General features: G+C 40.1%; 1 protein-coding gene across 1 annotated transcript; it reads left to right on the top strand.

Annotated features, from left to right (window-relative positions):
* Nucleotides 1-8,278: 8,278 nt before the first annotated feature.
* LOC105011225 (gamma-aminobutyric acid receptor subunit beta-2) lies at nucleotides 8,279-75,610 on the top strand. Its single transcript, XM_010871083.4, has 10 exons — nucleotides 8,279-8,522; nucleotides 8,648-8,739; nucleotides 9,414-9,481; nucleotides 36,514-36,734; nucleotides 50,789-50,871; nucleotides 64,369-64,506; nucleotides 68,111-68,263; nucleotides 70,063-70,307; nucleotides 71,480-71,620; nucleotides 72,344-75,610. The coding sequence occupies exons 1-10, from the start codon at nucleotides 8,440-8,442 to the stop codon at nucleotides 72,692-72,694; spliced, it is 1,575 nt and encodes a 524-aa protein (XP_010869385.1). The 5' UTR covers nucleotides 8,279-8,439; the 3' UTR covers nucleotides 72,695-75,610.
* The last annotated feature ends 47,031 nt before the right edge of the window (nucleotides 75,611-122,641 follow it).

Below are 122,641 nucleotides of genomic sequence, written 5' to 3'. Positions count from 1 at the left end.
AACCTTTTAGGTACATGTGGCGGAAAGAAACTAGAAGCATGATTTTGATGGGACACTGTCCATGTAGAAACACTAAACATCAAAATTATGATTCAGAGCAAGGACTTTGAATATCTAGATGCTTCAAAAGATATGAGTACTATCTTGCATCATTGTGGAAGTTTGGAATCTTACCAGATCTCATTTCTCCTTGGTCCCTGGCCATGTCAGAAGTCCACAGGGGGTGAACACACTGATCTGATCTCATTTCTCCTTGGTCCCTGGCCATGTCAGAAGTCCACAGGGGGTGAACACACTGATCTGTGACCAGGTGCAAACTCCACACAAGCTTTCCAAGCCAAATATTTTTCATTGGGCTTAGCAACATAAGGTGGCCTGTCCACATTGTTCACATAGCCACTGAATATAGGGCCCTATAGAATTAATCAGCTTGATCTTACACTACAAATATGAGAGAAATTGCCACTTTATTTCTGGTCAAAGTGTATGAATGAAGCAAATATTGTTAGCAACTATGATATGTGCAACATGATTATTGGCATTTCTAGAAATTCTTATGAAGCAAATCTAATGTTTGCATGTACACAGTAAAGTCAATTCAAGAAGTAAAGTGCATTTGGAAAGTTTTCAGACCATTTCACCTTTTCCACGTATTGTTACATTACAGCCTTTATCTTAAGAGATGTTCTTAGATGCAACACATCGTGGCTACCAGCCAGTCAGCAATCAGGATTCAAACCATTTCTAGACAGTGCTTTCAGAAAGTTTTCAGGTCCCCTTCACTTTCCACATTATGCTATGTTACAGCCTTTTTCTGAAATTGACCAACTGAAGGACACTCAGACTATGACAAACAACATTCTCTGGTCTGAGGAAACCAATATTGAACTCTTTGGCCTCAATACCATGTGTCACGTCTGGAGGAAACCAGGCACCGCTCATTACCTATCCAATACCATCCCTACAATGATAGTGGTGGCAGCATAATGCTGTGGGGATGTTTTTCAATGGCAAGAACTGGAAGACTGGGCAGGATCAAGGGAAAGATGAACAGAGCAAATTACAACCAGATCCTTGATTAAAACTTTCTGTGGAGCATTCAGGACCTCAGAATGGGGCACAGGTTCCCCTTCCAAAGGGACAAATCTAGGAATGTCCTTGAGCGGCCCAGCCAGAACCTGGAATTGAATCAGACTGAACATCTCTGGAACAGACTTAAAAAAAAAAAATCCTTGGGTATTGTGTGTAGACTGAATATATATTTATTCAATTTAACCATGGTATAATGGCCATATATCACACCCCATTGTGCCTTATTGCTTACACACACATCTGGCCCACAGGTATTGCACCATAGAAATTGAAAACACATTCATACAAAGTGAAACAGACAAACACATTTGTGAGAGGCTTGTCACATAGTTCAAACTATCAAAAAGATTTGTAGGTGAAACAGTTGTTGGTCTTCTTTTCAACAAACATCTAGGTAGCTCATTTACTTCCAAAACTGGCAGAGGTTGATGGAGTTTAGAGTAACATATTTTGGGATTTAACCTGAGTTAGTATACAGATCTTTTTTTTAGGCCTCATTGGGAAAACAAAATGTTCTGTAATGTACCTCCCAGACTGTGTAAGAACACAATGAAGAGAGCAAAATATGTAGTATTAACCAAGCTGTTTGAAACCTGAGCAATGATGGGCAGAAAGCTGTTATTTGTTGGTGTAATTTTACTATTTTGTTGATATTTTACAGTTCCAATTTCAATAGTGACTGATTTATAATACCTCTGGTTTGTGGTAAATTGTCAATTAGGGATGCACTGATACCACTCTTTCATTATCGATACAGATTCCGATCTGCAGACTAACTATGAGCATCTGCCTATATTGAGAACCGATCCTATACTGACATTTTCATTATGTGGATGTGCTATGATTGCCATCATTCTTGTGCATGACTGAATTGTACGTGACAGACGTTTTTATTTACAATTTTGACAATAGTCAGGATTTAAATAACCAAACTAAAAGGAATTGGCTTGCTATTTAACTATAAATCTGAATAGATTTTGAGATTACAAATCACATTCGAAATTAAAATGGCTGCAGACATTGTTGTGGTTGTTGTGCAGTTCACAAGGCATAGCCTGGATATTTCCCTGTCTACCAGTCATGAACAACGAACTTAGCACATTGTTAGGATGTTGCATCGTCTCATTACATAGATTTTGCAACATGCTGATCTGGAGCATGTCCCTAATATCCAATCCCATATATTAAGCCTGTATCTGTCACATTTCGATGCCAGGATCGAACTGGTGCATATTGTCAATATCACATGAATTTGGCTTTCATCCAGGTACATCCAGGTACCCAGCATCTCTTTGGGTCTAATATCATACACCATTAGGTCTTATTGCTGAAATAAAGCTAATAGCTTTGTAAATGAAGGCAAACTCATTAATTCAATTTTAAGAGGTATAAAAAGCTGCTATATTTATGATGCAGTCCTTGTACAGTATTTCTGCTGCTATATTGTAGCCTGAAAGAATGAAAATGAACACTACTGTTCTTCAGTTTTAATTTTGGCACCGTATTTTGATTTAGTCTAAAATATCTTGATGTTTTAGTCACATTATTGTCATTTGGCTAATTATTTATAGTCAAAATTACTAAAACAGTGAGACCTTTTAATCAACAAAATGTGGGTAAAGTTAAATATTGACAGGTAAAACTCTCAATCTTTCTAGCCACTTTGATTTGGCTGAATCTACAGTACTCAGATAAACAAACAATACAATACCCACCCACCCACAGCTTAGTACCGCCTCTCAGGGACCTTGTTACACTATTCTCTTTGTACTACTGCACTCTGACTCAGCCTTGCAAAGTCTGATAAGGAAGTTTTCAGTTGTTACATGTACATGTCTAACTTGGGAACCTTATTGCTGCTACCACTGCATTCAGTTGCAAATACTAACTTACAGCTCCAATTAGCTCCATTGAACAGTCAGAATTGCTATTTGTACTTTTGTCATTTGTCTAATCGTACAACTATTCATTTCCCACTTGTACATACATATACTTACATACATATACATTTTCTGCCCTCCCCCTATTTGCCTTCATTGCTCATTTAGAATTGCCATTTTCACTGTATTTGTCTTCATTGCACATATATACACCAATAAGCCATAACATTATGACCACCTGTCTAATATTGTGTAGGTCCCCCTTTTGCACCAAAACAGCCCTGACCCGTCGAGGCATGGACTCCACTAGACCTCTGAAGATGTGCTGTGGTATCTGGCACCAAGACGTTAGCAGCAGATCCTTTAAGTCCTGTAAGTTGCGTTATGGGGCATCCATGGATCAGACCTGTTTGTCCAGCATATCCCACAGATGCTCGATTGAGATCTAGGAAATTTGGAGGTCAAGTCAACACCTTGAACTTGTTGTTGTGTTCCTCAAACCATTCCTGAACTATTTTTGCTTTGTGGCAGGGCGATTATCTTGCTGAAAGAGGCCAATGCCATCAGGGAATACAGTTTGCAATGAAAGGGTGCACATGGTCTGCAACAATGCTCAGGTAGGTGGTACGTGTCAAAGTAACATCCACATGAATGGCAGGACCCAAGGTTTCCCAGCAGAACATTGCCCAAAGCATCACACTGCCTCCGTCGGCTTGCCTTCTTCCCATAGTGCATCCTGGTGCCATGTGTTCTCCAGGTAAGCAACGCACACGCACCTCGGCCATCCACGTGATGTAAAAGGAAACGTAATTCATCAGACCAGGCCATTCCATTGCTCCGTGGTCCAGTTCTGATGCTCATGTGCTCATTGTAGGTACATTCAGCAGTGGACAGGGGTCATCATGGTCACCCTGACTGGTCTGTGGCTACGCAGCCCCATATGCAACAAACTGAAATGCACTGTGTTTTGACACCTTTTTATCTGTACCAGATTTAACTTTTTCAGCAATTTGAGCTACTGTATCTCGTCTGTTAGATCAGACCACACGGGCCAGCCTTCATTCCCCAGGTGCATCAGTGAGCCTTGGTCGCCCATTAACCTGTTGCCGATTCACAGCTTTTTCTTCCTTGGACCATTTTGGATAGGTACTGACCAATGCAGACCTGGAACACCCCACAAGGGCTGCAGTTTTGGAGATGCTCTGACCCAGTCGTCTAGCCATCACAATTTGGCCCTTGTCAAAGTCGCTCAAATCCTTATGCTTGCCCATTTTTCATGCTTCTAACACATCAACTTTGAGGACAGAAGGGCCACTCTCTGCCTGATATACAATATCCCACCCACTGACAGGTTCCATGATAATGAGACTATTAGTGTTATTCACTTCACCTGTCAGTGGTCATAATGCTATGGATGATTGGTGTACATTCCCCTTGAAACATACACTGTATTTAATACCTGTACATCTCCTGCTCTCTTCTATTTGCACTTCGGGTTACTGAAGATGCTAACTGCATTTCGTTGTAATATACTCGTAATGTTCAATGACAATAAAGTTGAATGTAATCAAGATTCTCACTTAATTGCGCATTCTTATCTCCCTGGGTTATTTTCCCTTTTTGTCTTACAAGAGAAAGTGTGGCACTGTAAAAAATAACTTGTCAAATAAGTTTTAATAAACTAATCTAAATGGTGGCCTACAACATTTGTTATAATAACCAGTGGCAAAATGTTTCCCATATTACATTTTCTTAGTTACTGGTTTATGAATTTTTGTTATATATATGGATTTGTTGTTATTTATATGACAATTATAGAGCAAACACACTTCTGACTTCTTTGGCTGTGGCTACAATAAGCAATTATAGCTCTTGACTCTTCTTGACCTAGCTAGCCAGAAGTCAGAAGAGGGTCAACACTACGCCAACTAGCTAACTGCGATTAGCTGACGCGATGGCATCATTAGCTTGCTGTCTGGCACTGTGGGAAAGATACCAAAAACTTGACTAAGCTATCATAGAAGCTATCTAACTAACTCATCTAACTAACTCATTCCTAACTTCATTGATCTTGAATAAAGTGGCCAAGACACATTGTTGCTCTGAGGGCTGGACATTTTTATAACCCTAATCCTTATTTAATCTCCAATATGTGTCTGGTATCGGCGTATTTCTTCAATTCAATCTAGCTAATGTGCCACTCTTGCAAAACAAATTGCCTCCTAAAATGGCACCAGGGTCATGTCTATTAAAGAGTGGGTAGTACATTTACAAAATAAAATGAGCTGTGCTGCATTTTGCATGTTAAACCAGATAAAAGTTAATACCAGTTGATGTTTATTGAACAGGCATTGGTAACAGGTGTAGGAGTTTATTTAGCAGGCACAGGCACTTGTTTACCGGGTGCAATTTTCTAATAGTGGTCACAAATGCAGACAACAACAAACCAAGCCTAATGGTAGTTATGTCGATAAGTTATGAGTAAAGCCTTGATCACACCTGCAGCGTAAATGCGCTGTGGTACACCAGCCGTTCATTCTTTTTAATGGAATTCTGAGCTAACTGTGTGTAATTTCGTTGCAGAGGCAGTTGCAGTGTACTCTGTTAATTGCTTGCAGTGGACTTGTAAAATGCACACATCTGGTTGTACGCGGATCCCTTTGGTGGAGGTGGCACCAACGATGATGCATTAATTAAAGTATGAGAATTGACGCTATAGGCGAGAACGAGGTGCGAGTCACTGGGAATGTTTTTGGATACACCCCTAGTTCCTGCCAGAGACCCCATCCCAATTCACAAACTACACATAGTCTGCAAGATTAAGATTGGTATGTCTCAAACCATAAGTGTGTTGGAAATAGTAAGCCAGAAATGCCTGGTGTTGTATCGTGTAATCAGTAAAAGATCTGGACACAATTAGTAGATATAAGTACTTTACTCGGCAACATAACATGTATGTACAGCCGTTCACCTACATACTCCTCTACTTCTTCCTTTCTCTCCTTCTCAGCTCACTCCCTTTCTCTTCTGCCTCTAGTGGTCAACGTAAGCACTACAACCAAACACAACACCTGAATGGCTTACTAGTTTCCTGGATTTTGGTAGTATGCAACTGTGCATGCTTTTTTTTTTTGATTGATATAGATCTATATAGGAGGGGTTTGTAACGATTCTCCCATCTTTTCACTTGACACTCAGTTTATGGTCAACTATACAAAAGCATGAATGTTATTTTCAGGGGAAGTTTTACACATTGCTTGGTGTTGTCTAGATCCATATTGAAACTTTTTGCGACAAAAAAGGAATACAATTTTAAGATCCAATTTTATGAGAGTAATATGTCCCAAGGCTGTACCTGCATACAGGCTCATTAACAGTGCATACTTTACCATCACCGGGGCAGTATACATTCAGTATGAAGTACAAGCATGCGGACTGACATGCAACCAACGTCCTGCCTCAATTTGGAGCCCCACCTTTGACCACAGGTTTTAATGCTGAAGCATTGCTAAAATGAAAAGATGATAAACCCCTCCCACAAGGCTAACTTACAATTCAATGTATTCTTGGCTCACGTGCTCTGCGCAATCTACCAATGTGGTAGTCCGTTAGCGTTGCGAAATTAATACAGACATTTTACAGAATAAAATGTGTTTTTTTAAATCTAGTTTTTCCGTTGTGTTTCTATTCACCATTATTGTTTTTGCATGGTTATTTGAAATATGTTGTTTTGCTCAATCTATTTTTGTCAAACATGCAACTCTCACAAAAAACACAAAATGTCACCATTCTTTTTTTCAACACCTGGTCTGGATGCCACTATTCTTAATGAACTACAACACCGCTCCTCTATCTCCACTATTAAAAATGTTTTCTTCTGAATCTCACTTTAAGGACTTCTGGGATTTAAAAAATTGCCTTGTTTAAAGGATAATACATTTTGTTTAACTCTATGAAATGGCGAGTAAGGAAAATGTAATTGGTGGAAAAAAAACACGGCCAATTCTTTAAAACTCTAAAGCATTATCTTCTATCGGTATAAGATTCCCCGAGGGCAACTAACCCCATGGGGGGCATCTTACCCCAGTAGCTGGAAAAAATGCCCCTTTCCTAAAAAATTCAAATACATTTGTGGTACACAAATGAGCAGGCGGTCAACATGAGCAGGAGAATGGTCTTGCCAAAATTACCCCCCCCCCCATTACAAATATAATTTATAAAATTAAATAAACATTTCAGAAGAATGATGGCTGCATTATTATCTTTCCCTTTAGAAAACAATAGATGAATAAGACTGCGGGATATGACCGATTTTGCCAATGATGTGTTTATAGCAATACACAACAAATGGCCAAACTGAAAACTGCAGACAGGGCCTTCCAACGCAATCAACCTGCCTTAATAAATCTGATGAAACGCAGCCTCTCGTGCTATCCCTGCCCAGTGCTGTGCGCCATTGCAATCGAATCCACCAAAGGGTGTTCCTTTCACGCTTCGGCTTGTGTCGGGCTCTTATGCTTGGCTTGCGTTTGCTTTTAAATGCATAGCTTACTAGTAGTCGGTATTGTCTCCACCTCCAGGCGCTTTTTTGACGTAAGCAAAAGCTCGTTGTGAAGTATCCGCTTTTTAACTGGGCACGTCTATACACGTTTGCATCAAAAGCACTAAGGCGTACGTGGTTGGTGAAATTTAGAAGTTGGGGGCATATACAGGCAGCTTTATTATGACCTTAGAATCGAGCTTGAAAGAGAAGCAGAGCGCTCCGCACGCATCAATCTAATTTCAGCACCATGGACACGTCCAAACTGGAGCGCACCATTTTCTGAATGTTATCACAATGCCGTTAGGTGCTTATATTGTCGCTACATGAAGTGTTTGAAGTGATTTGAATCCAGGTTTACCAAATCGATCAATTACCCCCCCCCCAAAAAACAAACAAACAAACAAACAAACAAACAAAACAAACCAATAACAAATGATTCCATTATCCTGCAACATTTTGGATCATCAACACCTGAAAGCATGTTCACTCGTGATCAGGCGCTCTCGGAGAGTTGTATCACGGACTCCCCTATACACACACGCACACACGCTGTTCAATTGTTTCCCCTCCCTTTTTTCAATGATGATGCATGCAATGCCACGAATCTGTAAGCGCTGATATTATATACAGTATCAGATGCATAACACCTAATCCTAATTCTTCCTTTAGTCCACGTCCTCACGATACACTTTTACTTCCCGTATTGCCACAAGTCTTTCTGTAGATTCTACTTACAGGCTTCCCCTACACCCTTTATTTAATTTTTCTCAGGCAGGGACAGAGCTCTACCGCCACTATCAGCAGCCCTTGCTCCTTGATGTTGTGGTAGAGTAGGCGCATGCGCTCCTCATTGGAATTACTGCACTGGCCAGAATAAGTTGGATCTCGTCTGTCTTCACTGAAATTCTAAATCATAGCAAAACTATGGCGGTGTTGAGAATAAGAAAAAATAGCTACTTTGGGTTATGGACCTTTCCCGTAATAGTGGCTGTGGTCTGTGCGCAAAGGTAAGTGGTCGGCTAATGCTATTCACTTTGTATGACTGTTGTACGTGTTATTCACTGAAGAAAACACTTAAACTATGCCTTATGAAGCGTGCACATCTAAGAATGTATTCCTTCTCTTTCTCTAGTGTCAATGACCCTAGCAATATGTCTGTCGTAAAAGAAACGGTGGATAGACTGTTGAAAGGATATGACATTCGCTTGAGGCCAGATTTTGGAGGTAATTCAATTAATTTAATACGAACTCTATTAGACTTTCGTGTTGTCAGCCCTATAACAGTTGTTGTTTTCATTCGGTGGATCGTTTATCGCTCATCTCGTCTTTAAAGTTGAACGCACATACCCTACCCTTGAGCTGTCCAGGTAGCCTAATAGATAAACCGGGCCACCTCGTTCCACGTGTGCTAAACGACACGGATTAGGACCACTTTATAACCCAGCAGGCCTTCTAGAAGGATATTTCAAGTTGTAGATGATAATGATAAATATGTTGATTGTACTGACATGGAGTATAGTTTCTCCAACCTACTGTTCTACTGGCGATTTTGAACGCCGTTGTATTTATTTTTTCCAGTTGTAAAAAGCGTTGATATTGTTCTGGGCGCGGATACAAGCTGTAGACAAATGTGTACATGTTCCAATACATTCTGAAGCGTTTAGCCAAAATGAACACCACGTTTTGGGAAGAAAAACGGAAGCTCCGTTCGCACCTGATTTTTCGAAATCCCCATAGTGAAGTGTATCGTGTTATCTGGCTGACAATAACTTAATGAGTGCTTGCTTAAGTTGCTAGAATGCAAAGGGATACATTTGTGGTGTATACTATATATATATATATTAAAATGCATAACTGAAATGGTTTACTTTACGTTCGGTTTTGTTGGTTTATTCCAGGTCCCCCTGTGGGAGTGGGGATGAACATAGATATTGCCAGCATAGACATGGTATCTGAAGTCAACATGGTAAGTACTCGATTACCACAATCTTCAAATGATTGGGAGTCATTGCCCTGGTATTCCATGCAGTGTCTCTCCCAAAGGAAACCCCCTCTACAGTGCCCGGAGTAGGCTACCAGGCAAACAAATGCTATCAAAATATTTACTCTTCTCACAGCTGTATTGATCTGCTGAGCATTGTCAATACACGGACGATGATTGCTTGGAGAACTGGGTACACGCTCAATCCAAAAGCCTCCAAAAGCAATCACGATGGCATCAAGCCATTTACTATGACTATCGACATTTTACAAGTGAAAAAATTCGCACGTGTGGGCCTAGACATTATGCGCACGTTGTTTCAGATCCCCATAACAGTTTCACAACTGTGATGTATCCTGTACAGTCCTGTTGTGACCTGTATTTCAATTCAAGGCGTTTGATTGTGGAAGTTCCTGGCGTAAGGGAGACATTTACCGGGTGGGTCGACAACATGTCACATACCACTCAGTGTTTGAGAAGAGACTACAAGGACGCTTGAGCCTTTGTAAGGTGTTTACCAATAATGTAGCCTGGAAATACTAACGTTTATGAAGGGGATACTGTAGTGTAGACTGGATGCTTCATGCAAGAGCATCCCCTAGTGATGCTAAGTCAGAACTGCACGTCGGTGTGGAGTGACAGGATTTCCAGTCCTTGCCTTAATGGTCCCTCTGTCAAATCCGGGTGTGTGAGGAACAAAATCCATGGTTATGCTACATGTCATCATATTCATGCCTCAGCAAACATTTTCTGATAGCACGTTTTCTTGGTGCATAGAAATACTATTATAAATACTTGTATTTAGAGTAAGAAAGCATGCCATTATTGCATTTATGCTGAGTTTGTTTACATGTGACATGCAAATACTTTGTCCAGTTGAATCTACTCAAATCATTGAAGAAATCATTTATGGTAACACTTAATTTTATCGGGTCCTTACTACGGTATTATTTAGTAATAATTTTACAATTGAAGAACTATGGTAAATAGTTGTAAGGAATCTGTTTCGTTTAATAAAATAATAATCATAGCTTTGTGATTAGATTTAGTAATCTGCTTTGAAAAAATCTATGTATTGTCATTATTTGTTACACTGTACTAACAGCGTGTAACCTGTGGCAACTGAAGTCCGTGATTACAGAAGAACATTAGCGTTACCATGCTTGTTGCACATAGTTATTAGCGTTACCATGCTTGTTACACATGGTTACCTAGCATATATATACACAATGTTACAGCCTGTTCAAATCACTTTTTGACTTGTGTTAGCAGAGGCATGTATAGTAACACATTAATGAAAAGTTACTTCCCTTGAAGGTACATCATTCCTGTACGTTTCTCATTTATAACACACAGCAATTACATGCAATCTGTGTCGTTCCAGTGTGTTTTCACTTCCACTTGGATGGCAGGGCTCATAATTGGTTTAGCATGTACAGGCACTGGAGTCGATTGTTTCACTTTCACAGAGTCAAGTCAGTCTTAGCAACAGCATCGAGTGGATATTTCAAATAGTTCATTCGTTCATGTGTAGACGATTAGAGCCCATAGAGACACCTTTTGCAATCTAGGGACACCAAGGACGTCTGTGCACAAAAGACGACAGCCATGTGACATTTGTAACTGGATCGATACAGCTGGAAACATTTGCAAAACACACGGTGCATTAACAACCAGCGGTGCGCTTTCACCTCACTCCGTGCAGACCTCAGTTACAACCCATCACATGTTTTTATTATAGTGCCAGGTAATTAAGCATGTGCCAGGTAATTAAGCATGTGCCAGGTAATTAAGCATGTGCATTGCATGATGCCATAGGAAGGCCAGGGAGAAGAAACGAACACTCTGAATCCACTGGTCCACATTCTGACGTGTCTGGCTCTAACCCCTGCATGCATTCATCTGGATTAAACACAGATATTCACCGTGTAACCGAAGCAAGTTGCTAACGCACCATGAACTGAATGTTACGTCATGACGGCCATCTCAGTGTGGACGCTCACTGTTTCTGGCATTTCCTGGGAATTGCTCCATCTGCGTGACAACCTGTGCGATGACCAAACGTTTGGCTTTGGTTATACATCTGCATGTTTGATCTCTTAATAAACGTCCTGGTCTGTGGCTTGTGGTTGGCTGAACTGCTGAATGAAGCGCCTGGGTTATTGTTTTTTGATAATGACTTTGCCTTTATTGCTTTCGACAAATATGCTCAGCAACTACCACACTGCACTAATCCACAAAGCCTGGGTGGAAGTGAACAAAGGGCGGAGGATTGTGCTCTTTCAGGCCCTCTGCATTGGGCTCGGTTCCTTCTTCTCTCCGGGTGGTGACTTTCACGCCGCACCGAAAATGTACACAAATGATATGCAACGGAACCGCCCAAAGCCAGCACCAAATCTTCCCAAATCCTGCCGGGTTTCTTGTACGGTCAGTTGCACCAATAGGAAAACAGAAGATGTGTTGCTGTGAGCCTTGGCTCTGAAGCCCGTCTGATACCCGTCTCACTGGGAACGTAGGGTGTTTCTCTGCTTCGGATCATCTGGGTCTCTGGTGCTTCCTCTTTCGCGTCAGCTCTGCCAAGCTCCTTTTGAAATGACCCGTGTAAATGTCAAGTTAAAAAGATTGGACTCAGTTTTTGAATGTCTTATACTTTCTGGCCGGAGCATACACTGGAAGAGAAGAAATACGTAGATGTCCTTAGATGTTTGAGATGGATGACGAGGAGTTTACAGACGTGTTCAATGTTTTTTTTAAAGGGAATATTTGTATAACTGTAAATGTTGTTGGTTGGATACTGGTGTTGTTTTCTTCTTTTTTTTTTTTTATCAACACAGGCCATATAGTTATTTGAACGAATAAGCCTCAGTACTTCATCAGAGAGGGTAGCAGCATATTGTTAGCAGGCCCCTCTTCCTGCCTCAGACCACGGGAGGTCATTAGAGTCAGTGAAGGGAGCTCTGTGGTGGACTGTTGCTTGGTCTGCTGAACAAAGGCCCCAGGTGTAGTCTGTCCTCTGTGCTAGGAATGTGGCGAGTTTACTGAGTCATATGCCAGGTATATAATAGGCCAGTATTTGAGTGTACATTCCCTACGAAAGGTCTCCTGCTCCTAGGTGCTCCTCCACACACAGCCCTGGGAGGAGAGCAAAGGTTGTATGTAAGGCCGGGCTATGGAAATCCTTAGGGTCAGGACTGGCTGGGTGCACGTGAAAGTGTCCTGACATTAACAGCCTGCCATTTAGAGAGGCGGCATCCGTGATGTTGGAGGGAAGGTTACGCAGCTCATGTTGCTTGGGGTTGTATGACACACAAAAGAACTCCCGGGATACTATTGGAATACTGCGAGCTAGCTAATGAAACTTTTGTTTTCATGAATGGTTGGCTCGGGGTAAACAACAGAATCTACTGTACTGCATCCTTTCCTTACTATCGCTGCATCCTTTCCTTACTATCGCTGCATCCTTTCCTTACTATCGCTGCATCCTTTCCTTACTATCGCTGCATCCTTTCCTTACTATCGCTGCATCCTTGCCTTACTATCGCTGCATCCTTTCCTTACTATCGCTACATCCTTTCCTTACTATCGCTGCATCCTTTCCTTACTATCGCTGCATCCTTTCCTTACTATCACTGCATCTTTTCCACTTCCTATCTTTTCCTCACTTCTTTTATTTTTTTCCTCTTTGAACCATATTGCTGTTGAACAAGCCATGTCATTGATGAAGACCATGCCAACATTGTCCACAGGGAAATAAATACTCAGTGTTGAAGACTGGCCAGACTTATTCTCTTATTCCAAAAAGCAGACAAACCATTATTGATATAGACATAGGTCAAGAGGGGCGTATTGATCGCCGGAGAAGGCCTCCGTTTTGGAGTGCTGCACAGGCCTCATGACAGCTAAGGAGATCAGGTTATCACAGAGATATTCCCAAGAGACTGGGCTCTATCAAATCATTACTGTGCTTTAGGCTGAAGTAAATGACAGATACTACATATTTTGAAGTAACATCCAAGATGTGTTCATGATGGCATATTTGGACACATTGCAATTAATCCGGCATTTTGTAGCCTGTGCTATCACAGGTCTTTAGTAAAAACGTTATTTTGGGGCCCCTAATTAACCTTTAACAGCACATCTACTGATGGTTTTTGCGCCTCTTATTAATGATTACTCCTGATTTACAAACCATTTACTTCTAAGTTATATTAGTAGTGTTTTGCAGCTCATCTAAATGTCAAGATTTTTAATTGTTTTCATTGATCTGGGTATTACCCTGCATTTGCCAATGAAATGCGACTTTCGTTAGACCTTCAGCTACTAATTAGTGGTTGTTCACTTTATTAAAAATATTAGTGAAATAGCCTTGCATCACAGACACAGCACACTGTGGGATGACGAGCTGGTTTTACACATTGACTCGTTTTGTCAGTTATTTGATTTGCAGATGGATGGCAAGACAAATCTCAGAACATGGGCATTCCTTTGTTGGAATAGAACGTATCGGCTTGAGGAACACGGCTGTAATTTCTGTCAAAATGATCATGTAGCACGATGACGTCTAATTAGCACATTGCTAGCTGAGTTGTCCAGTTTATTTGTGCTTTAAAAATAACAAAATCTGAGTTGGCTGCCTTATAGGACAAGCCTTGCCTATAGCTTGGCCCTTACAGAAAATGTTTGGACAAAATCTACTGTGGAGATTTTAACAGTTATAGGCCCACCTTGTGTGGTAGAACAAGGGGACGTACATTATCATTGTTGTAATCCTGCTCATACTGTATCTGTTTTGCCTGACTGGCTCAATCCTCCCCTCTAATGTTGCTGGTCATGATTAGTCATCAACATCTAAAATGAACATTTGCCCGAAGTAATTACTGTTGGGTTACATAATGGACACAGAGCAATAGAGGTTATCACCGTAAGGAATTTACAGTAGATGGTATTCCAGACAAGACGGTACAGATGCCATAACTCTAAAATGTGGAGCTAGCAGATGATGACTGTAACTTTATTTTGGCCAACTCTGTGGAGTGTGCTTAATTGTTTCATCCTCTTGTTGCAGGGTTTTTCAGTTTTTTTGTCGCACATTATAGCTTTAAGAGGTTTATGTTTTCTGTTTAAAATATAATTATTGATTAGTTGTTTATCATTATTCATAATTATAAATATAATACACATAGTAATTCATATTTCTGTTGCTGCAGGATTATTTTGCAGTGGACGGAATCTACATCAAATCAAAGAGTAGGCCACTATTTTACAACTTGTTGGATTGTTTTTCAACCCTAAAGTGATCTGTGGGCCAGGCGATACTGTTGTCCATAGCTACAAGGCTAACTTTACCACCACTAGCAAAACACCAAGACTGCTGACAGGTAAAGCAGTTGTGCATGTGCTCAGGTTAGCCTAAAGACTGTTACAGCATCGTGGCCAAAGGACTAAAGTGATATTCATGTTTAGCATCTCGCAGCACCGCACATGGCTGTTGCAGAAATTGGCCCACTTTGTGATTCACTTTGAACATCTACGTCGCACAACTCAATGATCATCAAACCAAATATGGTGTTGATTTCTGGTGATTCGGATACGTTTAAAGATACAGTGAAAGGATGGATGATATGCATGTTGATGGTGTATCCTGTTTTCTAAAGTTGTGATACTCATCATGTGTACAGTATCGCAAAACTACCCTTACGTCTACAGTGGATGTAAAAAGTCTACACACCCCTGTTAAAATGCCAGGTTCTTGTGATGTAAAAGAATGAGACAAAGAGAAATCATGTCAGAACTTTTTCCTCTTTTAATGTGACCTATAATGTGAACAATTCAATTGAAAAACAAATTGAAATCTTCGAGGAGGAAAAATGAAAAAAATAAACTTACAATAAACTGGTTGAATAAGTGTGCACACCCTCTTATAACTGGGGATGTTGCTGTTTTCAGAATTAACCAATTACATTCAAACTCATGTTAAATAGAAGTCATTACACACCTGCCATCATTTAAAGTGACTCTGATGAATCACGAATAAAGTTCAGCTGTTCTAGTAGGATTTTCCTGACATTTTCTTAGTTGCATCTCAGAGCAAAAGCCATGGTCCGCAGAGAGCTTCCAAAGCATCAGAGGGATCTCATTTTTGAAATATATCAGTCAGGAGAAGGGTACTAAAGAATTTCCAAAGCATTATATATACCATGGAACGCAGTGAAGACAGTCATCATCAAGTGGAGAAAATATGGCACAGAGTCATTACCAAGTACTGGACGTCCCTCCAAAATTGATGAAAAGACGAGATGAATACTGGTCAGGGAGGCTTCCAAGAGGCCTACAGCAACATTAAAGGAACTGCAGGAATGTCTGGCAAGTACTGGCTGTGTGCTACATGTGACAACAATCTCCCGTATTCTTCATGTGAATGGGCTATGGGGTAGGGTGGCAAGACGGAAGCCTTTTCTTACAAAGAAAAACATCCAAGCTCGGCTGAAGTTTGCAAAAACAAACATCAAGTCCCCCAAAAGCATGTGGGAAAATGTGTTATGGTCTGATGAAACCAAGTTTGAACTTCTTGGGGGATAATTCCAAAAAGGAATGTCTGGCACAAAAACAACACTGCACATCACCCAAATAACACCATACCCACAGTGAAGTATGGTGGTGGCAGCATCATGCTTTGGGGCTGTTTTTTTCCAGCTGGAACTGGGGCCTTAGTCAGGGTGGAGGGAATTATGAACAGTTCCAAATACCAGGCAATTTTGGCACAAAACCTTCAGGCGTCCGTTTGAAAGCTGAAGATGAAGAGGAGGTTCACCTTTCAGCATGACAACAACTCAAAGGACACATCCAAATCCAGAAAATCATGGCTTCACCAGAAGAAGATTAACGTTTTGGAATGGCCCAGCCAGAGCCCAGACCTGAATCCAATTGAACATCTGTGGGGTGATCTGAAGAGGGCTGTGCACAGGAGATGTCCTCACAATCTGACAGATTTAGAGCGCTTTTGCAAAAAAGAGTGGGCAAATATTGTCACGTCAAGATGTGCCATGCTAATAGACTCCTACCCAAAAAGACAGATTGCTGTAATAAAATCAAAAGGTGCTTCAACAAAGTATTAGTTTAAGGTTGTGCACACTTAGGCAACCAGGTTATTTTTGGTCAGGCTTTGACTTATGGTCTGCTACATGGCGAACAGTTTCATTTTCAGTTCACTTGCCCTGTAATAGTGTCTTGGGTCCTTTCACTCTAAAGCCTTTTACCTTGGGCCTATTTCACCTGCCTTTTCCATCTGACAGCCTGAGGATGTAACTGAGGCCATCAACAAATGAACCACATATACTGGTGGGCACACTGGCTTTGTATACATTGCATATGGTTGGTTCATGCATCATTTAGGGAAAAGTATATTCTGAGAGAATTCACAGGAGTGTGGGTTTGTGTGGGCTGAGAGTAAAGGGCAGCTGCACATATTGCATTCTACATAATTCATTATCGTTTGTTTCGATACAGTGTGTCCCTGTAGAGTTTGTGATCGATTGTGTATCTAGTTCAGTGCGCGATATTACATTTATGAAAGTGGAATGTGAAGTGGATTTTTTAGACAATGATCAGTTATCAATACAGACAAATGATGAGGATGGTCATTTCTACTCGATTTGGATCAGCGTTTCTCCACTGTAGTCGACATAGGTTTTTAGAATTACGGGCTTATGGAAAAAACAATACTACTGGTAGCTGTTCAGTGCATCACTGTTGAAATACAAGTTTTGCCAATTCCTTGGTAAATGTTCAGCAACGTTTTTCTGCACATTTCGACACACGGGACTCCATTGACACTGCACAGTGTGACCCATCGCTCATTGCCCTATTCAGCAAGGAGGCACCAATCAATACAAAATTACCAAATGGAAATTGAAATTCACAAGTGAAACTGAATTTTTATTTGTTTATTTTCATTGGGTCCCAAAGGGGACCCAGTAGAGAATCCACTGTTTCAAATCATATCTTATTTCTCTCTCTCTCTCTCTCTCCAATCACTATTTCACTATAAGCTTCCGCAAGGGCTTGCAAGTCCCTGTGTTGGCAGCAACACAGAGCAATGTTCTCCCTAAATCAGAGACACAGAAATGTTGTCTGCAGATTATAGTGTCTAATTAATGTGGACACCTCGGTGATCGTAGCCTCTTTAAATGATTCACAAGGTATTTTTGTTGTTGTTGTGGATGTGGTCTTTCGGTTCAACTTTCAAGATTGGGTGCTTTTTGCAGCCATGTCGTGGGAGATGATAGAACTGCCTCTGTGTATCACTAAACAGGTTTCTTAAGGGAAATGCTTTTCTGCATACTCTGTGTTTTTTCTTACAGAAAACTGTTTTGTTTTCACCCACCAGTCATACATTTTAGTTTAATTGAACATTTAAAATGTAAAGCCGTTTGCTGACCACTGCCTGTGAGAAGTCAATTATAAAATGAAATAGTCTCTTTAGGTATAACTGTAAATTGGCACAGTTGTGTAGATATTTTATTGTTCTGAGCAAAAGCTGATAGTGTACCCAGTGGAAGGAACCTCTGACCGGTAATTCGAGAGTATCCAGTCCTGTGCCAACAAAGATGAAAAGTCTGTACTCCTGTCCTTCAGCAGGACAGTTAACTTTAATTCCTACCTGGGCTCTCACTATAAAAGCCTCACTGCACCTCTCCAATTCAGAATGGTTGGTTAAAGGAGCCAAGCTTCCATTGAAACTGCTGTGGAAACTGACAAATATTCTGACTTTACTTTTCCCTTTCCTTTTCATCAAAACCTTGGTTCAGGCTGGAGTGCCAAACCAATCTTACATTTTAAATCCTGTACCACAGATAAGGAGGTAGTATCAGGTTAATATACCACAAATAAGGAGGTAGTATCAGGTTAATATACCACAGGTAAGGAGGTAGTATCAGGTTAATATACCACAGGTAAGGAGGTAATATATGGTTAATATACCACAGATAAGGAGATAGTATCAGTTTAATATACCACAGATATGGAGGTAGGATATGGTTAATATACCACAGATAAGGAGGTAGTATATGGTTAATATACCACAGGTAAGGAAGTAGAATATGGTTAATATACCACAGATAAGGAGGTAGTATATGGTTAGTATACCACAGATAAGGAGGTAGTATATGGTTAGTATACCACAGGTAAAGAGGTAATATATGGTTAATATACCACAGGTAAGGAGGTAATATATGGTTAATATACCACAGGTAAGGAGGTAATATATGGTTAACATACCACAGGTAAGGAGGTAGTATAAGGTTAATATACCACAGGTAAGGAGGTAGTATATGGTCAATATGCCACAGATAAGGAGGTAGTATATGGTTAATATACCACAGGTAAAGATGTAGTATATGGTTAATATACCACAGGTAAGGAGGTAATATATGGTTAATATACCACAGGTAAGGAGGTAATATATGGTTAATATACCACAGGTAAGGAGGTAATATATGGTTAATATACCACAGATAAGGAGGTAGTACATGGTAAATCAGTCATTAATCTCAATCAAGTCAATGTTGAATACTGTCATTATTAGCATAATTTCTGCATCCCCTCTTTTTCCCCTTTTTTCATTTTTTTAATGCATAATTTCGCACTCATTCACACAAAACTCACACACACAAAACACAAAATATAGACAAACAAACACTACTATGTAAATGGTGCATCGTCCCTTGCTTTTATATCCGGGAGATTTGTGGGTCCATGCTCCAGGAAAACCACAATAGAAAAAAATCGGCACGTGGGTTGATGCACCAGTCTCAAGTGAGACTGTAACAACGTGTGCAGTTCAGTGCATTTGTCTGAATGACACTCGACAACCTCCCCTGACCTCGAAAGCACCACATGTTTTTGGTCTAATCATTGTGCTATTTGTTCAGCACAGATCCTGTTTCTGGGTTATGTACACATGTACTTTGTGTATGTACATTGTGGATTGTGACCACATGCGTGACTGTGCCAGTCTTAGGTTGTCCCGGTATCACATTTGGGATCTTACACATCATTGGCCAACCAGCCCTCTTCATATGGGAGGATTGGAGGATGTATATGTTGCAAGGGTAGTTCTCAAGCAGCCCGTAACACACAGCAGTTTTATAATGCGCTTCAATAAACAGGTGCACCACCTACGTGCCTCAACATCAGAAGTCCCCCAGAGCACGAGACAAATCCATCACCGGACTACAGAAACATGATGTACCACAAAATAAACATGTTGCCTGTTCAGACACTCTTGTATAATGAAAAATATTTATCTTCCCAAGATTACCAGCAGAATCTCAATGGGATTAATTCATTATTTTTATTCACAAATACACACGTACATACATGTACACATATACACTTATTTATAAACACTTATTTAATTCTAGTAATTTAATTACTATTTGGTTAATAAACAACAGATATGGGCTGTACTCATGTGCAATTCAACTGTTAGTGCCTTGATGCAGTCCTGAGATGTGATATACAGTATGTACCACAAACCCCCAAAAGTGCCACGCTATTAAAAACTGGTTATTGAAAGAATGACTGTCATGCCAACAGTGTTAGGTATGACTTACATATACCACAGCAGTCAGCCTATCAGCAATCAGGGCTCAAACCACTCAGTTTATAATTACTTCCGACTTTATGTAAAATACATTATAAAATAAATACTTTAAAGGTAGAGCTCTTGAGGGAAGGTTGTGACTTGTTGCTGGATATCTATAAAAGTTTATTATTATGATTGTATATTCTTGAGACAGCTGTAAGTGATTAGTTGGAGATTTTCTTTTGGTTCACATAAACTGACCATGTGGATTTTATACCAGTGAAACAGGATGAGTGGACGGCCAGGTCACATGACCGTCTCCTCCATTACACCAATGAGTCCTAGGCTTAGGGGAGCTATACGTGTCACGTTTAGTCAGCCAGTAATTGTCATAATGGCTGCATCTGAGCTTTGATATGCAACTCTTTCATTTCGGCAGCTTTGATCCAATATCAGAAAAGCAATACACCTCTTTATTGTACATGCAGTACACATTCATTATTCACGTTAATGAAACAAACCCGGCTTGTTCCAGATAGGAGGTAATTGTGGTTCAAAATAGGAAATTGTCATTTTTATGTGTTAATCATTGGCCTTAGTGGATTAATTACTTTGGAAAATTTCAGCAGACAGGCTTCCATCAAGCAGCATTTAAAAATTCTGAAGTCTGAAGCTCAGGTCTGAAGCTCATGTCTGAAGCTCATGTCTGAAGCTCAGGTCTGAAGCTAATGTCTGAAGCTCAGGTCTGAAGCTCAGGTTTGAAACTCATGTCTGAAGCTCAGGTCTGAAGCTCAGGTCTGAAGCTCAGGTCTGAAGCTCAGGTCTGAAGCTCAGGTCTGAAGCTCAGGTCTGAAGCTCAGGTTAGCCTAATTGTAGTATATGTTGTCCTGGAGAACCACATTGTTCTTCAAGGAGTTCAAACAAACAGGAAATTATTTTCATTATCCATCCTTTTTTTAAAGATGTCAGAAAAACTTATCCAAAGTCTTCAAGATTCTCAGACACATGCAACTGTGCATTGCAGGACATACATCATCTTCAAGTATAGTGTCAAACATGATAAAAGTAATCAGCCAACAATGATATTATTTCCTGCACAAGTGGCCAGATTACGTCCAAACACTTAAACAATGACTATCTGCTTTAAATGCGATACAACACAACAATGACTATCTGCTTTAAATGCGATACAACACCACAATGACCATCTGCTTTAAATGCGATACAACACCACAATGACTATCTGCTTTAAATGCGATACAACACCACAATGACCATCTGCTTTAAATGCGATATGACACAACAATGACTATCTCCTTTAAATGCGATACAACACAACAATGACTATCTGCTTTAAATGCGATACAACACAACAATGACTATCTGCTTTAAATGCGATACAACACCACAATGACTATCTGCTTTAAATGCGATACAACACCACAATGACTATCTGCTTTAAATGCGATACAACACCACAATGACTATCTGCTTTAAATGCGATACAACACCACAATGACTATCTGCTTTAAATGCAATACAACACCACAATGACTATCTGCTTTAAATGCGATACAACACCACAATGACTGTCTGCTTTAAATGCGATACAACACAACAATGACAATCTGCTTTAAATGCGATACAACACCACAATGACTATCTGCTTTAAATGCAATACAACACAACAATGACTAGCTGCTTTAAATTAGATGAAACACGACAATGTTAAACAGGAGCAGAAACACCCATGTGTCCATCATACATGGCGTTAAGTTCACACTGCCTGCTCAACAAGGCTGTAATTACCAACTAGAATTCTGATAGTTGGTGACATCTACTTTTCAGCACTACTCAACAAAAAAGGCCTGTCATGGCTCAATAGGAAATCACTGTACGGGACCAATGTTATGTGAACATTTGGCAGATTGGCCCTCTCATTGGATCTGTCCGGGACACAAGGAGGCTGTTATGGAAAAATCTGAACCAGAAGCATGCCATGGCTGTAGGCCTAGTTAGTCTAACCTGCTGTAAAACGTAGCATAGCTATGCTGCTAGCTTGTCTGTAGATGATCAATATCATTAAGCTTTAATTATCTTTAATTATCAGTCCTTTCTGCCTGGCATTTGTGAGCATTTTTCTCTCTGTAAAGAACTGGATTTAGTTGGAGTTACTAAGAAAATGTCTGCTGAGAATGTGTTTAACATTTGCATCTAGAATTTAAACTGTCTCTAGAATCAATGAGGGATCAGCCCTGTACGGCTGCCAAGGTGCCTGTATGCTGATATACTTTAGCCTGGTTCAGTGAGGCCCTGCTGAGTAAAGCACACATTGGCCCGATCCAGTGTCTCCTTGTCAACTTTTACATCAAGTTGTTTTTGTTTCATAGACAGTCTGTTCCTTAAACGTCTACACTCCCTAACGACTGCCTGTGTCACCCTCCATCACTCCTGGACTTCACATGCATGTTTGTCCTTTTACCTCTCCATGCATTACTCAATTTATCTCCCCCGTCATCCCTCCTCACCACTATGGCTTCATGCGCCCCCCCCCCCGCCTTCGCATGTCTCCATCTCTCTGACACTCTATCACCCTCTTTGTCTCAATTTCTCCCTCATTCCCTCTCTCCTTATCTTTCCCTTTCTCTCGCTCTCTCTTACTGTCTCATCCTCCGCGCCCTCGATGCGTCTTTGATGGGTGCCAGCTGAAAACACTTGTGATGCACAGCTGTGGATCTCAGCTGGCCTTAGAACAAATTTCAGGACTCATTGAACGTATTGGAAAACCATTGAAAGTATGGCAAAGGGGTTTCTAAGCTCATCGGCTACAAAAGAAAAAATGACAGTTTAACGTCATCTTGTGGCTACGTGGCCTAGGTGTACACGTGGGCACTCAAGGTGAGTTAAGCAGGGGGTGGGGGTGGGCTGGGGGTGGGGGGGGGTTGTTTACCCTTGAAGAAACGCAGACAGGCTGACAGAACACTGCTTTATTCATACCGGATAGGCCTGTTACATAGCCCGGAACGGAACAGCTGGGTGAACTACTTCGGCTGTGCCCTCGTGCTAGCCTAGCGACAGTCCCACGCCGCGGTGACAAACGCTAATGATATGCTCCTTACATTATTATTAATGATGCGGAGATTGCTTATCATGCAATTAGGGATGGCGCTCCAAATGTCACGGGAAAGCTGGCGTGTAATCAGTCCCCCCCGCGGTGAGACTACGGTGGTTGTGCTCGGATTCAGCGGTGCCGCTGGCGGTGAACGATGAGCCGGTGCGCATGGCCGTCAGGTTGCAGCTGCAGGGGGTACGCGCGCCGCCACGTCCTGTTCGCTCGTCGGAGGACCGCGCCCGGGAATTGACAGCATATTGTCTCGCGCAGCTCATTGTGGAAGGATAATCTCGCCACCTGTCCTGTCACAACGTTCAATAGCGGGCCAAGGCCGGCACTACGGAACGGATTAGCCGGAGTGACAAATGAAAGTGGGTTAATCGCCGCCGGCGCCACGCTCTCCCTCTCCACCGTGAAGTTCGGGAGGCAGCACCGACCCAACACACTCGATGTATTTATTTTTAACGGTCCCACCGAGCTCAACTGTTTGTGTCCCTCTGTTCTTTATCATGGCTGTCTCTCTGTCACTGTGGGACCCAGCTGGGGTGTTGCTGCGAAGCAAAATGGGAGTGCTGCTTTCCTATCTGATGTGAATAGGGTGATGGTTGGCCTGAACACGCATGCAGGGATTTGTCTATTAGAGAAATGGCCGACTTACACTAGAGGGGTTGCCATCCAATTTGCAACTGTTTTTCATATGAATAGATTCCGGATAAAGAAAAATATGTGAATTTCCATCACACCGACTTGATGCGGGATAATAAAACATGTATGCATCAGAGAGCAAATACAAATGTGTGTGGTAGGTAATTCATTTGAACTAAATTGATAGAAACCTGGTTTGCAGCACATGGTCATGTGACTGGTAGGTTTTCCTCTAAGGATATTTTGTTTAAATATGTAGCTGGAAGGAAATGAAATGCTCTGCTCTATACTGAGCTACCAGCCTGTCCCACAATCTGTATGTAGGAAATAAAACCAATCCTCTCCACTGAGACTGTGTTTTTGGAAGATTAATCAAGCTACGTCTACAGGCTGAAGTGTGAAAGAGCCGGGCGTAGTTCCTTCTGATGAAGTGTTATCGCTGTGCCTGTGACTTCAGAGGGAGTCATTTCAGTTAGACACAGCAGGAGTTACTTAGGTGAGAATGGGTGTTGTGGTTCACCCCATACATGAGACAAGGTGTCATCCTTCTGCTCCCAACTTATTACACCATCAGTGATTAACTGGGTATTTTCTAAGATGCTTTTGAATAAACACTACTGTTCTAAGGTTTGGAGTGTACTGTTCAAATGCTTGGTAGATGTCTTTGTTTTCAAATGAAAACCTTTTTTTTTGTACATTAAAATAACATCAAATACAATGTGGACATTCTTACTGTGGCAAATGACTATTGTAGTGGGAAATGTCTGATTTTCAATCAAATCTACATAGGCGTTCAGAGGCCTATTATCAGCAACCATTCGTCCTGTGTTCCAATGGCACGTTGGCTAAATCAGGTTTATCAATTAAAACGCTATGTGATTATTGGAAAACCCTTTCACAATTATGTTAGTGGAAAATGGTTGTGCTGATTAAAGATGCAATAAAGCTGGCCTTTAGACTAGTTGCTTATCTGAAGCATATGCAATTGTGGTTTCAATGACAAGCTCAAAAGGGCCAGAAACGAACTTTCTTCTGAAACTCTGCAGTTTATTCTTGTTCTGAGAAATGAAGGCTATTTCATGTATGAAATTGCCAGCATCACGGAGTTGCCACTTTACTGTTGACATTTAGACTGGTGTTTTTCCGGTACTATTATTATTATTTTTTCTTTTGCTCAGTTGTGCACCGGGGCCTCCCACTCCTCTTTCTATTCTGGTTAGAGGCAGTTCGAGCTGTTCTGTGAAGGGAGTTGCACACCATGTTACATAAGATTTTCAGTTTCTTGGCAATTTCTTGCATGAAATAGCCTTAATTTCTCAGAAATAAATGGACGACTTTCAGAAGAAAGTTCTTTGTTTCTGGACATTTTGAGCCTGTAATGGAACTACAGGTAATGGTTCAGATACTTAACTAGACTAAAGAAGGCCAATTGTATTGCTTCTTAGCTCAGCAGAACAGTTTCAACTGTGCTAACATAATTGCAAAAGGGTTTTCTAAAGATCACATAGCACATTAAAATGACACAATTGGATTGGCAAACACAATGTGCCATTGGAACACAGGACTGATGGTCCCTGATAATGGGCCTCTGTACGCTTATGTAGATATTCCATAGAAAATCAGTTTCCAGCTACAATAGTCATTTTCAACATTAAACTGTCTTTCTGATCAATTTAATGTTATTTTAATGGACAAAAGATTTGCTTCTCTTTTGAAAGCAAGGACATTTCTTATTGATCCCAAACCTTCTATAGTGCCTATCGGTTTCTTATATCTGTAAGTCTAGGGAAAATAATTGATAGTTGTCAATGGTCAAATACACTGTATCTCTCAATAAGTCTGTAACTTATTTCCTCTTAAACTATAGTTACAAATAGTTACCTCTTACAGTTAGAGTAACAAATATATTTCTTACAAATAGCAACTCATAGCTGATCTCTTTTATGCATGCATAAGAAGTGATTGCTGATTCAACAAATCTGGAAAGAGATTGTATACATGCAGAAGAGGTTCACATTTAAGGGAATAGTTTGTAGCAGCTGTGAGCAAATGTTTATATTTTGTTTGACACATTTTACAGAGAGTTGGGTTTACCATTTTCCAAGAATATGTTTAGCATTGACATTGTCTGTGAACACAATGAGATGTTTTGCAAAAAAGATTATAATCCCTTTCTTATTAGGTTTTAATGGAGATCAACTGATAACCACTCTCATTAAAAGTATCTTAGCAATCAAGAAAAACTGGAATGAAAAACCCCTCTAACCACAGAGATATCACACGATTCAGCTTAAAAACTCTGATTGAACATTTAAAAAAATACCATTTAAAATCTCTTTCAGCCACCGTCTCCCCTCCGTGTGACGTCACACTGTCTTACATAAGAGATGTCGCTTTCATTTTTTTCTTCTGTCTTTAAAGAAAGCTGGGAAGAAAATGAACCCCAGAACCAGTCCGGTGCTTTCTGGGCCAAGCAGTTTCTGGGCCAAGCAGTTGGCATCGACAGTTATTCGTAAGCTGATCCCCGAAACAATTCCTGAGCTCTTAATTATGTCGACTAAAGGGAGGGGGAGAAGGCAGGAAACAGAGGGAGGCATAGAGGGAGGAGGATTAGTGGGTGACTGTCAAGGTTGCCCAACACTCACCCCCATAAACCACTTTTCTTTGCTTCCTCCCCTTCATTGCAAGGAGGATGTGGGCTGCTCTCTCTTTTTTAGGCTCTCTCACTCTCCCCACTCTCATTCTCTCACTCCCTCGATCTGTTGTTAATTCTTTCTCCCTCTCTCTTTCCATCTGACCCTCTCTCTTTCCCCTCTCTCCATCTCTTCCTCTCTCTCTTGCTCTGTCTCTCTCTCTCGCACCCTCTCTTTATCCCTCGCTCTCTCCCTCTCTCTCAAATACCCAATGTAACGTATCCCAGATTGAATTCAGTGGGATAGGAAACACGGCAAAACGGAAGCACAGCTGGGTTTATCTCACGCAGCGGATTGAATTCAGAGAATAAAATGTGGTTGAGAGGCGTGTTACTTTATGTATTACAGCTTGTCAGCAAGTTGGCTTTTATTTCCCCTGAAATAAACCTCGTCAGTGTTCTAGTGTTTTAGTCAAATTAATCTCAATCTCCACTATAGCTCATGTACACCGGTTTGGAGTGTGTGACCTTCAAGTATAACGCCCAGGAAACACACACACACACACACACACACACACACACACACACACACACACAACCCTAACCTTAACTCTAACCTTAACTCTTACCACAAAACATTATCCAGTGGTATTCAACTCTGGACCTTACCAGTTCGTTTATATTTTTTAATTTTTACATAAACCCTAAAGACTAAAAAAGCGTTTTTGAAGACAAGACATGATTAATGTGTTCCTGAAACGTCATGACTTTTTGGTGAATTTTGGCCTTCACAAGTTGGTGAAGTACAAACATAAACACGCTATTATCATTTAGAGCTATCTAGCTGAGTCTACTTCCTTATTAAGAAGAAACAGAACCATTATGGCACATTCGGTTTCTGTTTAGGGAAGTTTGTTTAGCTCACATCATTTTTGAATAATATTCTAATAACCCTGAATGCCTTATTGAATTTTGGATCTATTGGCCATTATGATGCTTAATTTAAATGTAATTTGAACACTGTTTGTAGCATTCATGAGTCTCTGTGGTGTCTTCATATTAATCTGCTGGTGTAAAATGGGTCTACTGTATCTTCCGACTTGGACTGGATATGTGCTTGAGAGTAAAGATGTAATCTCTTACAGAAATAACCTGACTCCATGGTTACCCATGTCCTTGTCATTACCCCCCAAATGCCCGTCGCCCATGTCAGAGCGTCCCTACGCCCCCCTGTAGGTTACACCAACTGGCTGAAGATATTGCTTCTCCAAGGGTGTTCCTTTTCTCGTATGTATGTGCAAACCTCAGGTGGGGCCAGTCCACGGTAACCGAGAATTGTGGGTCAGAAAGATCGGGATGCTTTTTCCACAGTAGTAACTTGCTTCCTGAATTGCAGTTGCCTGACATCGATCTATAAATGTCAATGTATTACATTATCTGGCTGTTGACAATGTGAGATTCGGGTTTTGCTTTCGCTACGCCACTGGAATAGAAATCAGGCTGCTACTCGGGCCTCCATAATGCATGAGGAACTGCGCATCAGATATTGATACTCAGTGTGTGTTCATTTGTGTTTGTCAGAGTACTGCTGTCTAGAGATTCTGAAGGCTAGGAAAGGCAGAAAACCTCTAAAACGCTACACCCAGACTGAGCCACACACACACACACAGCTGCACTGACACTTAGGCTACCTGCACACTCTCACTCTGACACACACACTACTTAGAAACAGAAAGCACCTGTACACGCACACATACATACACACTCACACACATAAACACACACGCACAAATATGAGGAGGATGTGAGGCAGTAAGATTGAGGAATTGCTTGAAGAGGAAGTTTCATCTCTCATGTTAGGCTGGCTAACATTCTGACATCCATGAATGACAGCTGAGAGTGAATCGTGCCAGCTTCCCCAGTTCCCGTTAGACCAAAGAGCCCTAGTTATCTCTCTCCCTTTCTCCGATAACTCCCTATCTTGATCCATTGTCGCTTCCCTCGTGCTGAGGTGAAAAAAAAGCCTGCAGATGCACAACTCATATGAAATAAATGTTACACAGGCCGTTAACTGCCCTGAAGCCAACCACAGAGCTACAGGCTAGTGCTCAGGGGATCACAAAAAGGGCTGCCTAAAGTAAATTCTTCACAAGCCCTGAATGCTATGTCCGGGCCAAGCTAAATAATAAAGGAGCTAGCAGACCTAGGGAGAGTGGAGTGTATTTAAGCTATACAAGAGCTACTGCTTCATTGAATTGCTCATCTACTCTCCAACGGGCTATATAGGAAATTATCTTCAAAACACAAATAGCTGAAAGACCATAGTCGAGGTTTAGTCCTGAGGAAGCAAAATGCCCCCTGGAAATCCAATCATCCAACCAGGAAATGTTATTCGGTTGCGTGACTCTAAGTAACTGAGGAGTGAAATGTCCGGTAAATGAAAACTGGACGCACACTGCATTGACCCTGGTCTTCCTGATTACTGGCTGCTACTCCGTTCATTGGTTGCAGTTGGTTTCTCCACTTCAGCCTGTCGTTAAATGGCTGCACATGCGTTGTGTTTTTATTTCACAGGAGCGGCATGCAGTGATATGGTTCAAAGGCACACAGACACAGATGCAGTTATCCCGAGTGAATGAGCTGATGTACATAACACAGCTGTGGGGACGCATCTATTATTAGAATGCTGCTGTATGTGGTAGGCAATGTGACTGGAGTATGGCACTGACAGGACACTTTTCAAGTCTTTCAACATCAGGCCATTTTGGGGGGCGTCAGGTTCAATGATAGGGGAGAATGTCTCCCTGCTCATTTTATTCCAGAGACATTCCAGAGCTGCTTTGATATTCAGGCCTGCTGTCAAGGTCAATGCCCATGGAAATTCTTTAAAGAGAACATTACTTACAATTACATGTTCAAACCGGGATTTTTCCAATCTGCATGATACAAACAATGCATGCAGGGTGAGGTCACTGATTTTGGCTCTTGTCATAAAACCTTCAGAACCATCTAGTACGTTCTGACTTGATCCAACACCAACTGTCTTCTGTGGGAAAGGTTGCTAAAGGCACCTTTGAATGTGCTCATTCAGTCAGAATTAGCGTAGGTGTTCACACACCTACTGTGTGAAAGGCTCGGGAGATTATTTCTCTTTTTCTCAGCAGAGGCACGTGGATTGACCTCAGATGTTCCTCTGTATTGACCTGCATTTGGAAAAAGACAACAAAGAAGAGGAGAGCGGGGGAAAAAACAGAGACTAAGGAGAGAGGGGTGGTGGGAGATGTTTAAAAGTGGAGTGGCATCGCTGCTCCACTGAGCTTTCCTTGCCTTTCATATTCAGTCCCATCCAGCAAACACAACACTGCCATGAATCGTAGAAGTCACTTCTAGGGCAGTGGGCGGTGAGGGAAGCAGAATAATTACCTGTAGCCAACACCCCCTGGAGTAATCCAAATGAAAAGACGCTATGCCATGCTGTTACCGCTGCCAGGACACACTTGATATGGGTCGTCCTTGTGACACAGTGGCTCTCTCCCCGGGAAGTGGCTAATGCACAAATTGTCCCCGCAGCTTTTTTCTTTTGCCAATCACTGAGGCCTGTCAAGCCAGGGCTGTCTAAAATGTTTTTGTGTCTTTTGTTGTCATTGTTGTTTTCCGACGCAGCAACTGCGTAGACAGAGGACATTCCGTCTGTGTACTGTACTTCTGGTGAGATGGATCTGGGTTACTTAGTGAAACAGTGTTGACACTAATAATAATCCCTGAAAGTTGTCTTGGTAATATATCTGAGAAGCACCTTTTAGTTTCCTAGGTGAACACTATTAATTACACATCAGTGTGCAGGACTCGAGGCTGACCCATGTTTCCTTGTGTCTCTTCAGTCAGGATTCTGCAAATGCTTTTTGACCCCAGTGTCCTCTTACTGACATACGGCAAGCCTGAAGCACCAGCCCTAATAGGAAAGAACGTTTTTGGAAGGTTTTGAAAGGCAATGCGTGAATGGTGAGAATGTTTGGTTTCATGACTATGGTGAGGGCCGGGCTGAGCCACTGGACTCAACATGGAGCCAAACGCTGTGAGTGAGTGTGGGGGAAGATCATTCCTCTATATATCCATCCTCACCGGCAGCCCAATACCGTCTCTCGTCTCTTTTTCTCTCCTCTAACGTACACGACTTAGCAAAGCTCAAGGCAGCCTCCCTCTCAGTGACATGGCTATCTCTGCATGTCTGGTGATTCTCAGCACCAGCTGCACATCTCCTTCGGCTCCTCCTCGTCGCAGTGGGATGGGGGGCTATAGCACCCCTTTTTGGAGGTCCATGTTGGAATCCAGTCCCAGTAGATGGGCCACATCACCTCATCGCCTTTATTTCAGACAATAGCAGCAATGAGATGAGAGAGAGTATTTTCCATTTATTGCCTAACAAGCCACAGCCGTAATGCACACAACTGTGGGGTCTGTCCAAACATCTGACAGCTGTGAAAACCCCTCTGTGTGAAAACTTTAAGGGGATGGAGAAGCTACCTGTAAGGGGATGGAGATGCTACCTGTAAGGGGATGGAGATGCTACCTGTAAGGGGATGGAGATGGTACCTGTAAGGGGGTGGAGATGCTACCTGTAAGGGGATGGAGATGCTACCTGTAAGGGGATGGAGATGCTACCTGTAAGGGGATGGAGATGCTACCTGTATAGGGGAAGTGAGATGCTACCTGTAAGGGGATGGAGATGCTACCTGTAAGGGGGATGGAGATGCTACCTGTAAGGGGGATGGAGATGCTACCTGTAAGGGGGAGGGAGATGCTACCTCTAAGGGGGATGGAGATGCTACCTGTAAGGGGGATGGAGATGCTACCTCTAAGGGGGAGGGAGATGCTACCTGTAAGGGGGATGGAGATGCTACCTGTATAGGGGAAGTGAGATGCTACCTGTAAGGGGATGGAGATGCTACCTGTAAGGGGGATGGAGATGCTACCTCTAAGGGGGATGGAGATGCTACCTGTAAGGGGGATGGAGATGCTACCTCTAAGGGGGAGGGAGATGCTACCTGTAAGGGGATGGAGATGCTACCTGTAAGGGGGAGGGAGATGCTACCTGTAAGGGGGAGGGAGATGCTACCTGTGCCAGACTAACTGAACGGGTACCTGGATCATCCTGGTTATAAACACAGACACGTGGTGTAATGCAGGCTATTTTTCAATAACACTTGATGTGGTACTGTGATGTAACAAACGCAGACAATAGAGACCAAATCAATACCGGCCATGTCCCTGTCAGCCAACCATAGTACAGACATGGACCTCAGACTGATTGATGTACCTCCGTAGATCAGAGGAGCTCAAGCCAAAGGGAGAGCTCATACTTCAATGCCACCCGGCCTTGAGACCTTCTCGCTAGAAAAAAAATTGTGACGAGGCCCATGGCTGATGGTTAATAGATCATAGCGGAGAGACTGAACAGGGGCTGGCGAGGACTAATGGGCAGAGGGGGAAAAAGTTTGGGAAGATACCTTGGCAGTAAAGCCCAACAGCATGTGAGGAGTTAATATTAGGAATGATATAATGAGGAAATATTTGGAAACTGACAACGTTTTCATAATCTTGGCCCTGTACACCACCAAAACTAAACGAACCAACCGAGATACAAAAGTGCATACTTTCTGTTTTAATTCAAGGGGTTGAACAAAAACATTGGATGAAATGTTTAGGAATTTCAACTATTTTCATACACGGTCCCCATATTTCAGGGGTTCAAATGAAATTGTGACAAATTAACACAATTAAGTGTTGTCTTCAGCAAGTGAAATGCATGCTCAATCGGGTAGAGATCAGGTGATTGACTCGGCCATTGCAGAATATTCCACTGCTTTGCCATAAAAAACTTGCAGTATTTTTTGGGTCATTGTCCCTCTGTAAAGTGAAGCGCCGTCCAATCAACTTCGCTGAATTTGGCTGAATCTGAGCAGACAGTATATCCCTATACACTTCAGAATTCATCTAGCTGCTTCTGTCTTCGGTCACATCATCAATAAACACTGCCTCCACCGTGTTTTACAGATGTGGTATGCTTCGGTTCATGAGCAGTTCCAAGCCCTCTCCATACTTTTTTCTTCCCATCATTCTGGTACAGGTTGATCTTAGTTTCATCTGTCCAAAGAATGCAGTTCCAGAACTGGGCTGGCTTTTTTAGATATTTTTTGGCAAAATCGAATCTGGCCTTTCTATTCTTAAGGCTTATGAATGGTTTGCACCTTGTGGTGAACCCTCTATATTTAATCTTGTGAAATCTTCTCTTTATGGTAGACTTGGATAATGATATGCCTACCTCCTGGAGAGTGTTCTTCACTTGGCTGTATATTGTGAAGTGGTTTTTCTTTACCATGGAAAGGATCCTACGATCATCCACCACTTTTGTCTTCTGTGGATGTCCAAGCCTTTTTGTGTTGCAGAGCTCACCAGTGTGTTATTTTTTCTCAGAATGTACCAAACTGCTGATTTGGCCACTCCTAATGTTCCTGATAAATCTCTGATGGATTGTGTTTGCAACCTAAGGATGGCCTGTTTCACTTGCATTGAACCACGTTATGAGAAACCTTAACTCTTAAAATAATACATTTAGTAACATTCCTTATTTATTATATTAATAATAATGTTAACCAACATTTCTTATGTCAGTGTAATGCATCATTACTTTATGGCACTAGCAAAAGCATACCAAGGCCAGCTTACTCATTCGCAAATATGTTGTACCAAACAAAAATGTTGTGCCAAACAATAAATTAATATGGGAAGAAAATAAGGAAACTGTTTTATGTGCGTCACGAACTTGACGGGACGATAGCTCACTCGCACAATCTTTCTGGTCGGTCCATATGCCCCAGTAGATATAGAGCTGTCATCATATTTGCAACCAACAGGCATATAGAAAATGCGTGTTCAGCCCCTGTTAGCTGTGGATATGCCAGTCCTGACAAAAAGTGCCCTATCCTGAGACAGCAAGTTTCCCTACGTTTATTTTCAATGGATGGATGGACTCCTGGGCTTCTTATTGTAAGCATGGCAGGAGCAGTCTGCTGGCTCAGCAGTTTTTTCCAAATGCACTCTGACCATTTTGCTATACTCCCTGGCTAAACCTGCTGATGACTGTTCTGGTGAAAAAGTGGTATTTCATGAAGAATGTTGCTCATTGTTCATTGTGACTCATTAGTTCAAAAAAAGAAAATAAATAACATGCTCACGAAAGGTCTGCTCTGGCCTAAGTTGCCAAGGATGTGAAAGAAAATGTAAGTAGTCAATTTCTGTGTTATGAATTGCGCTTTAGTATTTTCTCCTAAAATGTGTATTCTGCTTCTCTTTTTTGATTGAAACTCTTTACCATCTCCAGTATACAGATTAACTTTGAAATCTGGGACCTCACTGCTGAAATCTAGATCTAGGTATTTTTTGGGGGAACAGGGTACTTGCTACAAAAACCTGAAGTGGAACAAAGCCCTTTCCTACATTGTTGTTAAATCTAGTTGTAAAATATAACTAAAATAAATCATCAGGGTGACAGAGGTGGCACTGTAGTTTTAAGCTGGTGTGCCAAAACAAAACCCACTGGTGTGTCATTAGGAATTGTTAGCTGCAAAGTGAGGAACAGAAGTGTTCAATTTGCAGTGGTCTCTTAATTCGAACCTTTTTGTTCCTCACTCAAAACCTTTGTTTTCAAGGTGTAGCAGTCTCTTAATTTTTTCCTGGAGCTGTATGTGCCATTTGTGAAGAAAACATGAGTGAGCAGGCAATACATGTGTCGTTTATTTATTATGGGATTGACATTCAACTGTAGGTCATAACAGAATGGCACAATCATAAAACAAAACATGGCATCAAAGAAAATAACTAACTGACCCCTGTTCAAAAGTCTGCAGACCCTTAGTTCTTAATACTGTGTATTGCCCCTTTAGCATCAATGACAGTGTGCAGTCTTTTGTAATAGTTGTCTATGAGGCCCTGAATTATTGCAGGTGGTATAGCTGCCCATTCATCTTGGCAAAATACCTCTAGGTCATGCAAAGTTTTTGGTCATCTTGCATGAACCATACGTTTGAGATCTTTCCTAGCCACTGAAATCCAACACTACTGTTGTTTGCTCCTTGGGGTTTAAGGCCGGGTGTCTCTGTAAAGCACTTTGTGACAACTGCTGTTGTAAAAAGGGCTTTATAAATACATTTGATTGATTGATTTCTAGAGTTGATCGATGATATTAAGGTCAGGAGACAGGACACTGTGATGGCCATACATTTTCACAAGATTCTCCATTCCTTAAGAGCTCACACACCCCCAAAACATCAATGAGCCACCACCATGCTTCATAGTGGGGATGGTATTCTGTTTACTATAGGTCTTGTTGACCCCTCTCCAAATATAGCGCTTATGGTTGTGACCATAAAGCTCTATTCTGGTCTCGTCACTCCAAATTACAACCACACCATATTTTTCCAGAGCAGCCTTTATTTCTCTTGAGGTTACCTGTGGGTTTTTCTTTGTATCCCAAAACTGGCTAAATAATTATTCTGGCAGTTTTGGCTAAAATATTTCTTGATCAAGAGATCCCCAAATTTTTCACTTCTTAATATTTATAAAGTTCCATTACCTTGTTACGCAGGTCTTTTGACAGTTATTTTCTGCTCCCCATGGCTCAGTATCTAGCCTGCTCAGTGCATCCACGTGAGAGCTAATAAACACCCTGACTATTTATACACTAATTGCAATTTAAAAAGCCAGATTTATGGGAAATTTAATTCCCATTTTCACCCTGGTGTGTCTCCTTGGGTGTCTGTTACAAGGCCAAACATTCAAAGGTATGTAACCATTTGATCAGGGCCATTTGGGTGATTTCCGTTATCATTATGATTTAAAAAGGAGCCTATGTGATAATAAATGGCTTCGTATGATCACTATGCTTAAATAAAAGACAGTTTTTTGAACGATCAGTCTAATTTTCCAAATCAAAGCCAACATTTCACAGTTTCTGCCAGGGTATGCAAACGTGTGAGCACAACTGTACCTGAGAAATACAAAATATGAATTTGGACTTCGGTGTGCCAGAGCCTCCTGGACAATACATCTGTGTTGCTGTGTCATGTCCAGTGCGGTTGTTCCATTGGTATAGTTTGAAGACTGTGTGTCAAATGCAAAGTCATTTCTATGAGTTTTATTTTGCTTTGAGAATGCAGAGCACCGGCACGTGATATTAGGCTTCGATAAACCACCAACTTTGCCACAGAAACAAGCATTGCTTTGTTTTTGTGCCGTAACCGTGCAAAAAAAACCACTTCTCTCTAAATCAAATCTTTCTCAACGAATGTCTGGTGCCGATGCCAGGGTCTCATAAAAGGCTTCACACATGAATCATCACGAGGAAGGAATTATGAACAGTGATAAATAGTGCAAATTATCCCGTATGGATCAGAAAATATGGAAGTATTTTTCACAAAATTAAATTGTTATATTTTTGATGTTCTTCAGAATGTTCTGTTGACTAAGGGAGATAACTGTCAAGGACTCATGAGTACAGACCACACCAGACACTACTCTTGTCGAGTTAGCTGCAAGGATTCCCTCCTGGTTCAAACATATTCTTTCCCACGTACTCTTCCCCGGCTCCAGGATGGAATTATTATTATTTTTTTTTTATAAGTGAGGAGGCATATCTAATTCATATACCATTTGCAGTGCTTATGGGGAAACAAAACTGGGAGGGGGGGGGGGGGCACAGAATCTATCTGGGTGGGGGGGGGGCAATGCCCTCTCTGCCCCCCCCCCCACCACCACCCCCCCCCCAGCCTTTTCCAGACAAGTTACATAATCTAATATTAAAACATCTTTGAACAGGTTTAGCTAAAGGGCTCTTTTTTTTCGTGACTTGATCCCCTTGATCCCAGGCCCTAGTAACCGATATCTCCACCCTCCCTCCCCATGTCTTTCTAATCTCTGTCTCTCTATCTTCCTATCTCTCTGTCTTTCTATCTCTCCATCTCTCTCTCTCTCTCTCTCTCTCATAGGACTATACATTGACTATGTATTTCCAGCAAGCTTGGCGAGACAAGCGGTTGTCGTACTCGGAGATTCCCCTCAATCTCACCCTGGATAACCGAGTTGCCGATCAGCTGTGGGTCCCGGACACCTACTTCCTAAATGACAAGAAGTCTTTTGTGCACGGTGTCACCGTGAAAAACAGAATGATTCGCCTGCATCCAGATGGGACTGTGCTCTATAGCCTCAGGTAATGTTTACCAGTAAATCAGAACGTAATGTGAAGAAATGGCTACATGTGCTGATGATCTCCGCTCAAAAATCAGGTTTTCAAGTTGCAAGCTACCTAGTGAACTATTTGACTCGGTCATCCATCAAAGTCTTCCCTCTAACCAATAGGATAACCAATAAGGTAAGAACAGATGGTCCATGTGTCCTTGAGAAGTCCCCAGATACAGCTTAACAAATGACAGTATCCTCTCGATAACAGCGTCTGTCAACTGAAAAGCCAATTTTACATGTATGGTTGTTCAGGTTGGGATGTTACTACTATTTCCTGATTAATGGTCTCTATCTGAGTTGATGGTAGGTGTAATTCAGTAACATATTCCAACGGGATACACTCTCTTTAAAATTATATAATTACTGCTATGCTCTGGGTGATAAGAAAACCCACTCTTTGAAGGTTGCTTTTGTTATGCACAAAATAATGCCAACGAGTATTATTGGTAATAACGCAGGCTATTGAAAATCATCCAGAAATAACAGACAGCGCTCAATGCGAATTCAACTCAATACAACAAATATTACTGGCTATTATGGAGTTGGAGAAATATGGAGGTCTGAGGAAACTAGTCAGAGTGGGTGTTGATAGCATACAGGTTTACTCTGTTTCGATATGAGTTAGCTTTATGTTTGTTGGCATGACATTCCTGTGAAGTAATTGCTTGGGGATATCATAACTACACACTCCTCGCATCCTGCTCACAACTTATTCCCTCGTTTCTTTCTCATAACCCATTGGACGGGAATGCCAGCATTTCTTCCCCTTTAACATTCTCCTGCAATGGGTATTGAGAAGGACATGAGCAGAAAGGATGAGAATTAGCGAAGGTTATGCAATTGCAATCTTCCCTTCTCTCTTTAGTAAAGGAATTTGTTTATTGTTTCCTGGAGTGATTCACAGATTATTTATTAGAAGCCACATTATTGCTAAGGTTTGATAACCTAAAGTTATTAACATATCAGAGCCCAGAATAATCTCTCCATTTCTCATTGAACTGAGCTGTTCTATCAGACAGGACAGAAATAGGAGTGGAGCTGAAAGCCCTGTCTCTGAGCCCTGTTTGCTTTTCCCACCTTATTTCCTGATAACAAAAAACACTACTACTAATGCGTCATTATAGACTCCCCCTTTTGGCAACTGGAAACCCAGGCTTTCAGTCGTCAGCAGCCATTTTTACATGGGTTTTCTTGCGTATTATATTGCTAATAATGAGTTGAATCACTTCTTAACTACTCTAGTTTCATGGCCTGAGCCAAAGGAGTAGTATTTATGTATTACCACTGTAAATACTGGCCAGATCATTTTTACTCTAGCACACTGTCCTGGTACATACAAGTATTTGGAATAATGCACTGTGATTTCTTGATGAGCTGATTCAGTCTAACACTGGTTTTATATGCTAAATGTGCTTGGAGACTAGCTCTTCGGTGTGATAAAGAGAGAACATGGATTTGTTTGTGCTAAGCTATATTTATGCTCACATTCCCCTTCAGTTGTGTTCATGTTCCACACATTCGGCAATGCTTTCAGGAGGCTGGCAATAAGATGGGTGTATAACGCTTGCATCTGATGCACTTGAGAAGTATTTCTGGAAGCTCATCCCACACTCTGTGGTGTGGGCATGGGCTAGAGGAGGTGGAGGACACAGGGAAACCATGGTTCAATTAAAACACTCTAACCTTGACCCTTCGACATGGTTGTGTCAAACATGCATATTATCAGATAGGCAGAAATTGTAATGCGTCCCACTGGAATGTTAATCATGGTTTCTCACAGATATGTTTTCAAAAATACAGGCATACACACCGGCCTGCTGTTGAAATTATATATATAGTGGAAAGGTATTTTTCCTGTTCATGATTTCCTCTGTTATTGCATATTTGTCACTCTGAATGGTGTGAGACCTTGCAAAATGTAATATAAGATAAAAGGAACTCGAATAAAAGAGTGGGCCGACATTCCTCCACTGCAATGTGAAAAACTGATCTCCAGTAATAGGAGGTGTTTGGTTGCAAGTTCAGGGGGACAATCACCTTTTCACACAGGGTTAGTGTTGGATAACGTTTTTCCTTCAAAAACATTATTAGCATTTACACACAAAATACTGTGTTTCCTCCGGTTCTGTTTGTGTTATAATATATATTTTGTCAGATATTTTGTATGAAGATCTGAAACCATTTAGTGTGATGAATATGCAATAATACAGGATATTGGGAAGGGGTACTTGGCTTACCCAGTCCTGCTACTCATCATGCTGTCTGTTTTCAGCCTCTGTAATCAGGCTGGTCTCTGGGAGCATACGCAAGTTAGTTTATGTAAATCTGTGACATTCCATTCGTATCATAATGTAGTTGTAAGCCAGCTGCTGCTAGAGGCAATGGTGATCACATACAGTGGGGAGAACAAGTATTTGATACACTGCCGATTTCGCAGGTTTTCCTACTTACAAAGCATGTAGAGGTCTGTATTTTATATTCTGTATTTTGTATTTTGTATTTCATAGGTACACTTCAACTGTGCGAGACGGAATTAAAAATAATTAATTTGCTTTTTATTGCATGACATAAGTATTTGATCACCTACCAACCAGTAAGAATTCCGGCTCTCACAGACATGTTAGTTTTTCTTTAAGAAGCCCTCCTGTTCTCCACTCATTACCTGTATTAACTGCACCTGTTTGAACTCGTTACCTGTATAAGACACTTGTCCACACACTCAATCCAACAGACTCCAACCTCTCCACAATGGCCAAGACCAGAGAGCTGTGCAAGGACATCAGGGATAAAATTGTAGAAATGCACAAGGCTGGGATGGGCTACAGGACAATAGGCAAGCAGCTTGGTGAGAAGGCATCAACTGTTGGCGCTATTATTAGAAAATGGAAGAAGTTCAAGATGACGGTCAATCTCCCTCGGTCTGGGGCTTCATGCAAGATCTCACCTTGTGGGGCATCAATGATCATGAGGAAGGTGAGGGATCAGGCCAGAACTACACGGCAGGACCTGGTCAAGGACCTGAAGAGAGCTGGGATCACAGTCTCAAAGAAAACCATTAGTAACACACTACGCCGTCATGGATTAAAATCCTGCAGCGCACGCAAGGTCCCCCTACTCAAGCCAGCGCATGTCAAGGCCCGTCTGAAGTTTGCCAATGACCATCTGGATGATCCAGAGGAGGAATGGGAGAAGGTCATGTGATCTAATGAGACAAAAATAGAGCTTTTTGGTCTAAACTCCACTCGCCGTGTATGGAGGAAGAAGAAGGATGAGTACAACCTATAAGAACGCCATCCCAACCGTGAAGCATGAAGGTGGAAACATCATTCTTTGGGGATGCTTTTCTGCAAAGGGGACAGGACGTCTGCACCATATTGAGGGGAGGATGGATGGGGCCATGTATCGCGAGACCTTCCCTCAGTAAGAGCATTAAAGATGGGTCGTGGCTAGGTTTTCCAGCATGACAACGACCCGAAACACACAGCCATGGCAACAAAGGAGTGGCTCCATAAGCATCTCAAGGTCCTGGAGTGGGAAAAACTGAAAATGCTCTTACATGTTCTCCCCACTGTATATGGTTCAATGTGGTCTCTGTTTGCCAGGGTGTTGTTAACGGGCAGAACCACCACTGACAATGCCACCAACGTTTCCATATTCAAATCTAGGGAGAGGCGAAGTGTGTAATTTTTTCCCAAATTTAAACCCTTACCTTAAACCTAACATCTGTACAATACCCTAAACTTAACCGTAATATAATTGGTAACTTATTATACATGGTTGTACATTTGTAAGATAGTATACCTTTTTGTAGCATTCATAACATACGATAACTTTTAGCAAGTTCATAAAACATGTGTTAGTAGCGCAATGTTATGTACCCTAAGACAACATATCATACAGATTTGTCTGTCACAGTTATACGCATACTATGTCACGTCTTCCGCTGAGACCGGGTTGCAGGAAAAAGCAGTTTACCTGTGTTTAATGGTCAGGCTGTTGAACATGAAAAATTATTAAAAGGTAATGCAATCACTTGAAAAAAAAAATAATAATGTATATATATATATATATATGTATATATATATATATATATGTGATAATGCTTCTTTTATAACCTTACATTGTCTCCCCTTATAATGTTTTTAATCACAGAGATATTCTTTGTGTTGAACATCTGGATGCATGATAAGCAATGTTATTGAAATGTGCATGCGAAAAAGAGCGACCATTTCCCTCGCCGAGTAGGAAACGAGGACACAGGAGGAAGAGCGTGGGAGCCATATAGGCTGTTAGGTCTTTTCACAAATCCCTTTAATTTGAACGTTAATAAGATTCAGTGATTCTAGTGCTTTCTGATCACTAACACAAAATCATGATGCATATTCAAATTGGTCAAACTCCTTTATTTACCGCTGAGCTGCCAATTCTCCTACAGAATGATGACGGTGCCGAGCAAAGCAAACTACACCAGCTTTTCTGCTCCTGCATCATGTACATTCATAGGCTCTTAGGTTGATGTGTGGTAACAACAGGTTATTTGCAATGGATGTATCTTGCAACCTTGATTGACACAAAACATAGAAATGCACAATTCTGGGTGCTTTTATTTAGCTTGGATCCAACCATAAATGTTCACATTCATTTTTTTCAAAGGAAGGTAACTGAAAAGAGGGAACAGAGGTATTTGCAAAGGGCTGGTGCCTCACTGTAAGTTTGGACCAGCTTTAATCCGCTACAGAACAGAAAATGGCATGGAAAAGTTTTATATGAGAGAAAGCTTTAGGAATTATGCTTAGAGCATTGGACAGCAGTGAGTTGCCCATCCACGTGAAATGAACCCATGTCTTAGTCACCAGGACAGACCGGCACTGGAAAAACCAAGGTGACCACACGGATAACGAGCACAGAACTGAACAAGCAAATGCCCAGGGGGGGAACAGATGATGCCTGTGAGTGAAACCAGAACAGACAGCAGTAGAAGTAGGCTGATGGGACGTGTGGATGGATCTCGTTGCTTTCCAACTCACATATTGCCTGGCTCGTTCACTCTCCTCGAAGCCTTGGCTCTGACCTCCAAACTTCTGCAACTCCAGAGGGATCCTTCTATGACCCCACACCCCAGCCACAATGTACGCTGAGCGTCCCATCACGCTGCCTGAAACTTGAGGTCACAGTTGGGGACAGATATGTGGGGCTAACTTGGCACCGCTTGTCGTTAGTAATATCCCAGCAACCGAGGGTTGTGTTGGAGACATGAAACACTATGTTGAACGTTAATTAATTCTTTAGGCACATATTCGCAGAGACACAGAACACAGTCGCATGCACACGCACTCTCAAACACACTAAGACAAACACAATATTGCCTTATAATGGTACAGTATTATGTACAGATTACTTTGAACACTATTCTGAAGGTGTTTGGTTACTCTATTGACTTCATCTTGACTGTGAGATCAGCGTGTAACTCTTCTATGATATCATGTAACCGTCAGTTTGGTCGGTGGTTAAAAAGCACATGGAAGTCACCTGCAGGAGAAACATCAAAGGAAAAGTTCTGCTGACAAAGACAGCCCAGTGAAAAGTCAAGTCGGGACTAATAAAACTAGCAAGTCACTCTCCCGATCGGGCCATAAAAAAAAATGGAGATTGAAAAAAATTATCGCATTATAAACTCAACATCCTCCAGTTGTTTGATCATCTGGCACACGCTCAAATAACTACCTTGCATTTCCTTTCACGCGCTGTTGTCTGTTATTGTTTTTCGATAAAACAAAACTTGCGCGAGACACTCATTTGTAGAAGGCAGCGAAGGATACGAGCTCAAACGAAAGCAAACATTTTTATCGCAAATAAATATATTTACCTGTTTCGACTTCGAACTCAGATGCACTGTATTGTCTGTCGTCATAAGTTCCCGACTAGAGAAGACAAATGTGGGTCTTTTTACAAAGGCAATGACAACTTTCGCAAACAATCCCTGACCAGCCATGCCAATAGCAAACAGCACCTGGTCTGCATGACAGTCAAGCGGGTGCACTCACAATCCATCTTCAGGTCCCTTGGTCGTACTGATCAGGAATATAAGGGTATATCTCCCAGAATTCGGGCCTATTTCTGTCCAGAGGGTGTAATTCTATAAAAACTAATTTTAGCACTAATAATTAGTATAAACAAAAACAAGCCTATACTTTTTTTATTGCTGCTCTTACTTATGATTGTAAGACATTTTATTGGTGTTTTGTTGTACAATATCTGTGTTTTGTACAACAAAACACCTACTCTTTATTGTTTTTGTTGGGCATGTACACTTATTATGCGTCATTACCATATGTGTTGTATTTCTGTCTTTAAAAAAATATATATATTATTATCACTTAATAGTTAAAATGGTGTACATTACATGTAGAATGCTAGCTACACTTGCTTAGTCATCATCTTTGCTAGTAAGGCTAGTTTTTTGACAAAAATGTATTTACCAGCACAGTCATTACCAGGACATTACAGCTTGTGCTGGTTATGACAGGTTGTGGTGGTGATGATGGCAGATACATTAAACATACAGTTCTTTAAAGAATTTATGTTGAATACGTTATCTTAAATGAATTAATATACATTTACCAATCAAAAGTCACTTTATTTTAAATGAAATAATGCATTTGTTTTTAAAATACTAAATTAATTCATTATAATTGTTTTGTTTAGGTGTGACATGGCTCAGGGTCCAAATCATACAGAAAACATCTAAAAGATAATCCTGAGAAATATGCACAGTATCTGCAGAGTGAGAAAGAGAGATATCGTAGAAGAGAAACAGGAAAATAGAAATCTGTTATTGAGTGCGCGAGAACACAGATATGAAAAAAAGCGATGGAAAGTTAATCAACAAAGGAAGAGAGCTAAGTGACAGAGAAAAAAGAGAAATAGAAAATTATCTTTCAATGAATAGTGCTCCAGAATCTCCTGATTTCCATACACAAGAGAATCAGAATAGGGATGTGCCACATGCAAGGAATGAAAGAGGAGGTATGGCGGATTCCGTCCAAACACCAAAGCAAAGAGGATGCAAAAAAGTTTATAGAAACAGAAGAAAGGTCTACTATGATTTTCAAAAGTCTCAAAAAAAGCTGGAAAATGCCTTGCAAAAGGTTGATAGGTAAAGGAAAAGGTTGGATAGGCTGACTAAGAAGCATACCACTGAGCAGTCCCCAATAACTAAAGCAAGAAAACAGATGAGCCAAGGGATGCTCAATACAACGCCTGAAATAACCATGTCTTTGGTGGGAGAATGGTGTGTGGTCTGTTACGATGGGGAGGCCTATCCAGGTGTGGTCCATGATGTCGATCTGTCCAGGTGAAAACAATGTGTATCATTGGGGTTAACAATTGTTTTGGCCTCTGAAAGACGACATCTTGTGGTACAAGCATGAAGATTTCCTGGGAGCCAAAACCAGTCACCAAGAGGCATATGATGCTTGATGTCTCTGTCTGGAATTAAGTATCATCCATGATGGATGAGAGGATGGAAGTTTGACACATTTTTGTCTGTTTTGTGGAAGATTTGGTATCAATGACATGTTTGTGGTGTTTCATTTTTTAAGCAATTGTTGAACAAAAAGTTTAAATAAATTGTCAGATTAGATTCTAGTTGTTTGGGATACGTAATATGACTAATGTGTTATTTCCGCGTTTTACCTGTTCTTAACTGCCCTCCTGTTTCATGTTTTTTTTTTATTCAACATGGCTATGAAATTATTAAATAGTCTGTTTAGACTATAATTATACTGACCAATCCTTTCACAAGGAACACAGTTCATGTTTGGTCTTCCATAATCAGATTAAACTATGTTTTGATGTTTAAACAGATTACTAGCTGGTGTTTTTTTGTTTGGTCTAAAGTCACTTAGACTCTTAAATTACAATAGGTTATGATCAGTGATTTGTCATCACCGCAACAAACTGTCATTACCAGAACTGCAATGTCCTCACCATCACATACATATTTTTGTCAATAAATTATGTATACATTTCAAAAACATCCTACAATTATATATTTCTGACAATCTTGGAAAGTCTAAATGATCACTGTATTAAAAAGTTTTGATGTATGGCATTCACTTAAAATAAGCTTATATTCCCAGCCAGGTTAGATTGATGAATCAGAAATGTAGATACTTAAGTGACTATAATGCATCTTGCAAGTAAAAATCAACAATCCCATAGGCTCTGTGCACCAGCGTAGTGACGAACTTCCGCTTTTGTATAGAAGTCGGCATTGCAGTTTCCAGTTTGCTTCCTGTCTTCATCCACATTAGTAAACACCTAAACTCATAACAAGATGAGTAATGCTGTTGTATGGAAAATATATATATAATGTACGTGACTCATTTAAGTTTCAAGGTACAAGTGGGGCATCATTTTAATCAGGAGAATGTCTTCTTTTTAATAAAATATGGCTTGCGCCATTCAATGACTTCAAACGCTAGACTAGAAATAGTCAGAAAAAGCAATCTTTTATATACTTCCACGTAACGCAGGTTTAAGCGCAATTAATACCATATAGGACCAGATGTTTACCTCCTATGCCAGTTGTTATTTTTCAGTTTGGTTGTGAAATGAGGTTACAGTAGTAAAATACAAGAGGAGACCTGTTTTGGTGCTTTTTTGAGGCTATGGAATTTTAAGCTTAATTCAGGTTAGAAGAGCTAGGCTGAACTAATGTTAGTTTCAATTCACTTGCTACTGGGACGCGCTAGCGTTCCAGCTCACCCAACGTTCTTTTACCGTTTTTGAGGCTAGGGTGAATTTTTATGCGTTCACACCACAGTAAACTACTTACCCTCGTAGCTGTGCAGATAACTCGATACGTAGACTTTGAATCCCTTGTTCCACTTGCTTGTTGGAGCAGGGGACCAGGCATCAACAATTTGATGGACATCACTAATGCTTATTTTAGGCAGGTCTTGGAGACATCTACTAAAAACTGAAATGATGGGCGACACGGGTGATAGCCTTAAGTAAACCGGAAACTGATATGCCGACTTCTGGCTAAAGCGGAAGTTTGTCCATACGCTTGTGCACAGAGCCTATTAAGTTCAAGATAAAATAGATTCCATGTGAAACCACAACATTTTTTAAAAGCACTGATTTATCTTTTAAGTTTTCTTTTCTACATATATTCAATGATGTGATGGTAATGACACATTTACTTGACATAGTTAAGAAAATGGCAAAAATATCTAAAATTCCCTTATCTTATGGTCTCAACCAATCAAATTTGGAATTTAAATTTTCAAAACTGTAGCAACCCAATTCGGCCCTTAATCTGAGAAATGCCCATAAATGCAGATGCCCATTGGGTGATTTCACAACTTAAAAATTGCATACATTGTAACTAAGACAGACCAGCCCTTTGCCTTGTTCCCCGGGGATGAATAAGTTAGTTTGGTTTAAAATCAAATGTTCTGTAGACTGTTATGTTTTTATTATTTTTTATAAATAGAAATGTGATTAAAGAAATAAAAAAAAATATTTTGTAATGTTTTATATAGAATGCATTTCATAAAGGATTAAACATGTTAAGTTACAAAAGTATTTGGCTATATATTGTAACACAGATAAATGACAACATTTAAGGAGGGACAGTAAAAATATTTTTGGGGCCAGTTAATTTCAAACCCACTGGGCCTGCTGCGCCAGTGGCAAACATTTTTAACGTTGAGCCCTGCTTATGTATTTTTGGTGCGTATTTTACATAACAGGATAAACTTTCAGGCAGTGATTGACCTCTGGCACAAGTAACTCATTGGCAAAATGACCAGTGATGGACAGTCTATAGGCCTGGTCTTCCGTTTCCTATGAGGATTATTAAATGGGTCACTTCACTCCACCATTAAATTTATTGAGAAAATAATTTGGATTGTAGGTTTTGCTAATCACAGACTTTATACAGAGGTCGCTCCACTTGACACACAAAACATCATGTGACGCAGGTTTGACAGGCAATTACTGATTCAGATGTATTTGTCTTTGCTACCACTGTGAGATCCTCAGTCACCATCATTTGATCTCAAATAGGTTATCTGACACTAGAAAGGATTGTCATGAAGATGTCTTTGTACTAAATTGTGCTCAATAACATTAAAATACATGGTGATATTTATTTAATTCGAAGCCAATTAACTATTAATACCCTGCTTGTTACTGCCAGCTACGTAGCTACTTAAAAGGGGGTATAAGAGAATACCTGTCATTCAAAAAGCAAACCAAGACCCACTTGGCCCAATGAATGGTTCTTGAAATCAATTTGTGGTTAAACAAGTAAATCATTTGGCCAGATCTCCAGACTGTCTGTACAGTGAGGGGGAAAGAGTATTTCATCCCCTGCTGATTTTGTACGTTAGCCCACTGACAAAGAAATTATCAGTCTGTAATTTTATGGTAGGTTTATTTGAAGATCTGTGTAGCAAATATGGTTCTGCCCTTTGTGTGGAAGACTGACTTCATTTGGGGTGTGGGTTTTTGCCAACCACCCGTCATTCAACAGTCAAAAACAGTTGACACAAGCAATAGGCAGTGTAGCCATTTTTTATTATTCACATAAGTTAGAATCATGCCTCGTTGGATGTTAAAAATAGTACTGAGATCATATGGCCGGCCTTATGTATAAATATTGTATTATAATTGCCCATTGTGTTAACGCTCAATATTATTTATTAAGAGTACACAAATTCTATTGGTAAAGCCTAGTACCCAAATGGTATTTTCAAGTGCCCAAAACTATTTTTTCCCCACTGCCTCTATCAATGAAAAAATAAACCCAAAATGCCATGAAAATATATATTTTTTAAATAATCAATAATAATTACCTACTCCCCAACGATAAGTGTAGAGGTGGATGTGGTTTTTTTTTAAAGGCTGTGTTGCTTCTAAAGACCCTGGGTACCTTTTGAGGATACATGGTTTCATGGATTCTGTGAAGTAGAAACCTGGCCAACTCTGTCAACTAAATACCAATGAACATCTGTGCGGTGAGCTGAAGAGTCCACAAGCGAGGACCAAGGATCTGGAAAGATTCTAAATGGATAACTTGTCTAGATCCTTTGCTAAGTGTTCTTCCACATCATGAAACATAGTAGAAGTCTCTGTACTGTTATCTTGGCAAGGGGAGGGTGACACACTTGTCTTTGAGAATAAAAACAATTATTGAATGAAAAATAATTAATTTTCACTTTTAACAATTTTACCTAAGTTCCCGGTAAGTTATCTTTTAAAATGTGTAAGATGTAAGATCTGGTTCAGTATTGTTCAGTGTAAGTTTGTTCAGTGTATAAAAAAAGTAAAAACATTTCTAAGGCTTCTTCTGCTCACCTTTACCAAGGGGGCCAATAAAAGTGGAAGCACTGTGTACATACACTCTTTTAAGTAGTTCAGTCTGAAGTTCACAATGTAAAACTCAATGGAGACTGTTGGATATCTACACTTTGTGCCCTTTAAAGCTCCAGTAAACACAGAATGATTTGATTGTAAAGGTGCCCTGTCCCCCTAAGGTCACATGAGTCATTGCGTGTTATACAACTCTCCAAAGTTTACATTTCATAAGTTCTCTCTCCCTGTTCTACTCGGCATGGAGTAAACTATTGGCCAAGTATTCAGTCTGCTGGAAGTATTCAGATTGCTGGAAGTATTCAAACCGCTGGAAGCCCATTACAGTCTATTAATCAATCAAATGAATTCATAAAGCCCTGTTTACATCAGCAGTTGTCATAAAGTGCTTTTACAAAACACCCGGCCTTAAACCTCAAGGAGCAAACAACAGTAGTGTTGAATTTTTAGTGGCTTAGAAAAACTTCCTAAGAAGGCCAAAATTTAGGAAGAAACCTAGAGAGGAGCCAGGCTCAGAGGGGTGACCAGTCCTCTTCTGGCTGTGCCGAATGAACATATTAAGAGTACAAATTGTAATAATTAATAAATTCTTCAGCATGTGCCAGAACCTATAACCAGATCCATTCCTCACATCTATAACCAGATCAATTCCAAACATCTATAACCAGATCCATTCCACACATCTATAACCAGATCCATTCCACACATCTATAACCAGATCCATTCCACACATCTATAACCAGATCCATTCCACACATCTATAACCAGATCCATTCCACACCTCTATAACTAGAACAATTCCACACCTCTATAACCAGATCCATTCCACACATCTATAACCAGATCCATTCCACACATCTATAACCAGATCCATTCCACACATCTATAACCAGATCCATTCCACACATCTATAACCAGATCCATTCCACACATCTATAACTAGATCCAATCCACACCTCTATAACTAGAACAATTCCACACCTCTATAACTACAGTAGATCCATTCCACACCTCTACAGGATTATAAGATTTCGTTTGAAGTATTTCCCTGAGAAAGCATTTTTGCTGATTATAATAAACACTGTATGAGAAAATAATGGACAGGTATGTTAATACACTGGATATGACAAAAGCAGTAAATATGTAAAACCCACTTCAGACACTATTTGCAGAGGACCATTTGCAATATTTTCTACAGTAAGATGTAACTGTTTTCCAACAGAAATTGCTGCAAGTATTAAGTTCTTTTCACAAAAGATTCTAGAGGGCACGAGATGCTGATTTGGAGTATTCTTCACAAGTTCTTTAGATGCATTTGTTTTGTTCTTTTAGAGTTACGCCAGTAGACCTCTACCTAAGGCACTCTTCTCATCTAACCATTTCTGACAGCTAAGAACTTTATGAGCTGAGAAGTGTTTTGACAATGGGCCTAACACTCCCAAACCTCCTTTCACCATTACTCTTATTCATTCTTTTGCTGGGATATCTACGTTTTGACATATGACTACATTTACTCTTAATGTGCTTATGTGTTAAAGTGGCAGTGCAAGTGAAAAACAGATGTTCCTTTTTTATTTATTTTATCACACTATGAGTATGAAATTACACTTTGAAACTGTATTTATGGCAGTTTTTATGGTAGAACTGTAAAAATCCTGGTATTACAGCTTATTCGGGCAGAATTAAACTTTTGGCCCGCATCATGAAGTCAGAGTTACCAATAGCACCCAACACAGCCTCTACCCACAAGGCAGAAGGTTGTTAAATAAGACTTTGGTTATTTGACTCAATCCATTTAGTATTCTTAAGTACACATGAAGTCCCAGTCATAAGTTTGGACATATGAAGTAATTTCCATACAAGAGCCATTATAGTGAACTCCCTTGCTCAGGAACAAAACATAAGATTTACTTTTCAACTTGTTGGATTGGAGATTATAACCAGCGACATTTTGTTTACTGGGCCATCACTCTTCACCACTAGTCAAAAATCTACTGAAAAAAGTAGATAAAATATGCATTATATAATCACATGCAGCTTTCTCAAGTTTTTGTTCCCACATATGACTAAATAGGACGAACAGGATGAATCTGTCCATTGCTGTTAAAGTTTCTGTTTTCAGTCTTGACCACGTATCTGGGGATTCTCTCAATGCTGTTATCTAACATCTCTGGAAGTGCTGCTGCAGTGTAATAGATGCCAAATGAGGTTGAGATAATCTACAGATTTATCCAACATCTATTTAACCGGGAATCAATATCAGTTCATGGTTATCGTCAGCTTCATCACACCATTAACTTTATCTGGACACTGCAAAGATATGAGAGCAATACATAATGAAGAACCTCCTGACGCTGTTATTAAAAGCCAATATGTGCAATATGTGCCCTTGCTTGGAGGATATATTTATCTCCTAGACCCAAGCCCTAAACCGTGATTGAGACTGAGATTGCATAGGCAGCTCACTTCACACCACTTAGGCACAGGTGTCTTGGACCTAAAGCTCCACTTAAGCAATTACAGGGTGAGTCACATGGTACTGATGAGTACCATGTGACTTTTGACCAAATAAGGATGACCTTTGATTAAGACAATCCTAAGTTCTTGACCATGTGTTATTTATTTATTTTTCCTCAGGATTACTACTACAGCAGCTTGTATGATGGACCTGAGACGGTATCCACTGGATGAGCAGAACTGCACACTGGAAATAGAGAGCTGTGAGTGTCTATAAGTATCATTTCTTACATTCGGTTCAACTCAATTTCATTCGATGGCATCGAGTCGGCGTGAACAAGCCATGCCAAGCTTTGCACTTGTACTCTGGTTCACGTTTCAAGACACACAATCTCAAGTCAGAAATAACATATTGCATGTCGAGCACCACTTCGACAGGAACCGTTTCTGGGAGAATGTGTTGATAATAATGCTGTCCCATAAGGGAACATGAACAGAGTTCTTTGTCAGCAGATCTGACATTGTGACCTAAGGCAGCCCATGTATGTGTACCATTTTGCAGCCCATAGGCAACGCAAGAGGTTTCGCATTACTATCCAAAAAATAAAGACAAAACAGTTTGTCCACGGTCTCTATTACATTTTGCTTTTTACAAAGTGTTTTCCTTTCTCAACAGCTTGTTAAATGCTTTATGGTCTTTCATTAACCTAAATACCTCACATTTAAACAATTCACATTAACATTAAGTCTTTAGTAAATCAAAACGGAAAACAAACACCTAAATATAAATGCTCCCTTATCCTCTTTCCTGTCCTTGTTTTGAGTGTGCCTTAGCGAAATGACGAAGGCTAAGTAGTTCTTGCTGAATCAGACGTTTCATTCTCAGACCTTATTCCATTTGTATGTATCACCTCTTATGGTGATCGCCTTTGCACATTATCCATCTGTAAATATGGATCATATAATTTTGTGTAACTTAAGGGTCTCTTTCTAAATCCTTCCTCCTTAACGTTTTGACTATTTTTCATTTTCTTGATTGCATTTATGTGTAACTGAGTGTTGTCTCGCAATTATGCCTTTAACCAGGTTGGCATTGTTAATGAGAAAGGGTTCTCAAAGAACTTCTAGTGATGTGTCCTTCATCTCTTTTGAAACATGATTCTATTGTAGAGCTGTGAACGGAAATAGCCTAATAAAATCTAATTGGGACTTGCTTAGGCTCTGCTGAGCATATAGTTCTGGGGAGACAAACAGTTCTGGCGCGGTGCTGTTCAGACGTGACTGACGGCGTTACAGACAGAAATCAAGAGTGCATGGGGAGCGCCCGTACCTCACAAAACACAAGGCCTGCTCCTTCATTTCGCCGGCTTACATTTTGCCTAGCACCACAGCGACTGTGTGGAGTGAATACATAATGTGCCTCTCTCCGGTATCAGTGGGGGAAAACGCACAGGGCCTTTCCTGTTACAGCTGTGCTTTAACAGAGCCAGGGTCTATGAAGCTGCAGTATGACGGCGGCTCCGCAGTCCCAACACCTTGTTGATCCAGTGGGCTGACAGTCCAGCTCGGCAGCCATGCAGTCTCTCTCCATCAACCATATGTCTGTCTCTGGCTTCATCTGTTTCTCTGTCTCTGTCATTTTTGTCACTTTCTGTTTTTCTCAATCCATTCTGACTCCCTTTTTTCTCCTCCTAAACTCTCCCCCCCTTTCCTTCCTCCCCCCACCTCTCCCTGTTTTACCTCCTCCCCCCTCCTCCCCCCTCCTCTGCCTGTCTCTCTTTGTCTCCCTGGCTTCCGGTGAGCATGACAGTTTGATCGCTCCCGTCTCCCTTAACGCCACTCAAAAGCAGCCCCTGAATCAAGCTCATGTTGTAACCAGCTTTGACACCAGAAATCAAACTTTAACTTACATTTCATTTTGAATGAAACTGTTCATCCAATTCATGCAATGTTGCGTAATTGTTCTGTACTGAACAAGATTTGCATTCTTTGAATGTGGAATACTAAAGAGTCTGGGAAAGGTCACTGCCGTTGCGCCATTAACACCCCACCACTTGAGTATGTTTTTCTTTGTTTTTACGAAATGCACACATTCATTATAATCATTATGTTACCATACAATGCAGCGCTAATGGAATAGCATTCATTAAAAAAATATATATTGTTTTGTAACTTGTAAAGGTCTGCTGCCTTTTGAACCTAACAGAACAGGAGGAGAAGGAACGTAACAAAAATATTCCCAAAGGGCATGTTGTAAATCATAATTAGAAGTCCCCCAGGAAGGCAGACAAGGTCGCTCCTCAGTCTGTAATGGTCTTACATGAAATGCCTAGGATACATCCTCTGTTACAGTGTGGCTTTGTTGTAAACCGACAATGCTAACTGACACGTCATTACACACAAGCTACTGTCCCTGGATATTTTTTAACACCAGGAGGTTGAGCTGCTACTTTGGGTGAAAATACCAGGCATATAGTTACACAGTCCTTTATGCCATTGGCAATCCTACTGTTCTGTGACAGTTTGTAGTAGGTAGAGCCCTTCTGCACGAGCTGTGCTCTCTGGGACTCTACAATATGATTTGGTTTGTGCTTGTACTGGGGCCATTCTATTTTTATCAGTGACAATAGAATGGACCAGACCGGGGTTAAGTTCCCTTTTCTCGCTCGACCACTGTCAGTTTCAGTTGGCTTCTACCCTGCTGCGTAATTATTCTGGACATCTTTTCCTCCTGCTGCTGGCCAGCGACATTTTGCCCGCCAGAGACGTGTGTGTGTGTGAGGGTTGTTGTCGATGATTCTAGGAAGGTGGTGTCGCTCACCAAGTGAAGTGTTGAGCCCAGCAATTTTATTGTTGAGTTATGACAGAATATAACTGTCACGTTCTCTCTTCAGCATATTGCTTTCTGAGGCCTCCCTAAATAATAGTCAGGACCTTTGAACGGTAGTCTTTCTGAGTTTTAAAAAACACATTTGGTTGATATTAACACCATTCCCAACAGCCCACGCTGGCAACAGGTTTTAGCGTTGCACGAGGACAGGACGTGTTGCCATCATTGTCATGGGGAGGATTTTAGTGCCATGGCCTACTTTGTTCTACTGTTCTACTGTCTTCTTGTGTTTGAGGTGGTTATGATCTGTGGAATGATACTCATCCAGAATTGGTTGTACATGTATTTTAGTGTAAATTATAAATGGTTTGTTTCACAGACGCCAACGATTTTCAATCAATCAACCAAGCAACAACATTATTTTCTAGAGCCCTTTTACATCAGCAGATGTCACAAAGTGCTTTTACAAAACACCCATCCTGAAACCCCAAGGTGCAAGCAATAACAATGTTGAAGCACAGTGGCTAGGAAAACTCCCTAAAGGGGCCAACATTTAGGAAGAAACCTAGAGAGGAACGAGGCTCCGGTCCTCTTCTGGCTGTGCAGGGTGAACATTTTAAGAGAGTCTATGTAATGCAGGTCAGAAGTATGAACAGATGGACAAGGACAGGAACAACCCAGGGGGGGTGACGCTCAGCAGAGTGGCAGCTGGAATCGCCAGGTATCAACTTGATCTGCAACACAACCAGGAGGAATTTCGACAGAGACAGCAACAAGTTTAGCCTGGTACTCCGGAGGTTTGGGCCAAGTTTAAATGGAGCAGGAGACAAGGAATATTTAGAGAGCACATTCCTTTAATTGCATTGTAAATAATGCAATTAAAACATAGATTGATTATGCCTGCAGATTACTGGATTGGGTGTATCCACTGGCAAGTCAAGACAATAGGCACTTAATACACTATGGTTGGAAACTCTTTCATGCATCTCTGCGTGTGTGGGCGTTCACATTGTTATATTTGTTAGGCATATTGACCATGAGCTATAATATGGATCTACATTAATTTAATGCAAGTGGCCAGTGAAAATCGGGACATTTATATTTTCTGTACACAAATGATATTGTTGTGTTGGACAATACTTGTATTTGCCAAAGCATGAATTGGAGTGAAATACTTAACCTGAAACATACAGATGAATTCAAGAAAAACCTTTGTAATGAGGGTTTTATGAACTGCCTACCCTACCATCATTTCCAACTCTGTGTTTTTCACAGACTGTGTTTGCTGACACTCTGATCATGTTCTGCAGTGACAACCATTGTCGCCTGGGAACGAGTTGCTCTCTTTATTTCCTTATATATCACAGTAATGCACAAGCATCAATGTCATTGAATGTATACTTTCTTGTTGCGACCCTACTGATATCTTTCCCATAAAGCTAAATGCAGATGTAGCTTTAGTTCCTAGTGTCTTTTTAGCTGAAGCTCCTGCCATTCGTGCCCGGTAATGAACACTTTTTCAAGCCAATTAAATCCTTCCCTCTTGCCATCTTGATCCAAAATCAAGGTCACCTGGGCCTGCTCAGCATTTTTATACATGCCACAAAGCACGGGAAGGATGTTAACTGCTTAATTGTATCATGCAGTACACTTGTATGGAACCGTCTGCATTAATTATGCATCCACTTATATATCCACTTATATACAGCTTCGGAAAAAATTAAGAGAGCGCTGCACCTTTTTCTTTCTTTTCCAAAAAAGTTGAAAAGGAAAGTTTTGAGCGAGGAACAGAAGCGTACAATTTGCAGTGGTCCCTTGATTTTAACTCTCACTACACAACTGTTGGGTCCAACTAAAAAACATATATTAAATTCAACTTTAAAATATTTAGGCTTTACACGCTGCATGCAACTTGACTTGATCCAAAAAATATATATATATATATTCGGTTCTACAACTATTTAAACATTTTCTTTTGAATAATAATAGCTTTTTTCAGTGTATATGTAAGAGAGCAGCCTTCTCTTCTGTTAATTTGTAAAATATTGTTTATTGTCAGCACCAGAATTTGTATCCCAATCCAGTACATTGCCCAAGGGAAGTTCAACCTTAGATGAGAGGCGTGGGTGTCTGAGGTTTTTCTCAACTGCATCACCGGATATTACAGTATGTTGTGTAGCTCCAATGTCAGAAACATCATGGTGCCTGGAGCTAAAACTCTGTGTTGTCCTGGGGCTAGAGCGAAGGACATTACTGCATCCAAAAACGCCATGCTCAACACATCGAAATGGATTGCATTGTTGTCCATGTGGGGTCAAATAACATCAAGAGGGACAGTGTGGAAGAGTTGAAGTATGATTTCAAGGAACTAATTCAGTTGCTGCTAGCTACAAAACGTTGACAATTCCTGCTTGTCCCGTGCCCTCACTAGGCAGTGGCGCTGAACGTTTCTGCAGGGTCTAGCATTTCATAATTGGTTACAGCATAACTGCAAATGCTTTGGGGCAGCTTTTATAGACTATTTCTGTAAGCAGAGTATAATTTATATGACTGCATCGACTTCAATCATCCGGGTGCCTGGATTTTATTGAAGCTCTACAAGGCGGCTTTAAAAATGTGACTGATCAAACCAGGCAAAGGTTTACCACTGACTTCAACTTGCAGTTCCATTGCTCTACCTCTGCCACAAATGACAATGACAGGGGCTGTGTTACCAGTATTAGGTTAGGTTACAGTACTGTGTAACCTAATTTTGCTCATCTACGAATGGAAAACCTGCTTATGCTATAAACAGTATTATATCATTGTAATACAACATGTTTTCATATAAATAGGGGTGTGGTCAGTAGCATCTTGTACCCATTCATTAAAGTCAAACAGGTAGCTTTACAAATATAAACTCCTCTAGCAATTCTTGTATATTGTCTATGCCGAATTGTATTAATGTCCCATTCAAATCCATCTGTATCTTGATGTATGAAAATAAATGATGCAGATGAAGCACTTGATGTACTTACAACAGATTGCAACTGGTTGGGCCTGACTCCAATCTGTGCCTACGTGGTTGAATCATGGAGTCTTTTTCTGCTTATTTTTACAGTTAACTTCTGAGTCACAAATCTAAGGAGCCAATGATTATTCACTTGCATGTGCTTGAGAGGACAGGACTATAACAAAACTATGTCTGATACCCATGTATCTTACTTCATTGTAATACCGCTGTCTGATTAAATTGCCCCTTAACGTTCAGTGAGCTGACTTCAGCTCAGCTGGTTGGCAAATGTGGCAGGAGCAGCGATGTGTACATCTGAGTCTGGAGATAAACCCAAGTGTACAAACGTTCAGACCTCCCAAGACAACTGTGGCTTCTGAAATAGAATGTGATAGCAATGCCTCACCGAAACTTTGTGCAGATGGCGCAGAAAATATCCCCATTATTTGTTGAGATGAGATGATACTCTCACTGTGACAACACTGACAAAAGCGTGACATCACCCAAATAATGTGTCATCTCCTCAACTCTCGCTAAGATGTCTCTGAAGGAAAAATCAGGATCTGCCATGATGAGGCTGCTTTGCAGGTCTGCTTGTGGCAAGCAGGACATTGTACTCCGAAACGGTGTCTTTGTTTTTCATTTAAAATATGTTATTTGGCTGCCTTTAGTTCTCATGCCTCCCTTAGATTTACAGTACATTGTTAAACAAAGTACTGAAACATATACAAGGTTTCTTAAAATATTATTACATATGGATATTCATGGACTTCTACACATACAGATTAAATGTCATCTGTAACTGTACCTACTTAATATGTTTGGCAGGCCATTTGGCAGTGACTGTGATGTGAAACATAATAGGTAAATACTACAACATGTCAGTAGGACTGCCTACTGAGTGTTGGATAGTTGGATATTTAAGCAAAATGGCATGGGGGTGTGTGGTAAATGGACAATATATCATAGCTAAGTGCTCTTCTCATGCACAACGCATCATTGTGTGCCTAGACGCAGTGCTTAGCAGTGGTAGAATGTGATGTCATACTGATGGTTTACAGTATTATATGCCACAGCTGTCAGCCAATCAGCATTGTACCCAATTTATAATACGTTTTTACGTCCCAGATATGGGTTATGTGGCCTATGGCCCTGAGTGCCTCACATTACAGAGACGCCTGGATTAAACTACAAAACAAAAGTAGGATGACAAGAGATGCTTTGTAAGATCATAACCAAGTCACACGCAATATTGCTGAAAGTCTCCCAACACCGGCATTAAAAAATATGAATACGCTATTATACAACACTCCCTTCACTTAAACATCACTGTTCCCATCTGGCAGCAAACCACGTAGAGTTGGGATATAGATGACCCATGGCCCCCCTTAAGGGCACAAGTCTCCACTCATGAGACCCCTACCTCCAGAAGGAAACAGGTCTGCTCCAAATGTGTATGAGATTACAATCAAATGATTATGAAGAAAGAGGAGCTTAATACCTGGATCCATTTATAGGGAGACTAATTGCATAACAGTAATTGTATTATGCACATTATGTGATCTGAAAATAATGGTTATAGTAATTTACACAGAATATTACTGAGTGTATGGCAGTTATTACTTGTAGGTTTATAGTCCATCTTAGAACTTGTCTACAGGAGCACTGTTGTTAACCTTGGTTTTTATCCAGGCCAGACATTTATCGTATTTCTGACTCGTCAACCGATCTTCCTTTCTGACGAATCTGACAAGGCTTTTATCTCACACATTGGGATATCTATCGAAGACAGCTGAATGGCATTCATCAGCCCTGTCAGGGAGGAAGAAAAACGCAGCTACGTATGTATGGAGGTAAAAGATAATACGCCAACAACAAATGTTTATGTCTCATACATACATGTAACTTAAGATACAACAGCTTTATTATCTCACTGGGACATTTTACTACGAGAATAGGTTACAATTCCTAGATAATTGAACTGTACATTACACTATTAGCATCAGTACAATGTCAACTACACTGTCGTGTGTATGCCAGTATGCCTTACAGCCCTGCTGTAAGTCCGAGCCCTATTCACATCAGTCTATTTTCCAGGCTCCACAACGTGTCCCGAGCCTGGAAAATAAATGACTACTAACATCACATGTAGCAATTACGTGCCCTATTAGCCATATTTAACAGGCAATGCATTATTATCTGATAACATTTGGCATATATCTGGTGATTTCCAATGACAGATTGACAAATCTGAAGACAAAGGGTTTTGTTTTGGCTAACTAATTACAGCAATCTTGCTGGCTAAAATCTGCATCTGAACGAGAAGCAGCTTTGCCTTGGCTTGGCTACCCGTTCCTGATCTTTTTAAAACAATATTTGAGGACTAGAAATATGAGAGGGATATTGGAGTTTACAGCAGTGCTGAGGAAGAGGACCCGTTGTCAAGACAACCGGCTACTATTCTGAACTTTGTGTGAGCTTTCTGGCGCCCAGGGCTGCTGCAGAATCACCTCAGCAGCTTTGTTTAAGCCGCACAAAATAGAAGTGCAGTTTTGAGATCAGATCAGTTTCCCCAACTTGCCGTCTACAATATAATCAACAGATTGCATCACCATCAACTACTTTATCTCTGACCCCCTCCCTTTCTAAAGATGTTACTTAATCCTGACCATCTTTGGAGGAAGCACCATTTCCAGAATCGGCTCTCAGTTAGCTGACTTGTCATGATATATTTCTTGTTATATATTGCTCTTAAAATACTTATAGAATACTATAGAACATGATCTAATGTTGAGATGCTATAACGATACCAGGCAAGCGTATAACTCTGTGGTGTAGTGGTTAGGCAGCCTCTCATGTGGGAGACCCAGGTTTGAATCCAGTGAGGGACACAACATTCATCACTTCTTTTCGCGGGGCGGCTGGTTCCTTTTCTGGTTTTAAATTACACAACTTGTCCAGTCTTTTGTTGACCCTGTCCCAGCTTTTTTGAAATGTGTTGCCAGCATCAAATTCAGAGTGGGACATTTATTTTTCAAGGAACAGTAAAGAAAATCGGTTTAAACATTTGATATGTTATCTTTGTATTATTGTTTCTATTTTTTGCACATCTTTGCATATTGTTTGTATTTCCATTCTACACAGGGTTAGCTTTATGTATTATTGTATATTCACTTTCTGTATAACAGTACATTAACTTTGTGTATAATTGTCTATTAATTTTGTTTGTATCAAAGATGTCTCTAATGCTTGAAAATAAGACTAATAAAGGTAACAAAGACTTTGTTCACACAAGGTGCAGTGAAGTGCTACCCTGCATTATCAGCATAAAACAATATTGAACCACTGTTTCATAGTGCTTTCAGTGTCATTAACATACCATGTTTTTCAGATCTAAAGAGGTCGATGTGTTCAGTGAAATGGAATGGTCAACATAACCAAAGGCCTTGCATGGATCTATGAACATCACAATTAACAACAAAATTAACATGCTTTAATTAAAATAAATAGTTTGTTTATAATGATTATAACATTGCCATTTGCTGGCAAAATGTCCCCATTTCATCTGTGATTTGAAATCTGGTGTCTGGTGTTTTGTTGGGCACAATCAAGTAAGCACACAATCTAGTAGGTTAAGCTTTTTAATTAATGATGATGTTAGTGCTTCAGTTTTGACACAGCCAACTTCCTGCCTGCCCACTCATCTGGCTACACTACAGCTCTTAACCAGGATACTTGACATAGTTAATGAGGCTAGGGCAATGTGTTTTTAACTTTAATGATGGCCTATTCATGAATCAAGGGATGTTTATAAGTCCTAGCATGAACCAAGTTTTACAAAATGTATACAACGTTGCAAATTAAGTGGACCTCTCGAGATTGGCCCTTAGAGATTAAAGCCCCATGATTAATGTGTCCGTTTATTAATATCCTACTCAAAAAATGCTGAACAAAATTCCAGGTAGGTGAAGATGTCAGTGCAATTAATGAACCTTAACTTTGAGTTTTCCATAGCTTCGACTTAATCAATCAGTCAATCAAATGTTTTTATAAAGCCATTGGTATCTTTATCACATTATATGAAGTATTGTAATTGTTGCCCACAAATACATGGGGTTTTAGGAAATAAACAAATGTTCTATATTCTGAAATGTATATCAAAATGTTCTCTACATGTTAGGCCTTTCATTAAAGTGAACTCTTAAAAGGGTGAAAGTAAAATGAAATATAAATCCCCAAATGCTATAGTCCATGCTCCCATGTGATTTTATTTCAATCCTTGACCCTTTGGTCTTAATCATTTTATTCCTATTAGCAACTCTTGAATGTCTAGTTTAAACCAAACCTTTCCTTTTAAAAGTCATGTTACGGTATATTAAGTCCACTCTTGATTCCCTCCACCAAAACCATACCAAGGTTTCCCCTTGGACAATAAAACAATTCAGTTGAGACTTTTTATTATAAGCTTTTAAAAAATGCCTCAAGTCAGATGGGCCTGGTAGATGGCTGGCCCTAGTAAAATGGCTTCAGTATTATAAGTTACTAACAAACATTTTATCAAGATGAATTGGATTTATTTTTAGACTGCCAGACCTCACATACCCTGAAGTCTAGGAAGATCATTTGTGCTAGCTTAGCATACAGTAGTCCTCTAACTCCTCAGAGTTCAAATTAAAGTCAAACAGGCACATGGTTGTTTTATTCGACTGAATCAGAATTACACTGCACTGGGGAGACCCAACCTCCTTCCTGTCTTCTTCCTGTTCCTTTGCACCATTCAGTATGGGGATCCATCTAAGCCAAAGGCAGTGATGTAAGAGCTGTGACAGCAAATGGAGGCAAAATATAATTTGCGAAGTCAGGCTCAATGACATAGAAACAATGGAGTTAAGTGGATCAGAGAAGTCCAACCGACCAAGAAATGACCAGATCTGGCCAACTCTGTGTGAGGGAATGGGAGAATGTCAGTCTTTATGATAATAAAGCATTAGTCATTGTAAATTATCTTTAATTTCATGATTAGACAATGTGTTCGCTTGTATATCCTTGTAGTAGGTAGCCAAATGAAAAATAAAAATAATAATAATTAATATATATATATATATATATATATATATATATATATATATATATATATATATGTATATATATACTTGGGGAGAACAAGTATTTGATACATTGCCGATTTTGCAGGTTTTCCTACTTACATAGCATGTAGAGGTCTGTAATTTTTATCATAGGTACACTTCAACTCCAGAAAATCACATTGTATGGTTTTAAAAATAATTATTTGCATTTTATTGCATGACATAAGTATTTGATCACCTACCAACCAGTAAGAATTCCATCTCTCACAGACATGTTAGTTTTTCTTTAAGAAACCCTCCTGTTCTCCACTCAGTACCTGTATTAACTGCACCTGTTGGAACTTGTTACCTGTATAAAAGACACCTGTCCACACACTCAATCAAACAGACTCCAACCTCTCCACAAAGGCCAAGACCAGAGAGCTGTGGAAGGACATCAGGGATAAAATTGTAGACCTGCACAAGGCTGGGATGGGCTACAGGACAATAGGCAAGCAGCTTGGTTAGAAGGCAACAACTGTTGGCACAATTATTAGAAAATGGAAGAAGTTCAAGATGACGGTCAATCTCCCTCGGTGTAGGGCTCCATGCAAGATCTCACCTTGTGGGGCATCAATGATCATGAGGAAGGTGAGGATCAGCAAAAGAAAAACACGGCAGGACCTAGTCAATGACCTGAAGAGAGCTGGGACCACAGTCTCAAAGAAAACCATTAGTAACACACTACGCCGTCATGGATTAAAATCCTGCAGCGCACGCAATGTCCCCCTGCTCAAGCCAGCGCATGTCCAGGTCCGTCTGAAGTTTGCCAATGACCATCTGGATGATCCAAAATGGGAGAAGGTCATGTTGTCTGATGAGACAAAAATAGCTTTATGGTCTAAATTCCACTCGCCGTGTTTGGAGGAAGAAGAAGGATGAGTACAACCCCAAGAACACCATCCCAACCGTGAAGCATGGAGGTTGAAACATCATTCTTTGGGGATGCTTTTCTGCAAAGGGGACAGGACAACTGCACCGTATTGAGATGGATGGGGCCATGTATCGCGAGATCTTGGCCAACAACCTCCTTCCCTCTGTAAGAGCATTGAAGATGGGTCGTGGCTGGGCCTTCCAGCATGACAACTACCCGAAACACACAGCCAGGGCAACTAAGGAGTGGCTCCATAAGAAGCATCTCAAGGTCCTGAAGTGGCCTAGCCAGTCTCCAGACCTGAACCCTGAAGGATCTGGAGAAGGTCTGTATGGAGGAGCGGGCCAAAATCCCTGCTGCAGTGTTTGCAAACCTGGTCAAGAACTACTGGAAACGTATGATCTCTGTAATGGCAAACAAAGGTTTCTGTACCAAATATTAAGTTATGCTTTTCTGATGTATCAAATACTTATGTCATGCAATAAGATGCAAATGAATTACTTAAAAATCATACAATGTGATTTTCTGGATTTTTGTTTTAGATTCCGTCATTCACAGTTGATGAGTACCTATGATAAAAATTACACACTTCTACATGCTTTGTAAGTGGGAAAACCTGCAAATCGGCAGTGTATCAAATACTTGTTCTCCCCACTGTGTGTATATATATATATATATATATATATATATATATATATATATATATATATATACATTGTATATACTGTACCGGGTATAAATTGCTCTGAACACCCTTGAAGTTAAATTGAAACACATCTTATATCTATCTTACATTTTAATAATTATCAAAATATTTAGGTTTATTCAGAAATTTGAACCAAGTCTGAAAAAAATATGGTTAAAACCAGTGGCTGAGAGAGTGATTTAAAATTGATAGCATCTAAATAGGTCACCCGTAATATTTATGAGGAGCAAATCAACGGAAGTGAGGAAATGAGGAGAGCAGTGGAGAGGACAGAGGGGGGAGAGGAACGTTGGGGAGAGGACAGGAGAGGAAGGCAGGGAGGAGAAGAGGGGAGGAGCAGGGAGGAGAAGAGGGGAGGAACGGTTGAGAAGGCTTGTGTGGGACCAATCAATAAGTATGTGCCAGAGTTCCGGAATAATCCTGTCAGAGGTCACGATCCGCCTGGAATCATCCGCTACACACACGCCATCCTCTCACACACATGTTCATGTGCATGCAGTACATGCAGGTGCATTCACATGAATCATACGGACGTGCAGTCACACGTGTGCACGTGCAAACCCACACACACACATTTAATTACCAGCTGTAATGAGAAAAGGCACTTTAACATAACTCTGATTGGAGGACAGAGATGAGAGGAGAGCACTTGTTGGGTCAGCGACTACTTGATCTGGGAGTGTTGGTGTGATATGGGACCCCTGATCAGCATCCCTGGGTCCTCTACCTCAATATGTCCACACAACCTGGCGTACCACTACATGGTGCCAAACATGCAGTCTGTGGATTATGTAAACTCCGGTTAATGATCTCATAGAAATTCTTCTTCTTTTTTCCCCCTGAATTCTATGAGATGTTACTCAATCATTTATGCCGGGAGCCCAGTGGCTGGCTGCTCACATCGGCCAGCAGATTTAGATGAGAGAGCACTGAGGCAGACAAAATAATATTGTTTTATATGAATATTTATGCTTGGTTCTGTTTCTTCTTTACTCGTTGTGGCAGGTAGCAGGTAACAGTTAAGTAGTTCAGACACCTTTTCCATTGTGATGTGCGGTACTTGAACGGATCCAAGCAGCAAAACATGATATGTAGACACTAAATAATTTAACGCTTATTTAACGATTATGATTTAATTAACTGACTCATTGATGGTTCTGAACCAATGACGACTCATTAATGCGTTGAGACTTACAGATGAATGATATTTCTAACTCTTCTCTGCTCTTCAGATGGCTACACCACTGATGACATTGAGTTCTACTGGCGTGGAGGAGACAACGCTGTGACAGGGGTGGAGAGGATAGAACTGCCCCAGTTCTCCATTGTGGACCACAAACTCATCTCCAAAAACGTTGTCTTCTCTACAGGTGATATGTGACGCCCAAATTGCTTCTCTTTGAATGACTTGTCAATACAGCCAGGCGCAGATTGGAGAGCAGATGAGAAGTGTTTTCTCATTCCAAATAATTGCTACAAAGAATATAAGGATCGGCCTTGTTATTTTTTCTTATAGAGATCATATGAACGTAAAAAAAAGAGAAATGTGCCTTTGAAAACCAAAATAAAGGTAAATGGAGAAGACGTTGAGAACCCGACCCATCCTTATCCCTGCCAAAGACAATCCCCTTGCCACGCCTTCCCCACCAAAGACACCCCCCTCGCTGCGCCTTCCCCACCAGCGACACACCCCTCGCCACGCCTTCTCCGCCAAAGACACACCCCTCGCCACGCCTTCCCCGCCAGCGACACACCCCTCGCCACGCCTTCCCCCGACTATGTTCACCACCACGCCTCCCCATTCCCCCCCTCGACTGCTCAGACAAAAGGGAGGACGCACATTGTATTTGTTAGTAATACATTTTAACATATATTTAGATATACATATTCAGTACTATATATATCAGTACTACCCACAGGCCAAGGGTAGAGCTCCTGTGCCTGCTGGCCCAGGACCATTGGAAAGTGCCTGGGATGGCTACTACCTCAATTTCTGGGTCAGACTGATGTACAGACCTCAAGACTGTGCACAGCTCCAGCTTTGGTTTCCAGGACATTTGGCACACAGGGAGGAGAGGAGATTGAGGCTCTCATGAATGAGGAGGAGTGTGGGAGGGTCCAGATAGAAAAGCAGAGAGGGATAGTTAAATGAATCCAGGACGTTCCTGCCTTAGCCGAAATGGTACATGATCCAGTGGCTGAAAGGGTGTGCACCCCTGACCTCACAAATGGAGCTCATGAGTTATTCACTCAAATGTTCTTTAATGGAATTATTTATTAATTGATCTATGTTTCAATGTTCAAGAATTTGTCATGCAAGTAGGCAGGACGTCAGTGTTAATAGATGGTTGGAGAAACCGTTTTAAACAATGGGAGCAATACAACTTGCATTTTCCCCAAAATATCAAGGGGTATTAATAATGTTGGACATGACATTTTTCACACTGCCGATTTTGCAGGTTTTCCCACTTACAAAGCATGTAGAAGTCTGTCATTTTTATCATAGGTACTCTTCAACTGTGAATGACGGAATCCAGAAAGTCACATTGTATGATTTTTAAGTAATTAATTAGCATTTTATTGCATGACATAAGTATTTGATACATCACAAAAGCAGAATTTAATATTTGGTACAGAAACCTTTGTACCAGGACCTTGAGATGCTTCTTACGGAGCCGCTCCTTAGTTGCCCTGGCTGGGTGTTTCGGGTCGTTTTCATGCTGGAAGACCCAGCCACGACCCATCTTCAATGCTCTTACAGAGGGAAGGAGGTTGTTGGCCAAGATCTCGCGATACATGGCCCCATCCATCCTCCCCTCAATACGGTGCAGACGTCCTGTCCCCTTTGCAGAAAAGCATCCCCAAAGAATGATGTTTCCACCTCCATGCTTCACGGTTGGGATGGTGTTCTTGGGGTTTTACTCATCCTTCTTCTTCCTCCAAACACGGCGAGTGGAGTTTAGACCAAAAAGCTCTATTTTTGTCTCATCAGACCACATGACCTTCTCCCATTCCTCCTCTGGATCATCCAGATGGTCATTGGCCAACTTCAGATGGGCCTGGACATGCGCTGGCTTGAGCAGGGGGACATTGCGTGCGCTGCAGGATTTTAATCCATGACGGCGTAGTGTGTTACTAACGGTTTTCTTTGAGACTGTGGTCCCAGCCCTCTTCAGGTCATTGACCAGGTCCTGTCGTGTAGTTCTGGGCTGATCCCTCACCTTCCTCATGATCACTGATGCCCCAGGAGGTGAGATCTTGCATGGAGCCCTACACCGAGGGAGATTGACCGTCATCTTGAACTTCTTCCATTTTCTAATAATTGTGCCAACAGTTGTTGCCTTCTCACCAAGCTGCTTGCCTATTGTCCTGTAGCCCATCCCAGCCTTGTGCAGGTCTACAATTTTATCCCTGATGTCCTTACACAGCTCTCTGGTCTTGGCCATTGTGGAGAGGTTGGAGTCTGTTTGATTGAGTATGTGGATAGGTGTCTTTTATACAGGTAACAAGTTCAAACAGGTGCTGTTAATACAGGTACTGAGTGGAGAACAGGAGGGCTTCTTAAAGAAAAACTAACAGGTCTGTGAGAGATGGAATTCTTACTGGTTGGTAGGTGATCAAATACTTATGTCATGCAATAAAATGCTAATAATTATTTTTAAAACCATACAATGTGATTTTCTGGATTCTGGTTTTTGATTCTGTCTCTCACAGTTTAAGTGTACCTATGATAAAAATGACAGACCTCTACATGCTTTGTAAGTAGGAAAACCTGCAAAATCGGCAGTGTATCAAATACTTGTTCTCCCCACTGTACATATGAATATATATATGGTGAGAGGCGTTATTTGCCTGCCTAGGTGAACTATATTTTTGTTTATCTAGGCTCTATTTGAAATAAACCCAGCGGGTCTCTCTATGGCAGCATTGCTTGAACACGTTCATATTTCTGTGTCCTTAGGGACCGGGTTGTATTTGGGTTAGGTTATATTACTTGATCACAATGGCAGGCTCAAGGGGTCCATTAAAGTGGATATCAGGGAGGATCCATGAAATAAGTCATGAGGAAAGATCTGACTCACATATCCAGAGAGTTTTTCAGATAGTTTTCAGATAGTTTTCTTAGGGCGATGCATTGGAAATAGAAATGCATCAGTTCTCTCAAGGACTTATATTACTGTTAATGAGAGTGAGGTGAACAATCTCGTTAATCGAGTTAAGTGGGCATCTGTATATCTTTACCAGAACATGGAAGGGGAGGCTGGAAAATGGCCAACTCATTTCTGCTGATGTGTGTTTCTGTGTGTCACCTGATGATCAGTCCCTGCCAGTCTTTAATGGCCTGCTATATTGAATGGGAATTCTCAAAGTCCCCTAAACAGTGCAGTCACAGCCCTTACAAAAACAGGTGCTGTAATTATTCTCTGTGCATCACATAACAAATATGAAATAAGAATTTTCCTTTTCTGAATTATTCATTTGGTTCTTTGTTTAATATATCATTAGCTTGGTGTTAAAAAATAAATAATCCTAAAACAAACAGGTGGTGAGAATTAAGAATTTTACGGTCCTATTTGACACCTTTTTTTTACCTGTTTCAGGAAGCTAAATCAACTTGAAACCAGATGAATTAAATTAAGTATTTGAAAATAAGAGGTTCCTTAAGAGGTATTCATATAATTTTTTGTCTTCCAAATCTGAGAAGATAATAGGTTTAACAATAAAGTGACAATCTGTCTGGTAGGTAGCCTGTCTTAACTACAGTATAAGCCATTCTGCTTGGCTGCATCAATGTTACAGAGTAATGACAATATTAGTATTTTTAGCATATTACTACTTTTCACTGTCTGCCCTAAAACTGGCATCATTTTAATTCATACAGTAAACTTTGGGGATGCAATTTCCGTGATTATCGACCACAGTTTTTTCTCCTGGACTCTCATTTTAGTAATTTCTATTTGTCTTTCGGTATAGGATCTTACCCCCGACTCTCCCTCAGCTTCAAGCTGAAGAGGAACATCGGCTACTTTATCCTGCAGACCTACATGCCCTCCATCCTGATCACCATCCTCTCCTGGGTGTCCTTCTGGATCAACTACGACGCCTCCGCTGCCAGAGTGGCTTTGGGTAGGAACTTGTGTGTCACCGATTTGTCATGTGACCGCGACTAAACTAAAATCGCCAAAGCCCAAATCTGAAGCGCGGTTTAGTTAGCAGGAATTCATAATGTAACACTACATCATAGAAAATAATGACAGGATGCTGTGTTGTCTTTTATTTCTGCAGTGGCTTTGAATCTAATCTCTAACTGTCTGACGTAATACAGACATCTCATGATGTTTGGAGTAAAAGACAGGAAGGAGAAAAAGATTGATTTGTCCCTACTTTATGTTTTTGCCGGACCGTGTGAGCGGAGCCGGCCAAGAAGAGTGAATGTCTCTTACTGAGTGAGTGACTGACTGACTGATGACCCCTTTTTAAATAGCGTAGTGGTTAGAGAAGCGGACTTGTGAACTATAGGTCCTGAGTTTGTATCTCCTTGCAGGCGAAGCAAAGTACACATTGTGAAATATTCCATATTGGAGAAAACTTCGCTGACTGCAACTGTGTACGGTTATATTGCGACTGTTTCAGGCATGGAAAAGTTCATTTTCAGTCTCGCTAGAAATTGCTCAATTCTTATGATTATTCCTAGGAAGTTAGTAGATACTAGTGAGCCTATTCCTGGCTAATAAGCTGTTAAAACGGCCAGTGGCAAACGCAATACATAGTAAGAAATGTTACTCAGTTTAACTGTATCAATGTAATTCACCAATGGCCAATCAACTATTAAAAAACGGCCAGCGGCAAAAGAGGATTTGTTCAGGATAGAGACAAGAGGCTATACTGACACCCGGCAACTGTACAGCTCTGTGGTATAGTGCTTAAAGTCACAGCCTTTCACACGGGCAACCTGGGTTTGAACATTTTCTATTGCGGGCCGGCTGAACTAGGCTTGCCTGGTTTCTTGTCCTTTCAACAATCAAGATGTCAGCCTTGCGGAACACAGCTACTGGAGTCATCTCCTGAAGTAAAGTGATGGATTTGTTTCCTCTTTGACTTAGACTTTTTTTCCCCCTGCCGTGCTCATGCTTTCATTATGTGGGTCTGGCCCATGAGGTCCATGTGGAGCCTGGGATTTAGGAAGCTCCTCCCTCTATTGCTAGCTTCCTTGATGAGAGCAGCACTCTCCCTGATTGGGGACTTACCTTCATGTTTTCTGAGTCGGGAATCATGCGCAGGATTTAATAAAGGAGAAGTAATACATGATAATGGAGGCAGGTGGGAGGGGCTTGCAGGGAACCCAGGTCAGACCTCTGTACAGGAACTCTTTAACTCTATCCTGACTTATGGTGTTAAGTGCTAACTGGACACACACAGGTGTGGCTGGTGCATTGCAACTGTGCATTGATGCCAATGCCGGCTTCTTTGAGCAACATGTGAATCAGCTGAGTTAGTTAGACAGATACAGTATTTGTGTGTGTATATATATTTTTTTACATATATATTTTATATACACATACATAAAAAAAACAACAAGAACTGGAACAAGAATATGTAATTCTAAAATATCCATTAGCTTCTACATATCAGTAAAAAAAAAACCCAGGCAAAGTCACGTTCAATAGTGAGTTGACCTCCCATTAGACTGTCGAGGGTCATTGAGCAGACACGATTGCGAAGCCAACAAGGAGCTCATTTTCCAACCACAGCAGTGTGTTTGTCATCACTTTCAAATGTGAACTGAAAAGCAGAATGCCCCTGCTGGTATCTGACCGGTGAAAGCTTTCTTAGTTTCTCTCTCTGTTGGAATCCACCGCAAATGAGGTGGACTGTTGGTCTCCTGTGACGATCTGTAATTGTGACGGTCGGGTTTCTTTTCCTAGGAATCACGACTGTGCTGACCATGACCACCATCAACACCCACCTGCGGGAGACCCTTCCCAAGATCCCCTATGTCAAGGCCATTGACATGTACCTGATGGGCTGTTTTGTCTTTGTCTTCCTGGCCCTGCTGGAGTACGCCTTGGTCAACTACATCTTCTTCGGCAGAGGACCTCAGCGCCAGAAGAAGGCAGCCGAGAAAGCAGCTGTCGCTAACAATGAGAAAATGAGAATGGATGCAAACAAGGTACAGTGCCCATTTGCCTGTATAAGATTTTAAAGAGTAGTCCACTGAATAGATGATCATACAAGTTATGTAATCATTGTCTGAGAAGAACCAAATGCTATAGGTAGTGTATCATCTTCAGGGACAATTAGATGCATTGTTATTACATACAGCACCTACTTCACAGAATTTGTAGACTTATTGTAGACAAATATATATATATATATATATATATATAACATGGAATTATTACACAGGATGAATTCTTCTTGTACCGTGGATCGTTGTACTAGATGTTTCTGTCCGGTCTGTTCTCATACCTCCACTGTGATTCCACTGTGTAAACACAAGCACACACAGACACACACACAAATACACACAAATGCACACACACACACATAATACTCATTCGAAAGTAGTTCCATGACATGATCCTTCAGCTTATGCGAATCTGATGTTTTCTTTTTCTTTTTCACTTCATGAAAGTGAATTTAATTATTGAAAGAAGCTGACTGTGAACCAAAAAAAAAGTATTGAAGACGAGGACGGCAATCAGGGTGAAGGGTAGTGTCACTGCTTCAAATTGGAGGTTGGATTAATGCTATTTTTTCTTACCATCAAGGAGAACAAGCCTTAATAAGCCTATGTCAGTCCTGTGAAATCCAAATAAGATGCTTCGCTATTTGAAACCCAGACAGAGAGCGCAGATCTGTCACTGTGTATTTTTGTCCAAATTAAATTAAACGAATTGCCTGGGAACACTTAAAACACAGAGGAGTGCCCGGAGAGCTTGTGAAGCGAGGAGAAATGTGAAAAGTATTTTTCATGTTAAATGAAACAGTTTTTATGTCCCATAATGGGATGGAGCATTGCCAAGGCTTTTCTCTCATCTACACTGTGTGTTAAGGGGCTAAATGAATGATGACACTGGGTTTTTTCCAGTTGACATTTATAACAGAGAAACATCCTTTGGATAGAAGTGTGGATGTTTTGGACCAAACAAGAATAACATACTTTTTTGTTGAGGAAATGAATTGAAAGTAAAGTACTTAAGATGGGGAATAAGTGTTTCTTGTGAAATAATTGTAATAATTGCAGTAACTGCCTCTCCGATCACGGTCACATAAAACTGTTCATTTTGTGTTGCTTCTCCAGCTGTCTCAAGTGACCTTGATGTCTTTGTATGATTGCAGTGGATGGTGGGAAATGTAGTTCAGAGAGACGATACTCTGTATGCAAGAATGAAACAGAGGGATATTGATGCTCATGACTCGATGTGGGAGCCGATCTTTGTGGACGATGCAGCAATAGGACTAGGCGAGCAAAAGAATAAGGTACAGGATAACCACTGGCTGTGACGACATACAGCACAGTACATGTAATATTCCATCAGAACCCAGCTAGAACCCTTTGTATACTTTAATTTAGTTATATCTACAGTTTATTTAGCCAACATTGAAATCGTCACCACCATCCTCACTTCCCCCCCCTTATCTCTGGACACTGGATTCAGATACCGGGTTTAAACACTGTAAATAAATGTAAATATCATGTACATATCTGCATTTTTGTTGACATGGGAAGTTCACCTTTGCCCTCTGTAATCCTGCCTCCATGTTTTATTGGTATTGTCATTCTCCATCTCTGTTTAAAAGTTTTTTTTTTTTACATTTTCTCGTTTTATGTGTTTATAATTGTGCCTTCTATTTTGTTCATTTAACTCTACAAAAGAGGTACTTAACTAAAAATTGTGTTTACACTACTATATAAACATGATAACATATTTTTGTTACGTGTAAAAAATATAATTTTTTAAAACTCTTCGTTGAATTACATTGTAGTTGTCAGTTTAAGAGTAATAGGTAGAGCAGAGTAAATTAACATGTTGTATAATATGTAAAATATGCCATCTGAAATGTAACATGGCTAACAAGGGCTAATTTTAAACAGTAGTGATGCCTTGGTAGGTCCCAAATTAAGACATTAAGCTTGACGGTGTTCAGCTATTAAATGGTAGCATGACTATTAACTAACACATATCATTTCCCACTTTGTAGATGGACCCACATGAAAATATTTTACTGGGCACCATAGAAATTAAGAATGAGATGGGAGCGTCGGAGCTGACCCTCGGTCTCAGTGACCCCAGGAGCACCATGTTAACTTACGACAGCTCAACCCTGCAGTACCGTAAAGCAGGACTGCAGGCGAGGCACAACTTCGGACGTAACACCCTGGAGCGCCACGTGCCTCAGAAGAAGAGCCGGCTACGGAGACGTGCGTCCCAGCTGAAGATCAACATTCCAGACTTGACTGATGTAAACTCTATCGACAAGTGGTCAAGAATGATCTTCCCTACTGTCTTTTCCTTGTTTAATATCATCTATTGGCTCTACTATGTCAACTAAAAGGACGTCAGCAAGGACAGAACAGTAGAAACAACAACAAAAATGTTGCTTGTTTTCACTCTGAAATGTTTTTCATTTGCTGTTTGTTCTTGCAACACAAGACTGAATTACTAAAACAAAATCAGGACTGAATCCATTTTACCTTGGAACACCTTAATTGCTGGCTAACACGTGAAAACCTTAGAGGAGACAAAGTTAAAGAACATATATGGTGCCTGTACCAGAATATTTGTTTATAATTTTACAAGTTGAATATTTAGTGAATTTAGTATTTTATCATTTTTAAATGTTTGTTTGCATATATTTTTATGTTTCTACTTAGTAATATCTATCTATATATAATTTGTTGCCAAAACATAGCTAGAAATATTAGTGATTTTAAAATGTCTCAAAGACCACAAAGACAGGTCAATCTTTGTAAAGATGCAATGTTATTTATCCTATTTTGTCTTCATACTGTGAAGTTTTACATTTTCATAATATTGCTAGTCATAGTTAGAGGGTTTTACAATTAACCAACCTTTTCTACTTTGATATAGTTGATAAATCATATTATTTATTTTGAAGTATTATTTTAATTCTAGGATGGTTTTTGATAGTGTACTAGATACTTTTTAATAACAGAAACTGACATCATTCCAAATGTTGGCAGAACAAAATGGAAGGCAGTGCTTACTGATGGTGCAGCTTAAAGACAAATGCGTTACTAAGCCTTTGATTCATGGTTCAACATTGCTCTCCTTCCCTATTCATTTAGAAAAGGTACAGTATATTAACTTGATAGATCAATGTTCATGTCTCAACTGAGATGATTAATTTATGAAAAACAGGAAACAGAGAGAATGCTGCATTTGTAATTGATGCACTTTAAGAATGATTCAATAGATGATCTAGAAGACAAAAGCTATATCTAAGACAAATACGCAGATGTGTATCTGCCCTTAGTCCATTTCAGTCCTTTGTTCACATATTTGATGACAAGATAATATTTGAAAGATTCAAAAACATTTTAGTTAATGTGGAGCTTCTTGTAGATATACAGAAACAAATATTGGCTCTAGTTCATTAAGTATCATGGGATACCATCTGGTTTTTAATTCATACTCATAATGAAATTGAGCCAGCAGTTAAGGCGTCTTTAATAGGATTTTCATCTTGCATCATAAACCAATATTCTTTTTCACCATGATGTATAAATATCAGTTGTATACTGTATGAATGTTTAACAAGTCATGGTGTTCTGCAAGGATCCATCCAATCCAGCATTTGTCTATGAGATAATTCTCTTCTAGAACCTGGAAGGGTTTGAAGGACCAAGGTCTTGAGCAGCTCCACATCCTTAAATTATACCTTCAGTCACTAATGCTACAACTGCCATTTCTTTTTTTTAATATTAAGCATATGAAAAATACTATGAAAAAGAGAAAAATTTGCTCTGCAAGCTCATAAAAGATATCAGAACAAAAAGCTAAATTTTGTTCCAAATTGCAATCGAAAAGGGATATTAAGATCTTACTTTTTCAGCACCAAATTCCATTGTTTTACTTTCATGCAAAGTTTTACTGTATTACTGTATTATCCAATGTGTTTCTTTACATTAGGAATACAGTAGTAGTATTTGCATTCAATGCAAATGTTATGTCATATAACACTGATGAATCTGAAACACAGAAGTATGTACCTTTGTGGTAGGTACCATGTCTGAACAATAACTTTCTAAAAAAAATCTACTTTAATGAAAATCTTATTCTTTTGCCCATATATGATACAAAAGCCTTATTGGCTGTATAGTATGCATTGCAACACTACTTGGTGCTCTTGAGACTACTCCATTCAAACAGAGATAGTTACAAGAATAAGATTCGGACCATAACATTAAAATTAAGTATTTATCTTAGTAATTTCTAATCACTTCTTGCGTTTGAGTAACCATTTATTTTAGAAAACAACATGTCCACTAACATTTTATTTTATTATTATTTAAATGCAGATATGGTATCAACTCAAGTTCAATTGAATGTCCTTAGTATATTTGCAAAAATAGTATTTTCATATCTATTATTTAAATCTGCATGCTCTTTTCTCAGTAATATCATAAAAATATATAACCAGTTTGTTTTTGTGTTTTCTTAACCACTACATTCCGGTTGTGACCAGGTGAACACAATGTGCATATGTTTATAAGGATCAACACGTAATTGGTTAAGTTATGGATTTGTTAAAGATATTTTATAAGAGTGTTATTTTGCACAAGAAAGCATGTCTGTTTTCAAGCTAAAAAAATATTATTTTCTATCCTTAAAATGATCTTAATTTTAAGAATTGTAAATGCCTATAGTGTATTTCATGTCAACTGTATTACTGTAGTATTTTAGTAACTTTTAAGTATATTAAAAACAATATATCTACAAAATATCTAAATTAGAACAATCCAAAATACTGCAAAATGCTACAGAGACAATATCCTGATTTAGAAAATACCCTTTAATAAATTAAAATGCTAATAAAACACAAAGATCATTAAATGTATAAAAATTTGTTTTAATTTGGATAATTTATATAATTAAGTATATTTAAATATTTTTGGGGGGTTATTAGTATTAACCTTCTATTATGATTTGAATTTGTGATAGTAACATTCTAATTATAAAGATAATGATTATTAAGTTGAACATACAGGATCAACATGAGGCTGGAATTCATTCAAACTCACAGTGCAGAAATTCCAATGTGTATGGTTAACATACGTACGGTTGCATTTTTGAAAGATGTGGTCTTAATGTAGATTTTTATCTAGATAATAATTTGTTATTTTGGGATTTATTTTTCAGCCATGTTTATTTTATCATCACAATGTTGTATGTGTATAGAACATGGCCGTTTACCAATTTGATTATAAATCCTCATATGAGCGTGCATTATTGTTGGTTTGAAATGTTCCACATTCTGTTTTGAGATGCTACCATCATCATCATCATCTACATGTACGTTTCTTTTCTTTGAATATGATTTATATGTAAATTAGTCTACAGAAATACAGTATCTTGATATTGGTGTTGTCAAAATTCACAGAGTTGTGGTAGGGCTTTAAATACTGTATTCCAAAACCAGTTTTTAGATGTACATATGAAATAATGTTGGTAAACATCAATTGGAAACCGATATTCCTGTAAATATTAGCAGATTTCTTAAGAAAATACTAAAATACATTTTTAACTTACTTATTTGTACTTTACTGTAAGATGAATGCAAAGCAATTTCATGGTTTCAGCTGACAACAATAATGTAAATATTTGTTGAGTACCACTAGATCACTTAGTAAAAAACAATAGTTCTTTTCACTATGTTCCATTGACTTAAATTATTTTTTGCCAAATTATCATGCATTTCCCAAGGCAAGAATGTAGTTGATCTTCTTTTGCAGCACATGACTGAGGTAGCAATGACATGTAAGCAAATGTTAAAGCATTTTAAGTTCCACTGATACTCATACACATGCACAAATATGCACACATACATCCAATCACACATACATACAGTAAGCATATTAATTGAATATAAATCCAGGTAGAACTTCAAATAAAATAAAACAAGGTTATTTAGCCAATGTAATGATAAATATGTTTCCACTTCAACAAGGCACAATTATACAATAACACATAATTAGACCTTTACAATTACCAAAGGCAGTTTAACCAGGTGGACCTTTAGTATATAAGCACGTTTTGGCACAGAGCAGTGTCACATCTTTTACCGGCAAGCACAGAAACAAACACGCATACACAGGGCAAGTTTAATCAAACTTACTGAGCATCTAATAACTAGTGTTAAGTCATCCATCTCAGGTCCGTACAACTTTAACAAACCAGTTCACTATTGAAATATTACAGACCCGTCTTAATCTGCCCAGTGATGCTGAATTACAGCAGTTTTTTTTTGTGTTTGTATTGTATGTATGTATCTATCTATCAATCAATTTTAATGTGTGGGTGTATATATATACACATACATACAAACATACGCATATTTATATTGTGCCTCTCAAAAGTATTCACCCCCTTGGACTTTTCCATATTTTATAGTGGAACAAAATGAAATGAAAATGGATTTAATGAGGGATTTTTGCCAATGACCAACACACAAAAGGTCAATAATGTAAACGAAAAAAAATAGCACATTTTCTAAATTAATTACAAATCAATCAAAATGACTTGATTGCAGAAGTATTCACCTCATTTTCTATGACACCTGATGGACCGGTAATTAGTTGAATGGATTCCACCTGTGTGCAATTAAGTTGTTTCACATAATGTCACATTTAACACACCTGTCTCTGGGAGCTACCACAGGAGGTTGGTACAATTCCTAACAAAAAACCTAAGAAACAAATCCAGAAATAAGATTCTTCAAAAGCACCAATCAGGGGTAGGATATAAGTAAATTTCAAAGGCATTGAATATTTAAAGTGATCTTCATCGAGGAGTGGAAAAAAGAAAGCCGATGTTGAAAAAAAAACGTGGCTAGAGTTTGCCAGATGGAAGCGAATGTGGAAGATTATGTAGTTTTATGAAACCAAAATATAGCTTTTTGGCCTCAATGCAAAGCACCTTGTTGTGCACAAGCCTAATAACGCACATCATCCTGAGAACACTATCCCTCTGAGAAGCATGGTGGTGGCAGCCTCATGTTGTGGGGATGATTATCATTGAGGTTCTTGAAGAAAACCTGAACCAGAGTGCATGGGAACTCAGATTAGAGTGCATGGGAACTCATATTTCAGCACGACAAAGCATGTTGGAGTGGCTTCAAGTCCTTGGCATTCCTTGAGAGGCACTGTCAAGGCATGGACCTCAACTCAATGAATGTGGATAGAGTTGAAAATTCAGCAAAGATCCCCATCCAACTTCGTGGAGCTTGAGAAATTATATAAATAGAATGGGCAAAAATCACTGTGTCCAGATGAACAAAGCTGGTAAACACTACACTCATGTAATTGCTGCCTAAAGGTGCCTCTACCAAAAATTGACAAAAGGGGGTGATATACTTATTGCAATCAATTATTTTGTGTTATATTTGTAATTATTTTTATATATTTTTTAATGTACATTTTAATTTACATTGTGCAGTGGCCAAAACATTATTAAATGATATCCTTTTGATTTCATGTTGTCACACAATAAAATCTGCAAAAGTCCAAGGGGGGGTTGAATACTTTTGAAAGCCACTGTGTGCTTGCGTGTGAGTGTGTATGCAAGTCAGCCAGTGGTATGTTTTGAAAGCACACATGTAACTGGCAAAAGGTCTGCTTCATCAAATGGCTTTGATATATGTGTTTGTACCTCACAGCGCTTTTTCTTTGATATATTTTTATATTTGTGTACAATAAAAAGACTCCTCTCTGTGAATGATATGGATGGAGTGACATTAGCGCCTACATGAACCATCTTTTTCACAGTGTATGTTTACACACACTCACAGATGAAGCCTTAGCCTCCTGCCCTCCCCAGGGCGGTCCTTCTAGTGTCACTCCCGAGAGCAGCAACTCGATCCCTTTGTGCCACTCAGAAAGAGCATCTCCAGAACAAGATCTGTACTGAAACATATGAACCTGCAGTATGAAAAATTTGTTTTTAATACGTAAAAACCCATGGAGAAAAACATTGTCAATAAATATTGTATATAGTTCTGAATCAATGAATACACGTGTTTATTGTCATTGCTGTTGTAATACGTGGTGTCCATTTATTTTTCTCCTTTGCAGTCTCAGCTTATTTCTGTTCATTTCACTTGGACTAGTGCATGATTGTCATAGTTTAATATCAATGTTCAGATTCTTACCTGTAGAACATATGAAGTGTGGGAAACATCTGGGAAACCAACATTTAATGGGCTTTGTAACTTTATTATAAACATTTTTGTTCAGATAATCGGTCAGATAATCGGTCCGAGGTGAGGTTGGCTGAGGTGAGGTTGTTCAAATTCCTGTTCAAAGTCAAATTTGTGTCAAACAGTAAGGTATCAGAGGACAGTGCTGGTGTAGCCGAGGTAAACCAAGAAGGTAAATGTTAACCTTTTTAATTAACAACTAACAGATTAACAGTTTGGTGCCCAGTGTTGGTGTAGCTGAGGTAAACCGAGAAAGAAAACATTGCTGCAGGTCTCAATGCTAACTGAAATGGAATTGACTTCACCATGCTACCGGCATGCTGTCATGTTTTTGCTTAAAAGTGTGCTAGTAATGTGACAGACAGTGGTGTGGTGCTCAGTTGATGAAACATATTTTGTTTATTTACTCTTTGGGAGTACATTATAATTACATTTATACTTTTTTTTATTCATTATAGTCTCCAACCATGTAAGTGCCCAGAACTGTTGAAAATACTCTGAAATTCATGAAAGGGTGTACCTTGTTATAAACTCCTGAAATGCTATCATTTTAAAGAGTGGCTGAAATAACTCTCATTGCGATAATGGTGGTTAGCAATTGCGCCACAACGAGTTAGCAACTTTTTTCAAACTGTGCACAGATAGACATTGCATCCATAAGTTTATCTCTCTGGGGAGGTCGAGAAAGTCCTTCATGCCAATTATCTGAAGTACTATATCACTTTAATAATTACTAGGGAGGGCAGTCAAACACAAAAACATTTAGTTATACCAATAATCAAATACATTTCTGTAGTTAATTCTCACATTTGGCTGGACAGATACACAGTATTTTTCAATGTAAGTAATGCAAGACTAAAAGACATAACATACTTTTATTTTAAAGGATGCAAAAAAAAATGTAGTAGTAGTTTTACCATAAACAACACAAAATGTAACTAGGCCTATCACTGTAAGTGCTATTACCCAAATAATACATTCCTATTTTTGACCTCAACAAACAGATGCACACATGCCCTGTTACATTCCAAGTATGACAAACTCATAAGATTGTTGCCCACCCAAAATAAAAGTATAAAAACAATTTATAAGGAGAGAGAGAAAAAAGTGGAGCAAACCATTGAAACACCTACAACTAAAGTTTCAGTCTTTCAGGTTTCTGACAAACTTAGTGGGAAAGTTACTTAAGATGTTGCTCTCCCAGCATCTCTTTTGTCAACTGAAGCACTGTGCCAGCAGCTCTTAAAGCTATGAAAGAACAGATGACACAGAAACAGACTAACGAGATGACAAAGTAGAGTATGCTGCAATGAAACATTTTCTTTCTTACTCTTTCTTACAGATGGGTGAAGTGTGTCAGTTTCACACACACGCACACACACACACACACACACACACACACACAGGAAGGAGTGCAGCACAGATGACTGATTTGACAACACTACTTTCTTCCTATAGCCTCGCCAAACAGTAGCCCTTCCTAGTAAAAGTAGCCTATGAAAAATACGACAACAAACGTAGTCTAACAAAAACAAGTATGTTTTTCAGTTCAATTATTTTTTTCAATTGGCTGTGCAATGTTCGTGGGGTTGTAAAAAATAATAATCTGAAACGGCATGTGTGAAGATTGCTAACATGCTTTGTCGTGCTGAAATATGGATCGTCACCCTAATCTGAGTTCCCATGCACTCTGTTTCAGGTTCTCTTCAAGGAACTCAATGATTACCCCCACAACATGGTGGACGAGGTCTCATCTGTGGAGAGCCATGGATCTCCCACAGAATCGATTGGGTGACCCACGGGTCCGGTAAGCCCCGGGTCCAGTCAGGAGCCTCTGATGCCTCAGAAAATACCCTAGTCAGCGTCCCTGAGGAAACTCTCCAGGAGATGATTGGTGAGCTGTCCTGGGATGTTGAAGTGAAACGAGCCAAGATGTCCTTCTGGAAGCGGCTGCAAAGCTACTTTAAGAGGAAGAAGAGCCACACTGTGACAGCTGAACTGCAGCACGAGACAAATGATAATTAAGACCAGTGAATGCTGCTTCCCCCTACCTTCAGTCCCGGAGAATGCTCTGGGAATAGGTTCCATTTTAGTCAATCTGCGAGTACGAGAGGGGTAGGGAGGTGGGGAGGGGGGAGGGAGGAGGGAGGAGGGGAGGAGGAAGGAAGGAAGGAGGGAGGGAGGATGAGAGGAGGGAGGTGGAAAGAGGGAGACGTGGAGGAGAGGAGGGAGGAGAGAGGTCAGGAGAGGGGGGAGGAGGAGAGAGGGAGGAAGAGGAGAGAGGGAGGTGAAGTAAAGGGAGAAGAGGACAGGGGGAGGGAGAGAAAGGGAGTGAAAAGAGGAGAGGGGCTTAGGATGTGGAGACAGAGGATGGGGATAATACAATTAACAGGCTTTTAGAAGAGTTTTCTACAAATGGTCGTGTTCTCTGCCATCCTAACTGTAAGGGGAAGCAGGTCAGGATACCTGGACAGGCTTTTTGACTGGGCTGAGGGGGAGATGCTCTATTTTAGGGGGGACAGCCAAGAAACCACAAGAGGCAGAAGGAAGTGGTTGTGAGCTTCAAATGGGAGCCAGTGGAATGAGCGCAGGACCTGGTTATTATGTTAGAACGTTGGATGCTGAACACCAGGTGGGCCACGGTTTTCTGAAGTTGAAGGGTTTTGGTGGCAAATGCAGGAAACTCTACCAGCTTATGTTTTTTGATTACAAACCAAAAAACATCTTGAAAGGTATATACTTGTGTATTTCTTAATAGGTTAAGCTGTCAAAGGTGCTCTGTTTTTTTTAAAATTAAATTACACAAATGTAATGACATATATGGGGTTTTTGAAGGAATAAAATGTTCAGAAACTCACTTTTTTCGTAGATTTTAACAAGGCTGTTGAGGAAAGTCTTCGAAAACATTCCCCTGGAGCTACTTTCTGGCATGAATACGCAACACATTTTATGTGTTGAAAAAATATGCCTGGTGTTTTAAAATGTATTGGACAACAAACAAGGTGTAGTCATGCTGCCTAGCTAGCTTGGTCACTGATATATAGTAAATAGTAAAATAGTCAAATGTAGTGCAGTAGGCTATGTATACATTTGATGACACAGAAAGAACAGACAAGAGATTTCTGGGCCCAAACCAAATGTCAAAATATATCTTCAATAAAGGCTGGATGTGTAAAGAATGTCTAATCAATGTAATTCTAAGGTGTTTCCTAAATTTGGTGCTTTAACCATAGAGCAGCTTGTGTGTCAGGAAAAAGAGAGAGGGAGTTTTCTTACTGCCTGAGAGACTGGGTTGTGACTACGTCTGTAAGAAACAGTGCATGTGTGTGTGTGTGTGTGTGTGTGTCTGTGTGTGTGAGACCAAGCCCTCAGCAGGCATTTATTCCAGCTCTCCTTACTAACATTTGTGCTTGGTGGCACTGTCCCCCCACTGAATGTATTTCATGACACTTCTGACGCTAGAATGCAGTAGACTGCCAACATGGCGTTGCACTTTCATTAAAATGCTTGTCTGTTCTTGTGTTATAAAGTCATGGTAATTACCAAAAACATATGTCTACTGGCAAATAGTTATCTAGACTTGGCCCATAAATAATTGTTTAAGCCCCTCCCCAGCTCACCAGAGTCACTTCTACTGTACCTGCAGGCTGGATGAATTACGGTAGACTTTAGATTTTCTTTCTTGTTTAAATAAATTATGATTCAATTGTAAGTGTACTAAATTGGTTATCATTTCAGAAATGTGGGAATTAACTGGATGGAATCGGTTATAGAATCTAGATGGAGGGACATTTTAAAGTAGGCCTACAGAATCTTAAAAGGCCGGTATATAAGATTTTCCTGTACTACTAGCAAATACAATTCTGATTGTGTTTGGTAAGGGAGGATGAGGAGGAGACAAGTAATGCCATTTCTTTTTTAATGTAGTCTTGTAAATGTGAGCCAGTATTCTTATACATATTACTATATTGTCTTTTACAGTTCAGTATTTCATTATTTACATGAAAAATCAAAGGGACAAAAAAGCACTCATTTCTGGAGGTTTCTATATTTCTTAAAGGATGGTACCCAGCTCCCGTCGGCTACGCTTCAGTCCCAGGGGTGTTGATGTATGTGGGTCACACAGGCACACTGTGGGTCTGATCTGTTTGACAGGAAAGAGCAACATTCAAAAGCACTGATTCCTCAATCACTTATTTTTGAAGGCATCACTGGACAATACACAGAAACATGAGTCCACAGCATCGAAGCTAGCAACACAGTAACGTCATCTTACACAGCCTTGATGAACAGCAACAGAGTTCACTTGTTTTTTCCTTTAGATTTGTCGATGAGACAAAATAAATTAAAAGCTAGGATTAGATGAAGGAACGCCTTAGATCTGAGGGTATCAACCTTTAAACAGAAATCTCCTATTTTACAGTATGGGTATGCATCAAACATTGGAAAGCAGAAGGCACTAATCGAGTTCAGATGGATACGTGGTGTTAAAATTAGAAATGAAGGGGCCTAAATCAACAGGGGTTTCCAGCTATGCTCTTCTGAATGCTGCTAACTAATCTGCCCAGGGCCCAGATGTGGAACAAACAGGGGTCCTAAACAGGAATCACCTCTGTCGTCAGAACACAAAAGCCGTTTCACATTATGTTCTCCCTGGGCCGTTCCACATTATGTTCTCCCTGAGCCATTCCACATTATGTTCTCCCTGGGCCATTCCACATGATGTTCTCCCTTGGCCATTCCACATTATATTCCCTGGGCCATTCCACATTATGTTCTCCCTGGGCCATTCCACATTATGTTCCCTGGGCCATTCCACATTATGTTCCCTGGGCTGTTCCACATTATGTTCTCCCTGGGCCATTCCACATTATGTTCTCCCTGGGCCATTCCACATTATTTTCTCTGGGCCGTTTCACATTATGTTCTCCCTGGGCCGTTCCACATTATGTTCTCCCTGGGCCATTCCACAATATGTTCTCCCTGGCCCATTCCACATTATGTTCCCTGGGCCATTCCACATTATGTTCCCTGGGCCGTTCCACATTATGTTCTCCCTGGGCCGTTCCACATTATGTTCTCCCTGGGCCATTCCACATTATGTTCTCCCTGGGCCATTCCACAATATGTTCACCCTGGGCCTTTCAACATTATGTTCTCCCTGGGCCATTCCACATTATGTTCCCTGGGCCTTTCCACATTATGTTCTCCCTGGGCCATTCCACATTATGTTCTCCCTGGACCATTCCACATTATGTTCCCTGGGCCGTTCCGCATTATGTTCTCCTTAAAGTGTTCCACCTTGTTCTCCCTGGGCCATTCAATGCAGTATAGTATACATTAAATATGTGCTTGTGTGATCAACTTAGATTCAAATTAATAAAACGGAATTACTACACCACAGGAAGTAATGTAACAAAGAAGCAGAAGCATTACATCACCCATTAAACAGGAGTCTGACTGACAGATCCTTAAAGGGATTTTTATTTGTCTTGTCAAGGTTTCAGGCAGGTTTATGTGTCCAGCCAGTTCAGTTCCAGCTTTTCATTGCCTACCAACTGAAATAAATAAACTCTGCAATTGCATAATTTTTCCATTCAGACTGAAATTCTCTGGACTCTACCCTTTTTTTTGAGACATAATCATGCTCTATTGGAGATTTCTGGTTCAACAGCTGAGATACAGCATGTCGTAAAAAAATGGAAAATAGATGCTTCACACATCTTGAAAAAAAAAAAAAAAAAACATACCAGTCTGTGTCTTCTTCTCAATCACATTAATCAAGATCAATTTGAGATACTGAGCGTAATGTTATCGTTTTTTTTTTTTTTTTTTAAATCATTAAAAACCGTGATATGTTTAGCTGGGAACCTTTCCAAGGACTGGATAAAACACAACCTTTTAGCACCTTAAAAAATAAAAACTCTTATGGATTTGAAGAATAGGACATAACGTGGTGACATTACAAATGGACCCTTTCCTAAAGAGTCCTTAAAAAAGCTCCACTGCCGGTAAGGCCCATCAATCCCCCCTGAGGTACGTCATGACTCAGGGGACACAGATTACCCATTACCAATAGTGACACTTTTACGTTTATATTTGAATCATTCACCAGGCGTTCTTACCCAGAGTGACTTACAGTAAGTGCATACATTTTAATGAAACTAGGTGAAACAACCTGTAATGAATGGGACAAGGCAGAGAGAGGCTGGTTCCAGTTGCAGAGCGAAACAGTTTATTAGGAGACTAACTCCTGACGGGGCAAGGCAAAGGACAGTCGGACAGGCGAGGGTCAAAACCACGAGAGGCGAAATACTACACAATCACAAGGCTGTGGACGGGGTCGAGGAGTAAAGCAGGCTATGGTCAAACACAGGAATCGATACAAGAACAGCACTAGGCGAAAGCGAAAACAGAAGGCTTACCATACAAGTAATTAACATAATAGATTTAATAAGCTAAGTTTACAAAAGACAACTGAAACCGAGATTAAATTATATTCAACTTTACTGTCATTGAACAGTACAAGTACGGTACAACAAAATGCAGTCAGCATCTAACCAGAAGTGCAAACAGAAGAGGGCAGAAATACACAAGTACTTCCTGTCACGGTTTAGGGAAGGCAGGACACAGAGCACAGAATGAGAGTAAAGAGGCAACTTTTAATGTCCTCAGTGAAACATAACAACAAAAGGCGAGGCACAACTGCAAACGGAGGCACACGGCACAAACAATGATCCACAAAACGAATGCAAACAAGGGCATCTTAAATAGGGTCCCCAATCAGAGACAACAAAGTTCAGCTGCTTCTAGTCGGGGGAAAACAGTAATGCAGAGATGCCTAGAGGCACTGCTGCGATCAGGCCCTGGCTGTGACCCCCCAGTATGTGCCTAGAAGCCCCCAGAGATGCCTAGAAGCCCCCAGAGATGCCTAGAAGCCCCCAGAGATGCCTAGAAGCCCCCAGCCAGGACCTGACATTTACAAGTATTAAGTATAATGTATGTAACAAGTGGGATGTATTGATGTGCAATGAAGGCAAATGCAAGTACAAATGGCAGTTCTAAATGTGCAATGAAGGCAAATTGAAGGTGCTTGAGGTAGATGTGTACATGTAGCAACTGAAAAACATCCTTATCTGACTTGGCAAAGCAATGTCAGAGACAATTTACAAGTATTAAGTATGTTATCCAATTAACAGTATGAATATGCATATGTGTAGGCATTACTCACTATTATAAGCTGCTATTTTTCACCACTGAGCTAAGTGATTGGCAAAGCACTTAAGCCAGCATCTCACGATATACTACCTAATATTTATACCTCGTCGCTTGTTTTAGTTTAACCTTGGTTGTGATGATGTCAATATGTCAATCTGCACCTTTCAAATTTGAATTGGCCGTTCTCATGGAAGATGAACTGCAAAGTGCTTCTGTTATGTAGAAAACAACAGTCTGGGTTCGAGTGGCCCATAAGGATGGAGGAGATTGGTTGGAAACAGCATGCTAAAGTGTCTTGGAAAGGAATGACCGGAGTGTTGGTTTCTATAAAAGGGAAGCGATGCTGGACATCTTAAAGTATGCTGGGACACAACAAGTGCTCATGGATGAGTTGATGACGGAGGTAAGGCATTGGACAAGTTCTCCAAAGATGGTCAGTAACGGCAGGAGTGATGGGGTTTAGGGCAGCCAGCCACCACGAGCTGCATTATATCATCTGGTAGGTGCAGAGAGAAAAGCAGTTACATCGCCAAGTTTAGTGTGTAAGCAAACAGTGGGCCCAAAAGGCTGATAGTGTGAGGAACGGATATCACTGTGACCCTGGAAAAATTAGGCCTGAGTAACTTGTAACTTGTTAATTTGCAGCAATTTAAACAAAGTGACTCAAATCAAAACATAAGAGCATATCCATAAATCACTTAACTGGCTCATGAATTCCAACCAGCAGCCTTGTATTTATTGGGCTAACACTAGCCACTACACTACAGGTCACCCTGTGAGTTTGGCTAATCCCATGTATTGATCCCATGTTTGGCTAATCCCATGTATCGATCCCATGTTCGGCTAATCCTATGTATCGATCCCATGTTCAGCTTTTGCCATGTATCGATCCCATGTTCAGCTAATCCCATGTATCGATCGCATGTTCAACGAATCCCGTGTATCGATCCCATGTTCGGATAATCTTATGTATCGATCCCATGTTCGGATAATCTTATGTATCGATCCCATATTCGGCTAATCCCATGTATCGATCCCATGTTCGGCTAATCCCATGTATCGATCCCATGTTCGGCTAATCCCATGTATCGATCCCATGTCCAGCTAATCCCATGCATCAATCCCATGTTCAGCTAATCCCATGTATCGATCCCATGTTCAGTGAATCCCATGTGTCGATCCCATGTCCAGCTAATCCCATGTATCGATCCCATGTTCGGCTAATCCCATGTATCGATCCCATGTTCAGCGAATCCCATGTATTGATCCCATGTCCAGCTAATCCCATGTATCGATCCCATGTTCGGCTAATCCCATGTGTCGATCCCATGTCCAGCTAAACCCATGTATCGATCGCATGTTCGGCTAATCTCATGTATCGATCCCATGTTCGGCTAATCTCATGTATCGATCCCATGTTCGGCTAATCTCATGTATCGATCCCATGTTCGGCTAATCCCATGTATCGAGGTGTTCATGTCTGCCATAAACAGCAACTTCAGCTTCAACTTCAGCTTCTTAATCTGCAAAGGGTTGGGAACAACATCTGTTTTCTTGTTATTCAGATTTCTAGCTCCCCGCTGTTTTTTTTAAACATTTAATCAAACATCAACTTTCAGATGGAGTCAAACCACATCAAGAAAAAACCTCTGTTATCCTCTGAGGGCACTGTAAACATTCAAAATTGGTTGTCCAACCCTAGGCTGCAAAATGTCTCGTTCATTGCACTGGGGTGCCCCACACACAAAAGCAGTATATCAGAATATATTTCTACAACATGTTTGGGCATGTGTTTATATCTATTTAAATGACATATCTAAATAAATGCTTATATGTATGAGGCATATATTTAAATATACTCTATGTACGACAATATATTGAAATAATACCGTTTTGTAAAAAAGCTTTGTACTACAAAGTCAAGAAATGTCATTCTTCGTGTCTGTGTTGTTTTGTTACGTTTTTTGCCCTCTCTTTTACGCACTCGCTACACTCACCCCTCACATTTATTTGATTTATTCATGTATTTTATTAAAATATACACTCACCTAAAGGATTATTAGGAACACCTGTTCATTATCTCAATAATGCAATTATCTAATCAACCAATCACATGGCAGTTGCTTCAATGCATTTAGGGGTGTGGTCCTGGTCAAGAAAATCTTCCTGAACTCCAAACTGAATGTCACAATGGGAAAGAAAGGTGATTTAAGCAATTTTGAGCGTGGCATGGTTGTTGGTGCCAGACGGGCCGGTCTGAGTATTTCACAATCTCCACAGTTACTGGGATTTTCACACACAACCATTTCTAGGGTTTACAAAGAATGGTGTGAAAAGGGAAAAACATCCAGTATGCGGCAGTCCTGTGGGCGAAAATGCCTTGTTGATGCTAGAGGTCAGAAGAGAATGGGCCGACTGATTCCAGCTGATAGATGAGCAACTTTGACTGAAATAACCACTCGTTACAACCGAGGTATGCAGCAAAGCATTTGTGAAGCCACAACACGCACAACCTTGAGGCGGATGGGCTACAACAGCAGAAGACCCCACCGGGTACCACTCACCTCCACTACAATTAGGAAAAAGAGGCTACAATTTGCACAAGCTCACCAAAATTGGACAGCTGAAGACTGGAAGAATGTGGCCTGGTCTGATGAGTCTCGATTTCTGTTGAGACATTCAGATGGTAGAGTCAGAATTTGGCGTAAACAGAATGAGAACATGGATCCATCATGCCTTGTTACCACTGTGCAGGCTGGTGGTGGTGGTGTAATGGTGTGGGGGATGTTTTCTTGGCACCCCTTAGTGCCAATTGGGCATTGTTTAAATGCCACGGCCTACTTGAGCATTGTTTCTGACCATGTCCATCCCTTTATGACCACCATGTACCCATCCTCTGATGGCTACTTCCAGCAGGATAATGCACCATGTCACAAAGCTCGAATCATTTCAAATTGGTTTCTTGAACATGACAATGAGTTCACTGTACTGAAATGGCCCCCACAGTCACCAGATCTCAACCCAATAGAGCATCTTTGGGATGTGGTGGAACGGGAGCTTCGTGCCCTGGATGTGCATCCCACAAATCTCCATCAACTGCAAGATGCTATCCTATTAATATGGGCCAACATTTCTGAAGAATGCTTTCAGCACCTTGTTGAATCAATGCCACATAGAATTAAGGCAGTTCTGAAGGCGAAAGGGGGTCAAACACAGTATCAGTGTATCATCCTGGCCCCTATTACCAAACAGTCATTTTGGGTCAGGCTTAAGGACTTCTACCTCAAAAAACTTAATTCTCAGCCCTAAATGTTTTCCAAAGTAATATTTTCTAAGCTGGAAATGTCTCAACAAACTGATATTTTTAGACCTGCTCATTCTGAAACTCTGATGACATCCTTGCTAAACAAATCCAATTAACAGTATGAGTATGCATATGTGTAGTTATTATTAGTAGTAGTATTTAAGATTACATCTTTGACTATTTAGAATATTCTAAGAGCAAGTTGATTGCTAATAATCAAAATTGAAGTGTAAAATCAGAATAATGTAATAAACCACCTCTCACAAAACCAAACATGATGTTATTGACCCCTATTAATATAGGGACAAAATGGCCTCATTAGTCACATTTTGGATGTAACTATTCCACAATGTGGGCAGTTTGACCACCATTTGCACACATGCATCAGCCTACTCCAAAGTGCACCAAAAAAAAAACACTTTAATGATCAACTCACTTTGAAAATACTTCTCCGTTGGTGCTTGGCTTATAACTAAGTTTTAATGAATGCCACAGCATGGCACTTATTTCTGATGTAGGTGCCATGGAATAATCAAAGGATTTTTTTTTTTTTGGTAACCGTGATAAGCACTGTCTTTTCCCTGCTTTTGTTTATTTATTTATCTCTCACTAAGAACATCAAGCAGCATCTTTTATTTCTTCTGCCCTTCTCTAATTAGGGAGCTAATTGGCTGCCTCCAGTGGAATCATTTAGATTGTGATTAGTACTCAGACACTGGCAGCTAGAACATGTCTTGTGCTTTTGTAATCACACGGAAATTGACATTTACAGCAGCAACATGACATCAACTGACATTGTGGTTCTGTTAAACAGGAAAAAAGAAACATTCTAGGCCAACTTAGTAGTCACCTAGGGCTCAAAACCTGAAATTCTGAAATTCAACACTACTGTTGTTTGCTCCATGGTGTTTAAGGCCGGATGTTTTGTAAAAGAACTGCTGATGTAAAAAGGGCTTTATAAATAAATGTGATTGATTTGATTGATAAAAAGATTCCAAAAGATAAGTTTATTATTTATCATAGAATCCCAGAAAAATGGGAATAATTTCCAACACAGAATATCATTTTTTTGATGTGGAACATTTTGTTTTGTACTATACTGATGGAGCCAGGACCCAGGCGCAGGGAGAACAGAGGATTTAATAAAGAACACAACTTAAGAACCGGAATTTGAAAACTAAACAATGACTGACAGGAGAGAAGAAGGAACTTAAATAGAGACGCAGACCAGAAGCAGGTGCACAATAATCGACATATGTCCATGCTCTAAATAAGGGAGAGAGGGCATTCTGTAGATCATGTCAGGATATGACAGGTAGCTTTTTTGTAGAAAATATGGCCCACATCATACAGTAAATTAAAAAAAATTATAAAACATGTAAAAACCAGCTGGTGCAAAACAAATATAAAATGAAATAATTTACAATATCAACTGTTATCTCAAAATATGAAACAACAGCTTAAAGAGCAGTTGGCTATGATCTACGGAACAGTGTTTTGTTCAGTTTTCTAAGGCAGTCTAGTCTGATTTATACTATATAAAGTTGCTTGTGAATGAGTGCTACTGGCAGACAAAATAAAAGTATCCTGATGAATAACACGGGAAGAGAAAATGTAATAATTACATTGAGATTTAAAATATATAATTCATAGGACCAGGGTAAATGGAATTCATCAGTTGCACGACTGTGTGTTTGTGTATGACACCCTGGACAAAGCTTGTTCAAACTGACAGGATGATATTATACTGTATAAGCGATCATCAGTGCATCGTAGCCCAGATATTTAATGAGGTATGGAGCTACCTTAGTCACATTGCTGTGGAGGGAGGGTGTCACATTGGGCAGAGTAGGCTGGCTGCAATGTGCAGGCAGACCACGTTTCCTCCCACTGGTGAGAACAGGGAAGGTTTCTCCTTGATTTTATATAGCAAGCAAAGCACCAGTGGCTGCACTGTCTTTCTCTTCTGTCTCCTTCTGTCTCAGATTATCTCACAAATGTTCTTCATCTCTGTCTCTCTCTCGCACTCTCTCGCTCTCTCTGCGCCTTGGTGTCCTTTCTCAGACACATCTCCAGTTTTGTAGCATCAGTGCAAACAGAGCAGCGAAAGCCTCTAAAAATGTCACATGCGGTGACATGTGCTTGTGCGGCACGGGGGTTGGCCTTCAGGAGGCCACCTTCGCCACACTGCCTTTGGGCTGAATCTAATCTGGGCCGGGTCTAAGGGCTCTACCCACTGGACAACCTCTCACCTTTAAAGATTCTGTCAAGCAACTTTTGTATTGAACTAGTAATCAGGAGTACATTTAGCTGGTGGCACCACTTTGTGCAGTTCAGGTCTGAATTGAGCTACGCTGGCTGGGCAAGATTTCTCATGTGTAGTAAGAACACTTTCACGCAAACAAGGAAGATGATTATAAGGCAGCGATGGCCTTTTGTCTGGCATTTAATATTGAATGAGTAGGTTGTTGGTTGTTATACGTTGGTGACATTGTCGGTACATAGTGTGTATTGAACATTGGGTTTCACTTTAGATTTAGTTGCTTTCTCCTAGCACATCCTAAATACTGTTCCTAGATATTTCTTACATTACACTTAATTTCAATCCAGCATCAATAACATGAAAAATATCGCCGTCTGCCATTTTATTTAATATGACTTAGTTAACATGTTGTCTATGATGTGTGCTCTCAGTGAAGAACTACTACAGACCTCAGTATTTCAATGTGTGTGGCTGATATAATGTGATCTACATGTACATCTTGCCAGTAGCTACTGTTCTTGAATTTCACAACATCATCTCCACCACCACTCCCTTCCATGACTACACTGGTCAACTCAACATTCAGGTTCTGCTAATAAATATGAACATTCAAGATATGGGCTACACATTATAACATCAATAATTGTGTTTAACAACATTTCACCTCAGCTGCATGGCTGACCTTTTTCTCCCTGGCTGTCTGATCTTGCTGTGACTAGGACCATGTCTTGGTCACCGTCTGATCCTGCAAAAATGCAGTACAGAATATGACATGAACAGCTTGATCTGCATTGAAACCTGAAGAACCTGATGGCAATGTTTGATCTATAAGACCCACATTAGGTTGAGATGTCAAATGCAGGTTCCTATGTAGGGAACAACATACAACATTTCAAGAGATCAACTATTAAGCTAGTTAGTTAGCTAGCTATATCTTCTAATGTCTCATAGCTAGCTTGCTGTAGCACTCACTTTGTCTTCACATTAAAAATCCACATCCAGCCCCCTCCCCCATCTTGTTGACTGCCAACCTGCCTATACAGTGCGCCAACCAGTTCCTGGTTGACTGGGAAGGGTATGGTCCAGAGGAGAGGTGCTAGGTCCCTGCACAGGACATTCTCTCGTTATCCCTGCCTAATTAACCAGTCTTCTCTCTGTTTGTTCCAGTTGCCAGTTCGTCTTGTGTGCACTTCATTTGGTCAGGGGGGACAGGCTGTGCACTCATCGACGCTTGCTCTATCTTTTTATTTATGAAAGTAAATTGACTTGTCTGCAACTCTCTGGTTTTCCTTCTGTCCATGTCAATCATCTAAATTTGGCAATGCAATCAATTAATGCAATGCATAGAAGTTGAGGAATACAGCGTTCAGCAAGGGTTATATAAGACAAATGTCTGTAGGTACCCAACCATTTATGCTACAAAAGAGTAAGTTACATTTGCATACATATTATGAGAAACACAATCATCAGATTTTGGCTGCGATTTTTTTTTACAGCAAACATTACAGAAGAATTTGATCAGGGTTGATAATGTATTTTCTTCCTAAGTTTTCTTGTCATTGAAAAAATGATTGACCCTATTGAAGGTTGGAGTTAAATTGTAATGTAATAAATGATTAAAAAAATCTATCTGTCATGTAGGTGTGTGTATGGATGTGTTTTTCAATTTGAAAAACTGTATCACATAACTGTATAGACCTATCTCACTATCATGTATGATAGAGCCAGCAACACATATTGCTAAATGTTCTGTGGTAGAATATTAAAATATCATCCAGGTGTTGTCAGAGGGGTTGTTGAAGATCCAGAGGGCACAAAACCTCTGGAGTGGCTTTGGGACAAGTCTGTTAATGTCCTTGAGTGGACTTCAACCTCATTGAACATTTGTTGGGAGACCTGATTACAATTCACTGACACTCACCATCCAAACTGACAAAGCTTGAGAGGATGTACAAGTAAGCATGGGAGAAACTGCTTAAATCCTGTTATGCAAAACTGTTAGAGGAAAAGTACTATTTGAGTAATACATTTGGAAAAATAGCTTTTTTATTTTGGGGTATTGTGTGTAGATTTATGGCAAACACAACAACATGTTTCCTAAGAATCCTTTTCAAAGGCACCGGTATGGTAGAATATTACATTTTCGTCATTCAGAGCAACACTAGTGAATGCAATCATTTTTCCTACTCTCTTTGTACGGGTCCCTCTTGAGAATTGAACCGACAACTCTGGTGTTTCACCATGCTCTACTAACTGAGCCACACAGGACCTGGATGAGCTCCCATAATTGGATTTATGGCTGCCTTTGAAGCGGATCTGTGTTTTGATTGTGGGCCTCTTTGTTATGGAATGTGATATTTTTGGTGTGTTTTGTAGTATTGTATTGTCTTTGTAATATTTGCTGGAAGTAGCCATCAGAGGATGGGTACATGGTGGTCATAAAGGGATGGACATGGTCAGAAACAATGCTCAGGTAGGCCGTGGCATTTAAACGATGCCCAATTGGCACTAAGGGGCCTAAAGTGTGCCAAGAAAACATCCCCCACACCATTACACCACCACCACCAGCCTGCACAGTGGTAACAAGGCATGATGGATCCATGTTCTCATTCTGTTTACGCCAAATTCTGACTCTACCATCTGAATGTCTCAACAGAAATCGAGACTCATCAAACCAGGCAACATTCTTCCAGTCTTCAACTGTCCAATTTTGTTGAGCTTGTGCAAATTGTAGCCTCTTTTTCCTATTTGTAGTGGAGATGAGTGGTACCCGGTGGGGTCTTCTGCTGTTGTAGCCCATCCGCCTCAAGGTTGTGCCTGTTGTGGCTTCACAAATGCTTCGCTGCATACCTCGGTTGTAACAAGTGGTTATTTCAGTCAAAGTTGCTCTTCTATCAGCTTGAATCAGTCGGCCCATTCTCCTCTGACCTCTAGCATCAACAAGGCTTTTTCGCCCACAGGACTGCCGCATATTGGATGTTTTTCCATTTTCACACCATTCTTTGTAAACCCTCAAAATGGTTGTGCTTGAAAATCCCAGTAACTGAGCAGATTGTGAAATACTCAGACCGGCCCGTCTGGCACCAATAGAGTGTCTGCTAGCAAGGACGTTGTGGTTGGGGATGGCAGGCCTTTCGGACAGACATCAGTCCGTTGATTGTAAGTTCGAATCCGCATCATCCTAATCCTAACCTCAGTACTGTGATGTCTAACCTCAGTATTGTGATGTCTAACCTCAGTACTGTGATGTCTAATCTCTGTACTGTGATGTCTAACCTCAGTACTGTGATGTCTAACCTCTGTACTTTGATGTCTAACCTCAGTACTGTGATGTCTAACCTCAGCTGTAAGCTAAATGTAACCTTATTTTTAAACCTAACCCCAGTATTGTGATGTCTAACCTCAGCTGTAACCTAAATGTACCATTATTTTTAAACCTAACCTCAGTATTGTGATGTCTAACCTCAGCTGTAACCTAATCTTAACCTTTTTTTAAAAAAACCTAACCTCAGTACTGTGATGTCTGACCTCAGCTGTAACCTAAATGTAACCTTATTTTTAAACCTAACCCCAGTACTGTCATCCCTTAATCAAACTCAACCAGATATTGTAGGTAACAGGACTTTAAACAAAATCTCACTGCTGCTATCTCTGCATTTCAGTTGTCCCTGCACCTTCATTTGCCTTCATTGCACATTTAGAATTGACATTTGTAACTCATTCATTATACTTAGTCCTTGTACATTTTCTGCCCTCTTCTATTTGCAGTTCGTTGTACTGTACCAAAATAATAGCGAAACGTTAAGGAGTAACATAATAGCAAGTCGGGACCAGTACAGTAGCTCTAGGGATTTGTTGATAGCTAACGTAATTGGACAGATTTACGTTCATACTGAAAGAAATCGCAGTTTACAAGTTAGCCGTAGATAGACTGTAATTTCTGAAAAGTTGTTTTCTTTTGTTTATCTAGGTCTCAATTAAATGTACTCAATTAAAATGACAAGTGTTTCCTGACAGTATGTGCCATGTTATTTTAATTATTACCAGGTCCAAGCCTGTTTGATACATGTGGATTCAACAGTATTGACACCTTGTAGTTACATGTTACAAGGTCAAAATGTTACCCAATACTGGATGTTCGGCTTGGAAAACTAGGACAGAATGTTCTGCTTCTAATACAGATCAGGCAGAATAGATTTCCAGTGTTAAAGAACGCATGTTGTCAGTTACTGGAAGATGGAGGTTTTGGCACATGCATGCCGAGTTGAAGATGTTATCAAGACAAACATGTCATAGATGTTGATGAGTGTGTGTGTGTACATTCATGCATATGTGTGTGTTTGTGTGTTTGTGTGTGAAAGAAAGAAAGAGCTGGAGTGGTTTTTTGTAGTATCGTCTCCAAAAGTCATTGAATTTTGTTTCTGAGCTTGCTCCATCTTGGGTCTATGTGCATATATATGTGTGTATTGTGCTTCACAAAACTCAAATCTTCTCTGTTCTGGGAGAGGTGATGAATAATAGATAAGATTGTTTCTTGCCTGACTGTGGACTGTGTCCTGTGATTTAAGGCTTCAGAAAGCATTAGTAAATCACAGCAAGAAAAAGGGACGTTAGCAGTGGTTTTGATAGTACATATACAAAAATACAACAAAAACTTTCCTCCAGGAAATTACCATAGTAAAGTAAAAAATGAATGATCAGTCTGGTGTGTGAATGACTGATCGACTGTAGTTAGTCAATGAATCTCCTGGCTAGGTGTTATTAATATATCGGTTAAAAGGTATTCAAGAGTACAATCTGAAGAATATAAATGGAAGGTTCACTCAAACACCCTGCTACTGTACGTCCATCTGCATCACACAGTTACCCTATTAATCCAATCTGGTATCCACCGAGTCTGGATGAACTTTTCCACCCACTTCAACTCCAGGGAATACTCCTCACAGCAGAGGAACAAGAGAACAACTGGAGTTTTCATCTTATGGGCAACCGGGAATAAATAGTAGGTATTCGAATTTGAGATTTTGTAGAGGATTGTTTCCCACCCATCAGAAACATCCCTGATTATGAAGCGTGATCAACACGTGAGACGAACAGCTGGAATGAACCTGATCAGTCACTGAGACATTACACAGACTATGGGAATACAACCTTTCCCCAGTATGTTCTGTCTTCCAAGCCATGGATGTCAGGGCATGGGAAAGAATGGCAGTGAGAAAAGTGCACTCATCCTACCCGCTCTGGGGCTTGTTCTTCGTGAGCCTGGGGAGATAGAGAACCCCTACTGGTTTTCTCCTCATCATCGGCACCCAGGATTCTCCTCGCATATGCAACAATGTTTACTTGTATTCCAGAGACAGGTGCTAATGCAGACAGTCATGTGGTCACTAGGAACTGCTTGCTTTTGATGTGAGCTCACATACAACACATCATCTTCTCTACCCTGCAGGTCTTCTGGTTTACTGCCATTTGGGTATAGATCTGAAACCTTTAAGTACCAGTGTTGTATTTATAAATGATCACTGTAATTCTAATAAATCACGGCATGGGTTTATTTAATGAAAACAATTTCAATGATGAAATTAATTACTTATTTCCCTGAGTTTTGTCATGCGAGGGATAAAGCGAACCACTTTAAAATAACTCAAACCAAATCAAACCTATGTAGAAATTGCAGTGGGCATACTGCTTGTTTAAAATGTTACTTGAGTTATAATTCACTTGAACTATAGTTACATATCACCTTATATCATGGACATATGGTAGCCATAACTTTATCAGTACACCCACTGTAGATTGATTGCATAACATTTTTGGGAAATTATGAAAGCTTCGAAAGAGTTTCCAAACCTTATTTATGTAATTACTGATGTCAGACTGATAAATTACTGTGATAAATTCAGGATCACATTTAAGGAGCAGGACAAAACAACCTCTTTGTGACTGAAAAATGACTTTTAGTTAGTACATGAAAGCACATGAAAGGAAAATCTAAATGTAAGTAATACAACTCTTATCCAAAGCTATTTACATTTGCATGAATCTTAGTGCCTGAAGAACTTAGCAATGTACTGTAGAGTGGAAGGAGAGGGGATTAATTTACCAAACGGAAGCCTGGGATGATTAGTCGGCCATGACAGTATGAGGGCCAAGTTGGATTTTTAACCAGCAAACTGTGGCTAATACCTTTATTCCTGCCATGGGACCTTTAGCGACAGAGTCAGGGCATCCATTTAATATCACATCTGAAATACGGCACTCTTTCAGGGCACAGACTCCTTCCTTGCCCTGGGGCATTCTGCTCTGTTTCACCTGAGCCAAGTTCCCCCTTCTATTCCTCCAACACCAATTCAAACAGCATCTGGCCACCTATCCAGGGACTGACCAGGACCAACCCTGCTTTTCCTTACAGGCAGGTAGCAGTGAAGTGTACCCCTGGGAGGCAGTGTTAAAAGAAATGGCTTTGGTTACATGATTGGAACATTATCTTTTAGCATGTTAATGACTCCAAACACTCTGCTGAGTAGATAAAAGCTTCCTTACAGTACTTATGGTGTTGGAATACATACATGTAGGTGAGAATAGTTACAATATTAGACTGGTCAACGCTGAGCCCCATCCTCAGCATAATTGAGGCTGTGCGTGATGGCTTGGACAGAGTTTTGTTTACTCCAAGGTCATATTTTTATTTGTTTTAGTTGTTACAAAAAAAAAAAGTAATAAATACTCTCAGCAGGTTAAATGAAATCAGTCTCACCCATATACAAGTCAGACAGATCATATGTCATCTCTTCAACACTACAGTAGGCCTGCTCTCCTCAATTAAAGAGGACATGTAACAGAAAATGCTGAGAAAACTTTGGGGTATTTCTCTGCATGTCTCCTACATCCTGGGAACCTTACATATGACAAAATTCTTCCACGTCTTTCCAGCCAAATTGTTGCCTAAACTGATCAAAACAAACATCAAAGGAAGGTCTCACTCCAAGGACCACAGGACCAAAAACAAGATCACAGGACTCAAGTGCTACATTATACAAATGAACTTCCATGCAAACCATCGCTGTATCTCCAGCTAACACACTCTCACTAAAGGCAAAACACCATGAAAAATGAAGGATTGGGTTGTAAGTTGTATTATTACCGGCTCCCGATTCTGCTGAGATACTGCATGAATGCATCAGAGACAAAAGGTTCATACACATCTGATGCAATATCTTGCTTTGGAAGACCAACCTAATAGCCAGGGCTCCTATAAAGAATAAACAGAACATTATTTTTGACTATGTAGCATGACCATGTAGCATTCATAATATCACTAATGACAAACTGAAATATACGACAAATCAGTTTTCTGTCTATCTTTGTCTTTGGACACTGGGGAATAAGACTGAAACCTTGTTTGGGAGATTGCTTCTGTTCTGTTTATTATGAAGGGATTTGTCAACAGAAACTAACCAGCAAGGACTGAAGCTTTCTCAAATGTGACAATTATTTTTCTAACTGCAAGGTTTTTGACCTTTTGGGAACCACTCTCTTTATCAAAAATACTCAATGGTTGTTCCCTCGCAAATGTAACAAGCATTTGCTGCTGTCTTTTGTGATGTACAGAGGCTCTGGGATCAACCTGTCAACAAGTAATCTGTGTTCACAAACTGTCTGCTAATCTTCGTTGCACCAAACCATGTTGTTCCAACTGTCCTCTCTTCACATTCTTTCTCTTTCTTCACGTTCTCCTTCTCTTTCTCTGCTCAAACTTTACTTCTAACTTCCTCAATTTCAGTAGCACATCCAAGAATGCAAGTGTTTCATCAGCCTCTCCCTCTGGGAGGATGTCCTTCTCCAACAAAGCGGCACAGAGCAACTCTTTGACAAGTGCTTTTGACTGGGCAGATGCCACAGTAATGTCAAAACGCTTTGCAATGTCAGTCAGATTCACTTTGGTACACTGGTCCACCATCTCCCAAGTGAGCTTTTCCTCAATTGCTTTCATGACCATGTTTGTTTTTCTGTTATTGATGTTTGTGTATTTTTTTTTACATAATCCTGTGTTTATGCAACATTCAAAAAGATTTCACCAATCTTGTAACCTTTAGAATAAAGTGGATAGTGACAACAATAAAACATATTTGAACACTGAAGGTAGAAATATACAAAACCAACAATAAAATGTCAAGTAGTCTTACTAAAACAACTTAAATTAAAATAAAATTACTAACTTATACAGACAACATGTGTAATTTTTCAAAGATGGATTATTTACCAACTAGATTTTGAGTTTTACAGCCTTTATATGTAAACATTATAGAAACTTATTTGAAAATGCATTAACTTTACTGCTAAGGTGCATAGAAACACATTGAAAAATATACACGGAGCATCACTAAAACATCATTAAAAACATCACATTCAGAATTATGTCATTGACACCACTGTAGTAAAGCGATTCAGGAAACACTGTGCCATGCTGTTTCAGCGGTGAAACAAAGATTAGTTCAATAAAAGTATGGGGAAATGTAGTAGTGTTCTCTTTGATTATACTATTTTGTCTATAATCCTGCAAATGTCAGGAGATGGGAATTCCGCCATGTATTTACATCAGGGGATGGGAATTCCGCCATGTATTTACATCAGGGGATGGGAATTCCGCCATGTATTTACATTAGGTTTTAGGAAAATCAACAAATACTTACAGATACATAAAATAAAATAAATCAACCCAGTAATATACTGTAGGGTCCACTCAATAGAATTTTTTCTACATTGGATTTGAAATAGTTTCTGGACATCCTAATAAAATGTATGCTGAATGCTTATAGAAGTGGATGCCTAATGAGCCTATTGTAGTGCTAAATTGCCTATGAAAAAACAGGGCGAATAATATAGTTTATGGATCTGGACTAAGTGGTGGATTAAATTATTTTCTATTCCAACACATGCTGAATTAGGAGAGGTCTACGACAGGGTCATCAATGGCTGCAAATTAATTTGTAGTGCTAAATTGTGTATGACCAAAGAAAGTGAATAATATAGCCTGTAGATCTGGACTAAGTGGTGGATTAAAGTGGGCCTCACAGCATTTGTACTACAACCGTGTTTCCAAAAAGGTGTAAAATGGAAATAAAAATAGAATGCAAATCAATTTAAAGCCTATACTCAATTGAAAATTGTACAAAGACAACATATCAAATGTCGAAACTGAAATGTTTTATTGTTCCTTGAAAAATATATGCCCACTTTGAATTTGATGCCATTAACACGTTTAAAAAAAATCTGGGACAGGGCCAACAAAAGGTTGGAAAAGTTGTGTAATACAAAAAAGAACCTGATGGGAAATCTCACAACTAATTAGGCTAATTGGCAACAGGTCAGTAACATGATTGGGTATAAAAAGAGCATCCAGAGAGGATGAGTCTTTCAGAAGTAAAGATGGGGAGGGGTTCACCACTCTGTGAGAGACTGCACGGGCAAATAACGCAAACATTTAAGAATAAAATGTCTCTACGTTAAGTTGCAAAGAGTTTGGGGATGTTTAAAACCAGACAAATGCAAGTTAAATCTCTACCATGCAAAGAAGAAACCATATATAAACAAGATCGTTTTATCTTGATCTGATTTAGGATGGACTGAGGCAAAGGGAGAAACTATCCTGTTGTCTGACAAATAATAATTTGGAATTATTTTTGGGAATCATGGATGCCACATCCTCCGAGCAGAATAGGACCATCCGGCATGTTATCAGTGCAGAGTTCAAAAGCCATTTGTGATGGTATAGGGGTGCATTAGTGCACATGGCATGGGTGACTTGCACATCTATGAAGGAACCATTAATGCTGAACAATATATACAAGTTTTGGAGCAACTTATGCTGCCATCCAGACAACATATTTTTCAGGGAAGGCCTTGCTTCCCTGTCAGTTGAGTAGCTCAATTAAGAATGGGAAAACATATCACTTTCAAGAACTGCAGCAGTTAGTCTCCTCATTTTACAGAATGCTTACAGAGTGTTGTTAAAAAAAGAAATGTAACACAGTAATAAACATTCCCCTGTCCCACATTTTTTGCAATGTGTTCCTATTATCAAATTCAAATTGGGCATATATTTTTCAAAAACAATAAAATAATTCTGGTTCAGCATGTGACATGTTGTCAAGTTACTAATTTCAATTAAATATTTGGAGGAAATTATTTGCACATCAATGCATTCTGTTTTTGGGAAACAGGGTTGTACATTGCAGATTCAAAGCAAACACAATCATAATATCTATCAAATTATCTAATTGGATAGACTTCTGTTTCAGTACTTTTTTGAAAGCCAGTTTGTTCGTTCAATACACTCAGTGGGAGATTCTCATACACCTCTGGCAAATTTACAGAGTTACAGAGTCATGATGCATCTGCAAAAATGGACTACGGTTGAATCTCAAATCGCATACTAGATACTACGTACTGCAAGTATGTACTTTGCGGGTGATGGTGAAGTATGCAGTGTTTAGTATATAGTGAGCTAGTATGCTAGTTTTGTGACCGTTTGGGACTTGGTCATAAAATTGTGTCTCAACACCATATAACATAACGCCAAGTTTGATTATTTAGTTAGACACCAAATATAATCTTTGTATGGCGGTTTTAATAGTTTACAGGCCAGTAAGACTAGTATCATACTACTTGAAATAGTTTACACTGCAAAAGCGGATTTATTGCATTGACATTGATGCAATATCTATCAATATAGGTGAAGTTAAATGACTTTCGACCAGTGAAAAGATGAGAGAATCAAGCACAGCCCTCCTCTTTTGCGTGAGGGGTTTGGTCTATATTAGTCCAAAAAGCCCAAGAGGTGTGGTCTATCTTAGCACCAATAGTCCAAGGGGTGTGGTTTATATTAGTCCAAAAAGCCCAAGGGGTGTGGTCTATATTAGTCCAAAAAGCCCAATGTGTGTGATCTATATTAGTCTAAAAAGCCCAAGGGGTGTGGTCTATATTAGTCCAAAAAGCATGCATGGAAAGTCCACCAGAAATAGTGGCCCATCTGGGCACTTTTGGCATACTATTTGAGCATAGTATGGTTTGAGACATACTAATCTTCTGGCATACTAATCTGGCATACTAAAGTATATATAGTAAGGATAGTATGCGATTTAAATTCCATCTTGCTGAAAACCAATTATTGACACATTTTTTCAATGCAACTTAAGAAAAATCTAAACACAGTGTTAAATAAATTTAAAAAAATGCCATTAAAACAATCACACCTAAAAGTTAATTGTCACTAACAACAAAAGCAAGTAAACATAAAGAGGTACAGTAGCAGCTCATTGTTGATAGAAAGCCACAGGCATAATCAAACACGGAAATGTGTGTTTGGAAGTATGTGCATGTACTTGTGCGAGGGAGAGACTGAGAAGTGGAAATGGGAGGTGCATCTTGTGTTGATAGCAAGCCCAGAGTCTAATCAAACATGGAGAGGAGAGGTTTGTGTGTTTGTGTGTGTGTGTGTGTGTGTGTGTGTATGTATGAGACAGAGTGAGTGTATGTGAGAAGCGGGGTGCATCTTGTGTTGTGAGGCGTGTGTGTATGTGTAGGTTTGTGTGTCTGAGTGTGTGAAAGCGAGGTGCGTTTCCGTGTTGATAGCAACCAATTTGGTCATAGCAATCCAATCTGCAGTCACTTAATTGCCAATGGCTTTAAGCCTGATCAAAATGGGAGGGGGATGTATGTGTTTGTGTGAGTGTGTGTGTGTGTGTGTGCGCGTGAGAAAGAGACTTAGTAAGTGGATTATTACACACAGATAGATTGATCTAATCAACTGCTGCAATTGTTCTTTTTCTGATTTTGAAGATTGGGTATGCACTTGCTCTGCAGTCAACACTTCTCCCATCATGAATCTGATAATGATTTTCTTCCTTTTTTATTAACTGAATGCAGTCAGTCTACTTTTGTTCACAGATGTTTTTCCAGGCGGAGACATACAAAAGAAGATACCTTTTTTACCAACAAACTGACATGATAGAGAACATGGCTGTCAATCCGCCTGCAACCTGCGCAAAGTTATGGTTCACAGCATTGCAGTACAAGTCATAGTACTTTGTCCTCTATAAAGTGTTCATAGAGATGGAAATACAAGTATGATTTAAATCCACACGCACTCAGCAATTGCTTACAGTGCAAATGAACACATACAACGTGAAGTTATATTGACAAAGCAAAGCATCCTGCACACTTGAACCAAATATTGCCTGGGGGTGATACAAACGAAGGACACTTAGATTGTTCTGGAAGACCATGATAATGAGTTGATCATTTGACCAAAGCGCTCCTTTAAGATATGATATACAATACTGGCAACCGGAATAATCAGCCTGCACAGAAATTGAGGTCAAAGACCATTGCGAGAAACCAGAGTAGATAGGAACGATATTCTGCAATAACATGATAAAATACTGGATTTTATACTTAGGTCTAGAAAAAATGTGACACTGATACAAGTTGTGTTATTTTGTCTGTTTACCAAAATGTATTCAAGTTACAGTTAAATAATGAATATGGGCTAAAAGGGCAGTCTCTCAGCTTTAATTTGAGGGTATTCATATCCAAATTGGAGGATGGGAAAAATAACGCACTGGTGAGCTCTGCAACACAAAAAGGCCTGGACGTCCACGGAAGACAACAGTGGTGGATGATCGTAGGATGTGTTCCATGGTAAAGAAAAACATCCAGCCAAGTGAAGAACACTCTCCAGGAGGTAGGCATATCCTTATCCAAGTATACCATAAACAGAATACTTCACAAGAGCAAATACAGGTGCTGGTCATATAATTAGAATATCATCAAAAGGTTGATTTATGTCAGTAATTCAATTCAAAAAGTGAAACTTGTGTATTATATTCATTCATTACACACAGAGTGATATATTTCAAATGTTTATTTCTTTTAATTGTGATGATTATAACTGACAACTAATGAAAATCCCAAATTCAGCATCTTTGAAAATTTGAATATTACTTAAGACCAATACAAAAAAAATATTTTTAGAAATGTTGGCCAACTGAAAAGTACTATCAGGTTGCTCTGATAGTGACCTTCAGCTCTTCTGCATTTTTGTTTGCTGGTCAATAAAGAACAGGGATACCATGGTCCTTAAACCAGGTACTGGTAGCTTTGGCACTGTGTGCAGGTGCCAAGTCCTGTTGGAAAATGAAATCTGTATCTCCATAAAGTTGGTCAGCAGCAGGAAGCATGAAGTGCTCTAAAACTTCCTGGTAGACGGCTGCGTTGACCTTGGACCTCAGAAAACACAGTGGACCAACACCAGCAGATAACACGACACCCCAAACCATCACTGACTGTGACTTCAAGCAACGTGGATTCTGTGCCTCTCCTCTCTTCCTACAGACTCTGGGACCTTGATTTCCAAAGGAAATGCAAAATGTACTTTCATCAGAGAACATACCTTTGGACCACTCAACAGCAGTCCAGTCCTTTTTGTCTTTAGCCCAGGCGAGATGCTTCTGACACTGTGTCTTGTTCACGAGTGGCTTGACACAAGGAATGCGACAGCTGAAACCCATGTCTTGCATACGTCTGTGTGTGGTGGTTCTTGAAGCACTGACTCCAGCTGCAGTCCACTCTTTGTGAATCTCCCCCACATTTTTGAATGGGTTTTGTTTCACAATCCTCTCCAGGGTGCGGTTATCCCTATTGCTTGTACACTTTTTTCTACCACATTTTTCCTTCCCTTCGCCTCTCTATTAATGTGATTGGACACAGAGCTCTGTGAACAGCCGGCCTCTTTAGCTCTGACCTTTTGTGTCTTGGCCTCCTTGTGCAAGGTGTCAATGGTCGTCTTTTGGACAGCTGTAGCAGTCTTCCCCATGAATGTGTAGCCTACAGAACTAGACTGAGAGACCATTTAAAGGCCTTTGCAGGTGTTTTGGGTTAATTAGCTGATTAGAGTGTGGCACCAGGTGTCTGCAATACTGAACCTTTTCACAATATTCTAATTTTCTGAGATACTGAATTTGGGTTTTTCATTAGTTGTCAGTTATAATCATCATTATTAAAAGAAATAAACACTTTAAATATATCAGTCTGTGTGGAATAAAGTTTCACTTTTTGAATGGAATTACTGAAATAAAACTTTTGATGATATTCTAATTATATGACCAGCACCTGTACAGAGGGTTCACCACAAGGTGCAAACCATTCATAAGCCTCAAGAATAGAAAGGCCAGAATAGACTTTTCCAAAAAACATCTAAAAAAGCCAGCCCAGTTCTGGAACAGCATTCTTTGGACATAGATGATGGACATGGACTAAGATCAACCTGTACCAGAATGATGGGAAGAAAAAAGTATGGAGAAGTCTTGGAGTATAACAAATGAAGAAACCCAGCGTTCCAGACTTCAAGCCGTCATTGCCTGCAAAAGATTCTCGACAACGTTTAAAAAAATTGTTGACGATTGTGTTCATTTGTCTATCTACATTTGAGTCCTTGAAATAAGGGGATAATGAATGAAAATGGTTGCAATTCCTAAACTTTTCAAATGACATTTTTGTTAAACTCCTTGAATTAAAGCTGAAAGTCTGCACTTCAATTGCATCTCGGTTGTTTCATTTCAAATCAATTATGGTGGCGTATAGAGCCAAAAGTATGAAAATTGTGTCAGGGTCCAAATATTTCCTGACCTAACTGTATATACTGGGCTGCGTTGTGGACAGTGCAGGGTTGGCGATTTTTTGATTGATCAGACTAAATAAGGACTTCTGTTTATGTATTGCGGACCAGTTAAAAGGTCATAGCAATGAGTGTTGAAGGCCCCATGGCAAAAAAGTGTTTGACAGTGTCTTACATTGTATCTAATTTGTTGATGGTTGATAGTTAAGGTGTTTCATCTATGTCACAAAACATTTTGGGATAACAGTGTCCATTTATTACAGCCATTCCAGGCATCTGTGATTATCAAGAGATTACTGGATATCTCCTTACCCAGTGTAAAACCAGAAGCAATGACAGCCTCAGGTGGGTAGATTCTTCTGGGATTCTCTTAAAGTGACACTTCTAGCCTACTGCCCAAAAAACCCTCAAAGGTTTAGATGAGCTAGACGTCTATGAACTTGCATCTAGAGTACATATCTTTTTGAATTGGTCATGCTGTACATAATAACCCACACGATGCAGGCCAGCTTAGTTACTGATTAATAGTTTTCTGCCATGTACATCCCAATATGCCAATGATTTTATCATAACTGACATGCATGGGTTAAGATACTGACAAGATCTTTCCAGTTTTGTGCCTCGCTGAGGATTGTGCAGTGGGAGAGAACTCAGTTCTCTCTCTCCCACGGCACAAGACTACTCGGTCTTGTCTCAGGGTGGTTGGTGTCCCTTCGGTGGTCTGGGTGTATGGTTGGCAAAGTGAGCTATTTCCTCCTTGGTTGAACCTGTCTGCGGGTGACATTTGAAAGCTCTATCACAGTGTCTCTTTTGACAACTCCTGATGTAAAATATTTTGATTGGGCCTGTAGAATTTAAAAAATATATTTATCCAGGCAAGACAGAAGTCACAAATGTGTCTGTGGGATCCCAACTGAATTAAGAAACAAGTGAGATTTGTGCACTCAGGTGTGTACTGTCTGCTCCGCGTGGCACGGCGGCTCTCCCTCTGCCTTGACGCTCCGCCTCGCCGATGTACTAACCAATGGCAGGAGAATGATAGCAGCAGCGCTCCCAGAGGACGCACCTGTTCCCCATCACCAGTAAGTTGTTTGTTTAAGTGTTTGATTCCCCACTGCATCCCACAGATTACTGTTTGTTGCTGCTGAGCTTGAGGTGCCAATCTGGACCAATACTTGCCACAGTAAAGAGATATCGTTTGATCGTTGTTCCTGGTTTTGGTTTTCCTTCATTTTGCCTCACCTTTTTACACACTCCCCATACTCGCATGTCACAAGGGGCCACTTTTACAGTTTTGGTGGGACCCTCTTTTCTTTCCAGAAATATTTGCTGTGTAGATTTCACATGATGCTTGAAATATTCCCTAGGACTTTGGTTCATGCTGACTCAATAGCATCGCACAGCCCCATTTCTGCAGATTTCTGGGCCACACATTCATGCTGCAAACCTTCCATTCCACATCATCCAATTATTGGACTGAGATCTGGTGACTGTGCAGGCCACTGTAGTAAACTGTGTAAGTCATGTCATATTTGTGGAACAGCCTTGAGATGTTGCGTGGTGCATTGTTTTGCTGGAAGCACCCATTTGAAAATGGCTACTGTTGATATGTAATGATGCACAGGGTCAGTAACAATGTTTAGGAAGGCTGTGGCATTCAAACTATGATTCTGGAACCAACACGTCTGGCACCAACAGTCACACCTTGGTCAAAGTTGCTTAAATCACACATCTTCCTCATTTTAATGTTTGGTCAAACTACAACTAAACCTCATGACCATTTCTGCACGCTTTATATTGAGTTGCAGCATCATGATTTAATGTTTGGCTATTGCCATTAACAAGCAGGTGTATCTAAGAGCCCACTGAGTACATTCCAAGACGAAAGGGTGTGGGGACCAAACTCACACTCAAAATGTCATTTTAGGTTATTTTTGTAATTTGATCTCAGTAATGAAAAAAATTCATTTCAGTAATGAAAAAAGATGAATGCCACAGGGCTGATTTTTTTTCTCAATGCATTGCAGTAAATCAGTCAATAAAAAAATATCATTGTCAAAGGGCTGCATTAAATTAGAAAATAGGAGCATCAACTACTTGAAGCATATCTCCATATATTGGATGAAATGGGAAAAGATGGGAATAACCAGTGGGGTTTGGCCATACAAACTACCAATTATAAGTTAATGACATTAAGAGACTCAGACGGACGGACAGGTAGAAAAACAGACTGACAGGCAAACAGACAGACTGTCCCCTTACAGAAATAATATGACCATATTCTCTTCATGTTCTTGTTTGATATACAGCTCCAGAGAAAATTAAGAGACCACTGTAACTTTTTCTTTCCTTTCTAATATAGTCAGAAAGGTTTTGAGTGAGGAACAGAAGGGTTAAAATTAAGAGACCACAGCAAATTGAACGCTTCTGTTCCTCACTCAAAACCTTCCTTTTCAACTTCTTGGAAAGGAAAGAAAAAGGTGCAGTGGTCTCTTAATTTTTTCCGGAGCGGTACCTCCATTAACAATGTGTCCATTAGAGGTAAAGAAAGTCCCATCCCACCTGGGGTGACACAGCCTGACGGGATCTCCAATCGCACTTTAACCACTCCCTCTACCCATGGTCCAATAGGTCGAATGCCTACAAGCTGGTCATTAGTCAAATTAATGTTTCCTCAGCTGTGCTGATTCTGCTGACCATCTGGATGAGTTAGCAGTGTGAAAAGAAACAGAATGCCAGTAACACTATACTAACTTGCTCTAAGTACCATGTAACTAACACAGTACCCACGGTAGTAACAACGTGATAAAATGGTTGTCAAGGAACCCGTTGTTATCCATTTTTGGCACAAGCAATGTGAAATTATATATTCGCCTGCACATTTTGTTCCCCATGTACAAATACTGATATACAGCTCCGGAAAAAATAAAGTGACCACTGCACCATTTTCTTTCCTTTCCAAAAAAGTCGAAAAGGAAGGTTTTGAGTGATGAACAGAAGGGTTACAATTAATAGACCACTGCAAATTGGTCTCTCACTCAAAACTTTCCTTTTCAACTTTTTTGGAAAGGAAAGAAAAAGGTGCAGTGGTCGCTTTATTTTTTCCGGAGCTTTATATTACATATTTTGTTGTCAGCTTGAACTTCACATTTGAAAGTCATCAGTAAAAGATTTCCTGGTTGTAAATGTGGAGTCAACAGGCCCCCGGAAATTGTTTACTTTGTCATGTATGCTGCAAATTGTACCCCATGTCAACAAAAGCGCTTGCTTGCAAACTTGGGATTTCATGGTTAACTAAAGTATTACAGTGGTTCTAGAGTACTTAACGTTTATGCCCATATGAACAACATATCACACATCTATCCCAAATTGGGAGGAATAAAGAATACCTAATTAGTCTCAAAAGTTTGTGACTGTATCTTTAATTACCATTTTTATAAATCATTGCAAAATATGACCATGTTACTTATAATTAGTTGATGCAAATACTGTTAAATCCATAAAATACCTGTAAAGGCTATGCCTTGTTTACAATAATTATAATGAGGCTCACCCTGCCAAAACTACTGATCATTCAAAATGTCCTTCAATATTATGACCAATAAAATATATTCTAAAATAATCAACCTATAGTTAACCTATAGTTAATTATAGTTAATATAATGCTCCCATCCGGGATCAAGCAAACTTTCACATGAAGTGAAAAATGTTGAGGTCCCATTTTGGAATGATTTGGCCATGATGAGATGACTTATGCATGTGTAATAACAGAACACGTGAAGTGAACAACAGAAAGGGTTCTAACATCTGAAGTTATTACCACGTAGCCGCGGACATTCTAGCCCCAACCATTTTGACTGCTCAGATGAATTGTTCTGCTCATTTCAAATGCTTTTCCGGGAGAGGCATAAGAGTGGTGTCACCGGGTTTTACCGTCTGTTGTTGCACATTGGTTCGAGGTTGATGTCGGACAGGGCTACAATGCCTCGTCAGGTTCAGCCGACTACTTGTGGTGTGCTGTAGCTTGCAAGCTCAATCATGGTCGTTGGTCGTAACAGCATTGTCCTGCAAGCGCATAGGTACTGGCAAGTACTTCCTCTTTTAGCGAGCAGTGTCATGTGAAGCAGAGCGGAATTGGGATGTGCATTGAAAGAGACATCTCAATCTTTGATTCTCTCTAGTCAGTGGCAGGTGCGGTAATGAAAAACAAAAACTAACAACGTCTTGGTAAAATTAAGATTATTAAAACAAGTAGAATGTTCACTGCAGATGCATCATCATTTTCTAAGTGCTATTTGAATCCGGCATGTTCAAAGCATCATGAAAATCACCCACACAGTTTATGCAAATGTTCCATGGCATAAATAAAGGAGAAGAGATGCAATGCCAACCAAGCTACAGTATTTCTCCATGACAACCAAGAGCATGTCATGGGGCTGATACATTCACACGTCTCCCCTGTGTGTTGTCTCCAGCAGGCATTGCTGTCAATCCATTATTTCTAACATCCTCGCCATCTGCTGGCAGGTCCTCCTGACTCCCACAGAATCAATGCACTCTTCAGCATTTGGCAACAAAAGCTATCACCAGGTGCTGGGTCACTGAGGCTTGAGGAGTGAAGACACTGGCAACTACTGAGATAATCGTAGGCTCCAGCCCTTTCAGGAAATACTATTTCTATTGCATTTCTCTGCCTCACAATTTGAGAAGGAAACTGAATATAGTGAACATGCAGTTATATACAGCTATTTTGATTCAATACACTATACCAGAAGCAATTATTGGAATTAATCCATCATAACAGGCATTTTTTTTTTGTGAAATAGCGCCTACCTCAACATACGAGGAGTGATCGCAAACAGTTCATATCAAGGCAATAGTTTCAAAAGTTTGAATTTAGATACATCTATTTAGATTAATTATATAATAAAGGCATGAGTGGATGTGAATATAATGGTATGCAATTGTCATGAAGATAAAGAAAAACTTACAAAGAACAAGAAATAAATAAGAAAAAGGTGTTAAAAATGTATGTTCACGAGTCTGAAACCCTGCAGGCTACTGGCAGGCTGATGTCTTTGATGGATCGGTGCTGGGGCCTCTCTACCTCGTCAAGAACATTGCTTTATTCAGCTCTTGTTTTCTCTTGCGTTCCAATTGTATTTCAAATAATTAAAATGGATTTCCCAACAACGCTTTATATTCCCAGTTATCTAATCACGTGTTGATTGCTATGTGACATGCATTATGTATAGCTACCCGAGGAACTGATCATTTGATGTCGCGTGATCAATTTACAGAGATATGATTTTGATTGGCTGAAGTCCTTTCCGTTGTAAATAATGTTTCATCCACCCTAAATTTCACTACATTTTCCTATTGATGCCTAAGAGGTAGTAGAATACATCACCAGCGATGCCATATGCTTCTGAAATTCAAGAGACTACGTTTTAAGTGATAATTCCAATTCTAAACCCCAAACATGGTCTAGTTCCATTCCGAACGAATCTCAAGACTACGTGCATCATAAACCTGTCCTAAGTGCCACGTTTTCGGGAAACCGGGCACTGTTCACATGAATTGTATGAATCAGAGATGAGATCAGACCGAACAATCAGCTGTACTCACGGCAGTGGCGTCGTTAGGCCTGGGCGTCCGGGGATACAGCCCCGGAACTTTTATGAATAGCCCCGGATGTCAAATTGACCAAAAATAATAATCGTAAGAAAATACCCCCTGATCAATTCATCCAGTGGCGTTGTTGGAGCCTCCAATGCATTGACCCTAGCAATGCCTCTGCTGACTTACGGCAGGATAAAGAAAGTTGCGTATGACAAGAAACAGTTCAAACAGAATCAAGGGATGATAGGCAAATGCAAAATAAATAAAATACCAAGCCGAAAACAAACTGGTTTACTTATGATTTATTATTTAAGATAGCCACTCCTTAATACCACTATGTACACTATGGCTGGACATGCTGTCATTAAAATGTTAATTTGTTTCAGATGAATCGCTCGCGGTGTGGATGCAGGACCAAATGTCAAGTTTAATTGACCCTAACTTGACCCATGAGTTAAACCCCTCTGCCATATGATACAGTGTCAGGAAGGATATATCAGAATGTGTCCCTAGTTGTGATCCTTAACCATCCAACCACCAGGACTCTATTGTTGAGGTAATTAGCCGGAGTAGGTTGTGAAAATGGTCTCTCTTGCTTTTTCCCCAGCCTCTCTGCAGGCATCTTCGCTCTTGTAATACTTGCTTACAAAATTAATCTGTTATATTACTTTGTTGACTGGAATTATCAATAAAACGGGTCAAAATCAATTTCCGCCATTTACATAGATTCTTAAAAATGTATATTATTTGGTGTTGTTTGGTTATACTTTTACTCTGGTAACACTTCTCATACAATATGTTCTTTAGAACATTATTTTATAAATACGTAAACCAGCAATGGTCCTTACATCCACTTGTCATGATGCCCTTTTTAGAATTCAAACTGGCTGTGAAAATGTTGACAGTGTTTAAAAACAGCCAAGTGTCACTTCAACCCAGCCCTTTAAACTCCTATTCTGGTGGAGAATGAGGTCACTTTTAGATACAGTGTCCACTTCCTGTAAGGAGCATGTGGAAGGAAGAGGATGCTGTGAAGTCCCGTTATGGACAGCATTTGTCAGTTGGGAACCACTGAGCTCTCTCGCTGTGCACAAACTGTTGTATAATTATGTGTTAATCTGGCAAAGCGGAGAGAGGAGAGGCAGGACTCTAACCAGCTTGCTCTGTCGAGACCAGACGTCTGGGCCAGGGCCGGTGAGGACATTAGAAATGCCATCGCACTAAAAAATATGTGCAAATGGCTAAAAATAGACATACAGACCTTTTAATCGAAATCCCCATAAAACGTGTCAAAAATGGAAAAGCATCTCTTTGGGTTATAACACCATTCATTTCTTCCGTAGGGGATTTTTCGATCCACTTCAAATAAGGTCTGTGTTTTGTGTAGGCTTAAATCATCTCACCATTTTTGAACTATGTAAATATCTATAGGGTTTTGTGGAGTTCATTGAAGCAAACGTGTTGACAGGAATTACCTTGTCCTAACGAGATTTCCATGGTTATCAAAATGCCAAGCCTGGGTAAGCCGAAATGAAACACCAACATTATATGAAATGCTTCAAAACATTTCTTATGAAATAAATGAATGGTGAAAAATGAAAAGATATAATGTCACATTTTGCCGCCAGGTTTTATGGGGAATATGATGTGTCAAATATTTCTGTCTGTATGGCAGCAGTTACACATGTTTACAAAACAGGCATGCATGGAATGCTTCAATGAGTTCGTTTTTTTTCTTTCGCTTGGAGTAAACAAAGAAAATCTTGACAACTGACATTCACCCACCTAAGGTCCCTCACATTATGATTGTAGCCTGATATAGGCTATTCAAAAAAACATTAGTCATAGTTGGGAAATGCTGCACCAAGCCAGGAAGCTATGGCTATTTTGATTTTTCAAGAGATGATAAGAGAAATTGAAACATCCATTACAGTAGAGGTGAGTGGGATGAAATCTCTGTAATCTCTTCATATCACCAGGATTAGTTATCTAGTAACAGCATGTGCACATACACTGGCACACACGCACATACACGCGCAAACATACACAAATTCACATTATACACATGCACACAAATGTCCTCAAATGGAGTTTGAACATTTGTTTTAAAGGCATATAGTGGAATAATTGAAGTTCTAACTTCAAGTAATTGAATATGTTTTTGGGGGAATAATTTTTTCCAAACAGCACCATGTTTGCCATCGGAGGCGTTGCTAGGATCGGCTTACGCCCAGGCCTAACGACGCCACTGCTTTCCACATTCTGAGAGGGTCGACGTGTGTACATGGCAGGGTCGACGTGTGTACATGGCAGGGTCGACGTGTGTACATGGCAGGGTCGACGTGTGTACATGGCAGGGTCGACGTGTGTCCATGGCAGGGTCGACGTGTGTACATGGCAGGGTCGACGTGTGTACATGGCAGGGTCGACGTGTGTCCATGGCAGGGTCGACGTGTGTCCATGGCAGGGTCGACGTGTGTACATGGCAGGGTCGACGTGTGTCCATGGCAGGGTCGACGTGTGTCCATGGCAGGGTCGACGTGTGTACATGGCAGGGTCGACGTGTGTACATGGCAGGGTTGACGTGTGTCCATGGCAGGGTCGACGTGTGTACATGGCAGGGTTGACGTGTGTACATGGCAGGGTCGACGTAAGTACATGGCAGGGTCGACGTGTGTACATGGCAGGGTCGACGTGTGTCCATGGCAGGGTCGACGTGTGTCCATGGCAGGGTCGACGTGTGTACATGGCAGGGTCGACGTGTGTACATGGCAGGGTCGACGTGTGTACATGGCAGGGTCGACGTGTGTCCATGGCAGGGTCGACGTGTGTCCATGGCAGGGTCGACGTGTGTACATGGCAGGGTTGACGTGTGTACATGGCAGGGTCGACGTGTGTACATGGCAGGGTCGACGTGTGTCCATGGCAGGGTCGACGTGTGTCCATGGCAGGGTCGACGTGTGTCCATGGCAGGGTCGACGTGTGTCCATGGCAGGGTCGACGTGTGTACATGGCAGGGTCGACGTGTGTCCATGGCAGGGTTGACGTGTGTCCATGGCAGGGTCGACGTGTGTACATGGCAGGGTCGACGTGTGTACATGGCAGGGTCGACGTGTGTACATGGCAGGGTTGACGTGTGTACATGGCAGGGTCGACGTGTGTACATGGCAGGGTTGACGTGTGTACATGGCAGGGTCGACGTGTGTACATGGCAGGGTCGACGTGTGTCCATGGCAGGGTCGACGTGTGTCCATGGCAGGGTCGACGTGTGTCCATGGCAGGGTCGACGTGTGTCCATGGCAGGGTCGACGTGTGTCCATGGCAGGGTCGACGTGTGTCCATGGCAGGGTCGACGTGTGTACATGGCAGGGTCGACGTGTGTCCATGGCAGGGTCGACGTGTGTCCATGGCAGGGTCGACGTGTGTACATGGCAGGGTCGACGTGTGTACAGTCCACCACTGACGTTGTGTTGCAAGATGACATACACAATTCGATTCCCAGCGATTCATTTCATTGTATTATTTGAGTTGAATCATCCGCTCCAGGCTGTCATTGTAGTCCATCAAATCGGTGTACCTTTTCTCACTCCCTCAGCCGATTATTCCAGTGAGCGCTATGACGTTTAACAGATGTAGCTTTAAACATTTAATGAAACCAACATTGGAGGACCGCGGAATAATGGATTGTTGACCAAATGCGTCGAACAGAAAGAGCAAAGCAATTGATGTTAGTGACACCTATGTCATCCACACAGTTACAATGAAGTTTGTTTTGATTGACAGGTATAATAAAAAATGCCTGACACTTAATTTGCCTTGCAGCCTTCTGTACACTTGCAGTAACAGTGGACTATTAGAGAAAATGATGCCCGGCGAACATATCAAGAGCACTGGGATGAGGTTCTGCTCCTATCTCAAGCTATTTATTTACACAATGGGGCACCTCCTTTTTTCCTCTGTGTGGAGTTTGCTTCTTGTGTAGTTAAAGAGGCGCATCTGAGTTCATGAATAAGCTTCTTTATTTGGTAGATTATTCAAACTAGGTGACCTTTTCAGCAGTGATGTACTGTGGTAAGCCATGTCACTGCCAGTTGCCTGTCATCCACGTTTCAAGGAATCTGATGAATGCATTGAAGACTGACATTTTGCTTGAAACAGCTTGCCAGTATTTTAACTATAGAAAATGAAAATCAACCAGACAATTTATGTCAGGGTGATTTTGGTGACGGTGCCAAGGACAAAAGCAGAAAGGGAAATGTAATCTGACTGTAAATGCACCTGAATGTAAGAGGAAAATACAATATCATTGAAAGGTTTTGTGTCACTTAGAAATGTCCTTGTTTTCCATGAAGAAAATGCATGAAATGAGTTTGAATGGGAAATATGGCAAAATGAATAGAAAATATAGTTATTGACAAGATTAGAAATAATGATTATTAATTGAAAAATGTATTATGTCCTTCAAACTTTTGTCAAAGAATCCGCCATTTGCAGCAATTACTGCCTGGTAGACATTTGCCATTCTGGTTGTCAATTTGTTGAGGTAATCTGAAGAGATTTCTCCCCATGCTTCCTTCCTGTTGGATTGGCTTGATGGGCATTTCTTACGTACCATATGGTCAAGCTGCTCCCACAACAACTCAATAGGGTTGAGATTCTGTGACTGTTGGCCATACAATTATAGACAGAATACCAGCTGAATGTTTCTTCCCAAAATAGTTCAATAGAAACCGAACAAAACAGAACCACACACAGCCTTTTAGCTCCAATTAAGAAGGCCAACACTCCATTTCTGATCAATTTTATGTTATTTTAATGGACAAAAATATGTTTTCCTTTTGAAAACAAGACATTTATAAGTGACCCCAAACTTTTGAAGATAGTATATATAAATACATGAATATATATCTATTTTAAAATAATTTACATTCTATCCCAATAAAATGTCTCTAGTTCGACGTTCAGTTGCCTTAAACATTTGCACAGTACTGCACATATACACATATTGTGTTGTTTAGACAGACGTTTTTCTGGTTTTGTAAACTTACCCTTAACGTTCATCCTAACCCTTACCTTATTAGTGTGAACCCTAACCTTAGCCTAACCCTATCCTTATTCCTAAATCTAACGCTAGTACTGTCATGCCTAACCCTAACCCCAAGTTAACCTTCATTGTTAGCTGTTAATGTTATTCATAATAAGGTGTTTAACATTATGAATGGATTACGTTAAGGACCAACATAATAGCAATATGTTATGGAGTAACATAATAGCCCTAGGCATATGTTTATAGTGAACGTAATTTCACCGATTTATGTTCATACTGAATGTAATGGCAGTTTACAAAATTGTTCCATATGAACATAGTTCCTGAGAGGAACAGTTGCTAAGCTAATTGTCTTAGTCAGGTTTTCTAAGCTGTTCAAGTTTGGTCAACAAATAGCTTCCACTTTTAAGTAAATCTTTTCACATTTAACCGATCAGGTAGAACATATTTTGCTAGCAGAGAGGTTCCAGAAGCTATCAGTGTACTTTGATCGAATAGGGCACGGAACCTACAGAAATCTAAAATATTCTTCTTTACTGTATATTGCAACTAGCCCTCAGTTTTCGTAGCGCATGTGTAACAAGTAAGGAAATTGATGGCTAGAGAACCAACAAAAACAAATGTTAAAAAGTTTTTCCAAACCTGAATCCTCAGAGGAGAAATGGTGAAAATGCTGAGTTTGCATGTGGCCTATAGAACACGGACAGATCAGTATTTGCTTTCAAATGCTTTTGAAACATGTGTAATGCTCCTTTTGTCAGTTTGTGTATTGGAGCCTATCTTATACTATGGCAGGAGAGTGAACAATGTCACCCCTTCACATAATGTATTGTCCTTGGTGTACTATGTGCTTTGCTGTGCTTTACCTCTCTCTGTTCATGCCACCATCTCATTGCCCAAAATCGTAGCTGGAGAGGTCCACTGGGAGATCATCTGAAAAACAGGGCGGTGGCATTGAACAAGCCTAATCAGGTCCTATTTAAAAATCTTTATGTAAAACATTAATTCAGAGCTTATGCAAAAATCCTAAAACCTGTAAATGAGTTGCAGTTTGCCTTTTGTGAGATTTTTTTACTTCTAGTTGTCTGTAACTGAACTGTTTCAAGTCTGTAATAAAACTATTTCCATTTCCATTACGTCCATAAATAGAGTGTAGCGATGTCCAGTGGGCCTATTGTATAAAGTGACAATATCCATTCACAGTACTTTCCATGTTCTCTCTAGTTTCAGAGTAGCAAATAACTGGTACTCTGAACATTGACCTGCCGTATAGATCTGTGTAGAGGAGAATAGCAGGGCACTAGAGTTGATCTGATAATGCTCTTTGTGATTTTCCATCTCAATAGATTATAGAGGAAACAATTAGGCCTGGGTTGAATGTCGTTTCAGGGCATAAATGACAGTGTTAACTAGTTAAACCATACTGAAGCTAAACAACTCGGGCCATTGGGCCTAAGTATTTCCATGACCTGAAGCAACTTGATTGCGAAGCTGTAACAATATACGTTTTCAAACCACAGCCTCCAACGTTTACTGTGAGGAAATCATCTACAGAATCATCAGAGAAAGCTCTTAAGCACTGTAATCGGGGCTTCATCTTTTGACCCTGGATTGTTCTCTACAGAGTATTCAGAATGCTTACTTTCTACAACCAGGTGTGTAGTGATCAAAGGCACACTTGCGTAGCACCAAGCTAAGCATGGCAGTGAGTTTAAATTGTGCTGCTAGCTAATGAGTGGCTGGGGAGCTCCATGGATGATAAACATTTTCCAGCATTGCCTGGGGAGCGGGGATCACATCATCGGCTGGGATCTTCTGATCTCATCGTGCTCTAGAAACGCCCTTTGGGGCTTGGGTAGCAGCAAAGCTGCTGTATCTGAGGTCAATAGATGAGTTGAGTTGTGGCTTCACACACTGAGGCCTGAAACTGGGGAAAGTAGAAAATGGGGGTTAAAGACACGATAAAACAATCAAACAATTTAATGTATTAGTCTGTCACTATGGGGAAACAGCAAGCTATGGTTACACTGCACATTACACTGTGCACTTTGCCAATTCTTGACCTTAAATAACTGTCACACTGACAGACCTAGAGAAGCTAGTCAAAACAGAGCAGTCCCTCTCCCATTCCAATTTAAGTCCAAGTCTTAAAGTGAAATAATGTTCCCAGTAATTCGCTTGTACAGTGTCATGGGATTGAACGTGTAAGTCTGGAGCTGGAGCTTTGAGAAGACAGCACAGAGAAAATCCCTTTTTGGATTGTCAGACATTTTTATTATAAGTCAAATTTTATGGGAGGGCTTTTAGGAAATGTTTCTCAAAGCAGTTGTTTTAACAGTAATTGAACTGAGCATGCCTCACAAGATCCCTTGTCTTATTACAATTTGTCATACAAATTCCAAATGGTTTCTAAGTTCACAGCATTTTGTGTCATAATGATATTGATGATATCCTCATCAATAAGTAAGTGACTTTTGAATAGATCAGGCCTCTCTTAATTTCCTATTGTCACAATCCTTTATGAGACAAAGGTGACCTTCGGCTTCCCACTAAGGGCTCATTTTGTGCTCTTAATTTCAAGCTGTAGATAACCACTTATGTGCTAAAAGAAATACACAGACTGCTTTGAGCAAATTACTCTTTCAGTTCACATGGAAGAAGTGTTTCGACCAAGAAGCTTCACTTGTCTCATCTGACCATATAGTTATTTGTAAAAAGTTTCCCCACTTAAAACTGGCCGACAGGTATGACATTTAGGCAGGAGAAAATAACCTTAGTGATAATTTCATATCTTGTAATCAGACTCCATATTGTATGTAAATATTTATTTTCACAAGGATCCATGGCATGCTGTTTCGATTTAGTGAAGATAGTGTAGTGTGTCTTTATTTCATGACACATACATTCTAACAGTCAGGGGACTAAATCTACATTATTCAGTGAGTTATGTTAAAGATACAGTGTTTTAAAGAAAACATACAGTGTCTTTAAAACAATGGACAGTGCTTGACTTGGAATAAAATAAGTTCAGGAGCTGTATTATTCCAAGTTAGTCCGTTAGACTATAGTGTCATGGCCATTAATGAAAACCGGAAATTTCCACAGTAACTGGCAGTGTCTATTTGTAGCCCAATCCAATCCACTTTATTTATATAGCACGATTTTAACAAACACAAGGTTTCCAAAGTGCTGCACAAAAGATAAAACAAAATAAATAGATACACAGAGGTACCCAATATAAAAATAAATGCAAAAAAAACAAAAAACTATTTAAATTAAATTAAATAAGTAAACATCAATTAAAATAAGCAAATATGCACATAACATCAACACTCTACCTGGTGTTAAAAGCCAAAGAAAAGATGTGGGTTTTAAGAAGAGTTTTAAAATTAGACAGAGAGGAGGCCTGTCTAATGTGCAGAGGCAGTCCGTTCCAAAGTTTTGGAGCTGCAACGGCAAACGTGAAACGTAGCCCATGTAAATCTAAACAGAATGTTGCTAGTCTTTGATCCCATAGTCCTACTGTACTCTCTCACCACTGTGCTCTAGATTTGCTCCACAATTTGCTAATATTTGAAACATTTACCAGTCCCTCTTATCCAGAAAGCTTCTGGGTGTGCAAGCATTTCATCTGAGACTGAATCAACACCAAAGCTTTTCAAAGTACTGTCCTTTGATGTTTAGGCTAAAATGTGGTCATTATGGGGTTCAGATGGTGGCCTGTAAACAGCAGTATTAGTTTTGGCCACAAGCAAATGCTGCTTCATTTTTATTCAAGGAAAGGAGGACCAGGGTGTCTAAGGGTAAATCCATTAAACAACTGACACATATTATATTGGTATGCAATTACTTCTGTTGGAAAAATGATAGCTGTCTGCCTCTCTGACAGTTTTGTCATTGTTTTAATTTTGAATTAATTAATTTTGCAACCAGACAATATGAATGTGTCAGGATACTACACAGCTCTTCTAAAACCATAATTTGTGCCAAGGTAAAACATTGTGCCAAGTCTTTGATAATTCATAAAAAAGATTAGATTTCTGAAGAACGTCCATAACGTAATTCAAAAACAGTGAACAATGGCTCTAGGATGTTCAGCACAGTATCACAGGATTTCGTGACATCTACATGAAAATCGTGACACGCACACTTAAAAGGCCAGATTTGAGAATTTTGGCGGAAAACGCTGTGTCTTTGTGAGATGCAGATTGGGTGAATGGATCATAGCTGCATCACAGAGGAGGCGTGATGGTGTGGGGTTGCTCTGGTGACACTGACTGTGATTCACAGATTTCAGTTTGCACTCAGTGGGACTATCATTTGTTTTCAAACAGGACAATGACCAATCACACACCTCCAGGCTGTGTATGGGCTATTACACAAAGAATGAGAGTGACATTGTAGCATCAGATGACCTGGCCTCCACAATCACCCAACCTCAACCAAGCATGAGATGGTTTGGGTTGTTTGACCACAGACTCAAGGAAAAGCAGCCAACAGGTGTTCACTATATGTGGCAATATCCAAGGGTCACAGTTGAAAAATTACTAAAGTTGGTTTCATTTTGTGGTTACCGAGTGTCAAAAAATAATGCTTAGACACCACAACCATTCTATAATAACCATTCAAGTTGTTTGGAAAGGTTGCCAGAAGAAAGTCGTAAAACCGCAGAAGCTACCATCACATTTACGAAGTACAGTACACTGTGATGTGTGGATCTGTGATGTGGATCTTTCTTTTTTACTTCCAAAGGCTTTAGGAACCTTATCAGGACACACGGACTCCATCAAGTGCCAGGAGATTTTAGGCCCAAACCTGTCTGTCTCACAAACTGTGTCGACATTCGTTTTTCCTGCAAGAGAACGATCTAAAGTATACCTCCAAATCCACCTGAAAATGGTTCACTGACCATACAGTAGAATCAAGCTTTTGCATACTTTACACAGCTGTATTGGTGTTTTAGTGGTACAATTCTTAATGCTTTATGTATACTCAGTTAAATTATTTAGGAGAGGGACACCAACAATGTGAATAGAATATGCAGAGAATAGGCATTTTGAAAGGTGTCAAAAACTGGGCTAGAGATCCAATTACATTACAAGCTGCTTTCATACCTTGCTTTTCAGACTGAATCAGCATTCAGAGCTGAATAAAAGTGTGAAATATTGCCTATTGTTGCTACAAAATCTGACTTGTTAATGGCACAGAATTACAGAAATCGTTTGGTTCGTCCAAGGGCAGATTGGTCTTCCATATTTATTTAGATTCTGAAAATGGTAGAGAAAATGTTTGTGTACAATGGCATTTTGTGTCGTAGTTTTCTTTCATGTGTCTGTGAGTCAATGTGTTTGGTTTATGTGCTGGTGTATGTTGTTGTCTGGTACCAGCACTGCATGCTTTCAGAGACCAGACACCCAATCCTTCGGACAGCTTTTCATTTGTATGCTGTGGCTGAGAGCTGTACTCCACATAGCTATGCTGTCCTCCCTACCAAATAGCCACGATCCCTGAGGCTCTCCCTGCTGCGTTTCAGTGGTATACTTCAGACCATCCAAAAGGCCCTCTAAAGTGTAGATGTCGTGCAGGACAAGGTAAGCTAGAGGACATATTGGCATTGCCATTTATGTGGAGCAACATCAGTCACTGGTGTAGAGCTTATTGTCAATTCTACCAAAGTGGGCCACAGAAACATGTTTCAAATACAGCAACTCAAACATACAAACTTCCTAGCTTTTATGTATTTTAAAGAACTACTTATGTAAGAGGTCATTGTCAGATGATTGAATGAGGAGATTAGAGTACAGTTTTAAAACAATTCTTCCCTGTTACTTTTCCCCAAAAAACCCAGAGCCAAACAAAGTAAGGGGCAAATCAATGGACATTGCAATTCGCCCAGCAAGAAATCAATGGAGCCCTGTGTCTCCCATATC

This window comes from Esox lucius, chromosome 7, assembly GCF_011004845.1.
Source record: "Esox lucius isolate fEsoLuc1 chromosome 7, fEsoLuc1.pri, whole genome shotgun sequence".
NCBI lineage: Eukaryota > Metazoa > Chordata > Actinopteri > Esociformes > Esocidae > Esox > Esox lucius.
Note: the sequence above shows the minus strand (reverse complement) of the source record. Positions and strands in the feature narration are given on the sequence as shown.

Coding starts and splice junctions, on each gene's coding strand:
- LOC105011225 (XM_010871083.4), top strand. CDS start 8,440: ATGGCGGTGTTGAGAATAAGAAAAAATAGCTACTTTGGGTTATGGACC. Junction 8,740..9,413: donor CTTGAGGCCAGATTTTGGAG/GTAATTCAATTA, acceptor GGTTTATTCCAG/GTCCCCCTGTGGGAGTGGGG. Junction 71,621..72,343: donor TAGGCGAGCAAAAGAATAAG/GTACAGGATAAC, acceptor CCCACTTTGTAG/ATGGACCCACATGAAAATAT.